Consider the following 124,584-nt stretch of genomic DNA (forward strand, 5'->3'; position numbering starts at 1 on the left):
TTCCTGAGAAAATACCTTGCTGAAAATGTACAGTATTAGGATTTTTTTCATTTATTTATTTTTAGCAGCCTCCCTCTCTCCACCGATTGTCACGGAGTTGTGAAGCTGGACCTGTTTTCATGTGGCAGATCTGTTTCTCCATCTCTCAGACCTCCAAAAGCAGACTGAAGAAGGCAGACCTCCTCCAGATCAAAGTCTGATCAAAACTGGAGAAGGGCTGCTTTGGACTTTTAGAAATGGAGAAGACCTGCTGAAGTCTGGTGAGTTCCTAACTGTTGTTCACGCTTATGGTTAAATAGATTCAATCGTGAAAGCCATTAAAGGCAAACCATGAGCCATAATGCTGCTGCCTCCAAAGGACAGAGTTCTCATAAGCAAATCTACTTCCAGTCTTGTTGTAATCTCCCAGAATGTTTTATGAGAGGACTTTTCACTGTTGAACATGCTAAATTCATTTCTCCAGTGCTCTGAAATGCAAATGGTAGTCTAAACTGACAAAGCCTCTGCTTGTCTGTTTTCTTTTAAACCTAAAATACACTACTCTAGCAAATTTTAGTTTTCAGTATTGTTTCATTTTCTATTATACCCCAGTTTTTAGTCTCGTAAGCTAAGTGGTCTTCAACTCTGGTCCCAGTATGTATAAAATGTGTTAGCATAGTTTTGTGTTAACGTCTCTCTAAGTGGAAAAATACTATTCTGTATGGGTCTTCCTAAATACCTGTATTAATCTCCCAGTCCTTTCCTATAATATCACAGCTTGGCTATTAGTTCTTCAGGAGTAGAACTATTTTCTTTGCAATGGAAGATTGTTCATGGCAAATTCAGTGCTGATACAGTTCTTGAAAATCTGTGCCTGAGGTTACCTGAATAACAAACTGCTTTTGCATAACTACCTTCACAAAAGAAAACCAAATGTCCCTCTTGTCTTTTACTGCTTTTAATTGAACAGCTTTTGCTGTCAATTTGTATTGATTTACTGCATTAATTCTTGCCCTGTAATTGTCATATTCAGAACCAGAACAGCATGTGTCTATCTGGTTGCAAAGAGCAGCCTCTGACAAAGAACAAATTGAACTAGATCATTGACACAGATGCAGATTGTAGCTCCCGTGGGCCACTGCTGTTTGTGCTGCATGCATTTTACCAATTTCCAGTTTGAACACAGTTGATGTTCACAGATTGGCTTGAACTTGTGAAGCCTTGTGAGGTTTAGACTGCTTAAAGGCTTCTGTCATCGTGAACTACTGTAACAGCTGAGATAAACAGATGTACATGAGTGTCTGAAAAGTCTAGGTATATAGACCTGGAGCTGTTGTCGGAGAACCCTCAGTTAGAGGGGATTAATAATCTATATTGCACAAATGGAAATGAATGGGACCCCTATGCTTTAATCTTTATGAAACAAAAATACCATATACTACAGCTATGTGGATCATGCTAAAAACATGAGAAAAATAAAAATCTTTTGTCCAGAAGAGAAGAGGACGTTGCCGAGTATGCAGTCAGTAAAGATATGCAGAATCTGCATAGATAGACTGGGAGCTTAAACAAACTTTTTTTTTCTTTTTCTTTTTTTTTTGGTAAAAGTGATTTTGAGAGAGCAATTTTAATGCTCCATCTGCAAGGAACTTTTACAAATATCTAGAGTTTTTTTCTCTTGATGTTGTTTGATTGTCTTTTTTTAAGATTTGGATTTGCTTTTTGGAAGAAATTGCAGCTAGACAATATAAAAACAAGCAACAACAACAAAAACCTGCATTCCCTTTTCTTCATTGTCAAAGAATTCAGATGCACTCAGTAAAAATGGTTGTCGATTTAGATTTTATTCATGCTGGGGTTTATGCAGAAGTGTACTTACAGGGAACTAACCTTTTCAGCAGATTTTTTTTTTTTTCATTTCTTCCTGTTAGTCATCTTTTATTATGTTTCATAGCAAATAAGATCCTCCCTCGTAGTAAGTAAGTGCTGTAAAGTAACTGCTCCTCAGTATCCGCATCATAAACTGAGTCTCAAAATAGTGGGAATTTGCTCTGTGAATTACTGGCAATAAATGGCAATTGACCCAGGTGCTCTTCAGTTTTTGTGATCAATCTTAAGGGAGCTGCCTGTGAAATGAGAATTATTTATTGAATTTAGGAAATAATCTGAATGAAGAGGGATGATGGGCTCTTACTCAGTACTCCTAGCAGATACAGGGGGCTTGTTTAATGCAAAAGGTATTGTTCTCAGTGGCAGCAGCCTGAGCAGTATTCACATTTCTGGCTTTTAAAATAGGACATCCCAGTTCTATGGGACTTAATGTACGTGATCATGGTGTATATGATGTTGCTCTAAAACCTTGAAAGAGCAATAAAATGTGAGCCTTTCAGAATATGTCTTTTTATTACATCTTGGAAACCAACCTCAAAACAAAACGTCTTCCCTCTTAATTTCTTGGCACGTTCTGTACTTGGAGGATGTTGAAGAATGTAATGAAATAGATATCATAGAGATGCTCAACAGAGAGAGATAAGTAGGTAAGTTGTACAGAGGTGAAGTTATACTGGGTAAATCCATGATACTGTTTCCTGAAATAAACTTGATTGACCTCTACCTAATGGGCTGGAAGTGTGCACCAGGTCTGGTTAGCAAGGTGCTCTACTCGAAGTAATTTTGTCAGGGGAAGAGTGATAATCTGGTGACCACTATGAAGTAAAAGCTCCAGAAGCCTGTTGACATCAGTAGCATCCCACTGTAGTTTAAATCCCTCCTTTCCCCCAAACCACCCTGAGAAAAAGGAAGCCCAACCCTTATTCTTGTGGAGAAAATCGAAAAAAGTCACATTCCTTTTCTCAATGGATGTTGTGTGGGGTCTTCTTCAGCATGGACAAAATAAATAAAAACTCAAGGCAATGAGAATATAGTAGGTCTGTTCAGTTTTAATCTTTTATGTCTGCTTCTCAAAAGTTTTGTTATCTAAAAATACAGTTAGTCCTAACCATTCCTCTAAATGTAACAAGGTGCATTTGCTTTTACATTGTTCAAGCTTATATTATTGATTGTTAAATATGAAAATATTTTTTCTCCTTTGGTGCGCTGTGGTTAGTCACACTGTCATGATTTTCCTGAAAATGACTATATAGCCATAGCATAGAGTCATCCCTGCAAACATTGCTCTAAAGAAAATAGTACAAGTCCACTAGCATAAAATTCTATTTTGGCATAGCCAAAACCTAGAATTCTCAAAGTAGCTGCAACATGTTGTATGGCATTAGCTAAGAAAACAGTCAGTTACAGTTGTTTTCAGAGAGGTAACTAGAATAGCACAAGGAAATCCCATTTCCCAATATATTGAGCTTTTCTGTAAGTAACTGGGTGAGATCTGAAGAAATCAATTCAAATCAAAATCTTCTTGCAAAAACTATGAATGTTAACCATATGTAAATATTTTACAGGCTTGTTATTCTAAAAACAAATCACGTGGAAATATTCACACTGAAATGTTCAAACCGAAATTTAAAAGCTTCTAAAATGTGATATTGGAAAGAGACTTTACTTGAGCTGTCCCATTTTGTTATGCAAAAGAAAAATGTAAATGAGCATCAAAGTCTCAGGCTTCAACCATGGCCCTCCTAAGAGAGAATTTCCACAGGTGTGCAATTGGTATATGCCGACGAGCTCCCCTTTTTCCTTCTGGCACATCAATCTACCATGGGCATCCTGAAACAGGATGCAGTACTAGGCTGAATAAATAGGCTTAGTAGAGAAATTGAAATCCAGAATCAGTAGCTTAGATACAAGGAATCCGGTATCCTTACCTAAGAGTTAACTTTAGATATTCTGAAAGAAGAAGGTGGAAAAAATGTAGTAGTACAGATGAAATTTGTCACATCACTAGGTAGAATGACCCAAATGTTGCTCAACTGTGTGAGCATTGTTATGCTCTGTATTGTACCTTCACATAGGACAGTGTAGGCATGATAAGAATTACTCCAGATGTTTGTCCCCCTGACTTGCAGTGTTGAATGTAAACGTACTCCAGACAAAAACCTTCACAGGCACTTAAGAACAGATTCCTCCAGAAAGTTCTCCATAGAGATGTAAAGTGTCCTTCCAGTGTTGTGTTACAGGATATACAGAAGATAATCCATCCTAATATTTTTTTTTAAGTGGTTTTTAAATTAGACTCTTCATAGTTTTCTCTTACAGTTCCTTAGAATTCTTGCAATTTAGTGCAATGGATTTAATTTTTATGTGATAGCAGCAACAGGGGTTGTTGTTTAGTGTATGGAGGAAAAAAGGTAACATTCTGTATTCAGGTCTAATTCAGGAGTTGGCAGTTAAAGAGAAGACTTGATAGAAAAAACAACTGGCCAAAAAAAAAAAGTGAGAAGTGTTCACTGGAAAAGAGAACTCAGGATGTACGTAAGGGTCAGGACCAACATTAAAACCTTAGCAGGAGGCAGGAGCGTGCTGGCACTGGACCAATACACAGATCGTTCATTAAGTAACTGAGTAGGCCGAAAATTTTCAATCATGTATGTTGAGTTCTTCCCATCAAAGTGAACTGTTGCGAACTGAGAAACCTGCAGACATTGGAAAAAAAAAAAAAAAAAAAAAAAAGATAAATTATTTTCCTGTGAAACAGTGAAAATTGTGGTATCATTGTTTTGACCTGCATGGATGCATTAAATCTTGCAGGAAACATCATGATGGAGGCTACTGCCAGAAGCCACCAACTTCTTTTAACCTCGGAAATAACGTGGGCTTCCTTTCTGTGTGAGCTGAATGCTTTGTCCAGCTCAAGGACTTCATTAGAGCAGTCCTCCTGACGCACAGCCCTGTCCTTGTCCGTCACATCACAGAGACACGAAGTAAGAGGGCTAGGATTACGTGTCTCGTTTCTTTCCTTGCTCCAAATTTCTAACTGCTTAGAAGTTGGCACGGAGTGAGCAGATGCTCACTCCTGTACCATGTGGCTTAGCATTGTATATGGCTGAGCATTGCCCTTTGACTGAAGTGACTGTGAGTACACTGCAAATAAGGAACTAAACTAAAATTGCTGGCTCTTGCCCAAATAGTATTGCTCAGAACCCACTCCAGGACATCTTAATTGTTTGACTGTGTACTCTGTCAGCTGAACAATCTATATTTTAGAGGCAGTCGTGATTCAGTCTCCTGTTCCTCTTTATAGGACAAAAATGGGTTGCATAAAGCTGATGCTGATAGATTCAAAGTTTGGACTTTTCTGGTATCCTAATACTTACAAGACAAGAAAGGCAGTGAAATTTGGGGCAAGCAGATGAATACAGGGGAAGTGCTCTTGACAAAGCACTGAACAAGGTGTTTACCTATGGGGTTATTTGGTTTGCTTTTCATGTCATCATTTCCCCTTCCTTCCCCTTTCCTGCCATTTTCTGAGATGATTTAACAGGGTTATAAAGTGATGTTGTCATAACTGGCACTAGAGAGTGTGTGGGTTTAGATTAATGCCAAGCATACGTATGTTTGTCATAGCAACACAGCGCTGGAAAAGGTTCTTCACTAGGGGGAAAGCTGGGCACTGGAACAGGCTCCCCAGGGCAGTGGTCACAGCACTAACCCTGCCGGAGTTCAAGAAGTGTTTGGACAGTGCTCTCAGACACAGGGGTTGATTTTTGGTTGGTCCTGGGTGGAGCAAGAAGTTGGAGCCTTGTGGGTCCCTTCCAGCTCGGGATGCTCTGTCGTATTCTGTGCTGTGATTCTCTGAGCAGTGGAGCAGCTAACAGGTCTATTTTAAATCATCTGAGAGAGCAGGTAGGCACAGGGTAAAATCACTGCAACCAGATCACAGAATCACAGAATTGTCTACGTTGGAAGAGACCTCAAGATCATTGAGTCCAACCTCTAACCTAAAATCTTTCAGAACATCCCTCTGTGACTTACCTGGAAAATACTGAGTTCAATTGGCTTCTTAAACACTGTCCAGATGACACCCTCGTGGCAGTCAGGAGTGGTGAGGGAGCCGTCATACCGATAGTAAATTCTAAGATCGTCTTCAGGTGGAATAAGGGAACTCAGTGGCAAAGGGTCCATCTGTGATGTTTTCCCTAGGCAAAGCATGCAGAAACGTTGCTTTTAACATGTGCAGCTGAAGGTATTGTTCACACCTGACTGCAAATGTGACTGCAGCTAGTGGCTATGTAAAGCCTCATCCCCTGCTCTCTTCCCATGCTGACTGGGGCAGCCACTCTGCCTTGCTTGTGGAATCCCTGACTACCAGCTGAAGATTCTGAACACCTCTTCTGTTAAAAACATTTTATCTTTGTTAAAATGTTCTGCATATTTTTCTTCTCACTTTGCTTCCTTCTGCAGAGGAAGAAATGCTCATTGTGGTGCTTCAGTGTTCTTCATCTGCAAATAGGAAGAACCAGATTTCCTCCTGCCTGTAATGCTCTGAGTACCTGACAGTCTAAACTTTATCCTTCAGCTTTGAATTTCATGTGACAATCTCTACTATAATTAGAACAGGATTGGATGTTGAATTACTTTGTAGTATGTGTGCTCGAAGTATATATACACTGTTTTTTGAGCAGCCCATGTCTTACCTTTGTATTGAACATTATCTAATTCATTTATTAGAGTAGCGTAGTTTTTATTTTCTTCATCAACCTGAAATAGAAATATTTTTACTCCATATCATGCACTTCTCAGCAACAGGTTATTTTAAATAAAATGAACAAAACAGACAAGAACTACAAAGCTAACAGCAGCAAACAGAATGGAGGAAAAGATAAAGGAGCTAGGTGCTGCCACTGTACTTCTGTAGAAGTGCAAAAGGTTTAGGAATAATGTAACATTGACACAACTCAGCCAACTTACCAGTACAGTTGAGATAATGAATTTTAATTTTGGGCACCTACCTTTATGAAGAATCCTAACACAGCTATCCCATCTGAAATTTTCTTTGCATCATTTATATCCAAAGCATCTTCTCTTATGTGGACAATGTGAAGCTGTAACAAAATAGTTGAAGACAATTATGTGTTATTTCAGTGTAACCTGCCTGCTTCTCTGTACTTAGGCTGTGGAACCAGAGCTGCTTTGTTGCCCGCAGGCTGGGGAGAGACAGTCCAAGGCTCTGAACCTACCCATCCATTCCTACCAGCACCTGCAACTGAACTTGGAGAAAATACTTCTTTTCTCAGTTGTATAGGTCAATTCATGGTTACAGTCCCAGAAATGGATATGTAGTCTGAATAAGCAGCATGAGAGGGTATTCAAGCTGCACAGGCTTCAAAATATTCCAAAAGGCTATAAAAGTGCAAATCAGTTATCTTTTTGTGCCTTTGCTGTATGAACCCAGTAGGTTTTCCTGTGTGCTCTGATTAGTAAGCAATGTGTCATCAGTTCTTTATTTCCACTGCTGGGCATTCATAGGAGAACTGGCCCATGCTTTTCTTCCTATAGTATCTTGAAAATATAGAGGTAGAGCTCTTGAGTTATGGCCCAAACCCACAGATAGTGCCACCTACCTCCATAGCTTGTTTTTCTCCATCTATGCTGTGCTCTGACCCAGGAAGGTAATACAGCGTTTCTGGGGCTCCCCAGTGGAAGTGAAGTTCTATTGCTCTGTATTTTCGTCTCAGACCTCCACCTCCGATTTTAGGGGATGTGCTCAATGTTATTTTAACTGGAGAAAACAAATAAATAGTTTAAAAAATATATCCAAGTCATACATTACTTGACTAAATAGATGCATGTTCCTGTGATTCAAATTTATCCTGAAGTTCTGGCTTGTTTTTTCATACCAAGTTTCCTAGAAGTTTCACCCTACAGAAACTGAATTCTTAAAAAATGTTAGCTGAGATTGATTAGAGATGAAAAGAAGAAATATCACGGCCCACTTTCCAGTAATATGCAACAGCATTTGGGCATCCCTCATCTGTGGAATAGTACTTGGAGCTTCTGTTCCCTTTTCAACCTAGGATTTGCTCTGTGAACCTGGAGAGCTGGCTGACCCATGACTTCAGTTGCAGCTGTAAGAAAATGCATTTGATGATCCTTGTTTCTGTCTGTAAAATGGAGGAAAAAGGCAGAGCAGTGCTATGGCTTGGGAAGGTGTTTTTTGACTTTCATGTCTTTCTTTGTTAACAGCAAAATAAAATTTTCTTAGAAGAAAATATTTTGTATCTGTAAACCACCATCACGTGTAAAGTACATTATGTGCTTGAGACATCTGGGCTATGCTTTAAAATATGACTAAGTTCTCTACAGTGAGTCCAGTACTTTTTTCCCCCCCCGCCCTCCAGGGAAGATTGTTTTGACCTGGATTAAAACCCTGGAGATTTCATTTTGATTCTGAATTCCAAATGAGCTGGAAGCTTCTGTGTCACTTAGTTACTTGACTTTTTTATTTGTAAATGCATGTTAACATATCTTTGTTGGATTGGTTTATTGAGATTGTAAGACCTTGGAGAGACTGACCTTTACAATCTGCACATCAGTGAACATAATAATAATCTAATCTCACAGAGAGCTTCTAATTGCTGCTGTAATTTAAGCAATAGCGCTGTCACTGTTCTTGTTGTAGCACAGGAATTGGTTGCATTTGAAAGAAATCTAAAAAGCTGAGATGAAAACCCTGATCCTTTTGTGTGTTTTGAGCTGAAAATTCTGACCTATCTTTAAGAATATAGTTTTGTGTGTAAAAGACACTACTGTACACAGTGACCGTGATAGAGAGATTCTAAAACATCATTCTGTAATGCAAAAGTCATTAACCCGTACATTAGTGAAAAATCAGTCATGGATTTTTCTTGTGGTTTGTCAAAATACTGGTGCTTTAAACTAGAATCTGGTTTTGAAAAATCTATTCAGCTGTCTCTGTACCTACCCCTCAGTTTTAAGTTACAAATATATTTAGCACTTGCAACTTCCCATTTTAAGAATTTGGCAGGTGAAACAACGTATCTAAGATTTTAATAATGCCTATAGATAACTTAAAAAAAGACAACTGGTGTTTTGTTGTATGTTGTTGCTGTTTTTAAAGTAATTTGGTGTAATATTATAAAGCATCATCATTAATAATGCCTCTAGCAAAGAAAAGGAAGTGAATCAGTGGGTTCAGGGGTTTACTGTTCACAGATTCACTGGTTACTGAATCAGTAAATAGCTGATCAACAACCTCACATTACATTACTGCTGCACGTGAAGTAAACAGGTGGCAATCTATAAAGATTTCAGCTAGTTGTTTGAAATATAGGGGTACCATCTTCTTTCTTTCTTCTAAATAGCAGTAGTGATATCTAACAACTTGCCCAAGACATGGAAGAAATGAATGGAAGGTTCAGAGTGAAGGCACAAGTCCTGTAAGCATGTATTAGACAGTACTTGCCTGTGTGTCCGTTGTTCTCGATGTTCCATTTGGAAGACCCCTTCACATCGTAACCTTCAAAATTCAGTGGCTGCAGGCTCTTGTCATAAATGACATTTTTGGTGACAATATTGATAGGAGACTGATATCTTCCTTTGCAGGTGGCATCTATTAAATGCCATTGTCGAGGATCTATTCAAATACAAAGAAAATATGTTGTGTTTTTTTTTTCTTTTTAGACTGCAAATGCTCAATTAAGCCAAAACAGCCAACAGATATATATTCTTGCTTGGGAAAATAAAGATATCTTCAAAAGAAAGGTCCTTGGGTAGTGGGAATTTAAAAAAGGAACTTTCTTGGCACATAATTTGTGTAGTTTTGAAAAATATTAATATGCTTCAAGAATGTTCTTAGTAAGAGAATGTGCACATACAAATGGCTGTAAAATAAAAAGTGAACTATCACTGAGGTTAGCTGGTTGATCAGAAACTTTCGTAACTCTGTCCTTAAGAATCTAAACAGGTGTCTATACCCAACACACTGGAATGATTATCTCTGGATTACGTATTTCTAATTGCAACATCATCCTGCGCTGAAACGAAACAAGTAGAGCAAGCCCTGCCTTTTTCAAAATACCCCTCTTTAGATATTCTATTTGCACTTCTGTTTACATACAATATGATTGTGCAGCATCAAATGCTGAGTTGGATGCATTTTTGCATTATTGCTATAGAGTCCTTTTGCAAAACAGAAGAGTTCAACCACTAATGTGGTTACAAGAATAAATGGTTTATCAGTACCTTTACAGGTTGGCTGCTCATCCTTCTGAGACTGATAGCACCAGTGGTATCCTACTGAAGAAAAAAAAAAGACATTCAGAATTAGATGAGTGAAAACCGTACAGATTGTCCCTCCAAAAAGCAGATGTGAAATGGATTCACAACTTGGGATCCTTTGGGAGTGATGAAGTTATGATTGGCCATACAGTTTTGTCAACTTTTTAGTTTTGTCTGACCAATTTTATTAGGATAAGAAGTCCCAGTCTCATCTCTTACACATAAAAATGTCAATGGCTGGTAAGAGGTGAGTGCTTTGCTTGTAAATGAATCTTTAACATGTTGCTAGAGATTTCTTAGCAATATGGAGCTCACCATCCAGTGAGTCCAGCTGGTTTCTAATATCAAATACTGCAGAAGAGACCATAAAAATCCTGCAGCCAGCAGCTCTGTCCTCTTTAGATCTCCTTCTAGTCTTAAATGAATCACTTTACACCTGTTGATACTCCTTCCAAAAACTGTGCTAGCATGAAGTATTAGAACTCTGGATGGGTTGTGGTTCTGAATAATCTGTTCTTGAAAACTGAGCTTCAGCAAATCCTTGAGGCAAAGGTTCCACACCTGAAGTTATGTAGCGTTAAAAAAAAAATAAATAATCTTATCTGTACTTGTCATTGTTTCATTTATTTGGAAATTCACTTATGTAAGATGATGTGTCTCACTGTTCCACAAACAATTTTAAAGATAGCTCATGCAGTGAGAAGTTTTAAGAAACAAAGGGTCTCATTTTTCATAAGAAATGAGGAGTCCTCATTCTAACACAACTGTGATTCCCCCCAGAGGGTTGCAGAATTTTTCAATAGAACATCTTAATCTTGCTTTTTCATTGTCACCAGAAATGGGAAATTCAGAGGAAGAGAGCTGATTTAAATGAACTCAGAGTTGATCTACTTGGGAAAATAAGGACTGTTTTGTTTATAGCAGCATGCTTCAATGGTTATTTATGACAATAATACATTGTAAATGGATTTTAATGGGAATGGTTTTCTTTGCCTATTTAACTTTGATCAATAACAATTCAAAAGCTATAATAATCATGATTAATATTATAATTTCTGTTTGTCTGTTATTAGTAAATGACATACAACATAGTAAGTAGGCTAATCAATTTATAGGCGTTGTTTTGGAGTCCTACATGTCGTTAGACTGCTAATTACCGTAATCTGTGACCTTTTATAACACATCTGCTAGAAGGCTCGTAGCTGCTTTTAACACCTTATCTTCACATCAATAGCATAGCAGTGCCATTCTCCTACTTAGTATTTAGAAAAGTTATAAATAGAACCTGGCTGTAACGTGTGGCTAGCAGTACTAACAAAGACAGAATCTTGGATGAGCGTGTGGCAAAGAATTTAATCTTGAAAAAATTATGCTGTTTAAGTTCATCTCTCACAAAAATTAAATTTGTGCTGAAAACTACAAATAATGTTGACTCATGTATGTTTAGTAATATTGAGAAGACAAGAAAACAAGGCATACTGCTACATTCATACTGCAAGATACTGATTTCTACATTGTCGTTCCATTAAGATTTTGTAATTATAAAAAACATGGTTTCAGTAAAGTTTTTTTTTTTTTTTTTTTTTTTTTTTTGACACACTTCTAAACATATAAAAGACTTAACTTTAAGCCTGTCATTTCTAAAATTGATTGTTGCATTTTTTCAGGCCTGTGTACACAATCCCGTGGCCAAGCCTTCAGCGGCACGGAGTGATTTCTTTTCTTCACTGGGAAACAGTAAAACCACAAGTTCCAAGCACAGAGTGTCACCTAGTGCTTTAACTGATATTTTAATCAATAAATGCCTAGCAAATACTGGGTGAGCCAATCTTGGCAATGCTTGATTAGATTACTGTTTGCATAGATGAATGACTGGAAACAAGTTTATGGACTCCGCTTTATTCCAGTGGCTAGATTGTTAAAAGCATATGCATATGCTTCAATATAGGTATATTTATAAGCTTTAACAGTCTCTGTGCCAGCACTCTGTGTCAGGAGTGGGCTTTCTTTGCAAGTTATATGTGTGTGAGCCTTCAGGGGTAAAAACACTGGACTGTGGACATGACCTGATTGCAAATGTTCAAAGATGGTAGCATTTATGCAGCACGAGAAGTTAACCACCGGCGAAGATCTTGCCTCAGACTCTTTGGGGTGTGAACTAGAGCAGAGTGGAAAGTTGTGAGGTGAGAAAGCAAGGTCATGTGAGGTATTCCAAGCTGTTTACTGTAAACCACAGAACAAGGTTTGCTGTTCTGGGATTGTATACTACCTTGTACAATGAATTAGACATCAAGGCACTACTGCAGTGCAAATTAAATTTTACGGTCAATATGATTCACACCCAGGAGTAAGTGCAGCAAGTACATTGTTCATTGGGTGCAAGGCTTTTAGGCTGTGAGTGTGGAAGCATGAAAATCAAAGGAGACCAAGGGAAGCACGGAGTGAAGATAACTGTGATCAAGTAGTAGTGTCAGTGGTCCTGATACAGTGCCTCTGTAGCAGAGGAGTGAAATGGGAGTGGGTTATGGAGCCTTTCGTGGCTAAGTCTGAGTCCAACCCTTCTCGAGTAAAGCAACCACAAAACTGATAGCCAGTTGGTAGGTGTTTGACAGATTCAACATCCTACACCAAATAAACAGTGTCTAATTTTTGCAGACTTTTTGCAAAACTCATAGCGTCTACAAACTAATAAGGAAATAGTGGCTTTCTGTCAAGTAGTTATCATAGCTGTGGTTTAGAAAGCTGGATGGTATCAGCAAAATGAGGACATAAATTCCACAATCCTTAAAAAAAGAAGTCCTTAAAGCTGTTAAAACTTAAACAATAAGTCAATTAAACATTGCAGAATTCCTGAGCAAATAATGAATTAATGTTTATTGTAAATAAGATTTTTTTTGGGTGGTGGTAGCGTAACATTAGAGAGCAGGATGTTTGTGTAGATATGGCTCGGGAAAAACCAAACTGCCATACCCTATGTCACTTACAAGGAAAATTTGTATTTGTATTGTGTTTGACTCAGGTGTGATTCCTCCCTATGTATACTGACCTTGCGTTTACAATGGTCCTTTTTTTCCTCTGGACTTCATTTCTGAAGCAAGTAGGAAAGATACTTGTCACATCCAGTCAGTTGTCTGTGCTCTGAGGTATGATTATGCCCTAAGGCATGTTGTCTAGTCTAGTTTTAATTGTCTAAGCGGCCCCTGCCACTTCCCGCAGGAGACTTTCCACAGTCTATTAGACTTCACTGTCAGGAAATGTTTCCTGTTTTATAATTTACATTTTCCACTTGCTTATCTGCATCCCATCACTCCTAGAAATATCACTGAACCACCCTAAACAATTCTTTTCCCTCCCTGGTGTTTACAGCACTCAGATAATTCTTTCATAATCTGTAATTCCTGTTCTTGCTTCATCCATCCTTTGTCCCATCTCATGTCAACCTCCCCTTCACCTTTCCACTGCAAAGCCTTTCCCCTCTCTTTCTCTGAAGGTCCTTTCTTGCATTCCTCTGACCCCTTCCTCTTTCAATCAAACCTCAGCCCTCCTATTTCATTCATGTGGTTTATTTTATTGCTAAGAAGCATGCAGATGAATGTTGTTTTGTTGTTTGTTTTGTGGGTTTCATTTGTGTTTTTGCAGTTGAGTGCTGAAACCATTGCTCTGATAACAGCTGCCCTGGAGGTTGTTACAGCTTACTGTCACAGATTTTATTAGCTTGGGAGCCATGAGCTCACAAGCTTGTGACATGAGCCTGTGACCCACAAAGCCATGAGCATCCATACTTTACTCAGTAAAGTATATACTTTACTCAGACAGTATTCAATACAAGCCAGAATTTCCAAAAGCTCCTTTGCTTATTGATATTAGGTAGGGATTTTTTTTTTTGTTGTCACCAGAATAAAATTCAGTGTACATAAACATTCAGTATACATAACACGCCTAGACTTAAAACTGCTGTTATCATCCATATCTGACTCTTGTACTGTATTATGGATGTTTTAAGTCACAATGCACCTTATAATAGGTGGCACCTTGACTTCGCTGGGTTTTCATTTAGAGCAGGGCTGAACTGAGCTGAAGGCCTCCTCTTCCTTCACAAAGTTCAAGACAGTTAAATTTAGGGAGTCTCTCCTGGCAAGTAACCCATCCTACTTATCTTTGCTTCTTCCTTGTCAAATTTACAACTGGTTTCCTGACTGAAGCTGTTTCTTGGCACCAGAACAGCTGCAAAACAATACAATTACGTATTGTTTTCATTTTATTGTAAATGTTTTCAATTGTTTTAGCTATCAAGCCTAGCTGGGAAGCCTGGGGGAAAAATTCCTTCAGTTGAGAACTCCCTCTTCTGTTCACTTACGCAGCTGGATGGAGGACTGCTTCTGGCTGGAAGCCAGGGTGCTAGCAGTTTGCTAATGTGCTATTGTGTGATCTAGGAAAAGACCCTTAAGCTCTTTGGACCGCGGTCAGATTGCTTGAATTCCGTAAAAGTTCCTAAATCTACTTTGTCCTACTTGTCCCCTGCTTACTGCCCTACTTGGACCTGCTGAGCTGCTGCTTGGAAGCCCAGGCAGTGAGACAGGTGGTGCTCAGCATAGCTGAAATTCACTCTTCTCATCTGTCCATCTCCAGAAGAGTTACTAAAACAGTTTTTGACCTTCTGAATAAAGTGCTTGGAAATCTAAGAATTTTATATACTGACTGTTCGCTGTTTCTGGTAAACATATTTAATCTCTCGAAGCCTGGATAACCTTTATGCCACCAATAATAGCCAAAGTACTGAGACAGTAACAACATCCTCTGCTGCTCTTCAGGTAAAATCTCTCTCTCTTTCACTGACTGACTCCTTTGTTTGCCTCTTTAGATCTCATCACGCTCTTTCAGCCGCATTCTCTCTGACAATTCCTTGTTTTCTGAGACATACAGCTGATAATGCTCCCACTGCTCTCCTGCTTCACAGAAAGCTGAGGCTGCCCTGAATGTCAGAGTTCCCATTGCTGCTCTCTTGTCCACCTGATCCACACTCATCCCTAAAGCCTGCTGTAAACACTGGCGTTGCAGCGGAGGTCAGGCTGGCCTTTTCTATGTAAATTACAAATGCTGGTTTTGCATGCAGTGTATTTTTAGCATTGGTTTGTGTTGGGCTTCTATTTTTAGCTGGCTTTGTGAAGCTTATTATCTTTAGTACAAAAGACTGAGCAACTTAAGAGCAAGTGGAATCTAAGTCTGTCTTCCTAATTAATGAGGTTGCTGAACACAAACTAAACATGTATACGTCCATCTATTTGTACATTTTTAAGTATTACACATCCTTAGGAAGTGCCGGTCAACCACTTTGACAGGCAAAATCAGTTCCAAATGTTTATCTTTAGGTACACGTATCTCTAACCTTGTAAAAACAAACGTTTGTGATCTATCCACTTTTGCCTGGAAATTTTATCTATATTTTGTAGAGATATATTTTATATTTTATCTATACATAAAATATATGTATGTGCCTTCCAATCCATTGGACTTAGTCTTGAAGATAAACTTTATTGTAATAATGGAGCATTGCATGCTAACTACATCTGTTTTGTGCATGGTGTTTATAATTTGCACATTTATACATAAATCACATGCTCAATGAGGTCTTAGTCTGTTACACACACAAGCTAAAGGAAGAATCTAAAGAGCTTGAGAGGATTCTAGATTTGCTCTATAAACACTTGCAAATTACTTCCTTTGTGTCAAAGAGCGAGGAAAATAATTTCAGCTGTGACCTGTGGTACTGTCATAGCCTCTGTCATATATATCTGTCCTCATAAATTTGCTGTATCAAAAAAGGAAGCTGGCTTTTAACAAGAATAGGGTGTCCAGGGCTAAGGTGAATTGCTTCTGTGGGTATTTGCTTTGCCGCAGAGGCAGTGTCAAACAAAATTCAAGAAATCCCTTTTAAAGTACTTTAAAAATTTAATTCAAACAAACTACTTTCTGGCTTTACTGTTCTTGTTGTAGTCTCCTATGCTGGGTTTATGATGACTGATCCTATGGGTAGAAAAGTGAGTAGTAATCTAATACCAGGCCATTTGATACATCCTGTGTCTTATTAACAAAGCATCTCCTGCAATACCACAAACAGGGGAAAAAAACATACCAGCATGGAGACAGACAACTAGCTGAGAACCTGGACCTCACAGCTTGCCTTGGAGGCCAAAAGGTTTGTACTGGTTACCTGGACAGCTAAGAGGAAGGTGTCTCACAGCAGGCCCTGTCTCTGGAAATGCTCGACTGCTTCCAGTTTTCAAAATCTAAATGTAAGGTCTATGAGAAGCCATGATTCCAGTTTTAGGTATCACTGTACAACTCACATCATATAAAGGATATTCCAATTCTTATCCTGATATCTTTTGCTGTAGGAGAAAGAAGAATAATTTGTAAGCTGAGGTAATGTCACTTGCCACCTGTGAATGGCTCCTATGAATGGCTTCTACCACGTTCCTTTCCTTCCCGTGGAACTGAAGTGAAGAGCAGCAGGAAGGCACCCTGGCTTGAATGCTGGAGAAGGACCAGGTGATGCAGCACATTGCAGTTCTGCGTGAGGATCAGCTAAATAGTGAGTTAATACAAACAGTGACAATGTGGCATACTCACTCTGGTCAGGTTGATCCTTAAATTGAACATTAATTATGTGACTGGGTCCACTTTGTATATAGAAAATTGCCCATTCGTTGTGTATCACCAGAACCAGGCTGCAAACTAGTGACCAATGTTATTTGGACTTGTAGCTGTGATGCCCTTTGAAGCATCAACCTAGTAGAAAGGCTGGATGCTCGAGAAGTCCAGCTCCCACTGACTTAGCACAACAAAATATAACAAAGCAGGATTTGTGTCACGTGGGGTATCAGTCATTCATTGCTACTTGCTACATGCAGTCTTGCATGGGGCTGAGGGTCAGTTTTTGTTTTCATATGCAGTAGAGACAGCAGAGGCGATCTTACTTACATGTGTAATTCTTTAAGAGGAAGTCAGGATGTGCAGATTGATTTAAATTACAGCAAGGTATGACTGCATAGTACACACTCCTGAATAACTTCACACATAGACTAATGTGAAGAGAATCAAAGCATTCCTGTGCACAGATCTGCACACAAATCTGTTCAATGCAGATATATCTGGGTGCCATACCTGTCTGGCTACAGAAAGGTAAAAAGTTAAAAATATTTCAAGGTTTATCCCATATATGGCCTTAACGTTGTCTTGTAGCTGCCTTTCAGGAGTCTTCCCGTAATATGCAATGTTGCTTCTTTGCCCACTGAGCTTAGTTCCATCTCCCTAAAACATAACAGGCTGTTACAGCTAATTAAGAGCTGTTTTCTTTCTCATATGCTGCTCTGCCACAAATGCTTTTCTGTCTTTTGCTGAATTTTAATGTCAAAGAGGGAATAAGAAGGAAATTGCTGCAGTGCTATACCCCTTTGTGCCTTTATCATAAACCATAGAAGGAAATAAGTGTACTCGGAGATTACTGGATTTGCATCCTTAGATATCCTGGTCACGCAGTTCATGTCCATTCTTCTCTCATCCATAAAACCCCTCCAATTATAAGCCACATATAGCAGTGAGCATGGCAGCGGATGATCTTATCTAAAGCTACACCTCTGTTGACCATAACAATCCCTCTTAGAGAGCTCATCTGCTAAAATTTAATTCCAGGTTTCACGTTTAATGGGAAAGTTTGTTAGTAAATATTTTTCAGTTTTGAAGATAGTGAGCACAACGTGCTGTTACTGGTTTGGCACAAATGATAGAGCTAGAGAACTCTCTGCCATCTGAAGCCTGCCTGTGCAGTTTTTTGTAGCTATGTGGAGAGAGGAGAGCTGACAGCAGCATTAGTGGGCATCTTTTGCTCTCAGTGCACGCTCAGCAGCTTGCTAAATGTGACCTCTTGTTTCTTCTTGCATACAGTGGATCTGACGATGATGGCATACACTGATACGTATGGGCAAGAGCAAGCAGACACAGATAAGGCTTTAAATCTATTTTGGAAGATTGAATAAGTCAAAGGAAGAAAGAGAAGGAAGCTCTAAGCAATATATCCTGCATAACAGTCATAAGTTGAGATCAAAAGTCAATCTGTACTGAGACAGAAAGGTGACTAATTTGAGATAATGCCATACTCCACTCCATTCCTGTTAAAGCAGATTATTTTTCAGTAATGCATGGAGCTGGCTGTAACTCCACTAAAAAACTTCTAGACGGAAGTATATTACTGTCCTCTACAATTGCTGTTCTCCGGATGGCACTGGACTGAATTTACCATTAATAAAACCTCTCTCTCAGGTTTGGGATGATCCTATTGGAACACTGCAGACATTTCACCTCACTACTGCCTGTCTAATAGCAGTTCCAGAGGGTCATTGATCTCTCAAAGGAATCAAGCAGGCATCTGAGGTGCATCGATGCCCTGTTAATGGAATATGCTGAGATGCATATAAATCAGCAGATGAGATGCTGAACAGAGTTTCAAGACAGAAAGGGCAGGTGGCTGCACCAGTGCACTTGTTTCCATTTGGTAGCCTAGGGATAATGAGGCTTGCTTCTTTATAAAGCCCTGTAAGGACTACTAGTAATAATTTAAAAAAATAGTTGCTATGGTACTAAGACAGGTCAAGGCTGAAAGCAACTTAAAAGACTAGCAAGGATCTATATTGACTATCTAAGTGTGGTGAATTGGCAGGCTACTCAGAGCAGAGAAAGCAGGCATGGTGCAGATATGTTAAATGAGCTGATAAGTGGGTATCACTCAAAGATAGAAATGAAATAAATTTTTCATTTTTATAGAAAAACGGATACTTAGAATAATTTGGGCTGATGCTCAAAAGTCATGGTTTCTTAAAATGTCTAGCCTTTAACTTAGTACAATGTACCCAGTAAAGCTTCTACATTGGGAAAAGGTTTGAAAAGGAAGGTGGGAGGAGAGCAACTTTCTGGAGTATTAATGACTGTGCCATTTGCCTCTATACTTAGGGAAGAAAGTGATTGTGGCTAGAAAAAAAATCAATAAATTGATTCATGCATTCCCTGTATTACTACTTCCGTTAAAACTCTAATTACTAACACTGATTTAACACAACCTGTATGTGTTTTCTAAGTGGCCTTTTAGGATCCTGTAATAAATGCCTTAACAGAGCAGTAAATTTAGCTAAGTATTAATTAATCAGTAATCATTTTCTATCAAGCAAACAATAGTTGTAGACTTTGGAAGAGCAAAGGTTCTTTGTGTCTGTGTGTACCTGTAACACATGTGGGAAGCCTCCAGAGACAGAACATCTAAAACATACGGACTAAAGAAGAGGGGGATATTTAACTGTAAGGTATGAATCTGGAAAAGCCAAGTTACTGAGTCATGGATATAGAGGATTAGTTAAGAACAGAGAAATAAAATGAGGGAAACACCCCTCTTACCCCAGTGCTTATGCGATGTTCAAGGCACTTTCTGAGCACCTCAAACCTCTGTTACTTTAAGTCTGGCAGCTGAATCTTGAGCTGCCTTAAAACCATGTCCCTTTAACAGGCTCTTGGTGCAGTGCTTCCCTCTGATACCTCTGATAATATTGTATCTCTTTTTTTCCCTTAATGCCGTCTAGTCTATTTTAGTGCAAACAATAGACCCTTCGTTACCATTAAGGACTGCAGTGTTTATTTTTAATTTTGAGACTGTGTGCTAATATTCATATAGGAAAGACTATTTATTCAATGTTACAATATTGCTGACCTAATAGAAGCATAAAAATACCTGCTGTGTTTTTCAATACTAATTATTGATTGTGATTTAATCTAGTCATCATAAGTGCGTACTGCACTTATGCACATAGTGCACAGAGTGCAAAAATAGATGGATCTGCTGGGCTAATGCAGCAAAAGACATACTGTTCTTTCTCCCTCAGTAGGCAACTATGAGAATTTAATCTTACAAATGGCAAAGCAATACGAGTAGAAATCTAAAACAAGCTATTTGAAATTTTAAGAAGTTTTTGGACAAAAAAAATATTATACTTGTTAATGTTTTGAATTTACATATATAAGTAACCACAGAGATCAAGTCAAACCCCATTGATTTTTATTGGACAAGTAAGGCAACTAGAATCTCTAAAGGTGAAAAAAAAAACACACTCAGTCATTCATGAGAGAAATCTATATTTGATATTTTCCCACAAATGAGAAAGGCAGAGAAACAAATAAAACATTCTTCATTTTTCACATAGAAGGACTAGAGAGTTTGCCCTGTAGGCACTGACACTCAGAAATAAATCATAAATAAGAGTAACCTTGTTATATGGGGTTAGAAAGAACAGGCAAGGACTTACCTACTGCCTCTGTCTTGAGAATGTGCACAGAGAATAGAACAAGGAACAGCAATTCCATTATCTATTTTAAATAGGCTCAGTGTTGAAACCAGGATTGATTAGACTCCTTAGTATGTGATCATATTTCTGCTCTCAGTTTTATACTGGAGTAAGTAGTCCTGGACAGACCTGAAAGCCATAGCCAGGAAGGTGAACTCCTCCCCTTTGTAATTTCTCCAGATTTACCCTACTCCTGATTTGCCTAAATTTATTCATTTCTCCAAAATGAATGTCAAAAGGAAAAGGGTTTTCTAGCTCTGAACAACTATCCTGTAATAAATAGATAATACTTTGCAACCTATGCACATCTAGAAACCTTTTAGTAAAATGTTACATTTTTATTTACTGGCAGCTTTTTCTCTGACAGTCCACATGACTTTCAGATTATTTGTGAATTTGTATATTCAGGTTAGCATTTTGTTTCAAAAAAAGCCTATGAAACAAACAAACAAATAAAAAATCCTCCCTCCCCCTGCAAAACCCTAGCCAGCAACCCTCAAGCCCAGATTGGTGAGACTGAAAAATGTGATTTCTGCGTGCAGTAACAGGAAAGGTTTATTAGGTGGCATGCCAGCACTTTACTTACACAGGATTTTGCACTTAGTGAATTAACTGAGATTGCACTTTCTCTCTCTCCCTCTCTTTTTTTTTTCTTTTTCTTTCTTTTTTTTTTTTCTTTTTCTTTTTTTCTTTTTTCTTTTTCTTTTTTTTTTCTTTTTTCCTTTTCTCTTTTCCTTTTTTTTTTTTTTTTTTTTTCCTTTTTCCTTTTCCTTTTCCTTTTCCTCTTTTTCTTTTTCTTTTTTTTTTTTTTTTTTCCACTTTAAGCACTTTTTCTTGACTTTCCTGATTCTGGTACTACAGTATAAGGTACAGATACTTTTTTTTTCTGTCCCCTCTTCCTATCTGAACACTTCAATTTCACATGCCTGATTCACTGCAATTCAGGCTTTATGTTCAACAAACAAAGGTGTGCACAGAAAAGTGCTGTGGCTGCTTTTTGTTCTACAGTTTCTGTTATATATACATTTTCTATTTTTCATTCAGGGCTGGATTTCGATACAGCTGAGGAGGAAGTACAGCTTCTCCCCTTCCCCCAGATACTTCTCTGTCCGTGGGCATACAACCCAAATCCTGCACTGGGTGCAAGAGGAGCAGGCTGCTTGACCCAGTGCCCCTCCGTGAAGGGGTATAAATGTTGTGGAGTGGCATTATGTTGGCTGCCCTGAGCAAGCCTGATCCTCCAGCAAAGCCTGGTCTCTGCAGAGTGATGAAGTTAAAAAGGAGCCTAATAAATGCTCGTGCCTTTACCAACAGTTGCAGGCCCCCAGGTGAAGGCTACTACAGTGTCAGTAGTGGGGTCGCAGAGGATCACAACTGTAATAACAATGGGAAATCTGACAGCTGACTTAGGAGCAGGTCTTTATTCATAAAAAGGATGGCTATAAATAACATTCCAACAATGAAGATATGCTGGGTAGTGTTTTTCCATGCTGGATGAGATAGATTAAAACGTGAACACATGATGATTTGCCTAGCACATGGTGCTAAGAAAAATAGTTACTGCATTGACGAGAACAATAAGGGAATTTGTTGCATTTTTGGACTTCCTAGTTCAGCAATCTCTGAGGAGCTATCTAAGCAAGGTGCATGCTGAGCACGTAGAGAGACAGGGGGGCGTGAACACGGCAGTGTCAGGTGCCAGCCTTCAAGGGCATGTACAAGGCGTTTTATTCTTGGGCTTTTCTATTTATTTTTTTTTCCAGGGGTGGTCTTCAGTGAGGGAGTTTAACCAAAGCTCTTGCATGAATTGTTTTCACCCTACCCATGTTTAGCTGCCTGAAAGCTAAGAGCTTTCTAGAGCCCTTCTGTTTAAGGCTGAAATATCTGAGGATTAAACATTTTGATCTTGAAATTCAGGATTCATTCTTTTTTTCCCTTTTATAAACCTTCCAGACTGTCATTATTAAAGTGGTAATAATTTGCACTGCAGTCATGTTTAATTAAATCTTTAGGTTTAATTTGTGCTAGCAAGTGTATTTAGACTCAGTGAAAGATATTCCTTTTCCTTATAAATTTTATAATCTAAATAAACAGGACAGCCATAATTTGATCGCCATTTTTAATCTAAAAAAATCTACCTGACCAGTGCCTGGTTATCAATTCTCACTGGCATCTTTGCACCTATGAATATTTTGACAAGGAGTTGCAGTGTAGGTGGGTTTTCACAAAGGCCTTTGGACATTGGACCTTAATACATGTGCGGATGTGGGTCAGAGAAGCTGAGAGACAGAGTTCTGAAGGAAGCCTATTACAGATCATTAAACCCAGGGTTATTATTTATTTTTTGGACGTAATGATTGCAGTTGTGCTGTAGCTACAGGATAGATAAGAGCAGGAGGGATTGTCAGAAACAGTACAACCTGCATTGACTTTGTAGCCTAGCTGTGGAGCACAGCAGCAAAGATTTTGGAGATGTTCTCAGCCTGGTTTCTGAAACGCGTGAGATCTGACCATAGCCTGCTACTCCAGAAGGGTTTCACAGGACATTCGGAGGGACTGACGTGACATCAATGAGGCTCACATGTGTCTGAGCCAAATGATCCTACCATGTGCCGAAGGGAGGAAGCCCAGAGCGGCACACAGCCTTCCAGCTGAGCGGCTGCAGTCCCTCCGTGCCCCTGCAGCGCAGACAGGAGGGGATGAGAGCAGGTTGGGTCTGACTCCAGGGTCCAAATGCGTTAGAGTCCCAGCCAAAGTCAAGGTGGTGGCACAGCTTTGTGCCGAGGAGCTGGGTTAAACAATTGCTCCTAGAAGGAAGATCTCAGGCTTGCCAAGGTGAGACTGATTTGAGTCCAAATCCTGTTCATAGACGAGCTGACCTGAGAGGAAGTGTCCTTGCAGTGGGAGAGGGAAGTACTAACAAGAGATTTAAAACAAAGATGAATTTCATGATTAGTGTCTGGGTGATTGGGAAACCCACCCAAGTGAGAAAACACACTAAGTACATTGGATCGTGTGTCGTAATTTTCTTCATTAGTTCCGTGACCACTGAACAGGAAATCTGGAATTTCGTGAGCAGTAACTGTTGGTGAACCTGACACCTTAAGGTCTCATCTTTCATGTGAAAACCAGGGGCTGGCCATACTTCTCCCTGAGTCTGTTCTACTGGGAAACCTTGTTCTAATGTGAGGTCGTTTCCAGTGGAGTACTTAGAAGCGTTTTGGAATGACTCTTTATTTGGTCTTTGGCTTAGTTCTGGTGCATTAGCTGTGTACAAACAGTTTCAGTCTGTACTCGAGGATTAGATCCTGTATTATGTGAGGTCATCATTAATAAAACTGAACTCTCCTTTGCTCAGTATTTCTGATGTAGAGCACTATTCTGTATGTGAATGAGTGGTTTTCATTCGGTGAGTGATAAAACACCAGCAGTGTGCAGTGCAACATTTGCTAGAATTATGAAGGTGTATTCTGAAGGCTGTGTGCCTCTGGGCTGAATATTTAGCTCTGAGGTTACATCCTGCCTAGTTATTTTGCCTGGTTTTGAAGCATGTGCATTTCTAACCTTTGCTTTCTTGTAACAGGATTCATTATTGTGCATCTATAGGTTTTTAGTTTAGCAGGAAGATGCCATTTATGTGGACTTCCTCATGTCTAAAGGGATAAGATACATTCTGACTTCTTCACATATAAATTAATGGTAGAGGTCTTCGTTTAACATATGACTTTGGTTTCAGATATTTATCAATGTTTGCCTCCCTTTAGGCAGTGTAACACAAGTTCCTCAAAATTTAAAATAACACTTCTGCCATGTCAGAGAGAGATTCAGGCTGTGCATTCATGGGACGTGAGGGAGAGATGCAGTTGCAGGGGTGTCCTTGCCACTATTTTGTGGCTTGTAGTTAACGTATTGTTACATAGAAGTCTGATGATTGTCTTCACTTTATGCTCCTGGTGGGGCCATGAAAGCATAGCTGGAACATCAGATAACTCAAAATTCCTCAAAGAGAGTGGGTGGAGAAAGACCGGAGAGCTTTCTCTTTTGAAAACATCTCAGAAAAATCTTGGAAGATCATACATACCATTTGTGTCTTCCTCTCCAAAGAGGAAGACTTTAATCCACATAAATTAAAACATAAATTGGATAAATAGGCTCCTTATTTGTATTACTCCCTTTCCTGAAGGTTCCTTATTTGCAGGCCTCATGATGACCACTGACAAATTATGTAGATGGATATTCTCGTCTGAAGGCTTTGCCAAAGGTCATGGCAAACGAGAATTAATTTTCTCAACGCTTGGGCAGTCTGCAGTTCACTTGCCAGTTTTGGGTCAGGTTGTGTTGCCTGCAGCTTGGTGAGTGGTGTAGCTGGGGTGCAGGGCAGGTGAGGAGAAAGTCAAACTGTTGCCCTTCACAACAAGCAAGGTCTGGTGGGTCAGGCATGGAAGCAGGAACTGGATGTGTGGCAGGAAAGCAACTGGAAAATACCTTTCAGTGCCTTGTTTTTCTTATATTTACACGGTGTGTATGCTGCTCTGAAGGTAGCACCACATCAGCTGTAGTGTGATTGTGCTGTGGAGCTCTCATTTTTATTACGTGGATGCAGCTTCTCCTGCAGTGTCACATGCAACTCAGGTTTCTCAGGGTATTAGCAATATAAAGAGCATTGCTGTTGCATGGTGTTAAGGTAAAAGTGTATGTTGTCCAAGGGTTACTGCACTGAGCTACAAGGCCCTTTTCCTTCCTATCCTGTTTTGAAATCAACTTTGGCATGTCGCAGCTGGGGCCTGTTATTCTGAGAGCTGCTGGACACTTGTGATTCCTGTTGAGGCACACACGCTGCAGGTTCCGGGCGTTTCTGAAGCTGCAAGATGTGTTGTGTGAAGGTAGATTTTCCAGAATGGCAACTTGAAATGAATGTTCATTACAAATTCAGTGCCAAGGCTTATCACCTCTCTTTCTCGATCTATTCAGCATGTTCAGTGATTATGGTCTTCTCCACAGGCATAATCGTAGGATAATTATTATGGAAGTTATAGATTCTATGGCAAAAGGAGGTGTCAGTGAGGAAAGTATATTATTACTGTTTTTTGCTTTTTTTTTTTTTTTTTTTAAAGCAAAATAAAATAATGCCATGTCTCAGTCAGGACAAATATCAAAGCAATAGTAATTTGGACATTCAGATAAAGAAACATACAAACAATGATAGTATTAGAGTGTTGTAGAGGGTGAAAACTAGGTAAATATTATTCAAAGACTTGCCAACAAAAAGGTACAGCCAGTGTTTAAAATGTTAGCCTGAGATTCAGCTCCCTCCATACTGGACTTCTGTTTGATCTTAAGCAAATAATTTGATTGCTCTTTTCCCATCTGTAAAATGTAGATAACACTCTTTCCTCACAGATGTGTCATAAGTGTAAGTACAAAAAGATTATCAAGTTCCCAGAACATGTGATGATAAGAATCACCTTGCACAGACATTGTTATACGTGCAGATTTGGTGGCACAGTGACTCCCTACCTCACACAGTGTTTGCTTGGAGTTGAAATTACTTTTCATCTGTTTTTGAGAGCTCAGACTTTCTTACAGAGGGCTGAGATTACAAATCTGTGTTGTTTTTTTTTTTTTGTTGTTTTTTGTAATGAAGCATACTAAAAAAGTTATTTCCATAATAATATTTTCTCCATTAGCCTAGTAACATCACACTATTTTTATGCAATTAAATTAGGGAATTAAGATTACAAATCTTTTTTGTTAAGAGCTATCTATATTATTCAATATTATTTTTAATTGCATTCTGACTGCACACTATCTTTCATGCTTGAACACCAGCTTTTCAAATTAGAGAAATTTCAAGTAGCATTTTCAGGAATATCCAGGGCACCTTGGAGCTCCAGTTCATGGATATACTTTTCAAAATTACTAGGATATTTTTGAAGATGTCACGCTTTCGCATAGCCTACAGTTCATCACAACCCGTGGACCCCCTATCAGCTCACAGAGCCATCAAATATGTAATTGAAGGAGATCAGGACTGCGTGTGTCTTGGTCTGGTGCCCTCTGCTATTTCTGACAGATGATCATCTGTGCTGTACGTTCCTTGCTGCCTCACTTGCTATTATTAAAAGGAGTTGCTGACTTGTGGTGCCGGCACTTAGACAGTGGCAGAAATAGTAGAGTCCTTGCTCAGCAGCAATCTCACACCAAAGGTGTGGCTGACAAATTTGTATGAGGTGAATTACACAGCATGCTTTTTCTGTGACACTAGAGAAGAATAGTTTATAGGATATTAATAAATCAGCAGACTTGTTTAATCAGTTCCCAGCCCTTATTTCTATATAATCATTCTTTGGACTTCCTTGTGACCATCTGAAATACTGATTATTTACCTGTGTAAAGCATTTCTAATATATAGTAATTGCATACTAATTGCACACCAACCATGATATATGCTCATAAACTTCAATTTTAATAAAAAAATGAATAAATCCATTTAAACACAACATTTCTGCACAAATTTCTTATGTTGAAAATTCTGACAGAGCTATTGTATTGGTCACAGATTTAGTCTGAGAGCTCAAATTGCTGCTGTACTGCTCAGATGTTACCACTGAATGTGAAAATCCCATAAGCATAGCTGAACTCCTGTTTTAGTATCACTGTATAAAATTATAACTGATACAAATTAATCCTTTGTTAAAACAACAGTAAGGGGTGACGGAGGAGCAACAATGACACCACAAAAAAACAACCAAACAAAACAACAACAACAACAAAACACAAATCAAACTACCACTACCAACAAAAAAACATTTAAATGGAGCCATATGCATTAATTGACCAACTTTGTAGGTGACACGGCTTCATATGGATATTTTACTAAGGAAAACTTGCAAAAACTCGCTGCTCAGTTGCAGTTGGATGCCAGGTAGCAGCTAGAGCATGTTGGAGAGGTCTCTGTGTGTGGGAGTTTCAAATCATGCATGGAGTGGCACAGAACATTAGGGGGAAAAAAAAAAAAAAAAAAAAAAAAAAAAAAAAAAAAAAAAAGCAGGTTCTGAGCAGAAAAAATATCCGTGCTGTTCATATTGATACACTGGTGTACTTACTGCTCACCCGAACTGCTCCAGTATTTAAGACTGCCATATTCCCCACTGTATACTGCAGATAATTGTTTGGTACAGTAGTGCCCTCTGCTGACTGGCAGCATTAAATGTATGTCCAAAGGATATTTTTTCTCGTCGCGTTTATTTTAAACTTCGTTTTCAAAAATCATTTATATTTAAAAAGACAGAGAAGTAGATGATACAGTAATATTATGTTGTTTTGTTAATGTACAATATAGACTAACTTTAAAAAAGCAAATGGAAAATGTCTTATAACAAAGGTATGAGTATAGATGTTTGTCATTGTCATGCTATGTTCTCACCCAAGAATTAAGGGGAAAAAATGACATTTTCAGAACTGATTAAGCATCTTAAGTCCCCACTCCAATTACTCTAACAAAGAGTTAAGCCCTCCTCCTGCACTTGCTTGTTTGAAAATTAAGTTAATTCAATGTCTCATAGGTTTTTCTTTGTTTGTTTTTGTCATAGAGCATCAGTACCTCTGATTTACACAACAAAAGGAAAATATGTACAATTTTAGGTATAGTCTGTCAACTTCTGGGTACTCCAGTACTCAGTACTGAGATATTTCTGTATGCCAAAGCACAGGAACACCAGTGGCAACGGAGCTTCTTACCTTTTCAGAGCCCCTTTGTAGCATTGCAGTTCATCATGTCGTTCTGCTTACCAGCTTGGGGTTTGTTTGTAGATATGATCTAACCATCCTTAGAAAATCAGGCACCGCTGGTCACATCAATTAGTAATTGTAAACAAGAGACAGCAAACATATAGGTTCTGTTATCTTTCAGTTAAGATTTAAAACCAACCATACTTCATGTGATTATTAAGCACATAAAAGTGTACTGTCTTAAGTCTGTATTAAGACGGATCTTTCATTGTTTTGCAAAGCAACGTTTCTAAGAATAAAATTGCAGGTTTTGTGACTAGGGTAGTGACTGAAATAAGAAACCTCTATCTTAATGTCAACATTTTTGTCTGTTGCTCGTGTCCAGTCTGGGCAAGGGCAATTAGAGGGATTAAAACTGGAGATCTATAAACTTCCAGAGACACCATCTATTTTAGTGCAAATAAAGCTTAGGTGATAAGGAGACATCTTTTCTTCTTATTTTTATATTGAATGAAAAGAACTGAAAACCATTACATTTCTTACCCAGAAAACCTCAAACAGATTCTTGACCTTGAGCACTTTATGAGTTGTGTGAAGTCACTAGAGCTGATCTCCATTTAGGCAGCTGCCTAAATCCCTCATAGGGGTCCAAGTTAGTGACAAAAAAATGATACTCTTTTTTGTGTGCCGTCAGTCACATACCCTCCACCTAAAAGAAAAATACTTCTATTTTCTGACTCTAATCTTTATCTCTCTATCTAATCTATTAGTGAATTAGAGATGAATCCACATTCACTCAATTTTAGAATATCTTCAGACTTCTAAACCACTCGTGTGATCATTTGTCTTCACATGAACTGGCCAAATTTTGCTCTTGATAAAGGTTGCTTTAAGCAGATCAGCTTTATAATAGTAAATATGCTTTACACTTCTGCCTATCCTAGCAACTTAAGGGTAGTTGGCTCTGTTCTGAGTTGGTAACCCAAATATTTAAAAACACGAGTGGTTAAAGATTAATCCACTGTCATGACAATGATGTGGCAACAGAGGCTGTGCTTCAATATTCATTTTTCGACTGGAGAACAAGGTGGCAGTAACACTCATGTAGTTGTACAGTCTCTTGCCACATACGGGATGTGTACAGCAGACTTTGTTACTGCTTGAAAGCGGGATTTCCCACCATGACTGGATACTCAAACTGTTCTGCTAACCATACCAAAATTTGGAATCATTATTTAGTACTTGCCCTGGGCATCCCCCAGCTGACCATTAACATTGCTTCTGTGATCTTCAACTGCATAGTCATCATCACCAGAATGGCGACAAAGGACCTGCACAAGCCTATCTCTATCCTCTTCTGCAATTTGGCTTTTTCTGATCTCTTCACGAGTTTTTCTGGCTTTTGGATTTCAGTGCTGTTCATCACCAACCCTGACAGTACAATCTTTGGATCCAAGGGTATACTTGCACCTTATTCCTTATATACTACGTCGATTTTATCTACCATCTATAACTTGGTAAGCATTGGGATCGAACGCTATCTGGCTGTGTCTGAAAGTATCAGGACAAGGTTCAGGGTTACTAGAAAACATTCCATAGCTGTAGTTTTAATTAGCTGGATCCTTGCTTTCTCTTTGGGCTGCTTGCCCTTGATGGGGTGGAACTGCTTGCATATGGGAAGAAATCTCTCAGTCCTCTACAGCCCGTTTTGCGTTGACTACCTCATCTTCATCACCATTCCCAACGTTGTGGCGGCTTTTATTGTTCCTCTGTTCACTTACCTCAGAATCATTATCATCCTGAGGAAAAGAAAGCTCAGAATGAAAGCATGTGGGCAAGCTACTGGCACCTACAAATCTGCCGAAATCCAGGTGGCCAGAACTAGCATTTTTATATGGGTCCTAGCGTTGGTCTCCTATGCTCCTTTCTTTGCGGGAGTCATATTCGATGCGACAAACCACCAGTGCCCCCTCGATCTCTACCCCAGCGTCTACATCTTCCGAAACTGCACGGCCATGATGATCACCATGAACTGTTTGGGGAACCCGCTGATATACACCCTGAAAGCCAAAGAGCTGGGGGCTAAGCTCAAGTCTCTGAGATGCCTTTCTGCCAACCGTGTGCAAGCCTGTGCCGTGGCCAACATCTGACGGGGACCGGGAGCAGCCTTCAGCACCGCCCGGGGGACAGCGCCGGCGGCCCGGGAGGCTCTGGGAAGGACCAGGGGGGACCAAAGGGGGACCAGGGGGAGCGGAGTCCGCCAGCTGCCCTTGGGAGCAGCCCTTTTGTGGTGTTTTTGTGGGTTTGGGGGAATTAAATGGCTGGAAAGGCTTCAGGACTGCCGGGGGATGTGTTATTTTCCTTCTTGTTTACACTCAGGGCTGTAGCTTCGACTGCTGGATCTGTGACTGGGGGCATTCTGCGCTGTTTTGCTGCTGTAATTTTATCTGCGGAATTTATCTGGTAGAATTTTATTCTATCTCTATTTGTAGCTGCGTTATGTGATTCTGTGAGACGTTTGTGCCTACGCTTTTCATATTTCTGCTTATAATTAGCCATGAATCCGTGGTGTTGAAACGTGAGCTGCTCCAGCAGGAAACCTCCCTGGAGTTTTTCAGTCCCAGAATTGTAGCGAAGTCCCTTGTACACAGCAAAGCAAAATAAAAATGTCAAGGCTGGGCATTTTGTGAAAGGCAGAGGTCTCACCCTCCCTCCTTCTCCAGAAAGGAAATTAGATTTTGGTAATGAACGTGTCAGACCCCAGTGGAGATGAATGCTTGTGGTTGGTGACGGGGACATTGGCCACAGGGGTCTCAGCGCTTTGTTGTCTTCTCTCTGCCCCTGCAGTCACAGATGGGGAAGTTCTGGTTGAGGAGATCCAGGTGACATTAGTCTATGTTTAATTTATTCTCAGCTGTTACTCATTGGTGCCACAGGGCCGCGATGATGGCGGAGCTCACCCAGGCACCATCCACCCCCCTCAGTCACGCTTTGTAGGCGTTTATTTCCCGTTTATTTCTTCCTTTGTCCTTACTCCAGCATCCCAATCTCCCCGAGCCCAGACGAAGCAACCCCAACACTCCTCTCCCTAGCGGCTGCGAGCAAAAAAACCCTCGGTTTTATGTAAAAAAAAAAAATAAAAAAAAACACGCTGTAGGCCGAACCCCGGCGCTCGGCGCTGTGCTGGCCGCGCCTGACGCGGGGCGGGGCGGTGCTGGGCCTGGAGCGGGCCGGGAGCGCCATGAGGGCGGCTCGGAGCTGTGGGGTGTGCGGGGCGGCGGGGACGGCCCCGTACCGGTGTCCGCGCTGCGCCGAGGCTTAGTGAGAGGAGAAACGGGTTGGGGGGAGCGGGTTTGGGGCGAGGTGGGCCCGCGGCGGCCGCCCCCATTGCGTGAGGGGCGCCGCCGGGCCCTGACGGGAGCCGTGTGCCCGCAGCTGCTCCGTGCCGTGCTGCAGGGAGCACCGAGCCCGGTGCCGCCGTGACGGGGATGGGAGCGGGGCCGCGGGGATCTCGGAGCCGGGCAGAGCGGCGGAGGGGCTGGCAGAGCCCCGAGGGGCCGGCCGGGCCGGGCAGCGGGCAGGTAAGGGGCTGGGGGGGTTTATGGAGGTGGGTGAGGGGGTACGAGGGGCTGGGGGGGTACGGGGGGGCTGGGTACCCCCGGCCCGGTTCTCTTTGCCGTCCCTAGGCAGCCCCTGGTCGGTGGCGGACATCCTGACGGAGGACGACGAACAGGACCGAGTCCCGCTGCAGAAGCTCAAGCTGCTGGGTGAGCCTGAGGGGTTGGAGGGGGTTTGGGGGGGCTGTAAGGCCGGCTGGGCTGTGTTACTGAGGTACTGTGGTTCTGTAGCTCAGCTTAAAGCTTCCCGTGTTGCGTACCCGGCCTTTTGCCTTGAGAATTTACCCTCAAACTAACAAAGTTCTAAGCAACATTTGTAACTGCTCACAATTAGCGTTGTTCATCTGTTTTTCTCTGAAGGAGAATCAGAAGAACTGAAAGGCTTGCTCCTGAACCCACACCTCCGGCAGCTGCTGCTGACAGTTGATGAAGCAGAAGAGAAGAGCTCCCTCATGAAGAAGTACATGCAGGAGCCATTATTCGTTGAGTTTGCAGACTGCTGCCTGAGAATTGTTGAACCCCCGGAGAAAGAGAACATTCTTCCTGAGTGAGCTACCTTGGGGATGTTTTGCTTTCCTTGAGTTTTTCCTCCGACAGGAGGGATCTTGCAGCACCCCTCTGCGACTCTGGTGCACCATTCCGGGTATTTCCTCTGGGTTTGGTCATGCTTCCCTCATGGATGTCAGGACTCAAATTTTTAATTTAGAGTTGATAAACAGCAATACAGTATTGGACAGATGTTTAGATACTAGGAAGTAAATTTGATACTATGTGGACTTGCAATCTTTTGATAGAGAAATCCTGTCAACCATGGGAAATGCTGCTTCCCAGTAACAATTATATTAAATATGTCGACATTTATCTTAATCCACAAACTGTTCTGAAATGTTTTTGTTACCTTTGTTATGGATAGTCAGGCACCTTCACAAGATACTTAACAGTTTTATTTAAAAGTGGCCTACACAGAAGAGCTGAATGTTTTCAAGACCCACGTACACAACAAAAAGATGGTATTGGCACCCCTAAGGAGAACTTTGGCCCCTCAGCTATGGCTAAGTAGTGCTAGAAACACATGGCACTTGTAAGATTATGCATATTTTGGTCCTACAGATAAAAAGCAAACAGTCCAGTGTTGCTTTTCCCTGAGATGTCTGCCTGTAGTGTTACAGCTGACTGCTACTTCCTCAGTCACAGGTTTCTGAATGTTTGCGATCAGTCTGACTAGCTGTGCCTCCCAACGAGAATGCAGCACACATCAGAAAGGTTTGCCTTTTTTGCTATCTCATTACCAGCCTCTTGCTCTGCCCCTGTAGTGCCAGAAGAGTTCTGTTCAAGTATATACTGTTTAAAGCACTTGATCTAGTTTAATTATGTTGAGTGTTCTCATAGTGCTATTTCCTCTAATATGTGCGTGTGTGGGAGGAGGAATATCCCCCATGTGTTCTGAATTTGTAGTATATTATATTATATATACAATGCATCACTATAGAAAGCTCTGAGGTAGCAGCAGATATGGACGTTGAGTAATTTGAAAGCAGCAGCCTGCAGCAGTCCTTCCTGGAACGAAAAGGTTCAGTATGTGCAGATGGCCAAAACTTAGGTTGGAAGGAGTCCTTTTCTGTCCAATAAAATCTGGTTAAATCCAGTGATAGAATAGGCAGCTGTATGGGGACTGACATTTGCGTAATGCAGGGGAGACTTCTTACAGTGAAACTTGACAGAGCCCTAGAAAGAAAAGAGGTGGAGGTCAGTTGATACTTTGCAGGGTTATGAGCTAGTTTGGCTATTCAGACTGGTTACTGCCCTAGTACGCAAAGTACACGAGCAGCTGTTAAATATGACTAAGGGTAGAGGGGGACCTGCAGGGGTATCCTACAAACTGATTTGATCAGTGATTACTGTGAAGAGTATCAATACCACAACTTGCACTGAAGGTAGCTTAAACTCTCAAGATCTGAGTATTTAGTTGGTACTACGTCTTCCTACTTAGAGTAATTGTGACCATGCACAAGTTATACTCTTGCAAGCATGATTTTAGGCAAGCTCAAAAATTTAACAAATGGGAACAAGTTGATCTCTAAATGGAGTGCAACCTCACAGAGAAGCTGGTGTGGGCTGTGGCTTGCTTTTGGTAAATGGCTTTTAATTCTGTCCTGCGCATGAGTAGGAGGTGAAGTACTGGACGGTTGTTCCCTGCCTTCTGCCCTGAAAACCCTCCATCCTAATTAGTCTGCGTGCAGTCATCTGCATGATGTTAATATAGAATTACTGGGATAGGCAGTGCCTTTTTCCATATGGGCACGTTTTCTTGTACCAATTTAGTCTCCCTAAGCAGAAAAAAATACATAGAACATAACAGCAGAGCCCGCATTTGAATCCTTTCCTGTCTGTTTCTGAAGCAGAGCTTTGTTCTGTTTATTCCTATGACAGATTAACAAGCACTTTCATGCTTAGGTCTCTTTTTGGTCGTGTGTCTAGCTTGACCTGTTGATATCAGCATCATGCTTGCATATCTAACCCAGTGGACAAGGGAAGACCAGAGCCTGACAGCAGACTTCAAGCCCATACTGTTACAGGATCCTGAACTCACGAGACCTTAGGTGTGCTGCTGACTTGAGGGTGTGAGGTACGTTACCTGTGGGAGAGCTCTAATGGAAGTAATGCCACAGCCAAGGAAGCTGCTTTCTGTCTTGTAGCAGTCGCTCTCCTGAAGTACTTTCAAGCATGCCAGCAGGGACAGGTCTCTCCGGAGTCCCGCTATGGTAACAGGCGCAGCAGCCAGGACGAGGCCAAGAGGCCAGAACTGAATTACTGCACGTAGGGGCCAGGTTGTTTCCAAAGAGCAAAGTGATTTGGCTGATGTTGTAGTGCCAGGAACTGAGAACAGTGGTTTTTCTTCACCCTCATCCAGTTCTGCTGCTGCCAAAGCAGCCATTTCTGCCTGATAAAGAGACACAGAACAGTATTGCTAAACAAGATTTTCCAGCATCTTGAACAAAACTTAAAACTGCAAAGCTAAGAGCCTAAAAAATAGGCCATCATAAAGGATAGGACACCTTTTGGGATGCTTTCCCATTTTATAAAGATAATTAGGAATGAGTTTATTCTGCAGTCTCTAGCTGCCACCCTGCAAGCATTCATCATCTACACTTCAGCTTGAGAAGAGTTTCTGGAGAACTGTCAGTATTGGTTTTGTACAGTTACTTGACAGCGGTAGATTATTTCTCTAACAGTACAAAGCCTCAGTCGCTCAATTTTAATGCTTCCCTGCACCAACGTACTTACTCTCCATTTCCTCCAGCGATGCTTAATAACATTAGCAGCCCTGCGCATCCTTTGGAAGCGATTCTTGGCTAACCAGGAACGAATAGCTGAAGATTTAATTAAAAGAAATGTGAGTACAAAGAATCTCAGCTTCTGTTGCACACAGTGTAAGAGAGAAGTCACTTAAGCTTTCTCCACGCTCACTTAGCATATCCATTCTTCCTCTTTAAGCACCCAGTGTAGCTGAAATGTTACTTGCTGCATTATGCCCAGCCACACCCTCATCAAGTTACCTGCTTGGATGAGGGTTGCAGACCTTCTCTCCTTCTCAAGTTTCTTCTCTTTAAATCTTCTCCAGCAACACTGAATGCAAAATGCTTTCTCGTTCAACACCTCTGCTCGTTTAGCTTCAAGTTGCTCTAGCTGCAATGGGGATACAAGCCTGCAGTTAATAGTCAGGGACAGATGTTCTTAACCCTTCTACAATCATTTGTTATTCGCTGGAAACCTACACGCACATTTCAGTGTCCCAAGACTGCTTACATTTTTGAAGTGACAGCGTGTCATTAATGCTTTTTAGATATATATAAATTAAAACGAAAAGTGTAAGTATCTGAGGGAGGAAAAAAAGAGTATTGTGGGGGGAAAAAGCAGAAGCTCCCAAAGTCACAGTAGCAGCTGGCTTAAAACTAGCTCCACCGAATGGGGGTTCTTTTATGGCTATACCCTTTAGTGTGCAAGCTTTCCAGAAGTGCTTTCTCTGCTTTTGTCAAAAAGAATTTGCTTAGACCTGTAAGAGTAGCCAAGTGTGTGAGCTGAAGCCAGGGAAAGCCGTAACTGAAACTGAGAGGACGCTTGCAGCACTAGGTCTGAGTTCACTCCAGAACTGTTATCCAAGAAATAACATGCTTACCACAGAATTAGCCATAAATACTTTGGTTTTGCCGCAGTACACTGAAGTGTTATCTGATCTCTTCCCTGGTGGCTCAGCAGCAGTTTGTCCTGTAACAACATTCTGAAGTATCTCAAAAATGACAGAACATGATGCTTTGTCATCATCTGTCACTGCAGTCTTGCCTGCAAATGGAGCATTGAAGAGAAGGTATTACAAAACTTGTAAATCAAGAGCAACTAACTGTCCTTATACTGACACTTGGCCACTTAGGGGGTATGCACCTACAACAGGAGTGGAGGAGGTGATGGCTGAGATATTCTAGTTCTAGCTATAAGGGAAACAATGCAACAGCACAGATTTTGCCATATGGTAACAAGTAGAAAGGCAGCTCAGTGTGTTTAAACTAGGATGTAGTTTGGGTGCTAAGGTGTTGTCTTGTTGCCTCCATTGCAGCCTGTTCAGACTAGCACAGATAATGATACTTTGGGCAGATCTAGACAATTAAACAAATTTGGGGAGGACTCAGCTGTTCTTACATTGTTTAAAGTATACTACCTGGAAATGTTAGAAAGCAACAGCGATGCAATTGAGAATGGATTTGAGCAGCTCAGTACTAAGAAAATCTGATGAAATAACCAAAACCCCAAGCTATTAGTAACAAAGAGCAAAAAGCAAGGTGTTAGACTGATGGTGTTAATGTACTGCATGATGCAGGAATAGAAAACAAATTCTACACAATTCTACAGCTTTAATAGGGTATCAGAAGCAGCTAAAGGAATCAGGGTCACACACTAAGCAGGAATTTATTGCAGCAGTAAGAGGTTATTATAACTGTTTCTAGGACTTTTTTTTTTATTTTTATTTTTTTTATTTTTACATTATGAGACAAACATGTTAGCCAGATTAACCTATTTGGAAATAGAGGTAGACTTAATTCAGACCTGTCCTTGAAAGAGATTGTGTTGCTCAAGGCAATGCTGCATGAGTATTCTGCATGCCCAATGCCGGAACTTGATGGTCTCTGTATCTTTCCATCCTGGACACTATTTGCTTTTCTGCTGTACTTATTTCTAAGGAGATGAGAGCATTTTAAGGTACTGAAAACAAATACAAACAATTCTTGCTTACAGGAAGACATCTGGTGACTATGAGGCTAGGGTTAGGCTGATAAGGGAACCAAAAGCTTATCCATGTGTTTAGGAAATTGTTTTATTTTGTTTGCAGTTTATAACCTGCTAAAGATAAAAAGGAGTAGTAACCTATCACAATGAAGCATTTCAACTAATGGGTTTCTAACTGGGGGAGAAAGATATGGTGTGTAAGTAATTTTCCAGCCTGTACTTCATTACTTCATTCTATTTTGGCAGGGTTAACAGATTTCCAGCCGTTTTACTTAGCTGAAATAGGCTGGTACTTACTGATCTTGTTTTCTACGTTTGCTGGTTACTGAGCAGACCCCAGAAAATGGGATTAATCTGGGAGAGGGAAGGGGTTTGCAGTAACTTGCAATATTAAATGTAACTACCTGATGAGCTCCTTCTTTGAGTGACACGTACCAAAGACATTACCTGGTAGACTGGATTATGTTTTTTAAAGTCCATCCTCTTGTTTAGAAAAAAGAATTGCATATAGAAGTTTGCAAAAGGCAGAAGAAGCAGCAGAATCCAAGTAAGCTAGAAGGTCAGTGTGTTTGGCAAGAAGACAAGGTGGGGAAAAAAAAAGGAAGGAGAAGGAATATAAGCAAAAAGGTAAGTGGTTTTCAAGTTTACTTAAGAGACAGCTCTAAATCAAATTAAACTGGGGGCAAACCCAAACACCATCATAACTAATTTTTCTATTGAAGAGGTACACAGAAAAACAGCAGTAAGATGAAAGATTTGCTGTCTTAAAAAGAGCATGATATATATATATGCATTAGGCAAATTAGAAATTGAAGTCAATGTAGATAAATTAGGAAAATATTTTCAGAATAATGGTCTTGCTAAGTGCTGAATATAGTAATTGCATCTGATGTATGTAATAGCAACTTGGTGCAGTGATAATTTTATTTTACAGCAGAGGGATTTTCTAAGGAAACGTACCTTTTTTCTTGGCAGTATGATAGTTGCTTTTACCACACACACTGTTTTTATTGTACCCACGTGATCTTCTCAGTATTTCATAGCGTTCAGTGAAACTTTCAAAAGAGATCCTGATAGACAAAAATAGGGTAAATTCTAGGCAAGTATCATTTATTTACTATCTGGTAAATAACCTATCCTTTGAGGGGAAAGAATTGCAGAATGGCTTCAAAATTGCAGCTCATAGACTGCAAATAAAGTGATGCCTGTGTAGTCACCAATGCAAAAGAAACTATAAACTTGCTGAAGAAATTCAGGAGGCTGTCTTTTGCCCAGTAATATACAATTATTTTTGCTTGTAACAAAAACTGGGCAAGAATTACGCTTGTTTATGATAACAGCAAGCCTCACCCTATTGATGCTAAGCTGTCAATAACATGAATAAATATACTTCTGAAATAAATAATATACTGCTAATTGCTATAGAAATTGATTATGCAAGACATTGCCCAAGAAGTTTGGACTTACCTAATAGGGAAGCCTGCTGCACTGATGGTGATGGCTTCAACTATTCCACACGCCTGAAGCTGGCTGAGAACCTGAGACATAAATTGAGTTGGTTTAGGTAGGCAAACACTGTCTTGTTCTTTGTGGAAGCTGCAGTGAAGTGTGCATGGGATGTGCTCAACCCAAGCCACATTCAGCTCAGCTAGTGTGTGCCTGGCATGCCTCACCACACTGCCAGTTAGGGAACAAATGGAGAGGGTGGAAAAGGTGATTACATGGCTGCTGAGTTACTGCGCTGTATAACAGCCAGAGGAGGGACAAGGCAGTGCTGATATGGAGGGAAAGTCCACTTTTGCCTTTTCTTGTGGTATCCACGTACCCTGCGTTGACCAAATGCAACAGAACATGGAAACCCAATGTTGATATTTTAACACTAGCATGCGATCAGCAAATTCTCAGTGTGTTTAAAATAAATGCAGCACTGCCTCAGCTGTTTATTTTCCCATCAGAGAAGGTTCTCTAGTTATAGCTTTAGCATCTGCCGTTCTTTTCCCAAAGACATGCTTGTCAGCTGATCTCATCTAACTTGGCAGCCCTCCCAGACCAGACACCAGAAGAAGCAAGCAAACTTTTATTGTGAGTATGCGCTGTGAGGATATCTGTGTGACCTGGGCAGCCAACAGCCAGATCACCCTTATCTACCTTGCAGACTGCAAAGGCAGCATTCTAAATGACCTACGAGCACTTTGGTAAGAGAATTTCTTACAGAGCAACAAGTAAGTTGAATCTGAACAAGCTGCTGAGCTTACTGGTGCCATTTCAGAGGCACTATCAATGATTCTGAAAGGACATTTATCTTGGAAGTTGTAAAGGAGAAAAAGCTCTTTTGAAATGTACCATTAAAAAAAAATAAAGGCTTTTGAAGAATTACCTCTTCTCTTTTAAAAGTCAGTGCCTTGCAGTCAGCATTAGGCTTGATGCATCGGATGTAATGTGGTTTGGTGCTATTCAAAATTTGCATGAGATTTTCAAGTGAGCCCTGCAGAAAACAAATACAGGTATAATTAGGGATTCCTCCTCCATAGGTAGTTTTGCTAATCACAGTTCTATAAAAACAAACATTTTTTTTGCAAGAATGGCTCTACAGACTTAGTATTAGCAGAGCTGTTCTTTAAGGACATTTTGAGCGAAAATTCCACTCTATGGATGCTTTTAAAAATTGTTGATAGTAAATTCAGAAAGTTTCCAAAACTGTACCAGGGACAGCAATTGAAGCTAACCCATCAAGAAGAACAAGTAGGAAGAAGCCTAATAAAGGCAGATGCCCAACTGTTAAAGGAAAAGCTAGGACTGGAGTGACTTAAAACTCTAAACCCAGAGAATATCAGAAGCCTGACACTACTTCAGTTTTACAGCCATCTCATTTAATAACATTTACTGATCTTGGTTCCAACTATATTGCTTTCTCATCTAGTTATTAAGACAGCAGTAGAAAGTAGAAACTTGAATAGAATGTACCTTGAACTTCGACACCACCGTAATAACAGCTGCTCTATTCTGGGTTCTGACATTATTTTGGTTTGTTTCTGTCACAGGAAATAGTTTTTGGAGCAAAGGGTCCTTAGAATTCTGCAAAACATGGATGAGTTCTGGTGGAATGGGGTCCTGCAAACACAAACATGACTCATTAGCATTTGGCCTTATGCAGAAAGCTTTGAAGATTTCAAAAAATTCCACATAAATAAACGGAATAGTATTTCGGATGCCAAGTGTGACTTAACCACAGCTGTAGTTTCAAATCTGACTACATGCATTCATTCATAGTCAGATCTGAGAACAGAAAATAGTTTGGCAAAACATCTAGCAAATCTAGTCAAATGTATGACTGCTCCTAATGTTTTTCTTTTTATACAACTTAAGTGAGCTAGAAATCCAAGGACTAGTTTAATCCCAATTGCACAGTCTGCAACAAATATTAGAAAGTCTTCCTTTTAAATGAGTTGCTATTTTTTTCCATCACCATAGTATCATTTGCTGTAATTTCTGATTATGAAAAAACTGTTACGGGACTACAGTTTTAGTAGTCTACAGACTATTTCTTTTGTCCTGTGATGGCACAACAAGGCCAAAACTTGAGTTTCGGTGACATCCGTGCTCTTGTTTCTCATAAACTTATCTGATTTTTTTATGAGGCTAAGTGCTATATTTATGACTATAAATATATATATAAATATATGGCGCTGATGCCATTAACACTTCTGCATTGTCTCAGGAACAGAAGAAGCCCTGATTTGGTAATACATGATCCACTTAATCCTCAGCTGAAAGGTCTGTTAAAAAAGATTTTACTTGTGCCCGTGACCATTCACTGAAAAGCAGACCAAGGACATTATCCAATTCTACAGGGCCTGAATGGTTTATTTGGAGTGAGGTGAGCAAATTCAGTAAACGTTGCTGAATATACATGTTAGTGATGTTTTAATTTAAAATTTCTTTTGGCCTACAAGGTTTTGTTTTTAAACAGCTGATTCTGAAAACATCTACCTTGTTTTTCTCCACCATTGCTTCCAGCTGATAGCAGACTTCACCAGCATAATGTGAAATAATGAAGTTAGGCTTCTTGCTAAATTTGTCTCGACTTAAACATTGATTATCAGACAAGGCTTTCTCAATCCGAGTTTGAAACAGGTCAGGGTTAGAGGATCTATTCAAACGGCATTCCTGCATAACAGACAAGACAAAATTGCAGCATTTTGTATTAGTCAAAACCAGCTGTCCTTAATAATTAAAAGCTAAAACTTTAAATTAAAATCATAGCCATTTTACTTTTAGAATTGCTCTTGGTATGTAAGCCCTGAAATACTGTGGGGAAAAAAGATGTAATTGAGGCTTCATGTTTGAATCAAAACATCCTGGATCAGTGGGAAAAAAAAAATCTGAATAGGACAGAGAAATGTCATGATTGTAATGAGCATGTAGTTTCAAAAGGTAAGTTCTGCAGAAATTTTGTAGCTGGCAAGTTTCATACTAATTTAGCATTCATGTTTTCTGTGGTGGCTTGAGACAGAAGGCAGGCAACTAGGCCAGAAGCACTAGGAGTGTAGGTGTGCACTTACCTCATTCAGCAAAGAAAAAATGCTGAGAGGATTGCCCTCGATCAGATCAAGGCAGTTCTGGTTGTCCTGGTAGTTTATGAAAGACCACTGTAGGCCTTCAGCTGCATATTCTTCCTGAAGTAAGAGAGAAACTGGCTGTTGTGCAGCAGAGGGCACTAGAGCTCAAATAACTGCACCGTTTTTTTCACAGTTTGATGCAGTTACTGTTTAACAAGTTAATCACAGACTCATCCTAGTTATTCAAAGACCAGTTCATGTTCGGTGGAAATCTTAAGGAAAAAAAAAAAAAGCTGAGGATATTTTACCCCAAGTAGCTTTTGATTATGTAGCAGCAGCTCCTATTGGAACAGTTTATTTCATTATTTGGGAAATTTAGATTTATTAGTGAGACCTGAAAAGCTGCTTTACAAAGTAAACAGAGGCCAAGACACTAAGACAAATAGACACTAAGCCTCTCCTGGCTGTACTGACTGGTTTTTCCCTTGAAGTGCAAGGAATACACAGAATTCCTTAGACTGGGACACAGCCCTAAACCTGCCATTGTGTGCCAGACTTCACTAACTTGGCTCAATTTAAATAAAGCCTGATCCAAAAGGAAATGGAAAAAGGTATCAGTTGAGGCAGTTTGTACAATATTTACGCCAAATTATGGAACAAACTGTCAGGAGTGCTTAACAAGCAGAAGCCCTGGACAGTTATTTTAAAAGTCTCCTGCCAAGAGCTTGCTCAGCATAGCCACTAATGGCATTCAGATGGTTTGGGACACAGCCAGATCAAGAGAGGTAAGAGGGCAGGCAGGCATTGGCAGGAGTGCTACAAACAGAGGTCGTGAATTAGTTTCAAGGCAAGTAACCATGTGCTTGAACTTGGTTTCCGTCTTCACTGACCATTAACCCCTGGCATACTAACGAAGGTAGGTGGGGGGAAAAAAAGAAAAAGCATATGAAAGCACAAATTATGGGCAAAGAGGTGCTATTGTCCTCAATAAATTGATATAACTATGCTGTGAGGCAGAAGGTGCCATCATGTTGGTGCCATTAAGAAAAGTTTCCCAGATTCCAGTTAATGGCAAAGATCATTGGGGTAATGCATGTGTAATGTGGAGGAATTCAACCAGGACAGGAGTACATCTATTAGAGAAGCACTCCAGGTCTGGCAGGGGCTTTGTAGCTCTCAGAGCACTCAGATGAGAACTTGAATTAGCAGGGCATGCCCAGTTAGATAAGTGACTGTAATGTATTTAGCATGGAACAGATACCTTCTCTGTTGTGAAAGACAAGTCTTGTACTTTCTCATTGAAGAAAAAAGCTGATATGCAATGTTTTTGACCTTAAAGGCACTGGCATGACAACTGGGTTTATGGAGCTGTTCTCCCGTGGCAGAAGGCCTCCACAAGGTACCACGTACCAGTGATGTTCAGATTACAAGATTCTGTTGGGTTCTCTGTGCTGGCACTAAGTCCAGGTCTAGAAACTTTATACTTAGTGAATGGTTATGATCCTATTTGACATTTGCTCTTAGTAGAATATTACCTGTTGTGCTTTCAGATAGTGTGCTACGAAGTGCTGCTGCAGTTTCTCATTGGCATAGTTAATACAAAGCTGTTCCAAGTTGTTTTCAGGAAAGGCTTCAAAACCGTAAACATCCAACAAACCTAGGAAGAATATGGTGAGCTAGTGCATTTTGGTCTAGGAGTAGGTTGAAGGACTTATGGTTAAACTCAGTTAAACCAGGGATGAATAACCGTACCTATGAAGCTGGTCCACGCTGATGTATCTGCATAAATGCTTTCATTGATGACCGAAACAAGCCATTCAAACAATCTGCAGACAATGACAACTGGATTAGTTGGAAAAGAGCTTGCTTTTCTTACTGATCCAGCAAGAAAGTTATGACACGCTGCCTGGCTGATGTTAAACAGCAGTTCTCTGACAATCTATTAGATACTGCAGCTATGTCAGTATCTGTGACTGAATCAAGGGCGTCTCAGGAGGGAAAGGCAGAGTTATACTACTGTTGTGTCCAAGCAAAAGCCAGAGAAAGTAAGTCTCCTTGGCCTCCCTGTTCCCTCACAAAAATTAAATGGATTGGCACAGCAGTGTGGCCTTACTTAGCGTAGATCACTTTGGCGAGGCAGTCTCTCCTAGTCTCACATTCTGCTCTAGAGCATGGCTTCTTGAAGACTTGCTGTTGTTTTCCAGCAGTTATTGTTCGAATTCGTAATGATTCCAGTAGCTCCTCAACCGGTATCTTCAGCAAGTCCCCAGTGATCTTCACAAAATCTTATTCAGGCAAAAAAAATGTTGGAAGATTATCTGGAGTGTCAAATGAATGCAGCCCCTTTAAAGTTATGGAAGGTCTAGAGGTGATACCACAAAATGGCACTTCTGTGAACTCACTAACTTAAATGTGGGATTTTGGATCTTTTTTACCCAAACCCAGAAGAAGGTACTCTGTAGAGTATGGCATGCTTGTTGCCTCACCTTTGATTTTGTCTTCTAGTTCACAAGGCTGAGATTCATCCAATGGGTTAGAAAATTGAATATTCCCGAGATGGAGAAGGCCTGACAACACCTGCAATATAATCAAGCACTGAGTTTTCTAAAACACAGCTCTTCCTCCAAGGCAGCATCCTCTTAGCCTTGCCCTTGGCATATGAACAGGGTGAGTCAAAACATTTCTACACACAAAAAAAGCAAGTAGATTCCAAGCTTCTACAGTAATTTCTAGTGCTGCGCTACTGAAGGAAATCTAAAGCTCACAGGTGCAGGCTTTTACTTAAAAACTAATATTTGGTTATGCAACATCACGTGTAGCTGCAGGCTCGCCAGGTGATATTGCTGCATCTAATACCAAACAACCCATGCTCTGGACACTGATACAGATTTACTTCAGTAGAAATCCCACACTAAAAAGACATTCCAAACATCAGTGTCAGCCTCGTGGTGACCATGCATTGTACCTGACCTTGAAAATATTGTTCTGCGTGGAGCGGTCAATGCCCAAGTGAAACATTGCATCCCTGGTCACCTCGAAGCAGTCCTCTGAAAAGCCAAACAGGTGTTATTCAAAAGGAAGCCATGCATGCAGGCATGCAGAACACTCTCCACCACGTCCAGTTTAGCTGGAATTGTCAGAGGAGATCAAGAAAGCCAGACACTCTTTAGGTAAATCCCAGAGGACGATCTGGAGAACCAAGTCACTGGCTTAGTACCAACTCTGTGGGGCTTGGAAGTTAGGCAGCAGGGTGCTGAAGCACATCCAAAGATGAGACAGTTTCTAAACATAACCACAGAGTGATGCAAATTTGCGAGGCCAGAAACCACTATTTCAAGTCAGGTGAAAACCATTGACAGTGCAAACTAGAACATAAAACCAAATCACATTAATGCTGGTGGCTTTGCAAAATGTCTGTTGAGGCCAGACCAGGAGCTTGTTGGCTGATCAACCTGGGTCATGGGATTTAATGGGACAGACGCATTTTCACCTGCCTTCCTTCAAAGTTACAGCTGTTATTAAGGGCCAGTCTGTGGAATTGATCTTTACCATCTAAATTTCTTTCAGAGTTTGGCAGCCAGCGGTAGTCAGCCCCTTCTGGAAGGTTCCATTCCAGCCTCTCCTCTGCAGTGGCACCTTTTGTGATCTGGAGACAGAAAACAAGGTAATGACCGGATTCTGCCTTTGGTATTTACATCTCACAGACAAGGAAGAATAAGGGACTGGGGATATGATTTAATATGGAAGCATGGCAGACAGGTGAACTGTTTGGAAGTTGGCACTGTGCTAAATCTGGTGATTTCATACCCACTGTTTGTCAGAAATATCTAGCAAAGTTCACTGAACACACCTGATAAAAAATATGAAAGTTTCTCTCATTGGGGGCCTGATAGGCAACTCTTGTCTTCTCCAAAAGGAAAGTCTGAATGGAGGCACTGCTCAGATGGTGGAATCTAGAGGCAAAGAGGGGGAAAAAAAAGAAGCAAAGATTTTAACAAAGTTCCCTCACCATTTGATAAATGTTCTGTTGTCACAATACAGACTGACTAGGAATGCCCTGCAGTCCACCTTCAGTTTTGTGCAAGTTTAATATAATAGTTTATTCAGAGTTCTTAAATGAATCTCTGTTTTTCCATTTCTCTTTTAGATATCAGGACGAGTGCTAGCAGAAAACAAAAAAGAAATAATAATATAAACTGCCAGTAAATCAAAATATTTATAAAGACATTGAATATTCTCTGGCAGACTTTAGAGATAGGTTTGTAAAAATTTAAAGAAAGAAGACAGTAGATAAGCTTTTAAAATAGTAATTATTACCTGTCTAACTGAAGCTGGATATATTTTCCAAAACGGCTACTGTTATTATTCCGCAGGGTACATGCATTTCCTGTGAAATTACCAGTGACACATACAGCATAATCAGAGTGGTTTTACTCTTCTGTGCAGGGCATATAGACATTAAGGGGGATTTCTATACAGTTCCAGTATTTGAAGAGTTTGTCTTTTAAGGAGACAAATGAGAGGTAGCTTAGACTTGTATATTAACAAAGAAAATGCCCACCGTGGCCACTACTTGTCTTTGCTGTTAAAAAAAAAAAAAGCTACTTTTACCAAATGCTTCCATGACGGGGTTGGAATCCAACACTCTCTTCTCTATCCTTTCCACAGTTTCATTGTCTTTTGGGGAAGTAACTGAAGCAGCAACAGAAGCATAAAATTTCATAAGGCAGCGAGATGTCCAGGTCTGCAAGAGACAGACTTGACAGTAGGCCTTTGTTTTTACTGTCATTAGTTATGTCAGTGAGTGAAACAGTGCTAGCTTCCAAAAACACAGCTGGCGGTGATGCTGGAGAGTAACTATGTCAGGTTTATAGCTCTAGTTCAGCAGAAACTTTCTGTGCATATCCTTATGTGCAACAGACACACTTAAATCCTATTGAAGTGCTTTGCTGAACAGCAGTTTTACTGAGATGTAACCATCTGGAAGCTCAGCTAGAATTAATAGCTAGTACCTTAACATGAATTGAATGTGAATGGACTTTGAGTCATTAACATTCAGCAAATCGTTTTGTTCTCAGGTTTAAAAATATCCTCAGTTATTTTGCAGAATAGGAATGGATCATTACAGAAGGGCTTAGGATAGAATCTGAAGTTTCCTACCTCTTTTAAGTCGTTATATAGGGTTTGCTGAGATAATAGCTTCCTAACAGACTACGCTGAGACTTTAACTCAGGTGCGATTCCTATCAAATGATTCAAATATAGCCCTTCCAGAAGTGACAGATGTTACCTAGAGAGTAGTTATATTAAGTCTATTTGATTGCAGCGATCACTTAATGCTTTATGCATATTTCAAGAGAATCTTGCTAGAGCAGACTGGCTACATGCTCTTGTCAGAAATTTTTTTTCTTCTTCTTTGCTTGCTCACTGAAATACTTTGCACTACAAATCACTACCAAATTTCAAAGCATAAAAACAATGTCAGGACAATAGAAAAAAATCTCCTTACCTTCCCAGCACCACTTTCTCCACTAACAATTATAGACTGGTTTATGGGGTCTATCTGGCTTTGAACATTTCTGTAGGTTTGTTCAGCCACTGCAAAGATGTGAGGTTTTAAATCCTGGCAGTAAAACAGAATATTCATGTTTAAGAGAACAGTAATTACACAGTTCTACAGCAATGGGCAGCAAAGGTCTTCACACATTTATCTGAAAATAGTACTGCTCTTTTAGTAGAACTCGTATTTCAGTAGAAATGGGTTTTATCCTTTAGAATTATTTTGCTCATGTAGAGATTTTGAAGAACTTGAAATCTGGGTTCTGCAGGAGGACAATTATTTCAAACATAAGGATTACCTGGGGGCGAACTGCAACATGGTACTCTCTCATAAGCTCGGGTGAATAGAGGCAGGAGATAGGCTGAAATGGGTTTAAAGCCACCAGGCTGCAGCCAGCATTTGTATAAAACAAGTTTACAGTATATCTTGCTTGAAGACATTTCAGAACTGAAAGATACACCTTCTATTAGTGTCTTTTGAAAAGTATATCCAACTCTTCCTGTTCCTATTTGTAACAAAAATCTTCAGAAATGTTATCTATTATGTTTAACAGAGAATGAGAAGGTGATCGAGAAAGATCTGTAGAAATAATATAAATAAAAATGCCTTAAAAGTTGCCCTTGTTTTTAAAAAGTTTAAGGGATGTTAACTCTTCGATTAATTAAATCCTGTGCTTTTATGAGGTTTTGCACCGTAAGTCCTAGAAAGCAGAGCCGTTCATTTGCAGAACAGATAGAGGCAATAATTCCCCATCTACCCTAGGAGCAGGTCTTAGCTTGTCTCAACAGGGCTTTTAAAAGTCAAATGAGAAATTTACTTTTCAAAACTAATTTCATGGGCATGTTTTGAATCTAAGTCAGAGCCTTGTTTTCTGATAAGTTCACATAAACAACAACTGCAATCACAAGGTCATCCAAGAGTCCTTCAACAGCATGAAGTCTCAACCACAACCCCATGCCACCTGAAGCAACAACACAAACATGAGTTCTGCAGGCAGAACTTGCTGAGAGATCGGTATGGCTTAACTACAACAACAGTATTGAAAAAGAAAAATTCAACCAAGTCAAACATGACTCAGTTAATTTTAATAGGCTTTGGATATTTAACTACTGTGTTCAGGATAATATGAACGTGGCGAGAACGCTAATGATAGGTATTGGCAGACACCAGGGAAAGTGACTCCTCAGGAGATGCCGCTCCTGGCTGGCTGCTTACCTGTTGTCATTGTCACTGGATTAACTTTTGTTAGGTCATCAAAAAGATGCAGCTTCTCTTCATCACTGAGAAAAGCTCTAACCTCTTCTTCAAATGATTCACTGAGGTCATTTGGGATGATGGAATCTTCTTTTTGGCCATTTACCTAGAGAGGATGTTAGGTCAGCACCAGTCCAAGGCAGAATACTGCTGGACTTTCACCTCATCCCCCACAGGTTATAGCTCTTCTACTGCTTCCATATAACAGAAGTTCACGGTCACCAAGAATCATAAGTTAGTATATTTGAGCTCCTGTTCCTCCCAGTTTGAAAGCAATATCCTCCCCCTGCATCAATGCTTCCCATGGTGTAGTCTGTTTTTAGAAAGTGTTATCTGGCATATGAGAGCTGGCAGGCTGACAATGCTGTTTGTAGGTTGAATTCATTGCTGGCAACTCTAGCTGTAAGCAAAGGCACTCGGAAAGAACGTGCCCTTAATCTCACACTATCCAGCACTAGCAAATGTCCGGGTCATTCAGCACAAATACACTTGTACAGTGTTTTTAATGGTGTATTTCTAAGCCCATGAATGTCATGCATTCAATGCAAGCACTGCCTTGGTCAGAGGGAAGCAGGAAGGACTAGCTGCAGAGGTGAAGGCAGAGCTAAAAGCTACAGCGGTCTAACAAAACAGCAGTTTTCCTGGGAGAGACCTTCATTTGTACAGCAGAGATTGAGAGCCCCAAGACTGAAGTTGCAGAGTGCATGCACTGCAGCCAGAGGAGAGAAACAGTAGCATTTTAAGAGGTGAAGACTATTAGTTGAAGATTTGACCCCTTTGAATCACTGAAAGTATTTAAATCTTAGCCTCTGGGCTCCTGTGTCCTTGACAGAATTACTTGGAAGGACACATTTGTTGCTGAAACGTAATGGAAAACTTAGACAGAAGAGATTTCAGGTCCTGCTTGTTATTTTTGGGCTAGAAGGGAAAAGACACCAGTCCTGGTTTTTACATTCTGGATATTCCTTTACTGTTCCCCTTCTCCTTGACAGAAGCTCCTTCAAAGTAACCCTACTCATTTGTATTTAATAGCATAACTATGCAATTCTTTACAAGTTAACCAAGTTAATGAACAGTATCACATTGTTTATGCACAACAAGTGCTAAATTCAGTTAGCAGCATTCTCACTACATGAGCTAAGCTCATTAACAAAAAGGAAAATATACCACAAAACCTCATTAACACATTTCTAAAAAAAAAAAGCAAGAATAACGTACTCATTTAGGAGCATTATTATCTTTTGCAGACAGCATAAGATATTAATTTCCAGTAACAGAAAATTTTACATATCAAGGAAAAAAAAAAGTGTAGCAACGCAGTTAAGCTTTGCTATCAAAGTGATTTCTGTTGTTCTCCTCTGAATGAGCATTAGAAGCTTGCAGCTTTCACGGAGAACAGACACAGCTATGAAATACCCCATGGACAAGATGCGTTTCTGCCAATTGCCCATTCTTCCTCTGCCTTCTCACGTGCTCGCTGTATTATTCTGGCACCAAACAAGTTCTTAAGGAGCCTATCGTGACGCTGATATTGCAAGACCTGAGAAGGAGCTGCTTTCTGCTCACCTCCACCCTTTTGCTCAACATCGTTTGAGAAGAAATGGTGATTGCTTAGCCAGAAGAAAAACAGTTTTTGAAAATATGGCTTGTGACAGCTCCACTGCACAGCTCATGCGTTGGTTCATTCTGCTGAAGAGCTTCCCTTCAGGATATATGCTTGCTGTAAGTATTAATGCTTGCCCCATTAATGCTAATGGCATACCAAAAATCTCGTCTTGGTGTCAGCAACACAGCTCAAACCCACACGGTTCATACATCCAGCCGAGCTCCTGAACTAGGAGTGAATAAGCGTTAGCAGTTACCTAATCTTAACTTGGCCGGAAACAAGCCAGCATTCCTATTCCTGCAGTAAAAAATTAATTAGCCAACACGATTCCTGGTTTCCTCGTTACCTGCTTGGGCATCTCGGCTCCTACAGCGCGGCGCTGCGGCTGTGCCCGCCCAGCCCTCGGGAAGGCGGCGGCGTTGGGATGCGGGGGCCTCGGCTCTGGGGTCCCTCACCCGAATCCCCCCGAGGAGCCCTGAAATAAAGCGGAGGGGTTGGCACGGGGCGGCTGCGGGCGGTGCTCTGCGGGGATTTACTCATTGCCCCGGCTGCCCGGAGCGGCTCTGACGGGGAAGGGAAGGGAAGGGGCTGCTCACCGGGGCCGAGGGCAGCCGGGGCGGCGGGAGGAAGGGCGGCAGGACGAGGAGGAGGAGGACGAGGAGGAGGAGGAGCCGCGGCGGGGCTGCCCCGTGGCGAATCGGGCGCTGCGGATCGGCAGCTGCCGCCCAGCGCCGAAAGTGCGGCCGCGGAGCGCGGCCCGGGTTTACCTCAGCGGGAGGAAGGGGCGCGGGGAGCTGAGGTGGGGGCTGGGAAGGGCACCCCCCGTCCCTTCCCTTCCCTTCCCTTCCCTTCCCTTCCCTTCCCTTCCCTTCCCTTCCCTTCCCTTCCCTTCCCTTCCCTTCCCTTCCCTTCCCTTCCCTTCCCTTCCCTTCCCTTCCCTTCCCTTCCCTTCCCTTCCCTTCCCTTCCCTCTTCCCTTCCCTTTTCCCTTCCCTTCCCTCACTGACTCTATTTCATGCTTCTGATTCCAGCACAAGGAAGCAGGATGTCACAAAAACAGCTGAAAGAAGCCTTTATCAGTAACCTGAACGGAACGAGCTTGCTGGAAGTTTCGCTGGGCTTGCCTCTAGCTCCGCTCTGCCTGCTTTGCAGAGGGCTCCTCTTGATTTTGTACTACCTGCACAATGGGAAGCCTCTCAGGTCAAGGACATGCAGCCTGCTGCTGGACTTCGCTGTGCTGGTATCTCCTCTCCTGTTCTCCTGCACAGTCCTGTCTCCAATCATCTTTTTCCCGCCAAGCATCATTGCAGCCATCTGTGCAGGAATATTTTCTAAAATATACAGCCAAAGAAAACACGATACCCGAGCGCCTTTCAGGCAAATTGTAAAAGACTTCCAGAGGACGTACGTGGATTCAGAATACATTCCAGCAATAACAGCGTTACGTGTTTATGTCAACGTGCTGACATCAATCGGTATTTTAGCAGTGGATTTCCCGCAGTTCCCACGGCGATATGCCAAAGCTGAGACCTATGGAACTGGAGTTATGGATTTGGGGGTTGGAGCTTTCATTTTCGGTAATGCTCTTGTTTGTCCTGAAGTTAGACAAAAGTCATATGTGACGCAAGCAAAATTTTACCATCTGGCCAAGCAGTTTTTTTCCATCTGGCCATTGATTTTCCTTGGCGTTGGACGACTCCTTAGTGTTAAATCTATCGAGTATCAGGAACATACTTCAGAGTATGGAGTGCATTGGAATTTTTTCTTTACCTTAGCATTTGTGAGGCTTGCAGCATCTCTACTTTTAGCCATAATTCCAGCAAATAAATCTTGGATTGTGGCTGTGAATCTCGCTGTACTTTATCAGCTTATTCTTAACATTACCTCTCTGAAGACATTTGTCTTGCACGGCAGCGACGGCAAAGACACTAGGGTTGGCTTTTTCAATGCCAACAGGGAAGGCCTGCTCTCTCTCTTTGGATATCTAGCCATATACATGGCAAGTGTGCAAGTAGGGCTCTATCTGAAGAAGCACAGAAACTCAGTCAAGGACTGGATGGAAGCAGTCTGTTCCTTACTGCTGACCGTCCTCGTGCTCTTCGTGCTTCTTCACCTGTCACAAGCACACACAGACCCCGTGTCCCGCCGCATGGCCAATCTGTCATACTGCATATGGGTCGTTGCTCACTGCCTGACTTTCTTTGTCTTCTTCCTAGTGACTGATCTCGTGCTGCTGTTCACAAAGCTTCTCGTGAAGGGCTCCAGTGTGCCCTCCTGCTGGAGTGTTGCAAAGCTCCCTAACGCCAGTAAAAAGGATGAAACGGAGGCTGTGCCTGTCAGAAGGGAAAGTGAGCTGTCGCACGCTTGCCTGATTAGTGCTGTTAATAAAAATCAGCTACTGTTTTTCTTACTTGCAAATGTTGTGACTGGTATTGTGAATATAATGATAGATACGATCCACAGCACGACTGCACTTACATTATGTATTCTGCATTTATATATGTTTTTTAACTGTTTAATTATGTATATATTGCATGCCAAAAATATAGTATTAAAATTCTGGTGATTCCACCCTGTCTTAAGGGGACTAGCTAAACTTTTTTATTTAAAATTAAATTTAAAACTGTATTTTAATGATATGTAAATACAATATTTTATAACTTTGTAGCATAGCTTTTTATGACAGTTTTAAATCATTATTTATATGTATTTATTTATTTTTAGGTTTTGTTTTACCAAATTATACAATTGGTACTGTTACCTGTTGGAGATGTTGCCCATTTTCCTGAAAACTTGGTTTCTGAGATCGTTTGCTGAATACTTACACTGTTTCTATAAACATATATGCAGAAGAGTAATGTTACGGCTAGTGAACTGTGGGTTCAAGAGGGATGTTTATATCCAAGTGCTGGTAAGATTAGATAACACTGTGTAGAGGAGAAGCCAGATGAAAAGTAGGAAAATGAGTACTTATATATAGACAGACTTAGCTGTGTCAAGAGCTAGCTAGTTCAGGCCCTTGCATAAATAATAGATAAGAATAATTCTTTATATAAAATCTATTGGATGAGTGTTTTGGCTCCAGTCCTGCAAGGATTTATGCATATGCTTGACTTTGATGGCAGTAATTGTATGTGGAATGTTAATCATAGACCGAAATCTAAATTAGCCTTTGAATTAAAGCTAAATTTTATTTTCATCCTCAGTGATGAATAAAAATGACGACCCTATCTAAATACGATGCTCTGAATGATAAAGCTCCGCTGCCGATGAATTCATAGAGCAGCTGGTGGAATTTGTGGTGCAGATAATAAGAGCTGCACAGCCTTTTATAAGAAAATACAAAGAACCCAAACCAATTCACCCCCAACCTGCATCCCAACATGTGACAGCTCATCTTTAGCAACACGGTAGAATATGGTCTTCAACTCTACTTTAAAGTACTCAAGGCTCATATATTTGTCTATAAAATTGTTTTAAACAGTAGCTGATTTAATACTGTATTTTGACAGCCGAGCTGTCTTCTAGTGGGAACATTCTGTATGAATTCTTATTAGCAAACAGTGTCAAATGGAAAGAAGCATGATGCAGGGGGGCAGGATACCAGCAGAGCATTGGTAGGAGAGGTGCTCAGTTTCTCCATCTATCACAGTCTTCCCATAAGCTCAGAGTAGAACACCCTTTTTGTTCACTTTCCTAACTGTGACAGTTCTTCCTGACCTCATTAAGTTGTTGAGAAGAGAAACACATTTAAAGATCATGAGGAATTCAAGAATGGGAGATAGAAATACTTCAGAAGCGGAATACAAACTCTAGTTGATGATGGATGTCTAATGTCAGTGGAGTTACAGGAGTGCATATGGGCCATATTTCAATTTTTTCCTTGTCTGTTGAATGCAATGAATCATAAAACCTAGGGAGATTAAGCCTCTAAATCAGATCCCTGAAGGCAGACATGTGGAATATTCTTGAATTTATGGGGTTCTCTCAGGCTTTGGTCAACGGAAAGATGATGACTGAAGGTTATATACTGTGGACATGCTGAGTTTATGCTTGTTTACTTCCATGTTCTAGCCAGATAGTCTTCAGAATTAAAGAAAATCAGCCTGTATCGTACTAGTTGCAGTTACTACAGCAGGCAGATGCCGTTAGTAGGCAACCCTGTCTTACAAACAATTATCATAGTTTGTAGCAGAGTTTCCTGGTAACTGTTTTTCTGGTAATTTATTTGAAAACAATTCCTAGCCTTGCCTAGGGAAGAAAGGCTTCCATCGCAAACTGAATGGCAGTAATCATTTGTGCAAAACTACTCATGGATATTAATTTTTGAACTGTTTGAAGCACAAGACCTGCAACGAGTTCTACCTGCGAGCACGTCTCCCAGCGTGATTCAGAATTAAGGCGTTAATTGGGTGTGACAAAGCCGAGTTGTGTCTGGACAAGCAGCAAACTCTCTAGACGCCAACTCCATTTCACGAAGCAAAAATTCCGTGGGAGGTTTGCTGTGTCTGTGCAGAGCCCTGCGAGCTGCGTGCAGGCAGCGGGCTGGTTGCAGGACTGGAGCTGTGGTTGTAGCAGCGCTGGCGAGCAGAGGGGCCCGTAGCACATGAGTAAAGCATGAGAACAGCGCAGCACGGCGTGGCGGTCTCCCACTTTTAAAGCTGTCTGAAGTCAGTTGCTCACCACTGAATTAATGAAGGACAATTAATTCCCATTACTTATTGTCAATAACCAACGTGGCAAATTCTGCCCTGAAGCAACCGGCAGTTATTAATTCTGAATGTTTAGGCTATGAATAGATACAGATAATTAACCATGCTTCTGCAAGAACCACGAAATGCAAGCAAGCCATCTCTGGTCACAGAGTCTGTACAAGAAAGGCACTGTATCGGCTCAGAAAGATGCAAGAGAAGTTAGCACCGTGATATGCTGGAGACACTTTTTGTGTGTGCACCTCAGTGCCTGCTAGCTCAGTGGCTGGCAGGGACAAGGGCACTACATTTCATTTCACAGTTGGGTGTGTTTAGATGAGTAAACTCTCAGGGATCTACAGATATATGTGAAAATAAATCAAAATATGTTATATAATTAGTGAAAGTTGAATATTTCAACTAGTAAGGCTAAAATGGTTGAACTATAGCATGCCACTGACTTTAATTATTGTAAAGCAGAGTACTGGGAAAACAGAAGTTGTTTCATCTTTGGTGCCGTAATTCCATTGAATGACCTTTTTGTAGGGCTGCAGGATAGAAAAAATGTAGGGCTGATTACATTTGTCCTTAAGCTTGTTATTCCTTAAACAACAGTTACTCCTTACCAAATTTCATTGGTTTTAAGTGCGTATTTTTTATTTATTTATTTTTTTAATTCAGACAGCAGCACGCCTTCCTTTCCAACCCAGTCAGGTCTCTTTTGAAGTGGAATATTACAATAAAGATTTCAGCCGGTATCCGATTTCAAAGCTCCTGTTGCTGAAAGCACAGGCCTTTCTGCCAGGCGAGAAGATGGGCACGCACACGCAGTGGCACCGAGGCGCTGTCGCTTCCCTGTTGTGTAGGTAGTGAGGAGTTTTCCAGCAGCCCAAAAAGCCCTTTTCCATGGATAAATGACGAAATTGGATGGTAGTTTCCACGCATCTTTTATTAATGTGCGTGTAACCCTGAGCACGCAGGGTTTGGGGTGCCCACATGCACCCATACCCACCACACACAAGGCGAGATGCTGCTAAAATGCCAGCTTATTTATTAATTTATTGAATTTTGGTTAAGAAAACCATGAAAACAGCATGTGCAGCGACGCGGCTCCACACAGCGCTCCCCTCAGAGGCAGGTGGTGCGCAAGCCAAAACCATTCACTCCTCCTCGGAAACGTTTTTATAACGAAACGAGGGAAAAAAAATAAATAATAAAAAAATAAATATATATAATAAAAAGCCTTGAGCACGGCCTGTGCCTCACGGCTCCCCCCCCTGTTCCTTCAGAGCCGTTTGTGACGCGGCCTCGCCCCGGGGCTCCTCAGGAGGCCCCAGCCCGGGGGTGGGGGCGGGAGGTAACGGGCGGGGGGCGGCCCCGGCACCGGGGGGGTGAGGAGGAGGAGGAGGAGGAGGAGGGGGGGGAGGAAGAAGCAGCGGCCGCGGTGTCTCGCGAGAGGAGGGCCGGGCCGGGCCGGGGCGGGCCGGGGCCGGGGCCGCCGCCCGCGGGGAGGGCCCGGGGAAGGGGGAGCGGAAGGAGGCGGCCCCGCGGCAGGGCCCGAGGTGGGGCCCGAGGTGTCCGCCCGCCTGTCACGGCCCGCGGCTGGGGGCAGCCGGTAAAGGCCCGGGGAGGGGGCGGTGGGGCTGAGGGGAGGGAGAAAAGGAGAAGGAGAAGGAGGGAAGGGGGTGAGGGAAGGAGCGGGGGAGCCTCAGCTCCGAGCCTTCACCGGGCCCCCGCTGGACGCTGGAGGCCGGCGGGCTGCGGCCCCTCCGGCCTGAGGGAGGGAGGGAGGGAGGCGGCCGTGTTGGGCCCCCGCTGCCCTCCGCAGCCACCTCAGGGGCTGCCCGGGCTCCATCGGGGCTCCTCCGTGCTCCCCGTCCCCGCGCGGCCCCGCCGCCTTCAGCCCGGCCCCGGCTCCGTCCCCGCCGCCCCCAGCCCCGGTCCCGCTGCGAGCTCCGGGCCGGGCTCCCGGTGTCCGTGGAGCGGCGGCGGCGGCGGCTCGGGGCTGTGTGCCCGTGGTGAATCAGGCGATGGGGTAAAGCAGGCTCGGTTTCCCCTGCTGGTGAAAGTGTGCCGGGGAAGCGCGGCGGCGATTTACCTCCGCGGCGTTTCGGGCTGCTCGCAGGCTCGGCAGCGGGGAGGAGGAAGCGGCGGCGATGGCGCGGCTGGTGGCGGTGTGCAGGGACGGCGAGGAGGAGTTCCCCTTCGAGAAGAGGCAAATCCCCCTCTACATCGATGACACCCTCACGGTGAGTGCCGAGCCTCCCCCCCCCCAGGGCGTCGCGGTGCCCGGGCGAGGCCTTCACACACGGGGCTGCTCCTGCAAGGCTCGGCCCCGGGGTTTTGCAGCTCTTTGCAGGACTTTCCTGCCCCGGCCCCAGCCCTAAAATCCTTTAAACAGCACGGGGAGAAAGTTGTTGGCGTGCTGGGCTCCGCACGGAACTCGTTCCCAAGTGACAGGCGTGCCTCGGTGCCAGAGCACGAATGTGGGGCAAAGCCATTTTTCCTCTCGTTGGGAAAGGAGCCATGTTAACGTTAAAAACCACGTCGCAGGCTAAAAACCCACGGTGTAGGCTAGGTTATTGCCTTGCCTGTAAGCAGGCAGGAGAAGGCCGAAGGTGTTTTCAGTAGCTTTGCCTTAAAGTAAGGGGTTATGGAGTGTGTAAGAAGTGCTGCCGTGCATGCAGCAACAGATCTCGGAGGCTTTCCATTCCAGCATATTCTCGTGATTTTGAAAACTTGAGGATTTTGCCATTTCTAGAAGATTCAGTGGAAAAGTGAACTAAGTGCAATGTAGAGGTGCTCTGGTCTTTTTGTTTTCTTCACGTGTTTGGAGGAAGGGTCAGAAATTGCATAGTAGGTGAACACAGGACACACTCCAGCCGGTTGTCATTTGCCTGAATTGTTAATGTAAGAAAACATTGGGCTGAAAATAAAATTGGATTTACGTAGTGTGGCAGGGTATCTTAATCATTCATACGTGAATTCTGTTGTCAGTGGCATGTCACGTGACAGTAACTGCTTAAACGGTGTAAAATGTACGTGTTCTAAAATTCTCATCTCATGTTTAGATATGGAAAAATGTCTGACTTGCTATTTTTTCTTAACTTTACCAACTTGATAATGTAACTTCTTCCATCTTCCCGAGCAAAACAATTGAGCATCTTCAAACGGTCTCTAAACACTTTGTCACGTTGTTGAAGACTCTCTCTCTCAATCCCATCTGGCTCTGCTACGTTCAAAGAGGAGCTCCTCACTGTGTTTTAGTTCTGGTCATTGTAAATGATGGCATATTAATAACTCTCCAAAAATCGTCACTGTTTTTTGGCCTCACGTAGTCTGTCATCTCTGGTTAACTGTGCTGTGTGTTAGGCAGTTTCCCCTTGAGTTTTTCAAAGCCCCCCTAGAATGGCTTATTAACTGCAATCCCAGTGTTGTGTAGGAATACTATCAGTTTTTTGTTTGCATTTGACAGATTGAGAGAGTGTGTGTGAATATTCGGCCATAGCAAGCATGAGACAGATGATTTGACTTAAGCTGGCCTAAAATTCCGTTTGTGATTTAGTTCCAGAATGTAACTCCCTGCCTGAAACTTTGCACAACTGCAGTGTGTTGTCATTATCGTTTTTTTACACCAGAGGCAAGCCATAGTTGTAATTGAAGAGGTTCCAATAGCCATATGTCAGTTCTGTATCTGGATGAGAGGCATTTATGTAAGTGCAAGTCATCCTCACCATGAAGAAACATTCTAACATCCTTTTTTTTTTCCATTCAGTTGCTGTTGTTACACAGTATTCAGATATGGAGGTTGGTCTGCAGATAAGTCTGTAGAAACAGCTGAATGAGCTCTTAGCTTCCTTGTCTTGCAGCCTTCCATGATTTAATTATTTATTTTTAATTCTTAAAGAGAGCTATTGCAAGAGATGCAGTTGTTTGAAATGGATGCTGTTGTCTGTTAAATGTAATTATGCGTCTTAAGCATTATCTTAAAAAAACAATGGTTATTGAAATTAACTGGTTTGTGTTGACCCTGTTTAAAACTTAAAATTGAAAATTAATGGGACTACTTCCTTTCTGTTTGTCAGCTGGAAGTCTTAGTCTGTGCCTTAACTCTAAAAATAGTGAACTGCTGCTTGCAAAACATTGAATGAATGGCTCTTAGTGCTTTTAAACTCGTAATGTTGCTTTCCAATGGCACAGAAGCCTGTTTAGGTGTAGTATGATATCTCTCCTCTAAATGAATTGTTCACTCTTACTTTTGTGTTTCTAAGCTTCAACTATAAATTAAAGGAAGTTTAAATATTAACCCTTTTCACTTCTTAAGCAGCTTTCATCATCTCTAGAAGGCATTCCATTTGATGTGGTAGCGTGGAAATCTTTTCTTCCAGTCGGTGGCTTATGTTTAACCAGTTAATAAAATCTCATCAAACAGACACGTGAATAAATTTAGTCTTTGATAATTTCACTGTGTTGTACGGTCTATCTGTGGGTGTTGTCTGATAGTGGGTGATAAAGGTGAGGGGAAAGAAATATGCAAGTTTTTCTTTTCATTTTGTCATTAGCAGATAGTGTTTTTACTTTTGCATTTAGCTCATCCACGACCGGAGCATCAAATTAGCCATCTAGGAAACCTGTAATCCTGCCATCAAACCTCGTGCTCTGCTGCTGAGTGTGTATGGTCAGGGGTGAGGAAAGGGAAGCTGGAAAAGAAATACGTGAGAATACATCAGAATGAGCAGTGGCTGTGGCACTGTTCTGCACAAACACAACTAGGCAGCTCTGCTGATGCTCTGATTCTAGCACATGTGAGATCAAAATATTGCTTTGCTTTCTGGCCGTAGAGAATAGATGTTTATTTTGGAGCAGTGTTGAGTGCCTGTAAAAGTAAGCGTATCAATTCTCTGGAGGTAGTGTCTGCAATTATACAGGCAGCAGGGAATTCTCTCTTTACCAGGCAGTTGAAGGAAGTTAGCAGAGAGCAAAAAAATAGGGAATTGGATGATTTTATTTTGGTGTTGATTGATATTAGAGTTACTAATCAAAGTTATTATTTTGTCTTTGAGATTTTAAATTGAACTTCCAATATCTATATTGTTAAATTCTCTATTTCTCAGTTTGGACAAAGAAGATAGCTTAGCTAGTCTTCACTTCTGGTTCTAGTTGGCTTCACTTTTCTCCATGGTTATGTTGGTTTGACTAGAAGTTATTTCACTGCCTTTTCAAGAAACTGCCCTCTTCGGTTAGTAGTTGGGAAAGAAATATTAATTACTTAATCTCATTGTTCTGCAGGCTTGACATTTTAACGTTGAGCCCCCTGAGAGTTGCAGCTGCAGTCGCACAAAACAAAATACACCTTGGAGTACCTTGCTGAATTAAGACCATTTTAAATTAGCCTTTGAAGAAGTAGACTCAATGTCCTTAAAATGTTGTGACTGGATTTTTTTTTCCATAGCTTTATAAATTGTGTTAGGCTGTTGGATTTCAATTTGTGCTGAAGTACCACTCTTCTTTTTAACTGAAGCAAGGTCTCAAGTCCTGCAGATAATGTAACATAAACAGTGATATTCCATTTAGCAACTTCTGCTCTCTCCTGTATCAGCTGTTCAACATTTTCTGCTTGTAAACTTTTTGTAGAACATTGTATTAGTGAAAATACTTGGTTAATCTGCTGAAACATTCGCTGTCTTTGTGCCTCTTCAAGCTTTTAATATAGTTGAATGAGGACCTAATGTCTTATTTACCTATTCTCAAGAAAGCAAAACAAGGTAATGCTGTGTATTCAACTTTTTCTGAGAACTTTTTTTTTTTTTTTTTTTGTCTTTCACATAGATGGTGATGGAATTTCCTGATAATGTGCTAAACCTTGATGGACATCAGAACAACAATGCACAACTAAAGCAATTCATTCAGGTAAGTACATCACTCTTTTTAAGAAAGACATGTGCTAGATCTTGCTTTCTGTAGGTTCATGCTCTCGCTTTTCCAGGAGGCTGTCATTCCTGGAATGACTTAATAAATGACTTGAAAGACACGTTGGAGCCTATATGCAATTATGTATTGGTACCAAAGTACACTGGGTGCATTCATCTTCTGTGCTTCACAGCTTTTATACACTGTTGTCTTCCCAGGAGGCAGTTGCTGCATATCCAATTAGAGTTGAAAACTGGTCACTGCCAGTTTATGCTTAATGGAAACTACGGTTTCTTACTACATTTTCACTTCTTTCTAGAAAATAAATCTTGAACTGCTTATTCAAGTAAAGTGTGCATTGCTTAAGGTCCGGTTGTTATAGCTAGTACCATACCAAGGTAGAATTAATGTGCTACTTTAGAGATTAGATGTAGTTGAACAGTGAGAGACATTTTTTGTGGCACCCCTGAAACTTATCTGAATGCTCTGGCAAATAGCAGTAGCACAGTAACACCTGTAGCAAAAAAAAAAAAAAAAAAAATAAAGGTTGCCACTTGATGTCGGAAGGAACAAGCCAGTTTGCTGATAGGCAGCTTACATTTCTTCACCGTGGCTTGGCAGCAGCAGTTGAGACATATGCTGCCTATGAAGCATGGTTGTGTTGTGAAAATAGCTCATTTCTGCTGTTGCTGTGATTAGTACTATTAATTACAGAAAAGAGGATTATTGCGGAGTGCTATCACTTGTCAGATTATTTAATGTGTCTTCCTTTCAGAGCACAAACATGAAATATTATCAGATAATAGCTTTACTTTTTATAACATGAATTACTTAAAGTGTAATAAATATTTTTTCACTTCAATCAAGGTATCGATGCATTCCTTGTGACCGATTATTTTTGCTATGTTGTGTAGTCTCTCTTTCCCCACCGGTTGTGACATCTTTTCTGTGTTTAACTGGTGTGATTTGACAGCAGTATGGTAAAACATTCATTGGGTAGATACAGCTTTGTAAGCATATTTGTATTTTTTGTATAACCAGGGGAAAGTGACACAATATATTGACAGCACTCTGCTTTGACAGATAAAGTTGAGAAGTGCCTGTAGTGCTGATACTCAAGGAGTAGATATGTTGGGTGGTGCGTGAGGAAGGGACGCTCTCAGAGGAATGGACCATCTGTTCCGTTTAGCTGTGCTAGTGGAAGTTCAAAGTTGACGAACTCTGAGCTAGTAATTTAGCAGTTAGAAGAAGAAATAGAAAGGTATGTGCTTTTTGTGTCTGTGTGCGTGGATATGTTTGACAGAGGAACGAGGAGAAGCTCCTAAAATTGTTTATTGACGTAAGAAATATTAGAAGGTGTTCTCTTTAAAGTTCTATTATTAGCACACATGAATGTTCGCTCCTGAAGTAAAAATCTTTCACCCTGAATAGTAATGTGTGCTTTTTTGATTTCAGGTATTAGATTTGTAATGTGAAATGGCACGTAGCCTTCTAGGGACAGCAGTGCTGAATTGTCGTGGTGCAAACAGATTAAGTTTGTTATAAATGAGATTTCCATACATGCCAATGAGTGTCCGGGAATTTCTTTTCTATGTGCCAAAGATGAAATGAGAGCGAGTAGAAAATGATGTGCAGAGTTGTGTGTAAGGCCCTTTACTAAAACATCTGAGCTGAGTTGGAGGAAAAAGGCCTCTTTAATGACAGGGACACGTGCCCTTTGTTTGGGAGCAGTATTTGCTGATCTGAGTGACAGGAGAGAAAAACACTTAATTTTTTTCTGAGGGCAGACTGTAAGACTTGAAGTAGAATTGTTCCACTGTTGTTAGTGGATGTGGTTTGGTTCATACAGTAAGCATTGTAAGTGATTGGTAGGAAGGTGGTGAGCTGAAACCGAGCACTGCATGCAGTTCCCACCTCGAGTGTATTTTGATGAGGAAAAGACGAACAGTTTGTGTTTTTATATTTTATTTCTAACTATTTCATTTCTTGCTCTCTTTTAGAGGCATAGCATGCTTAAACAGCAGGATCTAAATATTGCCATGATGGTGACATCACGAGAAGTTTTGAGTGCACTTTCTCAGCTGGTCCCGTGTGTTGGCTGTCGTCGTAGTGTGGAACGTCTGTTTTCTCAGCTTGTTGAGTCTGGAAATCCAGCACTTGAGCCTCTAACAGTAGGGCCAAAGGGTGTTCTTTCTGTAACGCGGAGCTGTATGACTGATGCAAAGAAGCTTTATACACTGTTTTATGTGCATGGGTAAGTGAGACCTGCTGTTATCTTAGAACTGCTCAGATTATTCTCATCTGAAGAACAGGAAAGCTAGCTTCTGTGCGTGACTTCTTTGCAGCTTTCTTGTTGGAGACGCTGAGTTGTTGCAAGTTTCCATCTGATAGCACATACTTGTATTTACAGCTCTGTTAAAGGAGTTGTTTACTAACTTGAAGACAAACAAACCCAAATGCCTAACCTTTCATACCATCAGTTGTGATGCCATGGTTGCAGTTGAAAGATACAGCTATTAAAATGTTTAGTCATTAATCTTGGAAGAGGCACTGTGGGTTTTTCATGCTCTCTGGAAGAAGAGCGTTTCTTCACCATGCTATTTTGCATGTAAAACTTAAACAATAAAAAATTACCTTTCTACTCAAGAGTAGAAAGGTAATGCTGAGAAAGTGAAACCCTCTGGGTTTGGCTAGCACAGTAAGCAGCCTTGGTCTCAGTGCCATTTGTTTCTCAGCTGTCAACAAACCAAACAGTGACTGCTCACCACAGCGTGCCTTTACCTTCCCCTTGGCTTCAGCTTGTTTTACTTCTTGCTGCAGGCCAGTGGGAAGTAGGAGGGGTTAGTGCAGAGCTGGGGATAGTGAGGTTTGGAGGCTGAGGTAGTGTAACATGATGAATTCGTAGTTCCCAGCACTTTTGAAATAGGTGTCACTGCTCCAAGTCTGTTATTTTTAAAGGGGACTAACGCAATAGCTTGTTACACGTGAGTTATCTTTATCCTGATTGCTAGGATTTGGCTGGAATGCCTATACTGTATTTTCCATGTGTACTGCAAGACTGTGTGTCATAAGTAAAAATATGGAACAGGAAGAAAATTTTAGATTCAGTGTTCTTTAGCATACTTGTTTCTGATACGTGAGCTGAATCAATCCCTTTGAAATTTCTCTGGATAACCGTGTTTTCAGAATACTAAGTTACCTTTTTTTTTCCATAGGTCCAAACTGAATGATATGATCGATGCAATTCCCAAAAGTAAGAAGAACAAAAGATGTCAGTTACACTCTCTGGACACACACAAACCAAAACCTTTGGGGTAAGTTTATGCTTAACATGCACAATTCAATCTAAAATATTTAAGGAAGCAAACTACGGATACTAGTTTCTTAAGCACAGAGACCAATTTTTATGCTTTTATCTGTTTTCCGGAGTAGTAATTACCAAATTATTTGGATTATATTAAATCCAAAAAGTTGCAGGGAAGAGGAGGAGGCACCCAAGAATTTGGGGCAGCATGCCTTATAGGCCATGAGTCTTTCTCTGTAGGTTTTATAAGAAGGCAGTTAGCCCTTCAGCTGGTAAGACCGTGACTCTTACTGCAGTAGAATGTTTAAACTTTTCTACACTGCCCTTGCTCACACTTCAGTTTTGTCCAGCGAGCAGTGCTGTGTGGTTTCCTGCCCTCTCAGCGTGAGTTCCCACTCTCTGCAGTGAGAGGTGCTCCCCCCCTTTGTCAGAGCTCCCTCAGCTGCTTGGTGATGTTTTCATATGAACTTTAAGGCCGCTCTACGTAATCAGCTGTTTCCCCAAATGTGCTCATTAATTCCAGCTCTTGCATTTTTGACTCTTGGATTTTGGGTCTTTCCTTTGGTACCAGGCTGGTAGTATTGTTGGTTGGTTGGTTTTGTTTTTTTTCCCCTTCCATAAAAATACCCATGTTTAATTTTGAAACCAGTTGCCAAAAGCTAACTTGGCCATCACAACTCAGTGCTCTCTGATGTGCTTTTCATTTCTCATCTGGAATATATCTCGGAATATAGTCTGCTCAGGGGATGGATGGCTTCTGCATTGTGATACGAACAATGCTCTAGAAAGACGTGGTTTTTGTGCTCTGTACGAAAGCAATTAGTCAGCAGTTTTTCTCCCACTGAAGTAAAAGGGTACAAATATACATCATTTTGCTTGAGATTATTGACGACTGCACAAGGCATTGTTAACAGAGGGCTTTGTTGTGGTTGAGAGGCAGGTTTAAAGCTAAAAATCTGTTAAATGTTTTAATTTTCTCAAAATGTGACAGCATGTTTTGAATACATCAGTGCAAACGATGCATGTGTGCTTCTGTGTGTTACTTGTAAGGCTTGTGCCAGCTGGCTAACCAAAAAAACACACCCTGTAAATCTGTGGTGTGGGGTTTTTGTGTTTGTTTGATCATTGTTTATAGTGTTGTTGAAATGATAGCTGATAAATTTCACTACTGTGCTTAGTTGGAGTGTTAGGGAACTTCAGTCAGTTGTGTTCTGCTTCTGGTTAAGCATACAACCTGTTCAAGTTTGATCATCAGGTTTCCACTTACAGGACATGTATTTTTCTATGCAGAGTTGAGTCTCTTTGGGTTTAGACGAATCCCCTGAGATGCTAGGCATGTGGAACTGGACACTTGATTTTTCAGTTGTGCTGCTTGAGGGTGATGGTAGATAATTACCATCTCCTATTATATTTTGGTTCTAGACCTGTCACATAATTGGTTTAAAGCTTATGTGACACAAGCAAAAGATCATAGGGGTGTATTCTTTTTTAAATACAGCAAATTCAAAGCGTTATGGAAGTGTTATTTTTTTCAGTTTGTTTTTAGTAAGATTAATATTCTCTGTGCAAGAGCGTGTATCACAGAACCTGTGCTTGCCATTCTGGCACGACAAAACAGTGCTGAAAATGAGTGTATAGAGGAAAATGCTGTCTGTATTTCTTTAATTCATGCTGGTATAAATCTCCTTAGTATTTTGAGCAGTGGCAGGGTAATGGAATAAGTGGAAGAGCAGTGTTTTAATATACTGCAAGTAAAGCTTCCAGCTTTATCTGATAGCGTGGCATGTGGACAATCAGTGTAGTTTGCTAAAGAAACATAGCTTGCACTCTGCTTGCTCAGTCGATACCCATTTGTTGCACTACAGAAGTGATCAGGGTGTATTGGTACCGATATTTCTCCAAATAAATCCGCTGCCTAGAGCGGAAGCAAATGTGCTAACAGCCTAGACATGGAGGCGTCAAATAGAATTGTCTCACAGAACAAGTTCTGTGGATCAACTTAGAGCTTCTGCTTGACTCCATTACAAGAAACTTCTTCAGAGGAGATGCATCTGTTAGGTGTTTCATATACACACACAGACAAAAAAAAAAAAAAAAAAGAAGCACTCTGGATAATTAAACACACTTACTATTCAAGTTACTTAATTAGGAATGCCAGCTAATACCTCTGGAGAGTGACTTGACGTTCTGTGTTTCAGTGTACCTGGTTTGTCACTGCTCAGTTCCATTTGGGGCTAAGGAGTGTCTTAACCTCTCTTAAATGATCTGGCAAGTCACTGAGATAACAGCATAAATAAGTACTCTTGAGAAACTAATTATTAAATTGGAGTACTTCTTCCTCTGTTTTACTGCTCTGTTGTATCCAGACACGAGCTGAAACAGAAGTGACCATTTTGGTAAAATGTCAAGTGTAGACAAGCCCGTAAGTAAACATGACTTACTATTTAAAGTCTGTTCTTGGCTCTGTAAGAGTACTTTTAGCATATTTGGTGGTACTTAGTAAAGCTTTTAAACAAATTTTGGAAGTTTAATGAAGCTTTTTATGGTTTCTCCGTGGTAGTAGATGTGTGGAAGTTTGTGGATGGTTGTTTCGTTACGTTTTTTTTCTCTCCAGTAAGTTGTCATATGAAATGTCATCTACCAGAGGTATTAAAACTTACATATGATGACACTTAAGCTAATATACTGAAAAACTGTTACTTGCTTTCAGCTATAACTTCTCAAAAAGTTGTCATGAATCTGGGCTTATGAACATGGACAGCAAACTCTGTATCTCATATCTGACTCTTAAATTTTCTGTAATTTAAGGCTTAGCCTATAAAGGAGTCAAAGAAAATCAAGGAACACTGCAGCATTTTCATAGCATTTATTTAGGAAAAATAACTAGTTCATAATAGATCCGGTTTAAAATTTCTTTTACTATGTGACAGTGAAGGCAGCAGTAGTACACTCAGTACAGAGAAATTAAGTGCAGATAAGAGAAGTAGTGAAGACAGCAAGAAGGAGGAGAGCAAGTGTAGGATCATTTTCCACTATGGACCTTTCCAGGGAGCGGTCAGGTAAACTAACGATGCTTTATTTTGCTTCTTTGCCAAACTGCTGGCAGGATAATGTAAAGTCTGTTTCTAATGTTTGTTTGTTTGTTTGTTTGTTTTTCCAGGGGTTGTTGGATGGATGTGTGGGAGCTCATGTCCCAGGAATGCAGGGATGAAGTAGTTTTAATTGATTCTAGCTGTCTTTTAGAAACATTAGAAACGTATCTACGAAAACACAGGTATGTTAAAAGAACAAAGACACACGCCTTCATTTTGAGAAATACATGCTGCATTTTCTTGTTAATCAAAATAAGCGCGGAATCTACACAACGTTTAAAAGTTTGCAGGGTTCTTCTGACACCCTTCTAAAACTTAAGATCTAAGCTTCATGGTGGTAGAAAACCATGCCAGATTGCATTGTAACAGTTGACAAGATTAAGATGTTGAAATATTTTTGTACTGTTCCTGGTCGTAGTTGGAGAATTGCACATACCTCAGATGAAGTCATACCTACTTCTCTTATTTTTTGGTTAGAATTAAATTATGATCTACAACATGATGTATTAAAATTGCATGTATTTGTATTTTTGTTGACCTCTTAATACACGTTACGTGAGTCTCATTTGCAACTTTAAATCTGGTAGCAACAGTTAGTATTCTAGCAGTAATTTCAGCATGCACTGACAGATGAATGCTGGTGATTTTTTTTTAAATTGTTGTGGGAAGGGATGTAAACTGTTGAAAGACAGTAAGAATTCTAACTCCAAGTAGCTTTACTACCTTTTCTGTGTTACTTAAAGGGTTTTAATTGATGTGTTTAAAATATGTTTCTGAAGGAATCTTGGATTACTTTCATTGCTATGTTAATACAGAATAACAGTAATGCTGTGTAATAATATAGAACACCAGTGGTGTCAAAGCCATGCATTTTTAATAATATAGAATGTTGAAATTGATGCTTTCTATCCTGGAGACTTCCCTTTCTGCAGGAGCTAGTTGGGATGCAATGCAGTGAGTTCCAGTTACTCGTGCACAAGTAGCCTACTCTGATTGGGGTTATGCCTTTTTTTAGGCTTTCAGGGAGTATGTGCAATTTCAAAATAATGTCATCTAAACTAACAGATGAAGATTTTTAGGCTTGGTGTTGCATACAAATCACAGTTTTAAAACAGGTGTTTATAACTTACTAGTGCTAGTGTCCTGACATCTCTCTTGCAGGGGAAAAAATAGGCCGCTAGCTTACTGTTGCATGTGGATGGTAGCTACAATGCTGATTAAAAAGTTTTTAATTTCCAGTAGTTTCAAGGTTCAGATATAAACCACGGGGGCACAGATGGGTGCGGGGGTGGTGGTGGTGTGGAAATAACACTTTGGAAACAAAACAACTTTAATCTCCTCTGACATTAAACATGGTGTTGGCAGTGTTCCTGATGCTAACCTACAATAATATTACTGTTTTCTTTCCTTTCACCACAGAAACTAGCCAGTTATCATAGTTCTATCAAACATCAAAATATGTTTGACTTAGTGTTGTCAAGTGACTGGACAAACTAGGGGAGGGAAAAACACTGTCCAGAGATGGCAAGAAGAGCAAGCTTTTCAAGCTGAGAGCTGAAATGTGAGCAGCTTGTCTGACTTGCATTTTTAGATTAATACAGCAAGATGTTTTGTAGCTTCTTGAAGATTACTTTTTATAAATTATTTTTGTTGTATTTTAATTATAACAGACTTCATAACTATACTGTTCTCACGTTAGTTATCTGAGCTATCACGTTTAAATTGAATACATTGTGTTGTAAATCTTGTTTTGCTATATGTGCTGTAATCTAATAATTCAAAATATGTTTTAAGGTGCTTATAGTGGAAACCACTCTTACACAGCAGGCAACAGAAGAAACCTTTTTTCTTATTGCTTATCACTCACTTGAGTATACTTTAAATAATTCCTGTAAAGTAACTTGGAGTGTGTTATTGAGAGGAATTTTTTCCTGGCTTGTACTAACAATTCAGTTTGTTCACTATTAGATTTCCCATCTCTGAATATGGTACTGCATATCGATATAGGAATTTCTTCATATTAACAATTAGCTTGATTTATGCCTTGGAGCATGAAATTGATACCTAGACTTGTAATATATGATAGGTAGTATAGTGCATATAGTAAACTTACATGGCTTACATTCAAAGTCTTACTGTTTTACCTTTTGAAGTAACATAAACCTTAGCGTGACCTATTTTAAATATAGCATGCGCTGTTAAAGAGCTCAGCGTGTTATAACTTAGGCTTAGCTGCTCTAAATTTCTGCTTGAATAAAAATTCAGTTCTGTTTTGTTCTGTGTTTCAATACAGGTTTTGCACTGACTGCAAAAATAAAGTACTTCGGGCATACAATATTCTTATTGGTGAGCTAGACTGCAGCAAAGAAAAGGGCTACTGTGCTGCACTTTATGAGGGTTTGCGTTGCTGTCCACATGAACGTCATATACATGTATGCTGTGAAACAGATTTCATCGCACACCTATTGGGTCGAGCTGAACCAGAGTTCGCAGGAGGGTATGAGTATGTAATTTGCTAGAGTGGGCTATCTAGCGCTTTGCTTCTTTATTTTATTATTGAATGTATTTTGCAGAAGTGTTTTTTGCCTCTTCGCTGCATAATAAACTTTTGAATGTGAATACTCGTATTGAAGTAGACTTTCAAGATAGTGCTTCAAAGTAGTAAAGATGTTAAAGCGCTTTTAAGTGTGTTTAACTCTGAAGGCAAGACTGAGAACAATTGCTAAATGTCTTCTACTTCATTTGTTCACTCATTAGAACTGCCTGCTTTTTCATCGAAGCGCTCAGAATATGTGAAATAGAAAGAGAACCTCTGTTGAAAGTTTTACTGAATCCAAGTGTTGAACTTAATTTTGTTGCCACTTGTATTTCATAGTAATTTCTGAACCTGTTCTTTGCATCTTAAAATCCTTCCAATGAAAAATAGGAGTTTGAGCTCTGTATTTTTAGAATTAGATCATAGCTGTTCGGTTAGGAATACAAATACTTCTGTAATGATTTTTCAACTATAGATTAAAGATGCAGATTAATACTGAAATATTTTTTATTTTGTAAGGTAAGTAATGTATAAACTTAGGTTAACTGGCACACAAGAATTTAGGAACTTAAAATACTTGCTATAAACGAAGTTACAATTCTAGGAAATAAAAGAATGGCTGCATCTCTGACATTAAAACTCCGATGAGCCCTCCTAGTAGGAGCAAACAAATTCATGGGGGGAGTCTTAAGGTGGAAGGCACAGCGCGGCCTTATAGTACCATACACAAATTAGCACGTCAGGAATGTAGTTCTGAGCTGGTCCTTTCTATTTTGCATCTGCATGCAGCACAGCAGAACTTGATTTAAAAAAGCTGCTCATGCAAACATATCTTTAGTCGTATATACAGAAAATACCTCATTGAATTGCTTTGATCTTTTGGTAGATTTCCAGCTACTTTAACAATGCTATGCTTTGGTCCAACTCTTCCTTTAGACGGAGAGAAAGGCATGCGAAGACAATAGACATAGCCCAAGAAGAAGTTTTGACCTGCCTGGGTATTCATCTTTATGAAAGATTACACCGAATCTGGCAAAAGTTGCGAGCCGAGGAACAAACATGGCAGATGCTTTTTTACCTAGGTGTTGATGCTTTACGCAAAAGCTTTGAGGTAAAAATCTATTTATCTAACTTGTATTTGAATCACCATACTGACTGTGTATGTCTCACTGAAGTTATTTTTCTGCTTTCTGTTAACGTGGGGCTGTTTTTCAGGAGTGCCCTGTTCAATGCAGGCAACAGTTGTGCAACATCAATGTGTATCACAGCTGAGTTGCATTCTGTTGTGAAGTGTACTGGAAGATAAAGACTGACACTTGCTTGTTTTTACTTTCCAAGCTGCACATCATAATACACTGGATATCGTGTTTTTTCTTTCAGAGTGAAATTATTTCTACCTGTTATCATTTAAAGTAGCTCTGGTTACAACAGTTTTATCTGGCTCATGAATAAAAATGCTCTGTGTGCTTTTGAATTACAAACACAACTGCTAAATCTTGCATTGGGTGTGTTTGTGGGTCAATTACAGTTATACTCTGCAATCCTGTATGATTTTGAACTTAAGACAGAACTTCATAGAATTTCTTTAACATACACCAATTGTACACTTGCTTTCCACTTTGATATTACGTAGATAACTCTCTCCCCAGCACCTTCATAATGACTTCTTTTTTTATAAATGTAAAAGCTTGCGTTGCGTTAACGTCTATAAATAGATCTAACCTCTTATAAACAGATGGCTGTGGAAAAAGTGCAGGGTATTAGTCGATTGGAACAGCTCTGTGAAGAGTTTTCAGAAGAAGAAAGAGTGCGAGAACTTAAACAAGAGAAGAAGCGCCAAAAACGAAAGAATAGACGGAAAAATAAGTGTGTATGTGAGATCCCTACTCCTTTGCAGGCAACAGAAGAGAAAGAAATAAATCAAGCAAAGGTAAACATTGATAGCTGTGGTTTCTGATGGTGTTAAATAACTGGGTTTTTAATTTGGTGCTTCATTCATCAACTGACTGCTCCATGTTAGAATTCTTGAGAGGTTTTTTTTACTATATTTCTTTTTTCTTACTATATTTTGCTATATTTCTTTTTTGGGAACTAGTTTTTGATTGCTACTGAAGTTAATACTTCACATGCTAGAATATTTTTGAGCTGTCAGTTTTTAAAGATCACTTAGACTATGGGATTTCAAATGCTAGTCATAGATGATTACCATTATTATCTTTTTGGGAAGGGGGAAGCTCCTTAAACTGATGAAATAGATGCAATTATTACTCTAAATCTTTTGACTGAACTTCCTGGGCTAACTGAGGGTCATATTCTTGTGAGGAAACTAATTTTTTCGACTTGTCTTGTGCTTCTGAAGAATTGTAAGCAATGCTGTGGCTGTTATCAGTGTTAGCTGTTTCTTCCTTGTGGAAAAAGTGTCCATGCTAAAGATGCTGGCTGAGCTACTTTTGGTAATTGCAAGCATTGTTTTTCTATTTTATCTATTGTTTTAAGGAAAATTCGGACTTCATGGAAAGTAGTTGCAAAGCCTGTGGTAGCACCGAAGAAGCTAACAATTGTGTAGAAGTAATTGTTACTAATGAAAGCACTTCTTGCACCTGTCCTAGTAGTGGTACCCTATTAGGTTCACCTAAAATAAAGAAAGGTATGTTAAGTTCTATTATTTTTTCTGTTTTTAAAAGCATTTATAATTTGCAGAGTAGTGTTCAGTTATTTTTAAAGTAACTTTAAAAAAATCTCAGTTACTAGAGGCATGATTAAAGAGTGTGCAACAGCTCTTGTAGACTGGTGTAACTTCTCTGTTCGTCTCAGGTTTATCTCCACAATGTAATGGGAGTGACTGTGGCTATTCATCTAGCATGGAGGGCAGCGAAACAGGATCTCGAGAGGGATCCGATGTGGCCTGCACTGAAGGCATTTGCAACCATGATGAAAACGGTAGGCTTGGGAAGAACTTAATATTGGTTCAGAATACACAAAACTCAGTGGATCTGATGAGAAAATGTCCTGGCTTTTGCAGGAGATGATTCATGTGTCCATCGCTGTGATGACAAAGAAGAGGATGGAGATAGCTGTGTGGAGTGTTGGGCAAATTCAGAAGAGAGTAACACAAAAGGCAAAAACAAAAAGAAGAAAAAGAAAAGTAAAACTTTGAAGTGTGAGAATGAACATGTAAGGAACATAAGTGAGCTGGAATAGCTATTTAAATGCATACATTTTAAAGTTGTTACAGAAGTAGCTCAAATTTCAGTTGTGACCAGTGCAGTAAATGGGGTTGCAGGGATCTTCTGTTACCCGTCCATCCAACTTTTGAAATTGAGGTCTTTCCTAGAACGGGTTGTGGTGGGAGGGAGTCTTTTTTCATGTGTTCCTAAGGATGTGCGCTTCTGTGCACTCACAGTGTATTAATATGCCATTTTCCCCCCAGGCACGTACATTTAAAATATATATATATCCTTGCTCTCTTTTTGAAAGTTTTTCTTTCATCTTACCCTGTTGCCTTCCTCCCCTAAATAAGATTTGAATGGTTCAGGTTTAACGCTGCCTTTCTCAATTGTAGATTCAGAAACTTGGAAGCTGTATGACAGACCCAGGTAACAGAGAGACCTCAGGAAATATGCACACAGAGTTTCATCGTGACAAGACCAAAGACACACACGCTGAAAGCTGTTGTAGCTCAGAAAAAAGTGTGCAGCAGTTGCCTTGGTTTGAGCATATGAAAAATGTGTCACAGTTTGCAGAACCTACAGAAATGTCACTTGTTCCTGATACTGGAAAAGGTGCCAAGAGTTTAGTGGAGCTCCTTGTAAGTAACCACTTCCACTGGAATTTTAGGTTGTCACATACTGCTTTATCTCATTAGAATTGAGGATGGGGTTTAGAACTTGAAATCCCAATGAAGAACTGTTTCAGCAAATAACGTTACTGAAACTAAAACTCATAACTTACTCTACTGGTGTTTAGTTTGTTTACTTTTCCATTTTCTCTGTGAAGTGTGTAACTCAGTTGCTTTGCAGAGGAGGAAAAATCACTGTCACTGGAATGCAAGTGACAAATTGGATTATTTGTTACAAGGATTGTATCATTCTATCAAATGAAGCATACATTTCTGCTGCCTTCGTGCCTTAAATACTGCTTCCCATTACAGGCTCCTTGGACAACTTTCTTCTGTCTGTCTCCCTTTCCTTCCCTTTTCCTTTCTCTTCTTTGTTCTTTTTTTTTTTTTTTTTTTTAAGAACAGCAACAAAAAAAAAAACTGTAATAAAAGCCATACGCTTTCAATGGAAATGTGTTAAGACTGTGAAGATTGCTCTGGTAGATTTCATGACTGTATGGGCTGCCTCTTACCCAGAAAAGAGCAGAACATTGTGAATGAAGTGATGGGATTAGCCAGCTAAGACTTCTTGTGTTGACATGAAGGCTACATCTTTCTTCAGAGCAACCGTAGACGACATGTGCAATTACAGGACAGGTGTACTGTGTAGGAAGGGCAATGCTGGAGTTCTGAAATGCCTGTTTTCATTTGTAGGATGAATCTGAATGCACTTCTGATGAGGAAATCTTTATCTCACAAGATGAAATACAGTCATTTATGGCAAACAACAAGTCTTTTTACAGCAATAGAGAACAATACCGACAGCATCTGAAGGAGAAATTTAATAAATACTGCCGCTTAAATGATCACAAGAGGCCCATTTGTAACGGTTGGTTGACAACGGCTGGAGCGAACTAAATACAATAAAATAGCTCTGTCTTTCATTGAAATTCTCAAGATGACTACTGCGCCTTCTCTTTCAAAAACTTAATTTAGTGACTTATGGCAAAATTTTATCTTAAATTAATGTGATTATTTTTTTTTTCTTTTTTTGGGGGAGGCTGGTGGAGGTGATTTCATTAATTTTGTTCTTTCTTCAGGCTTGTATCTTTAGTTGAGTAGCTGTGCAAGCCTCTCTTATAATTTAAGCCATCTCTTTTCATTAAATGTTTCTCTTACTGTGAGACTTACAAAAAGCAAACTAGTGGCAAAGTAATGTTGTACCTATAATTCTGTACAGAATGACAATGAGCTGAATATAAGATTTTACAAAGTAGACATCCATTTGCAAAATGTTTTGGATGTAATATGTTAAAGCGCAATGTGCAAAATTTAAATAAAGAATATTTATTAATATGCATAGTAAAAGTTGGTGTACATGTTCCTGCTTTAAACAGCCTTTCCCAGAGGTTTGAATCCTTGCTGTTCAGTGCAGAGGGAAAGCTGTTGCTTCAGGCTGTGTAGCTTCTTGGAGATAACTGTAAGAGAAGGAAACTTGCCTGGGAAAGGTATAGCTAGTTCAGTGGCACTCAGGAAAACCAGCCCACCAGGCTGTGAGAGTCACCATCGTGTGGTCCAGGGGTCTTCAAGTCACTCCCAAACAACGGGGTCTGTAATAGCTTGGTTGTGTCAGCGTGGCACTGCACCCAGCCTGGCTGGCACCGCTCTGTCAGTGGCTGTTCCACTTCCACAGTCATAGATAATACACGTCGGTGTGGCACTCAAACAAAAACCAGGTTTCCAAAGCACCTTGATGTTTTCTTAACGAAATAATGAACTCTGTTAGGAGGACAGAACATGAGTGCTTTTGCATAAATACCTCTTAAACCAAATCTTGTTCTTACCAACATGGTATCTAATGGAATGACTTGGTTGTAAGAGGATGATTTGGAATGTGGGAGATTAAAAAAGAATAAAAAATAAAGGTTTAAAACCTGATACTGAATAAATTGGAGGTGCAGATAGTTATATATGGTAGGCATCCAAATTCAGCCCGTGTGACCCCCCCTCCCCCCAACCCAAGCCGTTCAATAATTTAAGAGGAAAAACCTTTTTGGAGGCTATAAGCAGATTTATTTATTTTTACTGTGGCTTTTTGTTGTTTCTGATAGAGGGAGAGAGGTTTGTTTTCTTGGCTTTACTTCATGCTTCAGATGCTCATGCTGGAAAGCGTCACGCTGCTTGTAGGTGTCTAATTTGCTCAGAGCTCTTAACAATGCACCCTGAGAGCTGATTTACTGAGAGTAATGAACAACATGCACATACTTTTTTACCGAGTCCTGATTTAATGTGAAATCCAGGCAAAGGAATCTTCAGCTTCCTCTGAAGCTGCACGTGCTCTGTTGTCCAGATTCAGCATGAAAACGGACTCAGCTACGTGCAAATGTTTGCTGTGGTGGTTCAAGCATTTAAAGATGGGGACCTCTTCCTCTTTGCAAGGTGAGGAAGAGCTCTCTTTAGCCAACCACATGGTTTGTCTGCTACCATTAAATGGCTTTAACCTCAGCGAGCTGAACCAGCTGCCTGTGCTGTGCTGGCACAAAGGCTTGGTTCCCAGGCTGCGTGTCCTTGGTGAGCTGAAGCTATCGCTTCCACGTGGGCTGCTTATTGCTCTGTGCTTCTCCCACAGCTGGAGCGATGAAGTGATTTGGTTTAAATGCCACGGTCCCACAGCCCCCTCGGGAAGACCCACGGAGGAGAGCACGGCAGCTCCGGAGCAGGGGCCTCCATCCCTCCCCTTCTCCCCAGCTCCCCCATGCAGCTCCTCCCCTGCCACACTGCATTTGTGATGCACAGAACCTGAAATGTGCTAAATATATAAATGAAGTATATATATATATAACAAAATTATATAGTTTATATAGACTATAAAAATGTGCAAAATTTAAATAAAGAATATTTAATATTTATATATGTATTAATATATATTAATATTACATGTAAATATGTGTGATATTAATATATAATATTAGTATTAATATATAATATTAAATGATAATGTAATATTATTTAATATATTAAAATAATATACAATATTAATATTATATGTAATATTACATATTATATATTATATGTAATATTACATATAATATATATAATATTTAATATTAATATATAATATTAAATAATGTCATTATACAGCATACAATATACTATAATATGTTAATATTATATATTAATATTATGTATTGAAATTATTAATATTAATATGCATAGGAAAAGTTGGTGTATGTGTACTATATTTAGTATAGTTTATATAAAATAAATGATATAATAAATATATAGTTTATATAGTTTATATAAATATAAATAATATAATTATATGGTTTATATAGTTGACATAAAATATATAAAATACAGAAATAAAGGCCACGAGCCCTCAGGTCTACGAAGGGGGGGGCGTGGCCTATAGCCACATGGGCGTGGCTTATCGACCGAGCGGGCGTGGTTCACGACCGAGGGGGCGGGGCGTAGCGAAAGGGGCGTGTCCCGCGCGAGGGGGCGTGGCGGTGGGCGTGGTCCCGGCGGCGGCGGGCGGCGCATTGTGCGGGGCGGCGGGGCCGGGCCGGGCCGTGCGGGGCCGTGGCCATGGAGCGCTGGGCCGGGCGCGTGGCGCTGGTCACCGGCGCCTCGGTGGGCATCGGCGCGGCCGTGGCGCGGGCGCTGGTGCAGCACGGCATGAAGGTGGTGGGCTGCGCCCGCAGCGTCGACAAGATCGAGGTACCGGCACCCGGGGGGGGCGGCGGCACCGGGGAACCGGGCACTGGGTGGGTGGGTGGGGGGGTCCCTGCGAGCCTCCCCCGGGGGTGTTTCGGCTGCGGGAGGCTCCGTGTGTCCCTGTTGCCCCCGCATTCCCCGGCACCGCCTAGCGCAGGGCCCACGGGGGGCGGCTGCCCCGCGAGGCCTCGCCGCTGGGGGGACGTGGGGGGCGATGGGGGGGTCCCCGGGGGTGGCTCCCGCTGGAGGCAGGCTGTGGGGCCGGGGGCTGTTTCCCTGCCCTTACAGGGTGGGGTGGGGCGCTGCGGGGCTGCCCCGGGTTTTGTTCCCCCAGCTGGGGCTCCAAGGTGCTGGGGGTCGCTGCTGGGGGCTCCCCACAGCTTCCAGCCCCAACGCCGCCGTCCTGGAGGCACAGCGCCTGTGGGGCAATGCCAAGATGAGATCTCAGAGCCCGCTGTGTTTGCTGTTCCTTCTCCAAACATCCCCACAACTAAGTCTGAAACCTCCCCGCGCTGGCTTAGGAATAAAGGTGTGTGAAAGCAACAGCTCCCGTGGTGTCCCCTGCTTGTGTCTGGCTGCACCTCACAGCAGCCCAGCAAAACCTCACTTCTCTCTTAACAAGGCCGAGGTCCCCCCGTTCACAGCCTCTGGGGACTTTTCTAGCAGCACCTCCTGAATCCGGGTGGGACAGCAGCGAGCCGGTGTCACTGCGCCCCTGGGCACAGCATCGGGGGCTTGCCCTCCCCAGCAGGTGCAGGACAAAATGGGCAGCAAGGCAAGCGAGCCCAGCTCCCGTTTCGTTTTCCTACTTCATATGGTGTAAGAAAGTGCCGAGTTTTGTTGTTTTTTTTTTTTTTTTTCTTTTTCTTTTTGATTGTTTGCGTTACGTGGGAAACTCAGATCTTAACTGATGTGGAGCTGGATGAGACCATGGGAGCGAAAGCTGAGCCTCTGCGGGAGGAGAAAAGCCGGAGTCAGCACAAAGCCTCGCAGCCTGCTGACAGCGCGGGCGATCTTTCCGAACATCCCCTGCTTTTATTCCCTTAGCAAGGGTGATAAGGACTCAGGGCACTGCTGACCACACCACCAACAAATCGTGCAAAAACCCCCGGGAACAAAGTTGGCGTTGGTGCTGCTGAGGAGCGGGGTTAAAAAAGGGGAAGCTCGGAAGAAACAAAACTTTTCCCCTTCTTCACCATCAGTCAGAAGGATGCTGCTTGCAGAGGGCAGAAAACTGGCCGGTATAAATCATTTAACTGGCCTTTGGGGCTTGCTTCTACTTGGGCTTTCCCAGTGCTTTGGTGCTGTGCCTTACAGAGCTCCTGCCCGTTCGTACCCTGCTGTAGCCTCGCGGAGGCTGGTGAAGGATGCTGCTGCATCCCGTTCCCCTCTCATGAGCCATTTGCAATGTCTCCCTGTTCCCAATACCCTGTTAACTGCTTCCATGGGGCTGAGCAGCCCCGTTCTCCCTCCTGCTGGGGGTCCTCAGGAGCCCCCACTCCGTGTGTAGGGAGGCTGAGGGTCTGGCCTCAAATGGGCAACTTCGCCTTGTGCCTCTTCTCTGCTTCCTTCATTTCCCAGCCTGGTTTGGGCATTCAAATCTCAGGGAAACATTTCAAGAGATCCCGAAGAAACTTGATGAAAATCAATGAAACTTGCTTTATCCTGCTGTACTCCAGACGTGTTCCGAAAACCTTCCTTTCTGACCCTTCCCTGGCAAAAACATGATTTATATTTGAGACAAGGGGGCTCTTCTAAGGGCCTTGCCCCTGTATTTGGGTCCGCACACAACGCGGCCGTGCAGCGGGCGATCTGCCTGGGCTGCTGTGGTGCCGAGTGCTCGCTGTCTCCACGGCTCTTGTTACTGTCACCCTTCAGAAACTTGAGTTAAACAACGCCGCCAATGTTTGTCCCTGCTTGGTTCTTTCTCCCAGGCTCTCTGAGGACCCAACTGTGTTTGCAGCGCACAGCCGTTTGTTTTGGTAGGTGTCTGGACTGTGTTTTGCTCTGTTGCTATTCTGGTTTTATTTATTGTCAAGCATGTTTCCTTAAAGAGGAAGAAAGTCCCAGAGATGCTGCTGGCCCGGGGAAGGGAAGGTGGTGGAGCTCGGAGTGGCCGAAGGTCACTGGGAATGGGTCCATCCCTCGGACCGGTGCCTGTGCCGGGGCAGAGGCTGCCTGCTGCGTCCTGCCAGGCCTTTGGGGCAAACTTCTGCACGGTAACCAAGCTTTCCTCCAGGAGCTTCAGCTTTTATTTCCTTTTTTCCTCAAAGATATTCAGGCCGTAGACTATTGAGCTCGCACTGGGACTTGGGACTTTGGACGTGGCTGTAGGAAGCCGTCCTGATGGGGCACTGTGCTCGGAGGGGAACGGGAAGGTTCAGGCTGCTGACCTGTCATCGGGGTGCTCAGCTGTCCTATAGCCAGCTCTACCCACAAAATGCCCACTGCCACCTCTGCTGTTTGATTTTCTGAGTCCTTCTTCTGGTAGAGAGGGGATGTGGGCAAAGGAGAGGTTGGAGCATCTTGGCAGAGATGGCTGCAGGACAAATCTTTTCACTCTATTAAAATCAAATAATTCGCTAAATACCACTGTGAATGGTGAAGTGCAGAGAAGTGAACCCAAAAAACAAATCAAGGCATCTGGAGATGGAAATAGGGCAAATAGCACAGGTTAAAAACAGCGCTATAGTGCTCGCTTTGTAGCATGAAGCCTGTATTTTCGTTAGTGGCAGGCACTGGAGTCATCCATTTTAAGGCAAGGTAGCTGGAAGCACTCCGTGGTGGTTTTATAACCTAGAGTAAATGACCGAAAGAGGACGTTGTCTTGTGAGGAGTTTAACTCGGGCAATAAATACGATGTCAAGATTTCTTAATCTCTTGGAAAATCAGATAAGGGCTGGAGGCACGATAACGAGGGAATTGCAGAGTTGTGGTTTTGGTGTTGAGCCTGTGCCACGAGTCCAGGGCTCTTGATTTGAATTCTGAAATACAAATGGTAGCGGCTCACGAAAGCTGCAGGATTTTCTCCCTTTCCCTTTCCCACACATGATGATGGCTGAGCTGCAGCTCCAGCTGACCGCGGTGGTGCGCCGTGTCCTCTCCTCTCGGAGCTGGCTTTGACTTTTCTTCTGGCACATCATCGTAGGTGCGGGCATGGCAAGAGCTCGCCCTGGCAGCCAGGTGTCCCCTCTGTGGTTGTGTGTGGCTGTGACCGAGCATTTACAGCCCGGTGCTGAGCCTCCTGCAGCCTTGCTCCCGGCTCCTTGTGCCCCCCTGGCTGCTCGGGGGCTGCCCGACGGTGCCTCGTGTGCTGTCGTCAGGCGTAGAGGAACCAAATATAATTAAAATGGCTTTGTTTTACTCTTGCATGCCAGAAGATAATTTGGGTTGAAAGCTTGCTCTAAGTGAGAGGCCCGGAGGTGCCAGCAGCTGTCGAATACGTTTTGGCATCTGCTCTTCCCGAGTGTTTTCTGCTCTTTGGATGTCCGCGTGTATTTCAAGTCAGGAGTGAGCTTCACTGAATTAGCAAAGAGTTTTTTTTGTAACCTATAAGGCCAAGCTCTGGTGGCAGCACCCCCCCCCCCCCAATCACAGGTCCCTGTCACCCATCCCTTGGGTTCGAGCGTGCAGGAGGCTCACTGGGCTTCAGTTTCTAGTTAAATTTTAGAAGTTTTAGTTTGCTGTTTTCTTCACCTGTGTGGGCGAAGCTCACGAGGAGCTTTGGACACTCTCCATCACTTTTGGAGCTCAGGAAGGTTTGAGGTGTCCCTGCGAGGAGAGCTTGTGGCAGCGGGCAGCAAGGAGCGGTGCCACGGGAAGGAAATCCTGCGTGCCGTCGGGCCACATGCCGCTCTGTGGCCTCGTTTTCCAAGGAAATCCCATCGGGTGCCGCCTTGCTTCCTTGTGTGAGGGATCTCCCAGCCTCCGAGGGTTTGTTGTTAGCAGTGGGAGAGGTCTTTGTGCAAGGAGAGGGGTTTCGAAGCAGCGTGCTGTTTCTGAAGAGCTTGCAGACAACGCCTGGTGATGCGCTCCTCGCGGAAAACCCAGGCTTTGGCGATCCCCCTGGTTGCAGGACGTCGCGTTGTGTTCCTGCCTGCATGAGTCACACCAGCTGGATTTTAGTAAAATGTAATTTCATGCATTTATATACTTGCAGAGAAGGGCAAAATTGCTGGCAGGAGCTCTCCTTCCAGCCCCGTTATCAGATTTTATTTTTAAATCTAATTTTTTCCTCTTTAAGAGTGGATGGTTTCAGTGGGGGATCCCTGCTCCCCGGCACTACCTGGCCCTTCCCTCCCATCTCCTGCCCTCACAGAGCAGCCTGCTCGGCAGGCGAGGGGAGCTGAGGGCTCCTCGGGCAATGACCTGTTTCAGAGAGCCTTGGAGAGGTTTATTAATGGGCATTGGGTATTTTTTTTGTTGTTGTTGGGGTGAGGAGGAGATACAGCTGTGCAGGAAGCAATAAATGCTGCTTAAATTACCAGCTTTAACTGATTAATTCTAATGCCCTTGTGACAGTTATCGATCAAAGGTAGCGTTTATAACCAGGGACTGCCTCGTCAAGGTTAGATCTTGCTCAAGAAATACCCCCTGATAAGCTGAGCCATCGATTGCACCTTCCTGCAGTCCGGCCTCTGAAGGGATCGGAGCTCTTCTTGGAGCAGAGCTGGGGCCGTATGGGATGGGGAGGCACAGCCGGGTGTCCCAAACCTCCTCGGGGACCTCCTTGTATTCCCCAGGGCCCTGCTGAACCCGCCTGTGAGGTTTGCTGGGGCTCCGTGCCTGCCTCAGTCCCCGTCGTGGCACGCCGCTTGCAAGGCTGCTGGGCTGTGAGGGAGCCCCATTAATTATTTTTAAGGCAGCAGCAGCAGTTCCAGGCGGGATAATCCCAAGGCACAGCCTACTCGTAAATGAATGACCTTCAGGATTTCCTTGGCCTCTGGAAGGCCTTGTTTCCATGATGCTGGGGACTCAAGGCCTCCGAGGTACTTTTATTGCCACTTGTCCCTGACCAGACCCTTTCCTGAGAGATACGAAAGAGATGCCATAATTGCTGCGGGAACGACCGCTTTGCTGTCCCGGTGGCTTTCCTCATCCTTGAGGCTGAGGTGTGTGGGGGAAGGGTTGCTTTAGACCTGCCTCTGTTCGTCCTCCTTCCCCCAGGTGTGCTTCAGAAATGCCTCGTTGCGTAAAATGGGGTCAGGGTGGCTGCTGAAGCGCGTGGGACCTGCGTTTCGCCTCCTCCACCCCGACTCTTTCTCTCCCTTCACGCTCGTGCAAATCGGCCGTGGCTCTGCTGGGGCTTGCGGCTTAGCTTGGGATTAGCAGTGCCGTGGGTGCGGCCGGTGTCACGTCGGCACCCACACGGGTGCTCATCACGGTGCCCGGGGTCAGGGCTGAGCTGTAGCTGCTGCTCGCCTCTGGGCCGTGAACCTGGAGCGCTTCAAAATTCGGGATCTGCCACCCGAATGCTGCCAGCGGGGGAGACCGGCGAGCCCGCGAGGGAAGGCCGGCTGCTTTGCGTTAATCTTTCCTTTCAGAAGAGGATTCGTTTAGGATTACACGGGCGCGGAGCGGCAGCCGATGAGGCAGATCAAGGCGCGGGCTTGCGGCTCATTCCCTGCCCTCGCACCGGTGGCACTCGGTGTTTGCTGGCGACGGGGGAGAGTGTGGGAAAACCTCCAGCTCTGCCTGTCTGGGGGCTCTGAGGAAGAAATCAGCTCTGTGCCATGGGGTGCTGAGGGGGAGGCCCATCGTGTGACCCCGCAGTGGGGCCGTGCTGCTGGCACGTCGCTTCCCAGGCAGTGCCAGCCATTTGTCAGCCCTGCTGCCAGCCGCCCCTTGCTGTAGCGAGGTGTGGGCACGGGCTGGGCTATGGGATGTTCACGTACCCTTATGAAGAAGTGAGGGATGCTCAAATCTTCCTGGGCTGGTTCCCTGTGCAAGGAGCTCAGAGCTCACTGGTGGGGTGCCCGGTGCCACTTGTGCACCCCACAGGCAGGGACACGGGGCTGGGAACAGGGAAAGCCCCCGGGTGAGCTGGGGACAGATCCCTGCTGTCCTTCTGAGTGCTCCCAAGTCTTACACACAAAGCACGGTGAGGTATTTGGTTGCAACAGGCGCAATTTGGGGTGGGTGTGTGGTGATGGCTTCCACAGGCCTCAGTCACGCCTGAGCTGTTCAGGGTATCGCTGCGCACCTCAAACCTCTGCTGCAGGATTCGATGCAGTTCGATTTACCGGCTGGTTGTGCAGGTGAAGGGCAGGCACGGCGCTGGTTTCGGGGCCCAGCTGCAGAGCCTGGGTGGCAGCCGGTGTGAGATGGAGCTGTGGGGGCAACATCGAGGTGTGACAGCACTGTCAGGTACCGTAGGCAGTCAGTGCTTCAGATGCACCTCAGGTAAACCCTCTGAAAATGGGTGTAAGGCTTCTTCCTTCCTCCTAGGTTCTCACGTGGGTGCCCCCAGCTGAGTTCTGCACTTTGCTTCTCCGCTTAAACCTTATTTTCCATGCTCTCCTCTCCCCACTGTTGTGCCTTGTTTTGGAGCAGAAAAGGATCTGAGCTGAGGGGCAGCGGTTTGCAAACAAGGAGTAAAAGCATTGATTGAAAGCTCACGAGAGGGCAGGAGAATCACTTTACCGTTTTATTCATTTGGAAACTCCTCTCAGACTCCTGTGGTGGCCCTGTCTGGGGACCTGAAGCCACACAAAAGGAGCTGGAAGAAATCCGAAGCAATAATCGTATGCAAGCAAAAAGCCCCAGGTGCCTGGCGGCTCTCGCAAGGGGCTGGCTGTGATTATCTCCATTGCACAGACAAGGAAAGTGAGCTCTGAATCTTGCCCATGGTCTCTGAACACGCTGTGGAAGCTGCTAGAACAACCCCAGCCTGGTGCTGTACTCAGTGTATATCTCTTCCTCTGTGCAGTTGCACTGGTATTGAAGCTTAATTAAACAAACCTTCCAACTTGCCAATCGGTACAGTGGAAGGATCGGTAAGCCCCCAGTTTTCTTTCACAACCGTGATGCTATTTGTCGTTTTTTTTTTTCTTCCTTCCTTCGTTTCCTTTGGATAAGGAAAGGAACTGGGGTGACTTGAGTTCCTTTCCAGCTGGTTTCTGGGCGCAGCGATGTGTTTAAGCATAAGCTGAGGCAGTGGGATGCACGTACCTGCGATGAATGGCAGGTCAGATTAAAAATTACCTAATGGCTTCTGCTGGCTTTAATCTCTCCGTACTAAATGTGTCTGAAGTTAATAGGATGGTTGGCCAAATAAAGCCCTGCGTGACTCTTTTCTTTTTTTCCTCCCCCTAAGAGTCCCCTGAAATGTTGATATCAATTAGTTTTGTACAACCGCTTTACCAGGGCTGAATCGAAATGCGCGGTGCTGTGCCCTTTGTGAGTGTCTCGTGCACAAGGAGCATTAACCCTTCCTTGGGAATATGAACCTACTCTTAACATTTGGAAGACATCCCATAAACGTCAGGCATCTCTTCAGACCTTTAAAATCAGACAACTAAATAATACATGGTAAACATCATAACCAAGTATTCTTCTTTGTCTCACTTACGTGTCAGTGCTTGGTGTTTTTTTTTCCCATTTGCTCATTCGTTGCGTCCATGGCAATAAATGGCTCTAGGTTAAACATTTTCACCTACAGTGTAATTATTTTTTCCTTATGTTGTGTTCTCCTGGTGTAAGCCAGTAGCTCTGGGCAGCTGGCTGGCCATTTGCAAGCATCCCGTGATAACGGAGAGGTGCAGAGCTGCGTGGGTCTCGTTTCACATCTTCATCTCCAGCGGCTGGAGGTGCCCCTGCTCTCGTCTCTGTTGGTGCAATACGTGGTCACTCATCGCTCGTGAAACCTGGAAAAGCAGCTTTTTTTTTGTTTGTTTTTCTCCTCGTGCATCTGCTTTCCTGTAAGGGGAGCGAATGTTAATTGAGGGACTTGACTGATGCTCTGGAAAAATATCACGAGCTCCCTAATTCAGAGAGTTACTTTACATAAGTCTTCTTTTGCAAACTTACCCGCAGCTGATGCTTCTTTGAAGAGCCTGCGACAGCTGTGGCTTTACCTCGAGATGTGTGCAGCACGTTCAGCTCAGCCTGGGTGTCAGCGGTGTTTGGCGCTTTGCTTTCAAAGAGAATTCGTTAGCACAAGGGGAGCCTGAGATGAAAGGATCCGTGCGGATTCCCGTTTGAGGCGGTGAGAAACCAGACAGGAAAAGCAGGATCTTGGCAGATATTTGTGGGCGCATTTCTCTGGTCAGCTGTGGCAGAGGAGCCCGTCTCTGAGCAAGACAGAGCTTGCTCTTGGTGCATCTAGGCCATAAGCTAAGGAGGGCTGCTGGCCAAAGCACCCCTCATGTTGCTGCTCCCTTGTCCTGTGCTGCAGCCTGTGGTGTTCAGAGCTCACGTCCTCTTTTGGGACTCACCCGAATCCCTTGTGGCACACCAAGAAGAATTCCACCAGCTACTAGGAAGAAAATTAATTCTGTGCTAACTGAAACCAGGACAAAGTGCCAGACCCAAGCCGCGGTGCCCCACGAGCACATACCGCATGGATGGCTCTCCGGGGGGTGCTCCAGTTTGGGCAGCCCCAAAGCTGTCAGCTCCGTGCCAGTTTATGAAGAACATGGCTGAGGGCAGCCTTGCCCGATTTCCTGCCGTGTCTTTGCAGGAGCATCCATCCCCGGGGTACTTTTAGCATCTTCCCACAGCCCTTCATACGGCTTCTCATTTTCTAAATGCCGCCCTTGCGGATTTTTCCCAAGCCGTTTTCTCAAACGCGTGCTTTGATCTTTTAAAAAGCTTTTAAATTTTTTTTAAAGATGAGAGATACATAGCTCTCAGACATTATCAGCACGTAGTCAACAGGATTGTACGTACAGCACAGTGAAAGCGCCCCCGGGAGGGTGCAGAGAGGTGCGATTCGGTCCCAGGGGCGCCTTTGTTCTCCGTCGGGCAGAAATATTGCCTCTCAGCCCCAGCGGAGCCCTCGGGGGAGCTCAGTGCTGTGGGGATGTATTGATCTCGGGGCTCACCTAGCATGGCTCCTCGCATGGTGCTGCAATGCCTGCGGTGCCCAGAAAGGAGAGCAGCTGCTGGGCCAGACCTTTAGGCTTGGGCTTGTGGTCCACGATCCGTGGAGACCTGTGGTCTGCTGCTGAGAGCCCCGGGAGGCAAACCCGAGGAGCTAAACTTGTTCAGGGACGTGCACGGCCTCTGCTGCGGTCTTAAGGTGAAAATCCCATACTGAACAGAGCTACTTGCCTCAGAGCAACGAAAGTCAATGTGCTGAGGGGGATGTGGAGGTCCTGGTTGTGCCTCCCTGTCCCTGGGAGGGTGCTCAGCCCTGCTCAGTGTACAGCTTGGGGAGGAGATAGTTGGTCACCAAAAAAATCCCCTGTAAGGGCTGGGACCAGGAGCACATCTCATGATTTAGACTTGGGAGTCAGTTCACATCTTCGTGTGTTTTTTCCTGCCTTTTTGGACTTGGTGGTACCTGACCAAGTTGCCAGCTGGGGCTTCTGCCCCTGAGGCAGCTGCTGAAAGGGACGGGGCTCAGCTCTCCCCAGGAGGCAGACGCCTTCGCTGCTCTCCTCTGTCCCTCCTGCCTTCGTGGGCGAGTTGTGCGTGGGCTCCTGTGTGTGTTGGTGCAGATGAGGGACAGGTTTTGTCGTGTGCCTCCTCCAACAAAACGTGGGCATCGCTCCACACCTCTCCCTGTGGTGCCAGGAGGGGCTGGGCTGGCCGGGGAGCTGACGCCGTGCCTCGCAGCAAGCAAACGAGGCAAGCACGGGCTTCACGGTGTCATTTTGGGTGCTCAGGGGGGCTGCAGCAGGTGCCCTGGCTCTGTTGTGGCTGAGTTGGGCTTTGCTGCGGTGTGGATGTGCTCGAGCACGGCCTAGGCCGGGCGCTTGGGATGCCGTGGGTGTGCGATCGCTGCCCCGCTGCCTTTTGCTTCCTTTCGCTCCTCTGCTGGGCCTCGCTCCTGCTTTTTGCTGTGGGTTGCAATCACCTTGGTATGCGGGGAGGAGCCGGGGAGCTGCCTCTGACAGGACGCGAGCTTTATTGCACCCGCCGAAATGTCACATTGGTGAGGCTGCTGCAGGCGATGCGGTTCGAGTGATTTGGTGGACGTCTGTAGCCAGAGTCCCTCTCTCCACAGAAACCAGACATCACGTGGCTGCCGCCTCGCGCTGGAAGCTGTCACCGTCTCTAATATGACACATCAGAGATGAGATGCTGCTTCTTATTAGCATCAGGGGGGTAAAGGGCATCCTCCAGAGACTTCGGTGCGGTGGCTGCAGCATCATTAACACACACGGCCAGCAGCAGCTCTTGGCCTTTCTTTTGCTTCATATCGTCTAGTCTGATAAAAGATCTGGAGGCTCGGAATAATTGTTGATAATGGCTAATGAGGAATTGTAAGGCATGTGGTTGCCACGTCCTTTATCCCCGTGGCAGACTTGCAGCACGGTGGCTGCTCCCCGCCCGGTGCCACAGCAATATTTGTTTGTGTTGTGCCAGCTCGACCTGTGTGGCTCAGGGTGATAGACACGCACAAGTCTGTTCCTTCTTTAAAAGAAAAAGGTTAAAAAACTGAAGTCGATGCAAAATTATGTTATACAAGCAACCACTTATAGCAGATGGGGCTCTGTTGCTGAGGCACGGGTGCTACTTAAGCACGTGTTTGCACAGTCAGGGCTAGACAGTTCAAAGTCCCAGTGTCAGCCTGAATTCCCCGGCGATGTGGCGGAAGCTCTGCCCGGATGCCAGGCTGTCCAAAGGCATCTGTCTCGGTGTGGTGTCACCCGAAATGCCACGCACAAGCAGCCGCTGGTGTTGGGCTCTCAGCCACCCCGCACCTCCTGTGGCATGGTGCAGCGGGGGAGCTGTGCCCAGCAAAGGCCGAGGGAGGGCTCGTGTCGGGCTTTGGTGCTTGCTTTGTGTCTGGCAGCCTGCAGAGGTGGCAGGGGTAAATGTGTTCCCATTGCTCCCCTTGCACTGTCTGTTGGGCTCATAGTGGCTGTCCCCGAGTGTGCTTGGACACGCTGCGAACACCGTGCCTCGGTGTTATCACAGTCCTTTGGTGCTGCTCTCCTGGACATATGTGGTGGTGGTGGTACCTACAAGCAGGAACAATGAAAAAGCAGTGCTGGTCTCCCGGGGCTGTCCCCGAGGAGAGGAGGCTGATGGCTTTTGTCTTCCTTTCTCTCTCCCTCAGAAATTGGCAGCTGAATGCCAGAGCGCCGGCTATCCTGGGACCCTCATCCCCTACAAGTGCGATCTCTCCAACGAAGAGGAGATCCTGTCCATGTTCTCCGCCATCAAGACCCTTCATCAGGGAGTTGATGTGTGCATCAACAACGCGGGGCTGGCTCGGCCGGAGCCCCTGCTCTCGGGGAGGACGGAGGGCTGGCGGACGATGATAGACGTGAGTAGTGCCGCTGGGCTCAGCAGCCTCTGCCTTCTGGGGGCTGGGTCCTCAAGTTACAGCCACCTGTAAGAAAGATGACAAAGGGACCAGAGAAAACTATCCACATTTTTATTTATTTATTTATTCAAATCAATCCAAACTGTGGAAATGGTGAGATGAGGGAGAGCTTTCCCACCGGCTTCCCGTTTGTCTAAACTACACTCAGCTGCATTACATAGATTTTTATTTATTCTGGCCGCCAGCACCAGTGTACCCATCTATTTATTTTGTGTGTGGAGCTGAGGACTCACTTCCCATCTGGCTCCGACCTGGCTTTGGGTCGGCTGGTCAGGAAGTGGAAAGGCATCGTGCACTGCTGAGCCTCCTGCCTTCACCCTGGAGCACAAAAACTTTCAATACCTTCAGTAGCATTTTTTCTTTAGTTCTACATCTTTCTGAAAGGTGATGGGCCTCACTTCTTTTTTTCTTCTTAAAATAGGAAATAATTGAATACCAAACACTGGCTTTTGTAGCTAATCCTGTTAGTTTTAGCAGTGGGTTTTAAAATGGGCAGGTTCTTTTTGGCTTAAAAAGCTGTAATGCTTTTGTCTTTGAAGCTTCATTTTCTGCCCATAATCTGGTTAGAGCTCGATATGAAGGAGCCAATTTCGTCTGCCCAACAGGGAGGTTGTGCAGATGGCTCAGGCCGGTCACAAGCAGCACTGCCCCTGGGGTGCTGCTGTCCCGAGGTGCTGCTGTGCGTTGTTTTGGGACTTGGCAACTTCTGGCTCACAGCACTGGCACCCGTGGCTGTGGGACCTTGGAAGTTTGCCTGCCCTTGCCACGGTCCTCTTGTGCTGGCCTTGCTTTAGCTCCGGCAGGAGAGCTGCTGAAGCAGCAGCATTTCACAAAGGTGATTTTCCCCTCCTATGCTCTATATTTTTGTGTAAAGCACCCTCACAGGGGCAGGATTTGAACCTTTCAGTAAACCATGGCGTCTTTGAGGCACCTCCTGCAGCTGTGTGAGCTCGTCCTAGTGAAGAAAAATATGTTTGAAGAGCTGCTACAGGCCTGGGGCCCGCTGTGCCTGGCAGCAGTCGGCCCGTGTCTGTAGGCCCTGTGGTGCCCAGCGGCTCCAGGGGCTGAGCAAACCGAGCCAGGCAGGCACGTCGAGGCCTCAGACTCCTGCTGCCAGGGTGAGAGCTGCCGTATCCTGGCTAATTAAGTTCTCGTTAGGGTTTTGGCTGCTCTGCTTGCTGCTGTGAGTGCAGCCAAAGCAAGCTCTGCTCGGCTTTGTCTGCCCGGCTGGGCTTTTGTGGGTTGCCCAGCCCGGGTCACAGCACCGCCGCATCTCCCTCTTCCAGTTGCCATGGAGTCGTTAAAGAAAATTAAGTGAAGTGTAGCTGAGCCTGGGCTGGTGCAAAGCAGGGCATTGTCTCGCTGCAAGCCTGGGCCCGTGGGTCGCCTGCACCTTGTAAGCTCCTTGTCCCGGTCTCCGTCATTGTGGCTTGTGTGGATGTCTCTGTGTGCTGCTGCCTGTCCCTCGTGCTCCTTTTCCTTTGTTCTTCTGACCTTTTGTCCTCTTTGAGGCAGCAGGCTCTCAGGGGATGTGGCTTTTACCCACTGCCTTCTCCTCTTTGTGCTCTGTTCCCTGGCTGCTCAGGTCTCGGTGCTCCCTTGGTCTCATCTTCTGCTGATTTTGGGGAGCAAGATTTTGGAACGGGGATCGTCCTGCATGAGACCATCTGTGTTGGTGTTTGCAGCGGCCAGAAGTGGGGTTTGGGAGCCTGTGGGGTCACCCTCCTTGCAGGCGCTGCTGCACACACGGTTTGGAGCTGCTTCGGGATGACGGATGGGGTGGGAGGAGTGGCAGGGCCATTGATCCATAAGGGCAGGGTTAGGAAACCAGGCTGGGGGCATGTTTTATTCCCAGAGGTGATCTGCGCTGCTGTGTGTCTGTTCTCATTTGCTTGGTAAAAATGCTCTTGCTGTTGTGGCGTTGGGAATAGACTGAGACACCTAAGCCACCTTCATATACAGGCAGATGTTTTTTTTTCCTCATCAGCTTCCCAGCAGCTGGTGGGTTTGCACTTGGTTTGCGTTTAATTGCCTGAATAATGCAATAATTTTTATTTTATTTTATTTTTTTAATGCAAAAGTGAAGCCCTGGGACACTCCAGAACTGAACGCATGATGACCCACCTCAGCCTAAGCAGCCCCGCCAAGCCTGGGCTTTGTTTTTCAGCCTGCTTGCAAACACTGGAAATAGCTGTGGGTTTTTCCTTTCGCTGTGAGCATCCAGTTCTGTGGCTGCAGCCTCCCTGCTTGGCAGTCTCACTCCCAAGCATGCCGGGGCTGAGGGGCAGCAGGGTCTGGGGGAGGGATCCGCACCGACAGCGCTCCCCGCCGCGCACGCCAGCCCCAGGGAAGCACTCGCCACGTCCATTTCTTCTGCATGCTCTGAAGCTTTCGGGGTCAGGACGGGGGAAGGTTGCCAGCGCCTTTCACGGGCCACTGGGCTTTGCAGAGCTGAGCGGGAGCAGGGAGGCTTCTTCCACAGGCAGCCTGGAGAAAGGTGCTGGCGAGCAGCTTGGTGTGGGGTGCGGCTGGAGAGTTTTCAGCGTTCTGCTGGGCTGCAAGACAGGAAAAGTTTCTAAACAGCCATCGATGTATTGATTGGAGAGGCATTAGGGCTTTAAATTAAAGGCATTTTTTTCTTTTTGGTAAATCGATTTTTGTTTCCATGCATTTTTTATGAGCTTTGAGGCTGCCCGTCTTTTTCCAGGCTCCTCTCTCAGTATGCCCATTCCATAAATTTTCTTGCTATACCTCTAACAGGTCAAGTCATGTTTTCATTTACTTATTCCTCCTCTTTTTTAACGTTCCAGTTCCTTATTGTCTGGTATTTGCTCTTAAGGGAGAAATCTACAGGAACTTATTCTCCCAGGGCTGCAGAGGTCTCTGGTTAGGAATTGCATCTCCGCTGCTTTACAGCGGTGCTGAGCCCAGTGCTGTCAGCTGGCAAATTCGGTGTGCACAAGTGAGGAAGCCTTTTATCTCGGGCAGGCTGTAAGCCCTTCTTTTGGTTCACAGCTTCCCCCTCTTTTCTTTACATTTGTTTGCAAGATTTGCTCTACGTGAGGCTGGAGCAAAGTCCTCCGGCCGTCCCCGATCCCCGCGGGAGTAGCCGGGGCCGGGTGCTGTGTACACACTGCCTGCGGGCTCTGGGATCTGAGCAGCTCCTTCATGTTTTACCTACTGACCTTTACAGCCAGGAATTCAAGCTGAACTTTCCACTTGCACTGTTCCAGGCACAAAGGACCGCAGCACACATCCCCTTGCTCCTGTAAACACTAACTGGGTTTGATTCTTCTTGGCGTTATTCTTTGACCAGCGAGGCTCTCTTCTTCTTGCTTTTATATACCATCTGTGTATGGATATGTTTTCAGTAAACGGCATTTTTATTTGGTAAATAGGAGCAGGAATACTCATTTTGATGCCTTAAAAAAGCCTGATTCTGGGAAATGAACTGCTCAGCACTTCCAGGAACAGGATCCTTTATGTTCTTCCAACCTGGCAATTGGAACTCATTAATTACTAGAAAATGTGCCTTCATTGTTTCTGTTGCATTAGCGCACACATGCCACAGTCGCAGACCTGCTGCTTTGTGCAGCATGCTGTGCAAACGTGGAGCACAGATGTACTGGCCATCTTTGCTAAGAGACCTTTGAACCTCTTGTTCTTAAAATAGGAACAAGTACTGAAAAATGTCTTGCGTGGATATTTGTAGCAGTGGCCTTTATATTGTTTCTAGAAGTGATGTAGCCCTACGTCCTGCTGTCTTTCCAGGCATGTTTTTAGGTTCCTGAGTGCCTGCTCTGTGTTTTGTAATGGAATAGGGATCCCAAAATCCTGTGTGTGCTACTGGGAAAAGACAGTGAGGAATCCCAGTTCAGCTGCCTTCCAGCCAGTTGTTTTGCTTTACCAGGGTGTCTTATCACACACAGGCTCTGGACTTTCCCATGTGGCTGTTGATTAGCATCTTGCTTTGCCTGTAGTTGTCAAAATGTTGTAATGCTACCCACGCAGGGAAGTATTGCTCAGCGTGAGTCACAGCGTTGGAGCCCGGCTCGGTCCTGGCTTTGGGCTGATGTTACCCTCTAGTGGCCTGTGGAGCTGGGCAGCAGCTCTGCACCAAAACCACTGTGCCTGGTGGGTCAGTGTTTCTTGAGGCAGGGAAGAAAGCAAGATATTCCTTGTCATTAAGGTGTTTTGTTTTTTTTTTTTTTAAATACTTAAAGTTGCCAAGATCCATATGTGAAAGGACGGGCTCCTCACTTGGTTGGTGTATGAGACTGGAGCAGGTCACTCCCGCTTTCCTTGACTTTTACTGTGAAATCCCAAAGATTTCAAGTGCCCTACCTGGGCTGGGCTTTGCTCCAGTGCTGAGGTGGTTGTGCAGTTCTGCTGACATATCTGCTAAGTTTCTTCCTTGCACAGCCAAGGTAAATCTTCAACCTGGTGCCAGGGAATTTATCTCTCTAGTTCCAGGTACGATGGCTGAGATATCCAGCAGTGACTGTGTGCTCAACCAAAGTGCACTTGGAATAGGGTGATGACTTTACTTATTGTGTTGCCTGGGTACTTTGTGATAACATCAGATAAGAATGCTATTTTCTATGCCAAAACCCATAAGCATGGCCTCTATTAATAGGAAATAATGACCAAGACAAAAGCAGTGACTGGGAGATCCTTCAGCTGACCCCACTCATCCTTGGAGTGTGCTGCTCAGTAATGATGTCTCTAAAACCCTTTCTGCCTTTTACTTTCTAGTCTCCAAACTGATGTTCCTCCTGTGGCTGCATGTCCGTTTGTGCTGCCAAGTTTTAGCTAGCCTACCCAGTTGTTTCTGAGTTTTACACAGATGATAGCCAGTTGTTTGCTGTCCGCATGACCTTGCTCCTGCTCCTTCTCCCATTTATAGTTGCACCTGACTTCTGATTCATCAGAAACGTAGTTCTTCCTGGATATTTAGCTCACAGTGGTGTTTTTAAACCCGTCTGGCCTGCTCACCTGGTTAAAAAGTGACATGCCTTTAGGTGGGACCTGCCAGTGTGTCTCGTGTTGAAATGGTTGCATCCTTTCTAGAGGGCTTCAGCAAATACTTTCCACCTTCCAGCTGCTCTTCCAAATCTAAAGCACTGTAAACTCAGCAGCAGTGCTAAGTGCTCTAGATGACATGCTCGTTTGTCTCGCACACACCTGTGGGTCCTTTGTGCTGTTGTACTCCTACTGGGGGAATTTCCACATCTCTGTCTTCCTGGAAACTTTGAATCTACATTTTATGGCAGCAAATGCTCAAGGCATCAATGCATTAAAGGTGGCACCTTGCAGAGGCGATATGACTGAGTTTAACTGAACCACAGCGTGCTGGGCAGTGCTGGTCCAAAGAGCAAGTGCTTGGAAAGCGCTGGCTTACGTGACAAAGGACTCGATTAATTACCTTGTCCTTCCTTCCTTGGCTTATCCAGTTAGGGCTGAGGAAGATGTCAGCGAGCAGCATGATGGGTTGGTGGCTCTCATCTCTCTAGGGCTCTTTGCCCCCTGCAGCCCTGCCATGGCACGCTGTGATCTTTGGATTCATTTGGATTCATTGTGGGAGGCTCTTTGCTGGCCGTGTGGTCTGCGGTGCCTGTGAGTGCCTGGCTTTCTGACAGGCAGTATCTGGGGATTTCCTCGTTAACTAGCTGACCTAATTACTTGCTGCTAGTGTCCCGTGGGCTCTCCAAACCCCCTGTGTGCTCAGTGCTGTGCAAGACAGTTTTATCCCCTGGACAGAGTGCTGACTGGGGGGAAGTGAGTTTTGGTGTCTCTTCCCTTGGACTCAGCCCTCACGCTTGCCCATAAAATTAAGTCCATTTATTTTTGTCAGAGGCCAAGGCCTGTCTCACAAAACTTCATCTACGGCCCTGTGTGTGCAGGGAGGCTCTGAGGGTGCCAGGCCGGGCTGCTGGCCTGAGTCCCCTTCCCTTCTCTCTTCCCTCAGGTCAATGTGATGGCTGTGAGCATCTGCACCCGAGAGGCCTATCAGTCCATGAAGGAGAGGAACATCGATGACGGGCATATTATTAACATTAACAGGTACGCAGGATCAGCCAGGGGGGATTTCAGCGGAGGAGCTTTCACCTTTCATGGTTGGCTGATGGATGCCTGAAAGTGGGGAGTTTCCAAGGATTGTGATCCCAGAATCATAGACTCATTTAGATGGGAAAAGACCTCTAAGATCATCTGGTCCAGCCTTTAACCTACCACTGCCAAATCACCATTAAACCATATGATGGTTGGTTTTCCAACACCCATTTTTAACCTCTGCTGGTCTAAATACAACAAAGAACAAAGCAGGGTAATGGCAATTATTTGCTGTAAGGTTTCAGATTGAAACTCCTTCACCAGCTGTGTCACGAGGAGCGCCTGGTGGTGTGCATCTCCTCAGAGGGGTGTGGGAGAGGGGAACTCCTCACATAGCCACCACATTAACATCTCCTCCCATGTTCATTTTGGTGGTTTGACTGTCCTGTTGGTTCCTTCTCGGGACACTGCCTGCCTCCCCCATCTCAGCACTTTCCTTTCTGCTCTCTCCTCAGCATGAACGGTCACAGCGTGGTGCCACAGTCGGTGGTGCATTTTTACAGCGCCACCAAGTACGCGGTTACAGCACTCACAGAGGGGCTGAGGCAAGAACTCAGAGAAGCAAAGACTCATATACGAGCTACAGTGAGTACTGTGGGGTTTCCTTCCTCTTTGCTTGTTTTGTGGGTGGTGGGGAGCTGGTAAGTTTTGTGGGGCAGAGATTTTTGCTTTGGGAAACAGACGAGGAAATGCAGAAACAGCACTCGGCACGCTGTCAATGTCCCAGCCCCATGGCCACCTGTCCCTGATCACCAAGCAGGCTCCATGCCTCAGTTTCCCTGGGCAGAGAAAGGCAATGGGGCAGAAGCTGCAGCAGCAATGGGCTGTGTCAGAGAATAAACTATGGGGGTGCATGAAGTGGGCAGTTGCTTGTCAGGGCAGTGTGTGGGACTCGTGACGGCAGAGGGGGGCAGTCAGCTGGAGCTGTTTGCTCTCATTCAGAGCTTGCATCTCAGAAGTGATGTGTCCAGAAGTTAATTTATATTGCAAGCTTTTCCATTGTTTTCTTTGCCTCTGCGTCCCTTTGGGTTTTGAGGAGGAAAGCATCCATCAGCAGTTTCCCAGAGGAACCTGCCACAGCAATCATTAAGGCAACGTCTGCTCTCTTAAACTATTCCCCTAGAAAAAGGGTGGGTAAGGAGCACAATAGAAGAGGCTTGGGTGTTTTGGCTTTTTCAGTGCTAAAATCTTTTCTCTCCTTTGTTTTTTTTATTCTTTCACTGAAGGGGAATTACAAATCCTATTAGGATGTGCTCTGCTCTTTTCCAGTGTATATCTCCAGGACTGGTAGAAACAGGATTTGCTTTTAAACTTCACGATAACGACCCTGAGAGAGCTGCTGCAACCTATGAGAGCATTCGGGTAGGACATGGAGAAATGGAAACAGAGGGAAGTGGTTCTGATCGTAGCTTAACAATTTCTCTCCTGGCTAATCACACAAGGAGTTAGTTATGCAGAATGTGTAGTGCTTTCCAGCATAGCTGGCATCCTCAAAGTCAAGTGTCAGACCTCAGATATTGCACTGATAATTGCACACTATGCAAATTTTCATCAGGTTCAGTTTCTCACTCCCTGTATTCTTTGTGGACTTCTTTACTGAAGGGAAGTTGTAGTAAGCAAATGTGCCTACACAAGGATGGGCAAGAAGAAACGTGTGTGCTGTCTTGCAAGTGGCTAGCACGGGATTTCTGGTGCTTCTCTGGTAATTCTCTGATGCTTGACCTGGCAGAGTTACTGTGCCAATAGCTTTGCAAGATGCTTAGCCAGGCTGCGAACCAGAGCAGCTCTTGTACTCATCTTCATGGTGCCCCCTCTTTTCTGCCAAGGAGCTGCTCATTTGCACTTTGCCTTAGCCTAATTCTGCAAAGACACCTGAAAAACGTCCTCTCAGTTCTGGAGAGAGGTATTGTCTCCATCTCTGTTTTTCTGCCCAGCACTTCAGGATCGTAGTTCTAACAGACACCTCAAAGCATTTTGTGGAAAGATTATTCACAGCAAACGGAGAGGTATCAGCATCAGACACTTTGTTAAATTTTTAATGGATTACTTTTTTCCTGCTCGCTTGCATCTTTTTGAAATGCCCTAGTGACACTTTCGAAACTTGTTATTGATGGTTAGGAAAGGAGTGATCTTTTGATTAACTTCTCCTAAGGTGCCCTTTGTCTGAGAATTTCTTTCATGTCTTCCCAGTGTCTCAAAGCTGAAGATATGGCTAATGCTGTCATATATGTCCTCAGTGCCCCACCTCATGTACAGGTAAGCTGTGGTTGGGTTGGAGGACTGCTGTGGGTAGCTGAAGGAGGAAAGGGTAACTGCTGCCCTGACATTTGCTAATCAGTGTTGCAGCTGCGGTATCAGCTGTGTGCTTAGTGGAGCTGGGGATTAGCAGTGATCACGTTTGTTTACCGTTCCCTTATGGCAGCTTTGGGATGGTGCTGCTCAGGCTACTCACACCTCTCTGCATCCATCAAAAGCTGCTGTGACTGCAGAGCAGGACTGCAGCAGGGGGAATGGGAGGGATATGGGCATGTCTTGCCCTTCCACACAGTGCCATCTGGGATTTGCTGGTAGTATTGCAGCTGGGTCAAATTCTGCCAGCTGCCAAATAATGTGTTGGGCTGGATCCTGCCAAGTGCTCCTCAAGGGTGGTGCAAGGTGCTCGTGCTGCCAGAGGGACTTCCCCCCAGTGAAACAAGATAATGAGCAGCTTTGAGCTGGAGGTGGGAGGAATGGTGTCAAAGTTTAGGATGTTGGCTGAGTCCACACGTAAGTTGCTGTCGCAAAAGCAAACTTTGGTCACAAGAGGCTTAGCAAACCCCTGATGTGAACTCTGCTCCTTCAGAGCAAGGTGCAATCATCTTGACATGGGATCAGCCTGGTGGCCCAGCACCTTGTGTGTCCTGGCTCTAATGCAAGCTGGCTTTTTTGCCTTAAGAGGATAAAATCTCCTGCTGAAGAGGATAAAATCTCCTGCTGATGTGGAGAGGTGCCTACAAGCAGTGCTTCTGCTTGATCCTCCGTAAGCAGGACCAAACTTAAGGCTTGATTACAAACTCTTATGATTCAATGTCATCTTATGCTCTCTTCTGTGCTTATTTGTGCGTTTATACCTTCTGAAAAAAAGCACAAGTCACATTCACTTTTCTATATTTCTAATATCTCAGACAGGCTTATTTCTATTCACACGAACTTCCTCTTTGTGCATTTTACCACTGTAATAGTAGTGCAAGGTTTAAATTGGACTTCAGTGCTGCAATAAAACCATGCCTTGGTCTCTTCCAGATTGGAGATATACAGATGAGGCCCACGGAGCAGATATCATAGCAAATGAGGAAGACTGTGAGCAGCACCGTGTATCCACTCCACTTGGAACCCTCTGGCAATGCAGGGTTTCGTCAGCTGGCTAGCAACGTTTTATTCAAGTACCAAGGATTGTGTTTGAAGAATTATTTTTCTCTCCCTCTCTCTGAGCTGGTGCTGGTGCTGAGCCAGTTTTAAATATATATATATATATAGTAGTGGGTCTCTTTCACCCCCACTCCTTTCTGAAGCTGCTTGAGAGTAAAATGTATTTGAAAATAATGCAGGGAAGTGGTTTGTGGAAGATTGTCTCCAGACTGGTTTCTTCTTCTTTTTCCTTTATTTTCAAGGTTTGTTTGATCTTATTTGATGATGATGTGTCTGGACTTAGGGGAAGCGGCTCAAGGTGTTTGCCAGCTTCCATGTGGTTAGGGTTTGAGATTTTCAGTGGATGTCATATATGAATTCATTTAATTTGGGGTTTTCTTATCAGTTTGATGCTTATTTGGTAATGATGCATGTGATATTTTCTTCTCTCATATCCCAGTGCCCTAAAGCCAATATACGACCTCACCCTGCCTCCCCAGACCCTCCTTTTCCATTCATATGAATTGTGCCTGCTAAGTTTGAGGAGGTATAAATGTGTGTGCTTGATATTTCTTTCATTCTTTCTTTATAGGTAGGTAGGTAAATAGTTTGGGGAAAAGTACCTGTATTTTTGCAGGTTAGAATGATCATCTAAGTGGCATAGATACAGTAAGAGTGAGTTGTTTGGTATTTTTAATAAAAATTAAATGTGCTGTCTTGTGATCACCTTTATCCTTGGTATCATCTCCCAGCACTCTTGATGTTTTTTTGTATGTTTGATAATAGCATGCATTGACACTTTTTTGGAAATGTTGATCGGTCTTAGAAAGATGTATGGTGCTGTTTAAACGCTGATGCTGATCACTGTTGAGTTGGAAATGTTGGAATTTTGTTCATACGCAGAGATACAAACTCGGAGAGAGGGAGTGAAATGAACCGTGCTGAAGCTGTCCAAAATGAAAACATAATAGTAGGGGCATTTGCCTACAAAGCAGAAGGTAAAAGGTCTGGTTCAGATCTTGTACTAGTTCTATGCTGGTGCAGCCCCGTTGTTTTTGCTCTGGGTTTACTCCGACTTGAGGGAGGAGGGAATCAGCCCCATAGCTGATACGTGCAGAGCTGGAGACCACTTGAGCTGTTTTATTTACTCTTACAGTGTGGCAGAAACACAACTGCATGTAGTCCACCTCGATATAGAGCTATGGAGCTGCTGATGTACATGTTGCCTTAAGATTGCAGACTTGTGCCTGCTGAGCTCTGAATTTCCCGCAGTGTTTTGGAAGGCGAACCTGTCATTTTAGGTGGAGCAGGTCTGGTCAGCTGATGTGAGCGGAGGACTGAGAACCAGAGAAACTTGGTTTGGACTGTTTTACTTATGCCAGTGCAGCTCTGTGGGAGTTCATCTGTGTTATACCACCATAAGGGAGACCAGAATAGGGCCACTACATCATCAATTTCAACTCCCTATGTAACCTTGGGCGAGTCATGTTACCTCTCTGCCTCAGTTTACCCATCTGCAAAATGGGGATAATAATACTTACCTACCTCACAGGGGTGTTGTGAGGACTCACAAACTGTTTTGTAAAGCACTTTGAATATGAGAAGCGCTATGTAAGTGCTGAGTGTTGATATGAAGTATTATTATTAATGAATCTTGTGATAAATAGAATTCCTTGTGCCAAAGGGAGCAACTGTAGAAGGATACAAGGAGAGAACCGGTAAAACATTCCTTGGTAATTGTAAAAACAAAGGCAATTTGTCCCTCTTTTTTTTCTGTTTATAAATACACGCTCGTGGTGTGTTCTATCCCTTCATCATCTGTCACCAATTTCTCCTGGCAAGTACACATAACCTTGTCTCTGGATTTGGCCTTTTAATTTACTCTGAGTGAAATTCGTGCCCTGTGGCAAAGTCTTGCACTACTCTAATGCACTGACCTCCTCCACTTTGCTGAGGCGGTGACTTTGAGTGGGTTCTTTGCACAGAGCTGGCTTTCACCCACGGCACTGAGTTAGATCATGTCCTGCAAGGAGCAGAGCCAGTCCAGGTCTGCACACAGCCAGCGATGCTCACTGCAGCGGAGAGAGCCGGTGCCAGCTGGAAAAGCTCGTCAGTCTCCGTGCCACCATGGTGCTCAATTCAGAGGCACTTGGGTAACGAAGGTCCAAGCACAGTTCTGCTTTCTATAACACCCCTGTGATGTTCAGCTAGACATAGTACGAAAACTCTGGGTGTTTTCCATAAGGTTTCTTTTCCAGGAGCTTGTTTGAATTCAGCACATGCACTGTGCAGAGTGTGCCATCTTTTGAAAAGAGAAGGTGGCTGAACTGGGAGTTGAGGGCTGAAAAAGTCGAGAAAATCAGGAATTTGTGAAATGAGCAAGGGTATGGGAAGCAGTAGTGAAGAGTCAGAATTGGTGGCTCTAACTGTGTGTGAAACTGATGTTGAAATGCATAACTGAGGCAGGGACCTGACTTACCTTTCTGCTCTGTAATAGGAGGCTTCAGAGAGAATTGCCTAAGATGTAAGGCTCTGAAAAAGGGCTGGTCTGTGCAGTCACTCCCTGCAAAAAAACAACCTGGCTGACCTGCGGCCCTGGAAGTTATTTTTTCCCCCATGAATATTTCTAACGTTTGCAAGTCTATAAAACAACCTCTCATCCTTGAAATGATATCCAGTATATATTTCCATTTTTAATGAGTTATGGGGGGGGGATAATTCCTGCTGCCAGGTAACTTCCTGCCTTTGGCTGCTTTCCCACACGAAGCACAGAGGGGTTTGGCAGGGGTTGCTTGGCTGCTCTGCCTCATGTAACCTGGCAGCACCTTGAGCCATCTTCCTGGGGGGAGATGGGATTGGCAACGTGACTCCAAGGCATTCAAAAACCCCAAACAAGAGGGTAAACTGTGTAATTTATCAGTAGGTTTCTAATTGTGAACTGTAAAATAAAGAATAAAAAGAGGCACACTGTGGTTCTGTTGTTGTACATCGTAGTTTTTGTGTTAAGACGCAACATCCTTTTTACTGTTCACAGCTAAACCTTTCTTTTGTGAAGATTTAAAAACAGAAACATGCGAATTTGGTTCTTCACAGGGAAAAACTGTAATTGCTTTCTAGAGCAGAATAGCATCCAGTTGTCTCACGGATAACCTGTGGAGGCTGGACTCGCCCATCCGTGTTCAAATGAAGCCGTACTCCACAGAGGTTTGCTGAAATCCCCAGGTAAGCTGCTAAACTATGCAAGGGATGAGCTGCTGTTGCTGCACAGACATGGATATTGAACTTTTTCCATCTCCTGTGCTCGCTTCAAAGCAGGATGGATTGTTGCTCTTCTTAAGTGAAGGCATTTTTTGCTTCCCAGCTCCCTTTCAGCTTGTCCAAGTGAGGAGGGACATGCCCGAGCTCAGGTTTGCTCTCATTAAAATAAAACATTTTTGCAAATAAGTAGTGAATAGCTGAACTGGCTGCCTTGCTGGGTTTGAGGCAGAGGTTTTGGATACCTTGTAAACAGGTAGAGAGCATTTGTAGCATTAAAAGCATGGTTTTTTTTTTTTTTTTTTTTTTTTTTTTTTTCCCAATCTTGTGCTTTCCTTGTTTGTCATATAATAAATGCCATCGGCTACGGCAACATTGCTGCATCTCGGAAACGTTCCCTGGCACAGGGTGAGCTCTGGTGACTGAGCTCAGCTCTCATTTTGGGTGGGGGAGCGATAAGTGCGCCTGGCTTTGGCAGACAACAAGAAAAAAATATGATTTTACTTAAAATCTCTTAATCGGTAAGAGCTTTAAGAGCCACGTTTTGCGCTTCAGTGGCCTAGCGGGCCCTGACAGAAACACCCCGGGACCAGCGAGGCTGCGGCAGCACCAGGCCGAGGCGCGGCCCGCCCTAATGAGAGACGTTAATGAGGGGCATCTCCCTTCGTTAATTAGGGCCCTGTCAGGGGGGGCGGGCCCGGGCCCTGTGCCCCGCCGGCCGCCCCGCGGCGCTGTGGTGCGGCCCCGCTCCGCTCCCCCCCCACAGCACGGAAGCGGCACGGCGGGGCCCACGCGTGTCCGCGGCCCTTCCCGGGGTGCTGTGTGGGCTGCGTGGGCCCCTCCCCGAGCCCACGCCGCTTCTAGGGCTGGCTCTGGTGTTTTGTTTTTTTCTTATTTTATTTTTTTATCCCCCACCCCACGCGGGTGCCCATGGAGCAAGCGCTGCGGGCTCTCCGCCGTGGGGCCGCCAGGGTGGTGCTCGGGGCTGGGGGCCACGGCCCCACGCGGGACATTTGCCCCCCGTGGGGCTGCCGGCCGCTGGGTGCTGGGCCGGGGCCTTCCCCAGGCGCTCAGCTTCCAGCTGCGGCCTCGCAGGGGGCGGCTGAGGCGGGGGGCGATGCCCGCGGCTCCCCACGGACACGCGTGGGGCCGGAGCCCCGGAGCCGGAGGGGGGCCGAGGGTTGTGAGAGGGGGTCCCGGGTGGCTGCAGGAGCAGGGCAGGAGGGGTGGAGGTGGCCTGGGGGTGAGGTCCCAAAGGCCAGGAGGAGGCTGGAAGGGCTGCCCGTGGAGAGGACGAGGGGCTCGGAGATCCTCTTCGGCATCGCGCCGTGCGCCATGGCCCTGTCGCAGTCCAGGAGGGATCTGTTCAGGCTGTTCCTCAAGGAGGGTGCTGGTGCTCGGCGCCTGGTCACCAGCGAGTTCGTCCTTCAGGCCACGGCCCGCGGGGTGCCCGTGCACCGTGTCCGGAGGAGAGAGCTGGACGCGCTGTGCAGAGGCCGGGTGCACCAGGGGGTTTGTTTGGAGGCCTCCCCTCTGCGTTTCAAGAGTCTGGAGGAAGCCGAGGAGCCCGATCTGGGGGGTGAAGAGGGTCCGAACCGGCAGCTGGTTTGGCTGGTGCTGGAGCAGATCCAGGATCCCATGAACCTGGGCGCACTCCTGCGCTCTGCCTACTTCTTGGGGGTGGACAGAGTGGTGACCAGCCAGAGGGACAGGTACGGGCTTGGGTGTCTGCAGCTTCGGCACTGGAGTTTTCTCTTTTCTATTCCTCCTGGAGCCCAAATAGCTTTGTAGCCTGCACTGCTCAGCAGCTTCTTTAGAGGGCTTTCTAAGACTGAGCTTGAGAACTGGATTTGGGCAGTTGCTGCTCCGCGTTGCGCTCTGCAGGGAGGCTCCGGGTTGTCATGTTCCAGGCTGGTAGGGAACCTCCCTGGGTACCCTTTTTAAAAAACTAATTTTGTGTTTTAATTGTCCAACTGTGCACAGAACTGCTGCAACTTACCTCTTGGGTTAATTTTTGAGCCCTCCTATTCTCTATAGGAAAATACATCCGTATAGCGAACGAGATCTTTTGCAGACTAGATGGAATTGCCTGCTGCACAGGCAAGAGAAGGAAATAGAGAAGCAAAAATCCTCCTGGTCTTCCTCTTTTGCCATCATACGAAACTTTTCCTTTTTTTCCCTTGCAGCTGCCCCTTGACTCCGACAGTGAGCAAAGCTAGCTCTGGAGCTATGGAAGTCTTTGATGTCTACAGCACAGATGACCTCCGGAGCTTTTTGAAGGTAGAATGATCCACGTTTTTTTTTTTTTTTTTCCAGTATCTTAGTGTAACATATATATGGGAAACCTCAAATATTGCATGTGCTGAACAGAAAGGAGGTGCAGAAAGAGTACTCAAATTTTTGCAGCGTTCTGTTCTCCTGCTCTATGTTCCTGTTCGCTACCGGTGCTCTGTGCTGTAGGACCTCTCTCATGGGCTCGCACCCGCAGTCCGGTTGTGTCGGGTTGGATTGGGACAGCTGCTCTGTGCTGTGGGTCCTTTCTGGAGGATGGTGCTGGCAGGGTAGAAGTGGGTCTATGCTGCGACTCGGTAAGATGGGGTCTGTCTCCCTGTCTGTCCGTGGGGACCAGGGCTGGTGCTGCTGCCTGCAGCAGGTCTTTCCCAGTGCACACAGAGGCAGCGTCCCAGAGCCTGGCACACGATGGCATCATTGGGCAGCCTTTGGAGCAGGGGAGCGAGGAGAAAGCAGGGCTGGGTGTGAGCCGCTGAGAAGCTTTTTACCCTGTACCTATGCTGCGAGGTGAGATAAGGGCCTTTGCAGAACACAAAAGGGGACTGCACCACGTGGAAAAACATGATTTAAGCTGAAACAAACACAGGAGAGTTGCTTTGAATTAGCGTGAGTCCATCCCCTGCAGTAGCACCACACAACTGCCCTGACTTCTTGTGGCGGTGCTTTGTGCCCTGGCTGGACTGGGAACCAGCTGAATGCTGCCTGCGTGAGGCTGGGTGATGTGGCCAGGGAGTGAGGAGCCACAGGCTCTCCTCTGCCTTCCTCTGTTTGCGTGGGATGCCCCAGACCAGTACAGCGGTGGAGCTGGAGGGTCCAGCAAGGTGTGGGAGGGCAGAAGCTTTGGATCCGTAGAGGGACAGAGGCTCTCTTGGGGTAGCTGCATGCCTCTGTCCCTTTGAGGAGGAGCTGATCACATTCCACACAGGGGTAAGCCTGGAAGCTTGGTGCTAGAAAACCAGCGTTCAGCTGTACCATAGGTGTGCGGCCATTGGAGCTCTAGAGGATGATGAAATGAAAGGCACATAAAGTACATTGATATTTAATTGAAACAGCTGGAAGAATCACTTTGTTACTGTAAAGCCTGAATTATTAACATTGGGAGCCATTGCAGCAGTTCATTTAATTGGACCCAGATTCACCGGCCTAACCCTTGGCATTGCCTGGCTGGTGTAAATTTGATATAACTTAATGTAAAAAGCACCAGTTTCACAGGAAATGAAGCTGGCAAGAAGCAGTGGCTCTTTTATTGTTAAAATGGATTTCTAAGACAAATAATTAAGGTTCTTTTCACTAGGGTGAGGGAGGGAAGGCTGGTTCTCTGGTTATGTGAAGCACTGAGTGTTGAGTGCCCTGCTTTTTATATGAGCTGATTTTTGGCATCCAGGTTGAAAAATGTGTAGTTGTGTTTGAAAACGTTCCTGGGGGCTTCTGATGGCTGAGGCTGCGCTTGAGAACTTGTGCCACATTGCTCTGTTCATTAGCATTATGCTGATTTGTTTAATGCTACTCTTTCTGTGTACTTTGCTGCCAAAAACCCTCCTAGAACTGTTACACTGGCAGAAAAAGCTTTTCAGTTGCTTTTTGTTTGCTTGATAAACTGGAACAAACAACAGGAGGAAAATAACCCGCTTTTAGTTTGTTTTGTTCATTTTCCTCGTTCCAAGGTTTGTGTCCTGGTACTAGTAGGACTTTGGTGGTAAAAATGCAAGGGGTGTCAAAAGGCCAGTCAGCTTAACTGCAAGTCTAAAACATTTATTTGGTTATGTACATATCTTACTTTCTTTTTAAGCTTGAAAAGTTGCTGTTGTTTTTAACATGTATTTCCTTTCCTGTTCCCAGGCTAAAGCTGCAGAAGGCTGGGAAGTTGTGGGAACGGTGAGCAAGCCCGAAGAGGTGGAAAACGTTCCTGTCATCAGTTGCTTGGAATTTCGGTGGAATAAACCCATTATTATAGTAATAGGTATTGTCAATTGACAGAGCTTTGGGCTTGGTGGAAGCATGTGTGTGAGGAACTGATCGGGGTAGCATGTCATCCCCTAAGCTAGTTGCAGGTCTGTTACAGTCTGTTATGCTTTGGTCTGGAAAAGAAAAGCTGAGCAAGAAGCACCAGCGTGATCTGTGGGCAAATAAAACAGAGGCCAAGAAGAAGGGGGGAGCCTGGAGGTTTCCCAGTAGGAACTGTAAAGAACAAAACAGTTTGTGCAGATGAACAGGGAGTTTAATAAGTGCAGAGGGACTACGTGGCAGTTCTCGATAGCAGGGCAGGACTGGGTCAGTGCAACCACAGCACGTTGCTTTGCGTTGCGTTCTGCAGTGCTGTTGATCCTGTTGTAGGGCCCTGAACCTGGATTTTCTGTGTTGGCCAAGCACAGACCTGGGTGAGAGAGACCCAGGAGGTATGTGTCTGCTTGTGCTGTGCTGAGGGTGAGCTGTCCTGTGTCTGTGCTCCGGTCTGGAGATGTGGAGATGATGTTGGGGATGGTCAGAACAAAAGGCTGGGCTTTGTGGCCGAGGCCACCACCGAGATCGGTCTGTGGCTGCTTGTGTGTGCCTGTGAGAAGGCAGGAGCTGCTGGCCACTGCAGTGCTGGTAGGAAGGGCGGGTTTAACCTCCTCCCTGCCAGAGCTGTGTGCTGTGAAACTTGCAAAGGATGCTGCCTTTTCTAGGCAGAGTTTGAGCTGTGCAGCCTGCCAGAAGGTGAAGAGAAGGGGAGTAATGGCCCTGTGGCAGCCAGAGAAAGGGATTCACCCAGGAGTGCTGCTCTAGGCACCCCTGTGTGGCCATCCTATAGCCCCCGCTTTGTGTCTGTCACCTGGCACGGAGCTGGTTTGAGCTTTTACACTTGGAAGTGGTGTCATGCTGGCGACGAGCCATCAAGGGGCTGTAATCCTGCCCCGTGCTGCGGTTTTCTTGGCTCAGAAGACATTCCTTTAATTAAAATGTTTATTGAACTCCTAGAAATACTGACAAGACAATGCAGCAAATCTGGCATCTCTACAAGATGTGTGAAGCTATATTATAAAGGGGATGGGGAGGCTGGCAGCGATGCTGATGGACCACAAAGAAATGCATCCCAGAAACAACGGCAACACCAAGAGAAAGGAAGGGGGTGAAAGTGGCAGTGGTGTCATTACCTTGAATTATGAGAGATTTCTCCAGGAAAAAGTCCAAATATCCTTTTGTCAAGGGAGATTGGAGGCTGATGGGTAGATGCATAAGGAGAGCTCCCAGACCTTGCAGCAGTAATGATTTCAACTCTCTGCTGAGCACTAACTCTTCACTGAAAAGAAAATTGAACATTACAGTTGTCTGATGCTGGGGTTGTTTGAAGAAACATCCTAGATCTGAATATGTAGCGTACCTGCAGCCACAAATAGAGAGCAGCAAAGATATATTAGCATGGTAGCGAGCATTGCATAGATTGTCTTGTAAGTTAAGCATTTGCAGACTTGAATTCACCCCCCTGGCATCCTCGCTGGCTTGGAAGAGAATGATTTGGACAGCCCAGGTGAATGTTGTCTGTGCTAGAGTTGTTGCCTAAGGTGCCCAGCAGGCCAGGTGCCCTTCAGGCAGTGTCTTGTGTGCCCTGTGTGAACAGGAACAGGTTGGGAGCACTTCGGTGGCCAGGGAAGAAGAGTTGCTGGGTAGTTTGTTCTTACACATCCAGTCTTCAGCTTGGGTTTTAAGGCGGTGGAAGTGGTGGTTTTATCAAGCTGCTCGTTGTGCACCTTCCTCAGCACAGCCCCTTCTGCCTGGCTTTGGACATCCTGCACCAAAAACTGCAGTTGCTACACTGGTGTTAATTGCAGGAGGGGCAGGGAAACTCCTGTTCTGTCATTTCAGCCAAGCTCAGGATTTCATGTGCTGTGGTGCAAAGTGTGCTGTGTGGTTTGGAGGAGCTCCTGCTCCTGAGTGTTTGGAGCATGAGTCTGATCCCATATGGCAAGTCGGAGTGTGAAGGTGAGGGGTGGTGCATTATTACAGGCTCCTGTGAGCACCAGACCAAGTCCTGGGCAGTACTGCATGGGGGGCAGGCATTGCCAAATAATTAAGGACAGTAACAGGTGCTCTGTCACTGAGAGACAAAACCATGAGATCAAAGCCAAAGATCTGAAGTGGGAAGCGTTTTGTTCACTGGTATAAACTAGGATTCTCTCTGATTTAGTCGATACTCCCTCCCACGTGTCACAGTCTGTGCAAGTCTTTTTGCCCTGAATTTATAGGTCCTAATTATTTTAAGCAGCTAGAGCCATAAAAAGCTTTGTAAAAGCTGGAAGCAAAATTGCTGCCTTTATTAGGAATCGTAAGGCCCGTATCAGGGAGAGGAGGGGATTGCTCCAGGAACTGTGGCACCTCTGCTAATAGCTGCTGTCCCAGTTGGAGAGCCCCGTGAGAATGTGGTTTTGAGAGGCTCAGGAGACAAATAGTGCTGTAAGATCTAAAACTTTCCTGCGTTGAATCAGGCAAAAGTAGGTTAATGTACATATTTTTATTTCCTTGGAGCATCCCTAGAGAGCCACAGTCTAGTGATGAAGGCAGGGCGGGCTGTGGGAGCCCTGGCTCCGGCTCCCTGTGTCACTCAGGCCTCCCAGGTGGCCTCGGATCCCTCGGCCATGCCTTGTCTGTGCTGCTGGCTTAAAGCAGCAAGAAAAGAAGGGTTAGGATGGGATTTTGTTTTTCTGAAGGTCCATTCACCCCAGCAAAAGGGCGCTTTTGCTTATTTTCTCTGGGAAGGTGATGCAAGGTGCATGACCAAATGCCTGCTTTTCCTTACACAGAGTGCATCTTGCCTGTTAGATCAGCCAGCGAAATGTGAGACAGGGCCTCAGCGTCCAGTCTGTGAAAGTGGTAATAACAGCACTCCCTGTGTCGTGCGGGAGGAGGTCTCACACAGATAAATACATAGAGACTGGGCAAGAGCTGGGGAAGAGCTCTAAGCAGACACCAAGGGAAGAACTTTGTGGCAACTCAGCCCAGCTAGGAGCTCGTTTGCCTTCTGGAGGAGAGAGTCTCCAGTGGCAGAGACAGTGCCTAAAGCATCCGTGATGCTGTTAAACCTCAGATGAGTGGAGGTGAGCTGAGCAAGGCCTGGTTGCACACACAGCGTGTGCCCCAGTGGTGCTGCCCTGGGTGAGTCTGGGGTTCAGCTGGGCCCCGGGTCTCGCTTTCGAAGGGGAATGTTTGGCATCCAGCGTGCTGAGCCTGGTTTGTTAGAGGGTGGGCACGTCCTTCAAATGAGCCAGGTATGCTTGCAGCCGTGTAGCTGTCTGTGTAGCTCTAAATAATGAATGTGGAAGAAGTCTTTGGGGAGCTGAGCGGGCTGGGAGGTCTGTGGTCTTCTGCATTTTCACTTGTCTGCACATAGGATTGTTTAAAGCCTCTCCCTTTCCATTTCCCTTTGTGACAGTGTGAGTCAAACAACTACTAATGACCTGGGATAGATTTCAACTCTGTTTCACCAGTGTATCAGCCCAAACATATCAGGGCTGTTGGATGGTTTAACAACTAATCAATTGAAGCCTCTGGTTAAACTGTCTGCATTCACAAGTTGCACCCAGCTGGTGGTACTCTGCGCTGAAAAGGCTGAGCCTGTCGCTGCCGATAGGGCTGTGGGATTTGCTGTGCCACAGCAGCCCGGTGGCCTCGTCTGCCTCGTGCCTCTGGCAGCAGCCTGTGTACGTGGGCAGCTGCCCGCTGGCACCGTGGGTGCTTGCATGGGGGGTGCTTGCACTCGAGCTCCAAGTTTCTGTGATTTACTGGGTGTGCAGGTGTGTTGGGAGGGTGTTGGGAACACTGCGGGTACTGGAGAGTGGGTCCAGGGAGGTTGGAGGGGGCCAGGGATGGCAGGGAAGGCACCCAGCTCGTCACTGGTATTTCTTGGCTGTTGTTTGGTGGGGTTGATGAGGTTGGTGAGCGGTGAGAGAGCATAGCAAGACCTGTACTTGTGACAGGGAAGAAGGAACGTGGCAGTGGCTGTGAGCTGACCTGAGCGGTGTCTGTGTTCTGCAGGTAATGAAGGGGACGGACTTTCCCTGGAGACGCAGCTCTTGTGCCATCGGATGCTGGCCATTCCCCCTGGCAGAGCGCTTCACCCAGGGATCGAGTCGCTGAACGTCTCGGTGGCTACTGGTAAGAATACTTCTGATGCACAAGGGCATCAGTCCAAATTTCTGCACTTAAAAATCTCAAGCATCTAGGCTCGCAGAATGATTTTCTTTTATTTTTTTAAAAACATATGTTTTTTGTTTGTTTTTAACTTTGCTACAGGTATTCTCCTGCACTCCATCTGCAGCCAAAAGCTGAGGCAGTGACTGATTTTTATTGTGGCACGTGGTGGAGGTCTCCCAGCCTGGACCTTTTGCAGAGGGAGGCGGCTTGGCATTTCATGGCTGCTTCCAGTCGGTGTGGATGTGGAATTGCTCCTTCCAGGCTTTTCACCATCTCTACAATGTACAGGGTGAGCCCCGTTGGCCCAATCTGTGTTTTGGCTGGTGCACAATGCCACCACAGCCCTGGCTCAGTGCTTGAATGCCTTCAAGCAGTAGGTAACACCTTCTACCCTCAGAGGAAAGGTTGTAAGGAAGAGGAGACAAAGCTAGGTTTTAAAAGCAGACAGCCAAATCCTTCGTTTTTTTGCAATAAAATAGCCAGTGTTGGCTGCAGGTCTTTTTTTTTTTTTTTTTTGCAAGGGGACTTACATTGCTCGGGCTGTGGAGAGGATTTTGGGCTGCAGCTTAGAGCCAGTTCTTGGTTGGCACCCTCCTAGCTGCCAGGAGGGTGCTGACGACAAACAGGTTCGGTTTGGGACTACTCGATAGCAATTTATTCCCGAGGCAGTTCCCCTGTTACATATTGCTGTTTGGAAGTCTCAAGTGCAGCCTGTTGTATTTGATTGTAACACGAATCTGCGGCCGTGCCAAAGGATGGACACGACCTGTTCGAAAGAGCTGTAGTGGGGAAAAATGCAGCCCATTGAAATAAAGCCTCTGTGAAGATCTCTTGTAGACTGAAATCAATCCTTTTTGTGTCATATATAAACCCTGAGTGTGATCAGTGGAACGGGGCTCTCCCTTCAGGTGGGAAGGGGGGTGTGGAGCTTGTTCTCCTCATTTAGGGAATTTTTTCCTTCCATGGTGGGCGAGATGCAGCTGGATGCTGAGCTGCCCCAGCACCACAGTCCCCACTGATGGCATCGTGGGTGCAGGGAGAGTGGTGACGGTGGTTTCATTTGCAAATATCCTGGTTGAAAACCAGGCTGGCTAAATTATTGAGAACCAAATGAATGTTATCGCTTAGCACCTTAATTATTTTATTTAGCTACTGTGGCCCTTTGCATAGGATTCCTCATTAACACTTAATTTACAGTGCCCTTTAGGGATAATTTCAAACAATTCAGCTTAGTCTCCCCCCTCCCCCCTTCCAAATGAACAAGTAAATCACTCAGAGTGACTAATTAGGACTTTCCTTTGAGCTAAATGAAGTCTGTAAACCGGTCTGTGGATGTGGGGGTTTTTCAGATGTGTCCCTGGGAGAGGCTGGCCGGCCTTGCCGAGGGCAGTGGCTGCGGTGGCGGCTGCAGGGCTGGGACAGGACGAGGGCTGGGACAGGACACGTCGCTCTGCTGCTGCAGCAGCTCTGGGGGCTTCCCTGGCCGAGGAGAAACGAGGAGCATCGCCCAGCCAGGGGCTGGCCTGCAGGTGGGATCCTGCTCAGCCTCGCACTGAAACCTGCTGCCGTTCAGTGGTGTCGAGCGCTCACTTCTGTCACTGCAGCTGGAGAGGGTGCCTGGTGTGTGGCAGCACATGTCCTGAGCTGTGGCTGCCCCTTCGGCCTCTTCAGGACAAAAGGACAGAAGCCAAATTCCTCCAAAAACGCCTGCTGCAGTGCCAGCGTGTTCTGTGCCTGCGTCTGAAATTGTTCACCAAACAGCAGCGAAAGGTCTGGTGGACTGCTGGGGTGATGGCTGCTGGGCAGGTGCGTAGCACTCGCTTTGTGGGCTGAATGTATCTTTTTTTTATTTATTTTTTTAATGCTGAAATGAAAAGGCAAGGGGCCAGTGAGCCTGCTGGCAAGCCTTCCCTTCTGGCGCTGATCATGCAGCCGTGTCTGCCCCAGCAGAGGGTGCCCGTGGCTTAGATTTGCTCATTTTTCGCAAGACAGGGTCAGCACTTGGGGCTAGCTGAGTCTTGAGCAGCAGGGATGAGGATAAAGCCTTTGCTCTATTCTTAATCTATAGATAAGTGTATATAGTTTTTTTTTTTTTTTTCCGATTTCATACAAACTGCAGCTTCTTATTTAAAAAAAGAGCAATAATTTCTTTGTGCAGTGCTTTAATAAGAGGAGGCACTTCATTAAGTTTGCTTGGGTTTGGGAAAGCCGTGCACCCTCAGACCACGCGTAGCTGTGCTGGTTTACCTCCCTAATGAGGAGGCCGGTGAGTAACGATGGAGCAGTTACTTTTTTGAACCCAAAAAACCTCAAGACCTTGGTGCCCACAGTGGCTCCGTCAGTGGGGTGAGCGTGGGGACATTGCCAGGAGCCCTGGGGTGGGGGCCTGGCCGGGTCTCTCCGTCCCCCTGCACTGTGATCGGTTTTCCTCTGGGAGCAGTTTCCAGCAGTCTGGTCCTATTTTAAATGTGCCAACGAGTGGGTTTTCCCAAGCCTCGCAGGCAGGATGGATCAGAATCCCTGCAGTCACTCTGGTGGCTCAGCATCCATCTCTGCAGCGACTCCCCACAAGTTGCCCCGTGCAGCCGCTGTCTGCGCAGCACCTTGCAGTGGCACTGGAGCGTCAGACCGGGCTTACCGGGGGCTGTATGAGCTTTGCATTTTAAGAAGCTCTGGTGCTTTATGGTTGTTTTTAACAGTTTGTCTGCCAGCTCTGTTGGCACATCCAGGGAGTGCATCTGCTGTTGGTGCAAGGCGAGGGAAACGGGGATCTGAGTGCACAAACAGACCTCGTGCCTGACTGCTGCTCCACGGGTGTCATTGCTAGTGCAGTAAATCCCACCCTGGACAGCTACAGCCACTGCATTCAGCACCTCTCCCTCGGCGTTAACTTTTGGCCCTGCTTTGCATCGCTGGTGCCCAGCTCATGGACATGGGCTCGGCTTCTGGCACAGCCGACACCTCTCCTCCTGCCCGAGCCGCATCCTGCTGCGGACCCAGCACGCCTGAGGCCTCGCGCTGCCGGGAGGAGCACGGGGACCTCTGCAGAGTGGCACCTTTTGAGATGGAGCCTTCTGCTGCGTGATTTGCCCCCGATCTAATAAATGCGATCCATTAATTGGATCATTGCCTGCTTCTCCAGTTAATTTCCTGGATATTTTTAAACGTTAAAATGTAGTTTTTATAGTCTTTCATTATTTTTAGCCTTAAGCTCGACTATAATCGTCCCTGTAATGTAACTGTAAAAAACTCCCGGCTTTATATCATAAAGGAGGACATTAATTGTCATATTTTGTGTACATCAGCAAGATCAAAACATGTTTCCTGATTACTTCTGTTTGTACATAGAGTCTCTTTGATATTTAGATATGAATAAAGTGTGTGTGTGTAATTTGAAAGTCAATTCTTCCCTCCCTGCTGCTTGTCATGGATTCCTCTCAGAAGCATATTTACCAAATTGATTTTAAAATTTAGTAATTGCCCTTCCAAAATGATTTCTCAATAATCAAAGTGTCTCTAAGCACAGTGGCAAAATATTTGTCCTTGCTAGCTCAGAAGATGCGCTCTGCGCCTGTCTTTTTAATCTCAGACCAGGCTGAGCACAAATCTTTTCATCCCCCAAAATCAACTCAGGGGAGAACAGGCTTGGAGAAGCTCAGCTAATGCCCCAAATTTAGGTTCTGTGCACAGATTATTAATGTGACCAAAACCAAATCATTCCATAAAATCCTCGACTGGCTCCTAATGAGTTTTTTTCAGAGGGGCTGGCAGTGTTTTTGGGCAGGGAACAGCTATTTTCTCTGTGCCACGATCGGCGCTGTGCCACGGCTGGGGCTGCCCCGTGCTCGTGCCTGGTGCTCGTGCCGCCTCGGGCAGCTGGGCTGTGTGCAGTGGAATGAGATCGATTTGGCTGCTCCAGGGCTTCTCGTTCTCATTTGCAGCTGCTTTCAAGAAAGTTGTGGGTTTGCTATTTTTTTTAAAGCATCTCTGGCACCATCCCTGTTATACTTAAGCCCTGTGCCCACCCGACGAGCACAGGCACAGGTCTCTGCCAGCATTAATTGTCCCATTTTTCTGCAGCAGCTTTATAACGAGGCCGTGCTGAAAATCGGGTGCGAGGGCTCAGCCTGGGCACGCGGCCCCTCCGGGTGCGGCGGGGAATCCTCCAGCCGCGCCGCAGCGATGATCGGAGTTTGTAAATGTAATCAACCTTGAGGTCTTGTTACTTCCACAGGTGCAATTAACATTACCATCTGCTAATCCGTGATTAACGATGTTTACAAATATGCTACAACATGTTAAAATGTGCCTGCGCTCTTTTTTTTTTTTTTATTATTATTATTTTTTTCCCCTCACCCTGTTTTGGTGCGAGAGCTGTGCCGGCGGCAGAGGTGCGACGAGGGCTCCCGCCGGAGGGCTCACCGTGCTCCACCACCAACTCGCAGACATTTTGCTTTCATTACTTAAAAGTGCTGTTAAACTCCAAACCAGCTGTAGGAATGACAAGTTCAAATCAGGAGGTCAGTCCTGCTAAATGGGATTTAATTGCACGGGGGTTGAGGTACAAACTGATGAATCTGAATAATAAAACTTTGTTGGAGGCGACATATGGCACATTTTAAAGTAAATTTTTATTGATCGTCCCACAACTGATGTGTTAATGGGGTGGCAGTCTTTGCGTTGGGTTGGAGATTGATGTGGAGTTTTAATAACGTCACCCAGGAATATTGTGGGTTCTAATAGGAGAGTTTTATAATTCAAAAAAAAAAAAAAAAGTGTTTTCTATTAACTGCCTCTTTCTTTTTAACACGGAGAGGAATACATTATATCTCTACTGTATGTCCTCCAGATCTAGGTTACATGTAATTGCTCCGTAATTGGTAGAACCATGTAAAAGCCATGGTATTTGCCAGTCAACCCTCCTAAGTTACCATGAAATTGAAGTGTGATATTTATTCCCTATAAAACTTGCGACCCAAATATTGTGTAAGATGAGGCTTGGTTTACGGCAGCGGCGTTTTTGCAGGGGCTGTGCCGTGCGTGATGCGTGCACGTCTGGGGCTGTGTGCCTGCATTATCGTAACTGGGGGGTGTTGGGCTTGTTTATTTTTTTAATAGGAGCTGGAGGGGGTATTTTGCTTTGAGGGAAGATGTTTTAACCTCACTTGGGCTTCAGCCTCAGGGTGATTGAAGTTATCTTGCGGTCCAGTTCAAACTGATGGGGGTTTTGGGGATAGCTGAAGAAATTCTTCTTGTGTTTTCAGTGGGCTGGGGTAGCAATTATGCTTACCGTCTTTCTCAAAGCCTCTGGAGATAAAATATTTGTCCGGGTATTGGGATCTTCAGCTGGGAGATGCTCTGCAAGTACACAGGGTTCTTGTTAGCACTAAAATAGTGGTGACTGGCTTCAGCCCTGAGACGGATGTCACTGCCGAACACGGGTACCCAAATTCAGAGATAAAAGATGCGCATTGCGTGCTCCTTGCAGCTGGATGCTGTTTGTGTTTAATTACATCTCCCAGCGCATCACGCTGTTACGAAGTTGTTTGTGCTGAATGCATTTCGTATGTGCAAGCAGGCACGCCAAAATGATGCTGACCAGGCCACTGGGAATGCTGCTGGAGCCCGTGGCAGCATCCCTCGTGGGCTGTGTCCATGGGGAGCTCACGATCCGGCTGCTGGAGGCTGCGAGGTTTTTGCCCAGTCGGTGCAGAATGGATGGGTGGATGCAGCGATGGCTCAAATATGCTCACTGCACAGCTTTAGCTATGCACAGAGGTAATTGGCTTGCTTATGATCAATAGTTTGATATATTTAAAAATGTAACAATGTGCTCTGGCTTGATGCAAAGTTAAACCTGCCAATTTTTTTTTTATTATTATTATTTTTTTTCTGGCCTGTTTTAGAAGCTGCCAAATCAGCAGTGTTTCTCCTGCACTCCATAAGTGTTAGCTCAGCTCTTTTCCCTGGAGATCTGAGGACCGGACTCTGCAGGTCTCCACGATGCTGAGCTCTGTCCCAGGTCCTGCTCCAAGACTGATTTTGGTTGCACGGTGGACCAGAGGAGGTGGCGGTGTCTGCCGGCGCCTTCGCAGCTTTGCCAGCCCTCATTAGCACCTTCCGGCGCGGTGCAGCTTGTTCAAACCATATCACAAGTCTTCTGCTTGAGATTGCATCTGTGCCTAATATGCATTTTTATATAAACAAGGGTACTAAATGGCCTCTCAGTTCCCTCTGTAATGTCTTTTTTAATGGAAGGTCCTGAATTAAGAACATATATATATGACTCTAAGAATTTTCTAAGTGATATTGAAAAGCTATTGTAAGGTAGGATTCCTTCTTGCAAAATTATTTTAATGAGGTTCCAGTTTATTTTCTGGCTATATTTTACTTATTTAATCCTCCAGAGGGGTTTTTCAGAGGCAGCATCTCATTTTCAATGCAACTATTCTTAACATTAGGGAAAACTACCTTTCTGAAATGCATGAAGGGAAAAAAAAAAAAAAAAGAAAGAACCAGAGGAAGATGTACGAGATAAGAATAAACTTGAAAAGCTTTGAGGTGGTTTATGGCTTCTCTTGAAAGAATAACAGTTCATGTATTTTTGTTATGGTGTGGTTTAATGATGCTTGCAGAAAAAAGATAAGGTAGAAATGGAAATATAAAATTAAACCAGCAAAGTGAATGTGATTATTTTAGTTACTAGTATTACCTGGGGAAAACGCTCTCGGGGTTTTTTATCTAGACTAAATATTTGCTTTTCTAAAAGGGAAAGCCCTCTGCTGCCTCAGCCCCAGGCTGTCGGGTGAAATACTCCCATGGTCCAACAGCTGTGGGAGGATGGGGACATCGCTGTCATCATCTGGTGCCTCTGGCCACCTGTGTCCATGGGTGCCCCTGCAGCAATGCTCAGGGGGCTGAGCACCACCACTGTATTTGCTGCCCTTTGGAGGCCGCCCTGCTCCCAGGTGTGCCCATCAGCATCTGGACCAGGATGCTGGGCCTGGCAGTGAATTGTCCTGGTCCCGGGGCTGTGCCAGGTGCCACAATGGGGAGGAAGGTGGCCCTGGCAGGGGCTCAGCACCAGCAGCGTGGGTGCTGCTGCATCACTATGAGCAGAGTGCAAGGCATCCTCTGTGCCTGCCCCAGAGGCTGCTCCTTCACCAAACCTGGGCACAGCTGGCCCGTAGGCAGCATGGACCTGTCCCACAGCACCCCATCCCACCCCAGGGTGCAGAACTAGGACAGGATTCATCATGTCCCCGCTCAATCCAGGCGCACCAGGCAGGGCTGTGTCCGTCTCGCTGCAGCTGCCGTGCACAGAGCCATGGCACTGGGTCGCGAGAGGTAAGCTGGCGGATGGACAGAGCCTGCCGCGTGGCCTTGAGCTTCACTGGGTAGTTAATTTTTCAATTTCTTTCATGGGTCTGGAATGGCAAAGAGTTTGTTTATAATTAAAGTACTTGAAGATTTATACTTTAATTCGAATAGCTGAAAAGAAGCAGTTTCTGTGTAGGTTTCTTCACTATCAGAATCTAAAACAGATTATTATGTAAATTTTTTCGATCCTAAATTCATTATAATATTCAATTTCAGGAAATGCTCTTGACCATCTGCTGCTGCTCTAAGAAATGAGTCTTGGAGATTGTTTACTACCAGAAATATTGTAGGTATTTAGGATAGATCACAGCGCAGTGTGAGGGCACGGTGCTTATTCCTGCAGCCCGCTTACATAAATCCCTGCCACGGGCCCAGCAAGTTGGAAAGTGTAGCCAGAGCCGTGATGTCCTCTCTGCAAACCTACAGGGGTGCCAGGAGGGGCAGGAAGAATTTGGGGGGAATTTGGGTAATGTTGGGTGCCAGGCGGGCAGCGAGGGCCTTGTCTGCAGGCCTCAGCCTTGCCTTTGGGCTCTTCCTCAGCGTGTGTGTGGGGTGGGAGCCCCCAGTGCCCACCCAGCTTTAATCTGCTTCTTCCCAGCACGTTTTATGACTGAAGCAGGTGTTTTATGACCATCAGGTGCCATGGGGTGAGGTGCAGGTGCAGATGTGCTGCAGGACAGGCCTGCATCCTGAGGCGCTGCTCCTCCCCAGGCCTGGCACCTGCTTTAGCTGCTGTTACCGAGCATCTGCAAGACAATAAAAGATTTTTCTGACCACCCCCCAGCCTGCTCCCACACGTTTGAGTTTGGCTTGGCATTAAACGTGGTTTCTGTTCCTTCTCCCCCACCAACACGTGCCAGCTCTGCTCCCAGCCCCATGGCTGCACCGATCGATCGCTGGGGCCAGTGCTGGGAGCACAGCGAGGGCACCCCGGGGGCTGAGCATCCCCCGAGCATCCTCCTGGCATGGGGACGGAGCCACGCAGTGAATTGTCATTAATATCGAATTATGTACAGGGCTTGCAAAGAGGAGCTGCTAATAAAGTGGCACGGCCTTCAGGAAGGCTGCTCGTGCGTCTGGCTGCATGCACAGAGGAATGTGGGAGTGCTGAGGGATGCCTGCAGGCAGCAACGATGGCAGCAAGAGTGTTGTAGGGTGGCAGGCACTTTGTAGGAGCAGACACCACGGGCCCACAGCACTGCTCCTGGGAGTTGCCCATGCAGGAACAGCAGACCGTTTCCTCAAGTTTTGTTTATTTATTTTTATTTTTTTTTTGAAAACCAGGTTGCACTGTGATGCCTGTGGGCCCTGCAGGCAGCGGAGAGAGGCGGTGATTTCAGTGTGGATTTATAGGACGGGCACCGGCAGCCCTTGGACAAAGGGCTGCTCTACTCTGCCCATGGGTTTTGGGGCTCCCTGCTGCAGTGGGGCTGGGCTGAGCTCCCCCTGGCCCCATGGGTGCTTCCCCGGTCCCACGTGTGCCCCATATCCATCAGTGATTCCCCACCCCACGTTTTGGCAAGCATCGGGGCGGCCTTTGTGTGTGTGCCCAGCAGATGTGAGCACACCCGAGTTCGATTGCTGCGACCGCCTGGGGAATATTGCTAACTAATTATAGAAAACAGAAGATGCACTCCCCTCCTCTTGCTTTTTTTTTTTTTTTTTTTTGATAAACATTGTCTCCTCTCAACAGCTGAGTGTTTAATTAGTGTTGATTGCCGTTTGCGTGTTCAATAACTGCTCATCAGGCGGGGGTGTCCGCTGATGCAGCGTGGCCTGGAGCGCGGAGGAGCGGAGGGTGCTGCTAATTAGGGATGCCATTTATTTGGGTAAGTCATGTGGACAGCAGCCCAGCTTTTAGGTTAAGTTTCAAGGTTAAAGGGGAATGTTCAAAAAAAAAAAAAAAAAAAAGCAAAAAAAGCAAAAAGCCCCTCATTTGTGAGGATGGGGAGCTCTGCTGGCACTGCCACTGCCAGCTGGGCCCCTGCTGGCACCCACCTGGCCCTCGCGGGGTGCAATCCCTGCACATATCCACACACACACACCTATTTAATGCACATGAGCCTGGGCACGTGTGTGGCTGCATCTGTGCTCCCAGCATAACCCAGCCCTTCAGACATTCCCCTCCTGCCCGTTTCCCTAAGCTTTGCCCCCAAAACGTGCTGCTGTGTGGGGCCGCAGTGCCTGGCTGTGGGCAGGTTCCTCAGAGAGCAGGTTTCAAGGAAAGAAGCAGCTTTGCTGCTGCTCGCTCTCAGGCCACCCAGCTGTGTGGGAACGCTGCAGTTTACAATCGATGTGGGTCTTTTTGGATGTGAGGACAGAGGGCAGGAGGCAGCTGCTCAGGCTCTTCCTTTGCCCGGAGGCGCTGGGACTGGGAGCATGTGGCCGTGGCATGGCCAGCTCTCCAGCACCGCCTGCCAAACATGATGCAAAGCTCTCCTGTTTAGATGAGGAGAAATAAAACCTTGAACAAGCACAGCCGTGTTTATAAAGGCACACAGTGAGTCCATCGGGAGATGGGGGAAGAGTTGACATGAGTGGGTTCATTTCTCTTTCCAGGGATGTGCACCTGCACCAGGCTTGCCCTGATGGCCAGAGCAGCACCAAAACATGTGGGGACAGCACAGGAGCATCCCCTGCTATGGGGACATGGTCTGGGGACATGGCCAGAGCTGTGAGTGGCAGGGCTCACGCTGGGTGCCCCCAGCCATGCCCGGCGCATCCCGCTTTGCTGCACGTCCCCTCCCGCTGCGGGCAGGACGGGGGGGCAGCAGCTCAAACAGCAAACGAGCAAATGCCCGTCTCCTCCCGGCACGCTTCCCTGTTATTTATTTATATGTTTATTTGCTGTGCTGCCTGACAGCAGTGATGGAGCTGTCATGCTTTGGTGGCCACCAGCTCATGATCCAGCACCTGTTCTCCGTGCTTTAATCTCTCCTCGCCGCTCACACAGAGTCTATACATAACCCCCAGCCAAACAAAACGTGAAGAAAAATCAAATCTAATTACATGCCATTGATTTCCCTCCAAATTTGCTTCTAATACACTTTTTGACTACTCCTTGATTATTTTTTTTTATTTTTTTCCCCCACTTTTCTCTTCTCCTCTCCTACCCCTCCTCTCATTTGGCAGCAGCCTCTTCCCGTGGTAGCGAGAGGCTGCAGCCTTGCTGGACATGCTGAGCCTGGAGCAGCTAGGAGATATATGGACAGACATGGTTTTTTTTGCTATGACTAGGAATAGGGATGCTCTGTGCGATGCACCTCACCTTAAGGGACAGGTAGGACCTTGCAGCTTTCTTGATGGCTTTTCCCCTTCCCCTCCTCTTTCTTCTCGCTAAACTCGACTTTTCTCGGTGTACCGGGACTGCTGTGGCAGAGCTGCTCCTATAAGCAGGGCAGCATTGGGGTGAGCCAGGCTGGGGGGCTGGGGGGGCTTTTTCCCATCACCAGGCTTTGCCATGGCCACGTGCTGGAGCAGGGCAGGCATCCGTGTGTCTGCTTCTCCTGCAGCTGGGTCCGTCCCTCGCAGGTGGGGTGGGGAAATGGGAACGCGAGGACTGCCGGCAGCCTCTGCTGCATTTCCCTGTGTCCTCTGCAGGCAGGGCACTGGTGCGTGTCCCCCCTCGGCTCCCCGTGTCCCCCTGGAGCTGGCAGCGTGGGTGTAGGTGGGGAGGAGACCCCCAGGCCATGTCCCGATGGTGGCTGTCACCACCACCGATGCGTGGCCCCGGTGTCACCGGCGCGAGGGGGATGCCCGCCAGCGGCAGGAGCCCCGGCAGTGCAGACTTCCAAGGGAGTGGCCAGATTTATCGTGTAAGGAGAAATACTTAGGCTGAAGACAGTTCAGTTGTGTTAATTATGGAAATCTAAAGATAATCTATATTTAATGTCAAATTTTTCTCAAATCTACTAAAGAATGAGGAGAATATATGCACATGATGACATTTAAATGAAGAACAAGGTGCAATTAAACTCCAAAATGTACAGTAGACTAATTGGGAGAGGATGACAAATATAGTTATCATCAGCAACTAATTAGGGACCTGCTTTAGCTTTCCCTGCTTGATTAATCTTGACTAGGTGTTAATAAGTTACGTGGGACCGGCCGTAACTTGCGGTGAGGCTGTTTGTGGCTCCGTCTGGCATGGCACCACGGTGGTTTATGGCCAGGCAACGCACGAGCTGGCATGAGGACGCTTGGTGCTGGGGGGTACGATCATGTTAAGGGCTTCTGATTTATGGGGTGACGTGGTTTGGGGTGGGCACCCCCATTTCATGGGGCTTTGGGTGGTGTGGGGCAGCACTGGCGCTGAGGATGCCTCGATTACTTCCATCCAAGTGGTGCCCAGCGTACGGTTTTCGCGTGGTTTTGACATCTGATTGGCAGTGCAGGCATTTTAGAGGCCTGATTTATGGGGAGGGTTTTGCTCTGTGGGTGTGGGTGTGCCTTAGGGCTTTCCCTGGTTCCCAGGAGGTTTGGGGGCTGCTCCTGGTGTGGTTGGTATCAGCGCCGCGCCGCCCACCTGCGGCACCGCGCCGGTGCTGCTGACACCGCCGAGATTTACACGCTTATCTTTGTGCGTTGAAAGGTAAGAATAATAGTAAAATGTTAATGCCGCGCTCTGCATATAACACTGTACATAAAGGACTGACATGACGTGGGAGACAGATAAATCACCGCCGCGTTCAGACGATAATCCGCGGGAGGCAGAGTAACGCACGGGCTCTCCCAGTGCAGGGAGGCGCGTGGGGAAACATCTGCACAGCCCAGGCTGGCTCCGAGGTTTGCTGGAGCACTTCTCAGAGCTAGTTTTTATGGAATTGGGTCTATATGTTCGCCGTTCCCTGCTCATAGCAGGTGCTGGGTGCTCGCAGGTGGGCTCGCTGCGGCGTGCTGCAGCCCTCCTGGGTAGCGCTGGGCCAGGACAGCCAAAAAGCTGCACCGAGAGCCAGGAGAGGCCCTGGGAAGATGCGGCAAGTGGGTTCCTTGTGCCAGGCCTGGCCAGGGTGCTGGGGTCCTGAGGAACAACCCCGAGTGGCTCAGCACGGTTTGGCACGGCTCGGCACGGCTCAGCTTGGCACGGCACGGCTTGGGAGCAAAGCCATCACCGTGCCGAGGACAAACTTGGCTCAGTCACCATGGAAACGGTGGCCGGGCCCCGGTGCCGCTCGCGTGTGCACAAGTCCCGTTGACCTCACTTAGAATTATTACCTTTAGCCAAATAAAATAATTTGCGTTAATAAAGAGACCATTTTCTCTCGGCTTCCAAGCGAGCCTTCCCCAGAAGGCAGAGTGACTCCTTAATTACACTTTTACTGCAAGGTGATTAATGTTCAATATGTGATACTCCATTTAAATAAGTCGCTTATTAACACCTTTAATATGTTTTAATTTTTTTCTTCTCCTCTTTTTCCTCCTTCCCCCTCCCTGTGGCATGAGGTGGAGCTCTGAGACTGGGCACAGGCACCCGCGGGCTGAGCTGGGGACCCTGTGGCCCTCCAGAACCACAAAATGTCCAAAACAGGGAGAAAACCCAACGTGCCAGGGGCCAAAAACAGTGAAATTAAATGGGGAGCGTGCCGGGAACCCCACTTTGCTTCCCCTGCTGTGGGAGGCTGTGGGCAAGGGGCCAACAAATGCCCCCAGAAAAGCCTCTTGCTTTGAAAAGGCACCTGGTGCCCATTCTCCACTGCACTTAATCTGTGCTGTTGGGCTGAAAAAGGACGTTTGGTGGTGATACTTCAGTGCTGGTATTAGTAAAAATGACCACAAATGTCGCTTTGTGTGTAATTTTGGGGACTTCATTTTTCACCCATACTCATTGCTTGGTTGGTGCTCGGCTGGCGCTCAAAAAAAGGAAAAGAAAGGAGCTCTGGTTACTGCCTGAAATGGATGGTTTCTCATGATTGCAGATGAAGTTGAAAAGTCAAAGAGTCATTTTATTTTCTCTCAGATCTTTTTAGAAGTGCTTTTGTTTGTGCAGCCACATATGTCTACAAATATGTTATTATTTGTCACACAAAAGACTGTATTAGTGGTAATAGCCTTTTCGGGATTGTTTTGCTTTTCCCACGTGCGATTCTCACAAGGCACACCGTAAGGAACCTCAGCGAGGCTGGCAAAGCCCCTGCTCGCCCATGGCCTTGGCTGGCACCCGGTGCTCCAGGTGGAAAAACCTAACTTGAAAAAGTACAAAAATACAGATCTGGCCTCGTTGTGGGGTGTATTTATTTTTTCTTGGGCTGTACCTCACAGCCATGTGCTATCCCAGCTATCTATGGGTTATCCCAGAGCGAGACATTCACATCACCTCTCTGGGGTTCCTGAACTTCTCTGTTTGTCCCCACAGGGTGGGAAGGGACGTCCCAGCCCCAAATTCATCAGTTCTGGGCCAACTCTCCAAAAGCACAGCTCTACTTGTTGGGGTTTGGCTGCTGCCCCCCCCTGGAAACAAGGTCAGTCGTTCCTCCTATTTGGGGAAATGTTCAAGGGAACCTGCTAAAGAGCTGCCCTGCCTGCTGCTGAGGGGCTTTTGCTGAGAAACACTGCAGAGTTAGATCCAACCACCCAGAAACCGATGATTTATAAGTGAATTTGCCCCTTAATTTGTCAGTGAGAGCTTCAGAGGCAGCTCGGGTGCTCCCAGTTATAAACTTGGCAGAGTTGCACCTGGGGAGCCCCAGCTCCCTCCTGATGGTGTTGCAGGTTGTAAATGCCTGAAATGCAGATTCACTCCTTAATTTGCTTTGTTTTCTGCCCTTTTGAAGGGAATTGGGTGTTTGCTCCTGTACGACAAGAGCTGGGTCTGGTCCCCTTGTGGCTGATTTTGTTTTATTGCTTTTTCTTTTCTGGCAAAGGGGTGTTTGCCAGGGACCTGGCTGTACCTCTGATCCCAGCTCCTGCTGCTCTCCTCTCTTTGCCCTGAATTGTTTTGCTTTACTAAAAACGTGCAAAGGTTTGGGAGGAAATAAACTGAAAAACAGCTGATGTCATTTCTTAAAATCACCAATAGCCCCTGTGGTTAAGGCAATAGGGGACCCTGAGAATAAAGTCTTATTAAATGATGGGAGCAGTTCTTTTAATAGAAAATGCCCTTGTAAAGCCCTGTAAGAGTGGTAATGCCTGTGGTTCGTGCTCTGTTTCTCTGGGGTAGGGGCAGTTCTTGGTTTGGTTTTAGTTTCTCCTCTCCTCTGAGCAGTTTAGCAAATGGTGTAACTTTGCTTACGCTCGGGCTGTTGAAAATATTTAAGCTCTGTTGAAG

The 124,584-nt window shown here is 44.6% G+C and overlaps 8 protein-coding genes and 2 long non-coding RNA genes across 13 annotated transcripts in view; 8 read left to right on the forward strand and 2 right to left on the reverse strand.

Annotated features, from left to right (window-relative positions):
- LOC309885823 overlaps positions 1–2,517 on the forward strand; it is a 4,910-nt gene extending 2,393 nt beyond the window's left edge. Inside the window, exons 2-3 of the long non-coding RNA XR_014318854.1 lie at positions 66–260; positions 2,456–2,517. This is a non-coding gene — a long non-coding RNA (uncharacterized lncRNA). The remainder of the gene's footprint in view (positions 1–65; positions 261–2,455) is intronic.
- Positions 2,518–2,908: 391 nt separating this feature from the next.
- CA4 (carbonic anhydrase 4) lies at positions 2,909–20,830 on the reverse strand. The gene is made up of 8 exons (XM_082776148.1): positions 20,517–20,830; positions 10,135–10,188; positions 9,356–9,526; positions 7,494–7,651; positions 6,882–6,974; positions 6,567–6,630; positions 5,905–6,068; positions 2,909–4,565 (listed from the first exon to the last, which is right to left on the reverse strand). The coding sequence occupies exons 1-8, from the start codon at positions 20,572–20,574 to the stop codon at positions 4,377–4,379; spliced, it is 951 nt and encodes a 316-aa protein (XP_082632274.1). The 5' UTR covers positions 20,575–20,830; the 3' UTR covers positions 2,909–4,376.
- LOC309885824 lies at positions 10,281–16,366 on the forward strand. Its single transcript, XR_014318855.1, has 3 exons — positions 10,281–10,417; positions 11,838–11,989; positions 16,289–16,366. It is a non-coding gene; the product is annotated as an uncharacterized lncRNA (long non-coding RNA).
- Positions 20,831–29,293: 8,463 nt separating the features above from the next.
- Positions 29,294–30,959, forward strand: LOC309886050 (lysophosphatidic acid receptor 1-B-like). The gene has a single exon (XM_082776587.1). It carries the CDS (start codon positions 29,468–29,470, stop codon positions 30,434–30,436), a length of 969 nt encoding a protein of 322 aa, XP_082632713.1. The 5' UTR covers positions 29,294–29,467; the 3' UTR covers positions 30,437–30,959.
- Positions 30,960–31,504: 545 nt separating this feature from the next.
- Positions 31,505–32,786, forward strand: ZNHIT3 (zinc finger HIT-type containing 3). Its single transcript, XM_082776329.1, has 4 exons — positions 31,505–31,607; positions 31,722–31,867; positions 31,973–32,053; positions 32,264–32,786. Exons 1-4 carry the CDS (start codon positions 31,528–31,530, stop codon positions 32,452–32,454), a joined length of 498 nt encoding a protein of 165 aa, XP_082632455.1. The 5' UTR covers positions 31,505–31,527; the 3' UTR covers positions 32,455–32,786.
- A 39-nt stretch (positions 32,787–32,825) lies between these two features.
- Positions 32,826–50,822, reverse strand: MYO19 (myosin XIX). The gene is made up of 25 exons (XM_082776324.1): positions 50,758–50,822; positions 50,508–50,636; positions 48,517–48,661; positions 47,600–47,748; positions 47,251–47,364; positions 46,354–46,486; positions 46,060–46,129; positions 45,593–45,695; positions 45,292–45,388; positions 44,713–44,789; positions 44,229–44,319; positions 43,856–44,027; positions 43,495–43,568; positions 43,278–43,399; positions 41,746–41,859; positions 41,174–41,350; positions 40,148–40,294; positions 39,561–39,668; positions 38,651–38,721; positions 38,144–38,253; positions 36,081–36,244; positions 35,461–35,590; positions 35,189–35,274; positions 34,539–34,844; positions 32,826–33,628 (listed from the first exon to the last, which is right to left on the reverse strand). Exons 2-25 carry the CDS (start codon positions 50,517–50,519, stop codon positions 33,500–33,502), a joined length of 2,901 nt encoding a protein of 966 aa, XP_082632450.1. The 5' UTR covers positions 50,520–50,636; positions 50,758–50,822; the 3' UTR covers positions 32,826–33,499.
- On the forward strand, positions 44,303–55,683 carry PIGW (phosphatidylinositol glycan anchor biosynthesis class W). 3 transcript variants are annotated; one of them, XM_082776326.1, is made up of 4 exons: positions 44,303–44,409; positions 45,310–45,406; positions 49,923–50,277; positions 51,192–55,683. In XM_082776326.1, exon 4 carries the CDS (start codon positions 51,206–51,208, stop codon positions 52,724–52,726), a length of 1,521 nt encoding a protein of 506 aa, XP_082632452.1. In that variant the 5' UTR covers positions 44,303–44,409; positions 45,310–45,406; positions 49,923–50,277; positions 51,192–51,205; the 3' UTR covers positions 52,727–55,683. The 3 variants fall into 3 exon arrangements, with proteins under 3 accessions (XP_082632452.1, XP_082632451.1, XP_082632453.1); XM_082776325.1 differs by having other exon boundaries at positions 49,929–50,277; XM_082776327.1 differs by lacking the exons at positions 44,303–44,409; positions 45,310–45,406; positions 49,923–50,277 and having other exon boundaries at positions 51,154–51,737; positions 52,377–55,683.
- Positions 55,684–56,389: 706 nt separating this feature from the next.
- On the forward strand, positions 56,390–74,869 carry GGNBP2 (gametogenetin binding protein 2). Of its 2 annotated transcripts, none has more exons than XM_082776579.1 (14): positions 56,390–56,466; positions 56,977–57,100; positions 60,681–60,761; positions 62,762–63,015; positions 63,977–64,075; positions 67,226–67,339; positions 69,451–69,660; positions 70,630–70,804; positions 71,429–71,623; positions 72,190–72,340; positions 72,508–72,633; positions 72,716–72,867; positions 73,256–73,501; positions 74,225–74,869. In XM_082776579.1, the coding sequence occupies exons 2-14, from the start codon at positions 57,008–57,010 to the stop codon at positions 74,426–74,428; spliced, it is 2,100 nt and encodes a 699-aa protein (XP_082632705.1). In that variant the 5' UTR covers positions 56,390–56,466; positions 56,977–57,007; the 3' UTR covers positions 74,429–74,869. The 2 variants fall into 2 exon arrangements, with proteins under 2 accessions (XP_082632705.1, XP_082632706.1); XM_082776580.1 differs by having other exon boundaries at positions 69,451–69,654.
- A 2,223-nt stretch (positions 74,870–77,092) lies between these two features.
- On the forward strand, positions 77,093–101,170 carry DHRS11 (dehydrogenase/reductase 11). Its single transcript, XM_082776015.1, has 7 exons — positions 77,093–77,230; positions 88,458–88,667; positions 94,696–94,790; positions 95,294–95,423; positions 96,108–96,200; positions 97,029–97,094; positions 98,121–101,170. The coding sequence occupies exons 1-7, from the start codon at positions 77,099–77,101 to the stop codon at positions 98,160–98,162; spliced, it is 768 nt and encodes a 255-aa protein (XP_082632141.1). The 5' UTR covers positions 77,093–77,098; the 3' UTR covers positions 98,163–101,170.
- Positions 101,171–102,273: 1,103 nt separating this feature from the next.
- Positions 102,274–110,850, forward strand: MRM1 (mitochondrial rRNA methyltransferase 1). The gene is made up of 5 exons (XM_082776079.1): positions 102,274–103,192; positions 103,667–103,760; positions 105,612–105,732; positions 109,782–109,901; positions 110,040–110,850. The coding sequence occupies exons 1-5, from the start codon at positions 102,411–102,413 to the stop codon at positions 110,081–110,083; spliced, it is 1,161 nt and encodes a 386-aa protein (XP_082632205.1). The 5' UTR covers positions 102,274–102,410; the 3' UTR covers positions 110,084–110,850.
- The last annotated feature ends 13,734 nt before the right edge of the window (positions 110,851–124,584 follow it).

The sequence above is a fragment of the Aythya marila genome, assembly GCF_965140915.1.
Source record: "Aythya marila genome assembly, chromosome: 20".
Classification (NCBI taxonomy): domain Eukaryota; kingdom Metazoa; phylum Chordata; class Aves; order Anseriformes; family Anatidae; genus Aythya; species Aythya marila.

What these genes read in the sequence shown, in the direction of transcription:
- LOC309886050 (XM_082776587.1), top strand. Translation starts at nt 29,468, where the DNA reads ATGACTGGATACTCAAACTGTTCTGCTAACCATACCAAAATTTGGAAT.
- MYO19 (XM_082776324.1), bottom strand. An exon ending in TCCAGTGACAATGACAACAG is followed by an intron (nt 47,749 to 48,516) that starts GTAAGCAGCCAG and finishes TGTATCTTTCAG; the next exon opens with TTCTGAAATGTCTTCAAGCA. An exon ending in TCATACTGCCAAGAAAAAAG is followed by an intron (nt 36,245 to 38,143) that starts GTACGTTTCCTT and finishes CTCCATTTGCAG; the next exon opens with GCAAGACTGCAGTGACAGAT.
- ZNHIT3 (XM_082776329.1), top strand. Translation starts at nt 31,528, where the DNA reads ATGAGGGCGGCTCGGAGCTGTGGGGTGTGCGGGGCGGCGGGGACGGCC. An exon ending in CCGCGCTGCGCCGAGGCTTA is followed by an intron (nt 31,608 to 31,721) that starts GTGAGAGGAGAA and finishes GTGTGCCCGCAG; the next exon opens with CTGCTCCGTGCCGTGCTGCA. An exon ending in CCGGGCCGGGCAGCGGGCAG is followed by an intron (nt 31,868 to 31,972) that starts GTAAGGGGCTGG and finishes TGCCGTCCCTAG; the next exon opens with GCAGCCCCTGGTCGGTGGCG.
- PIGW (XM_082776326.1), top strand. Translation starts at nt 51,206, where the DNA reads ATGTCACAAAAACAGCTGAAAGAAGCCTTTATCAGTAACCTGAACGGA.
- DHRS11 (XM_082776015.1), top strand. Translation starts at nt 77,099, where the DNA reads ATGGAGCGCTGGGCCGGGCGCGTGGCGCTGGTCACCGGCGCCTCGGTG. An exon ending in CATATTATTAACATTAACAG is followed by an intron (nt 94,791 to 95,293) that starts GTACGCAGGATC and finishes CTCTCTCCTCAG; the next exon opens with CATGAACGGTCACAGCGTGG. An exon ending in CAACCTATGAGAGCATTCGG is followed by an intron (nt 96,201 to 97,028) that starts GTAGGACATGGA and finishes ATGTCTTCCCAG; the next exon opens with TGTCTCAAAGCTGAAGATAT.
- CA4 (XM_082776148.1), bottom strand. Translation starts at nt 20,574, where the DNA reads ATGGAATTGCTGTTCCTTGTTCTATTCTCTGTGCACATTCTCAAGACA. An exon ending in TCTCAAGACAGAGGCAGTAG is followed by an intron (nt 10,189 to 20,516) that starts GTAAGTCCTTGC and finishes TTTTTTCTTCAG; the next exon opens with TAGGATACCACTGGTGCTAT. An exon ending in CGAGAACAACGGACACACAG is followed by an intron (nt 7,652 to 9,355) that starts GCAAGTACTGTC and finishes TGTTTTCTCCAG; the next exon opens with TTAAAATAACATTGAGCACA.
- GGNBP2 (XM_082776579.1), top strand. Translation starts at nt 57,008, where the DNA reads ATGGCGCGGCTGGTGGCGGTGTGCAGGGACGGCGAGGAGGAGTTCCCC. An exon ending in AACTAAAGCAATTCATTCAG is followed by an intron (nt 60,762 to 62,761) that starts GTAAGTACATCA and finishes GCTCTCTTTTAG; the next exon opens with AGGCATAGCATGCTTAAACA. An exon ending in CTTTACGCAAAAGCTTTGAG is followed by an intron (nt 70,805 to 71,428) that starts GTAAAAATCTAT and finishes TCTTATAAACAG; the next exon opens with ATGGCTGTGGAAAAAGTGCA.
- MRM1 (XM_082776079.1), top strand. Translation starts at nt 102,411, where the DNA reads ATGGAGCAAGCGCTGCGGGCTCTCCGCCGTGGGGCCGCCAGGGTGGTG. An exon ending in ACCCATTATTATAGTAATAG is followed by an intron (nt 105,733 to 109,781) that starts GTATTGTCAATT and finishes TGTGTTCTGCAG; the next exon opens with GTAATGAAGGGGACGGACTT. An exon ending in GAACGTCTCGGTGGCTACTG is followed by an intron (nt 109,902 to 110,039) that starts GTAAGAATACTT and finishes ACTTTGCTACAG; the next exon opens with GTATTCTCCTGCACTCCATC.